General features: G+C 42.4%; 4 protein-coding genes across 4 annotated transcripts; 1 reads left to right on the forward strand and 3 right to left on the reverse strand.

Annotated features, from left to right (window-relative positions):
- Positions 1-887: 887 nt before the first annotated feature.
- Positions 888-66,069, reverse strand: LOC104028164 (cohesin subunit SA-2). The gene is made up of 32 exons (XM_075716144.1): positions 66,026-66,069; positions 61,899-61,983; positions 61,121-61,267; positions 59,612-59,708; positions 58,524-58,600; positions 50,620-50,691; positions 48,199-48,403; positions 46,968-47,119; positions 45,605-45,678; positions 45,078-45,201; positions 39,950-40,048; positions 37,799-37,878; positions 26,640-26,747; positions 24,539-24,647; positions 23,620-23,737; positions 22,649-22,752; positions 22,113-22,205; positions 21,938-22,027; positions 20,739-20,942; positions 19,200-19,276; positions 18,133-18,220; positions 17,024-17,101; positions 14,948-15,040; positions 14,066-14,234; positions 12,016-12,167; positions 11,104-11,205; positions 9,626-9,780; positions 9,397-9,525; positions 5,274-5,464; positions 4,073-4,247; positions 2,969-3,062; positions 888-1,286 (listed from the first exon to the last, which is right to left on the reverse strand). The coding sequence occupies exons 1-32, from the start codon at positions 66,067-66,069 to the stop codon at positions 888-890; spliced, it is 3,984 nt and encodes a 1,327-aa protein (XP_075572259.1).
- A 1,022-nt stretch (positions 66,070-67,091) lies between these two features.
- On the forward strand, positions 67,092-77,458 carry GTPBP6 (GTP binding protein 6 (putative)). Its single transcript, XM_075727594.1, has 10 exons — positions 67,092-67,479; positions 69,477-69,614; positions 70,033-70,103; positions 71,675-71,805; positions 72,546-72,616; positions 73,068-73,226; positions 74,557-74,765; positions 76,266-76,414; positions 76,725-76,877; positions 77,317-77,458. Exons 1-10 carry the CDS (start codon positions 67,092-67,094, stop codon positions 77,456-77,458), a joined length of 1,611 nt encoding a protein of 536 aa, XP_075583709.1.
- Positions 77,459-79,803: 2,345 nt separating this feature from the next.
- On the reverse strand, positions 79,804-93,273 carry PLCXD1 (phosphatidylinositol specific phospholipase C X domain containing 1). The gene is made up of 6 exons (XM_009487252.2): positions 93,066-93,273; positions 89,474-89,610; positions 86,059-86,187; positions 84,733-84,888; positions 81,039-81,222; positions 79,804-80,087 (listed from the first exon to the last, which is right to left on the reverse strand). Exons 1-6 carry the CDS (start codon positions 93,271-93,273, stop codon positions 79,804-79,806), a joined length of 1,098 nt encoding a protein of 365 aa, XP_009485527.2.
- A 24,578-nt stretch (positions 93,274-117,851) lies between these two features.
- LOC104025738 (regucalcin) lies at positions 117,852-124,141 on the reverse strand. The gene is made up of 6 exons (XM_009490009.2): positions 123,976-124,141; positions 123,295-123,477; positions 121,634-121,849; positions 120,017-120,148; positions 119,183-119,337; positions 117,852-117,902 (listed from the first exon to the last, which is right to left on the reverse strand). Exons 1-6 carry the CDS (start codon positions 124,139-124,141, stop codon positions 117,852-117,854), a joined length of 903 nt encoding a protein of 300 aa, XP_009488284.1.
- Positions 124,142-126,226: the final 2,085 nt, after the last annotated feature.

A 126,226-nucleotide genomic window follows, 5' to 3' on the forward strand; every position in this document is an offset into this window, starting at 1 on the left:
TCCAAGTCCAGCTGCATTCTGCCTACCTGGTAAGTGTTTAGGAGGCCTAGAGCCACAAATCTAGATGGATGACTGAAACATCACTGTCACAGAGCAGGGGGCGTCACAGGGGAACTGAGAACAAGTTGATCTGGGTGAGAATCAGCATCACCTTGTGGAGTGCTACCTCTCCCCTTGCATTAGCCTACTGCATACTTAACCACACAAAATGAAACACAATGGTTTTACTATTGCCTGGGAGGCATTCATGGCTTCTGCTTCCATCTTCATGGGCGCTCACTGTTCAGTCTATTTAATAACTGAGCAAGCTACAAGGCCAGTAGCACTGCTGCTCTTCTTTCTCCAGACTTAGTGTAGGAATAACACTTGCACTTCCAATACCAATGGCTGGCAATGGTTATATAGTTTATTTTACACAGTTACAATCCAAAATATATATATATGTAAAATAAAGCTGATTGATTGATAGGATTAATGCAGTGTACAATTCCATGGAGCAGTGACAAAGGGTCAGTGAAAGCAGCCAGCACACCCCAGCCTACCAGCTCTGAAACACTCTTGAGTGAACAACATTTCCAAATTCTTAATGGAAGAAACTGATTTTGAAGGGCCATATTTACAGTCTATTTACATTGTCTTTTCAGGCTTTGTATTTTCCAAGTAAATAGCACATGGTCACTGTGTATGAAGGATTTCTTCCAGAGGAAAATACTCAGTCAACTGGTCCGCTGTTTCTTTCTTTGTTACTTAGAAGCCTTGATGCAAGACTCTTGGGAATGTGTCCTGATCCCCACTAACCACATCACTGTTAGCACTGAAATTTAGACATACTTTCAGACCATTTGATCCAGATTTTCCATCTTACAGGCTGGAAATGGCACTGCCAATCACCTGCCATCACCTGGCAGCTCACAGCGTTCACAGCTGGGCCAGGCTCCTTTCTCCCTGGGGTCAGGTACAAGGAAACAAGTAGACATTGGGTGTCTCAAATGGTAAAGAATACATCCAGCAGAACGATGCGCCCACGCTGATTTGAGCAAGCTTGTCCCACCTACTTTACGGAGTCTTGTCTCAGTATTTGTCAGTACCCTGATGCCAATCCTTAGGTTGGGAATTGTTCCAGGATGCAGTTGAGTAACGATGTTCGTAACACAACTTCGGAAGCGCAACAGCCAAATCAGTAACACCACGAATGGCAATGTGGAGAAATCAACCGCAGTGCTAGGAGCTGGTTCTGGGTGGATGCCTCCAGGCAGAGATTGGACTTGATCCATATCTCCTGCTGCCTTGATTGATGGAATCACAACCCCATTTTCAGTTAAACAATTTGCAGGAAAAAAATGGTAGCGTGTTCTTTACTTCCATTTATCTTCTCAGCTTCTTAACTGTCCTATACCAGAAGAAAAAAAAGATTGTCAGTCTCATACTATCAAGAAAACATCATATAAGAGCACATAAGGAATCAGAATAAAAGCGTAGCCTCTAAGCATGTGGCAGCTTGGCCATAGCTGGCTCTTGGAAAGCCCTATTATTTAGCTTCCACGAAAGGAAAGAAGCATTTCTATACCACAAGGAGCACAGAAAAGGCACTACAGGGAAAGGCTGTATACTAGGTAAGTAGTGCATTTTCTGTATGGCTTCAACCTTGGTGCACAGATTTAAATTCTTTTATTAACTGTCTTCAATAGGAGCTGCTCCAAGCATATGGTCCAAACAAATAGTCTATGTTTTAAAAGGCATACGACTGGAAGAAAAGGTAGAAGTCCCTTTTTCCTTCTAGTCCTCTTTAAAAAAAACCAAAAACACCCACCGCTCAAACATGAAAAGAAACCATTTGTTCAACTTTACAGGAAAGATGCATTTAAAAAGTCAAAAATCAGACAGGGTCTTCAAATGTGGCTCTTAGATCCCAGATAACCAGAGCCACTGGAAACCGAGGGGTTGCCTGAATCACTGCAAAAAAACCCGTCTGCCAAACACTGGGTTTACAGTCTATTAGGAGTTCAGAGAGCAGGGGGAGACACAGGAGAAAAACGTGAAGGAACCGCTCAGCCTCTTGCAGCGGCTGGCACAGCAAACCCCTAGAGGACAGGAGGGAGGTGAAAGGCTGCAGCACAGGAAACCTCATGGCCTCTTTTTGATTTTTTTTTCCCCCCTTTCAGTACAGTCACTGCTGCAAGACCCCCAGTGTACAACAGCCTATTTGAGTCCTTGCACTCCACCGTCCCAAAGGGCTAAAAGTGCTTCCCGGCTGCAAGTATCCACTCCAGGGCTGAGCCAAGACCCAGGCAGACAGCTGCAGTTTTGCCAAACTATTACCCGATCCCAAAGGCAATCGGTGACCACAAGACAAGCCCCAGGCTACGCTGGCTGACACTCCAAGCCCACAATGTTCACGTGCTTCCCTTCAAATCCCCAGTGGGTTTGGGGACAATTTAATCTCCCCAACAGCCTTGACTGGAAAAGGGCAAGAAACAAGGGACACTCCAGCGAGAGCCCTGGGCTGACCAGTGATCAGACACATTCCGAGTCTCTCGATCTAAAGAGCACAATGCAAACACCATTTCTGAAGCAGACATTCCCTGCAGGCCATGCAGCACTGCCATCTCTGCAATGTGTCAGTAACATGAAGCAACTGCAGCAAATGGCTCTTGATCAAGGAGCTTCACAGTATGGGAAAAAAGGAAACTGGATCCCTCTCTTAATGCATCCTAGCTGGTGTTCAATGTACCTGAGGATGTCTAGATGCTACAGTAAGAATTACCTGAAAAATGCAGATGAGGCTGAAGAAGGCGACTACAGCTGCAGCTGGAAAGGGAAGAGGGGAGAACGCCTTTTCTCAGCCTGAAAGGGGCCACAAAAAAGCAGCCCCGTTGCTGCTAGATGGGTACTCATGAGATTCTGAATTCACATTCACCTATCTCAACTATGGCTGTCCTCAGAGCTGGAAAACCCGAGCTGGAATTACCTGGTCTGCACCAACCACATCAACATCGATATCTTCAACTGTGTCTTCTGCTTGACCCTCCTCTGAGACATCTTCTGTCTTAATCTCATCTTTGCTGGAAAAAAAAAGCCAAGTCTTGAGAAACTTTATAACAGAGGTTGCGCATTGCACAAGTGTGCTTAAGGCAGAGTAGTTCACATTAAGATCTGCTGCTGAGATATCCATCTAAGGTAGCCCAAAGTTTCTGGCCCAGTATTTCCCAGGTATAAAAGATGTTATGCTCTGAGGAATTTCCAACAAAGCACTTCAGAAACAAAACATTCATTTAAACAGGGTCTACTTTCATGGTTAATAAATTTTTGTTCTATTTTCCTTGTATTCACCAGGTCCATTCAACAAGTGTCCCAAAACCTGGAAAAGCATGCATCTTTCTGGGATTTGTGTTTCATCTTTTAAACTACCAATATGGGAAATGGCACCTAACACCTCAATAAATGAACTGTATTAAAGGAAAATATCCCTGTTGAGAACTTTGAGTGCTTTACAGAGCTCAAAAGTAGACTCCAGACTCCCTATTTCTGCAATACCTCTCCTACATCCAAGTTCTGTGGGGTTTCGCTCAGGTGTGTGTGCATGCTGCACACAGACGTGCACCTCTCTACAAGGAAGTCACCAGTTACACAGTAGTTAACAGCAGATCTGCCCACACAAGAATCCTCTTTCATTTCCAGAGATGCAGAAAACATTCATTGTCAGGCTGCAGCAAACAGCCAGGGAGTAACCAACACCACTGCCCTCTAATCAGGAGCAGAGACAAGAGAAGCGGGACACGGAACCCTCCTCCTTCCTTGTCTTTTTCTCTGCACACTTGATATGAGTCCACGAAGGCACAGAAGCCCTGTGACAGTGGAGGACAATCAGACTAAAGCAGCAAATGTAGATATTGGACTGAGGAAACAAAAAAAACCAACCTGTCCTTGAGACACAGCCCATAAGACAGACAGGAAGGGCACACCCCCTGTGCCCGTGGCAGTATTACAAAAAACAGAAGCAGAGGCAGAGAGAGAGACCCCAGCTGTCAATACCAGGACAAGAGAAGGAGCTTGTAAGACATAAAACTCTCACCAGTATCTTCTCCGCAGCCCTCCTGGACAAAGGAATGGCAAATGTTCCTGCAAGTGCATCTCTCGAGATTTTAGCCTCTTTCTGCTTTTCCCTGCTGCAGAGGCAAGCTGGGAAGCACACTGCAGGTCTGAACCTCTGCTTGCTGCTTCAGTCTGGCTGGTTTCAGGCAAAGACCCTGTAACAGACAGTGAACAGACTCGTTCTTCAGCCTCACCCTCAGAGGTCTTGAGATGGACGTTTCCAACATGATCCCCACAGGGGTGAAGCAACAGGGCCAAGCTCAAAGAAAGATTTGGAGCAAAGCATTCATTTATTGAAGGAACCAACTAAAACTCACATAAAAGAAAATCAATTTAATTTGCCCACTCATCATTTTTGCAATCTAGATTTATGATCGTGGCCCTGCTCCGTAAGTGCTATCAGTACTGCTGAGTCTATACAACCCTCAGGAAAGGAGGGCCTTTGGGACACAAAGGAACAAGCCTTCTGAAGGCAGGTCACTGAAAAGAAAATTTCTGAGAAAGGATGAGAGAGAAACTAAAGTATGCTCTAGAAAAATTCCCTTTCCTTCACATACAACTGCACATGTCCATAGCACTTAGCATTTTTACTCGCAATTGTTTTCATCATGGCTTTGCTACATTTAATTAAGTCCCACCATATCCATGCAGTGAATACCTCATTACAGACTGGAAGTCCATAAGAACTGCTAAAGCCTCGATGCAGCCCACCTAATCTTTAAGTTAGGAGTATAATCTTACAGGCTCCCTAGAAATTCAACAGAGAGAAAGACCCCAGAAGATGATTTGGCCCAGATCATCTGGGCTGAAGATCCAAATCAACTTCTGGAAATACCTCTCCTGTCTCAATTATCTACAGGGCCTAAAGCAACAATGCCCTTAACATAACAATTGTAAGCAATGAACAAAGTCTCAATGGCACAGACAAAAGCCAGAGCTCAGTACAGAGCAGAATTCAAGATTATCTGAATTCGGCTCACACAAAGTCTCCAGACCAACCTTCCTGCTACTGAGTGATGAAGAGGCCTTTAACAACAGCAAAGCTGAAGGCAAAAGCCACCATTCAAACTGGGAAGTCCACAACATCCAACACACTATGGTACTGCTAATGCAAAGCATGAAGTGCATTTTTGCTGGGACAAAGCAAATACAGCTGATCCAGAACAGGGAAGCTTTCATACCATTAGACAATTTCCTTTTAAAAGAAGATGTCTTAGATGTGCCCATGGGAGACCACTCTCCTGAACTGCCGAGGACAGAGCTCTCCTCATCTTCATTTGCCAGTAAAGAGTTTCTGTAGCAAATCAACGGCTGCCATTCGTCTCCTCTGCAAGGCAATGGTTCTGCTACATACCTCTGTAAGTAAGCATACCTGGAGAAAACCAAAAGCAAGCGTAAAAAAACTCAGTATCTTTCCCCTCAATATCTAGGGAAGCTAAGCTAGACAGGCATTTTCCCTTTACGCTCCAAAGGTGCAGACAGAACTGTTGAAGAAAAAGAAAGGGCATCCCTTTTCTCAAAAATATCTGACATGTCTGAAATATCTGAATATTTAAAATGTAAATGTCTTCAAAACTAAAAGAGTACTTGAATTTTAGCATTAGAAACAACACAATTCAGAGGAATTACAGAATTACATCAGTCTCTAGAAATAATTTCCTGTGCAGGAAAAGTCACTGCCAATTGCTGCTGCCAGGAGCAGTATGAACAGAGCAGAGCTCTGCAAGGATGCACCCCTTCTCCCGGAGGCCATTTTCTGCCTCATGGTCTGCAACGCAAAGGAGATCCCAGGCAAGATGCTCCTTGTGATTCAATGGTACAGCAGGTCAGGAAACGGGGTATTTATGCCACGAGTGCCTGTTCTGCAAAAATTTTAAAAAAGAACAACCAGTAAACCACTTTTCTATAATATCATCTCAAACTCAATCCAATTCTCTCAGGTTCCCAACAAAATTTCAAGTGCCTGCACGAAGCAGTTAACAGCTCTGCAGTTATGACAACACACAGGATATGGCAAACATTGGTTCAAACCCCTGTTCTGCCTGATTCCATCCAGAGACTTGACACGGGGCCTCCCAGAATCCCAGGTGAAGCTGTCACCTTTTCTGGAGCAAAGAGGTCTCCTTCAAACATTCTTTTTAAAAAACAGGAGATTTCTGACAAAGTCTTTCTGACCCATTCCTACTTCATAACAATAAGAAAAGAAAACCAAAGTCTGACTCAGGATTAGGAACTGGATATTCACTCCATTTCAGCTACAGCTCATCACTTTAAAATCAAGCCCACTGTTGTTAAAACAGACCCCACCTTGGCAAATACCAGAAGTGACAGTTTTAACGCCAGCCTGTACAGTATATTATTCTTTCTTTGATTAGGAGTGTGGCCTGGAAAATATCAGACATTTCATTCGCTTTGCAAAACAAGAAAACCGGTGCTGGGAGGAGGTTGGGGTAAGCACCGACTCCGAAACAATTAGAGTCCTGGACTCTGGGGGCCCCAGGGATCAAGAAAGCCTGGTAATGGAATTTGTTGGTTTCAAACAAGCAGGTATTGTAACTACTGTTTTAGGGTCTAATCCAACTGCTATCAATGTCAATGGAAAGACTCCTACCGATCCAGGAATCAGGCCCTTCACGCAGCTTGTTATTCAATAATTCATTTCTTGTGTGCATTTTGTGGCACAGAGCAATTGACAAGTCGGATATTTTACTGCTACAGCCTGGGCAATTACAGGGGAGGAGGTTAAAATCCATATACTTTGATGGTGTTGAAATATACTCCTTTCTAACAAATGCCCATATTCTGTATCTCATCTGTTACAGGTACATTCACATATGTTAACATACAGACCTGGACATCAATCCTATGATTAATAATAAAAATGAAAATAACCAGATGTTTATTTCTAAAAGTTCATGTTGACCTAAAACATTCCATCCAGTAATTTATGATGGAGCTAAACCTAAATATTTCTAAGAGGAAATATAATCTCCAGCCCCTGCAAGGCATTTTAGGCCTCCCAGAATAGAAACTTACTCTGGAAACATAGTCTGAATGTAGTTGTGGATAAATTGCAATTTCCCCCCTTGTGAATTTTATTGTTTCCCATTTGTTCCCAGCAGCAGTGTGAAGGTCCAAAGCAGTAAGAACTGAAGTCAAAGAGCATTCCCTGCTAGGTTCTGAATTTCCCACAAAAGTTTTCAATGAATAAACCTACCTGAATGTATCTAATACATTCAGGAATATACTTCTGGAATATATCCTCTGGCCAAGAAGTTAAATATAGCCCTAGGAAAAAAATTGTTGGGATTTAGCTTTAAATCTGCCCACACCAATGATGAAATATTTTCCTCTTGCTTAATTAAAAATTATTCCTTGGACGTAAATGAAATGACAAAGTTTTTCAAGGATGGATTAACAGAAATCTACTTATTGCACAAGTGTCACCACACAGACGGTAACAGCTCTTTAAAATCCAGACAACATGGACAGAATCGTACAGAAACTGTACAAAACAGGGGGCTGGAGCACCTCCCCTACGAAGACAGGCTGGGAGCGCTGGGTTATTCAGCCTGAAGAAGAGAAGGCTCCAGTGAGACCTAATTGTGGCCTTCCAGTACTTAAAAGGGGCCCACAGGAAAGATGAGGAGGGACTCTTTATCAGGGAGTGCAGTGATAGGACAAGGAGTAATGGTTTCAAATTGAAAGAGGGTAGATTTAGATCAGCTATTAGGAAGAAATTCTTTACTGTGAGGGTGGTGAGACACTGCAACAGGTTGCCCAGAGGTTGTAGATGCCCCACCCCTAGAAACATTCAAGGTCAGGCTGGATGGGGCTCTGAGCAACCTGATCTGGTTAGAGATGTCCCTGCCAATGGCAGGTGGGTTGGACTAGGTGACCTTTAAGGTCCCTTCCAACCCAAACCATTCTGTGATTCTATAAAAACAAATTCTAGTCGTAGATCTCAAAGATTCTCTCCAAGAAAAATGCAAGAATAGAAAGGGAAGTTATCACTACCCATAGATTATCCCCTCTAGATTTACCAGGGGTTGTAATCAGTATATGTCAAATACTTTTCTTCTGTATTTTGCATTTTGGGTTTGAACTCATTTTTTAAAATATGTTGTCTGGGTAGCTGGCAATCATTAATAAATTGTGTTTGTCATGCAAACTAACAGGGAAGTAGAAATTTTACCACTCTTGACCCCTGTTATACAAAAACTGATTGATGATCCCCATGGAAGTTAACCTCCAATTTATGACAGAGTGACACAGGAGCAAACAAGTTACACAGGGCTCAGCAAGATGTGATGGTTGGGTTTTTTTCCATTTCTGCTGACTTCTTCTCCAAAGTGGAACTTTTCTTCTCAGGCACTGGAGTGATTTGCTCAAAAATTCAGGAAGGCAGATGTGTCTTAATGTTTCATCTTACATTCCCATGTCTTCAAATATACTCTCAGGAAAATGGAAATACCTGTTATATATTTTGCAATGTTTTTTACAGTATCTGTAAATAGAAGACTGAAGTGCAGAGATCCAGATCCAAAATAAGCAGCACTGACTAGGGAAGTAATGACAGAGGTCAAATAGAAGGAAGAACATTACTTCCTTCTTGAAAATGACTGGAGTTGAGGCAGGTGAGGAAGGGAATGAGAGACATAATCATACATCTCTCTGTTCAGATGCATAATGTCCCATGATGCCAAAATAAGGCTACCATTCTTATATTATTAAATGTAAAAATTTAAACCATTGTAAAACACGGGCCCAACTGGATCAGGGCATATTCCCCTGTAAATAGTAAATTCTTTAATTTAAATATCCATATTATGACTAGTGTCATGTATATTTCTATTCTAAATATATTCCATGGAACTCACGTAATTGAGTCCTGAAGCTGTAGAATTAGATAATTACAAAATAATAATCCCAGCACTATCTCTTCCTCAATCTTCTCTGCTTTACTTTTATGTTCAGAAAAGCATTCCTGCCACTCCACTAGCCAGTCAAGTTGCAAATCTCTTCCACCAAATTAACATTGTCTTTCCTTTAGAAGAATTGCCATATGTAGCCACAACTATGTCTAAAAAAGATCTAGAATGCATACTGCACATACAATCTGAAATTACTACTACTACAAAATTCAACACGTGTCTCAAACCAACAGCCTCAGGGGTGGATAGATTTCAAAGGTTCTCTGAAAAGCCCTTGAGCGACTTCTGCAACACTGAAGGTCAAGTGTCCCATGTACAGGGATACACAAAACACTAACTGTGTATGACAGTGTACAAGAACTTAACTTACACTAGTCTTTTGTCTGGCTTTAGCAGCTTGTTGGAAAATTCACTGATGATTAACAGAAAGCTCAAGTTAGGAGGCAAGCATTTTCCATCTACTCCAGTAGCTCTTTGAAAAGCAAATTCAATCCCTTCCCTATTGGAAGAAAAAAAAAAAAAAAAGAACAACAGAGTAATAAAACAGACAACTAACAAAAGCAATAATCATGGACAAAGTAATGTTATGAGGCACATACTTGTGTATCATGGCTACAGATTCTCTAGATTTCACTTGGTCCCAGCCAAACGTTAGTGAAAAGCGACGAGCAAGTTCTTTCATATTTGTGAAGGAAGCAGAGGAGAAGTCCACACTGCTACTGCTGTCTTGGCTTTCCACATGTGTCTGAAACAGCTGCAGAAGAAGTCTCAGATAAGTAACCATAGGTAATCCTACGGGCAAACAAAGCACCAGGAGGACACAGAGACATGCACAGCAAGCAACAGTTAGTTTTTATAGACAGAAGCCTTACAAAAGAGCAGGTACTTCAGCATGTGCTTCAGAACACACAACTGGAACAAGAAGAAGGAACTGACGCAAAGGACACTGCTGTGCTTAACAGATAGGCACAAATTGAAAAATAAAAATAAAAAATTATGTTCATAAACAGAGAAACAATTCCTGAAGATGATGGCTCCACTGACCCCATCTCCTGTTGGGACTTCTGAATCAAGCCCCAGAGGCCTAATTTGCCTGAAAGGCTTTCAGAATATCAGAATGCAGATATAAAGCAGCAAGTTTGGCAGCAGCGTAGTCCAATTTCTGAGAGTGAGAATGGGTCAAAAGCACATCTTGAGCCCAATTAATGCTGTTTTGCGTTTTGTTCCTAACAGAATGTGGAGGTAGCTTGTTCTTTTCAACCTGTTAACTTTCAAGGTCAAGCAAAGGCCAAAAAGGGCCTGTTGTCTATGTGATACCTAAACACAAAGTCCTGACTATGTCAGCAGAATATATGTAGGCAAAGCCTGCTTAGCCTCATCTAATCTCAGATTTCAGGGACTAGTTCACAGATCTAAGCCCCTGGCAATGTGTGTGAAATAAGCAAAGCTCATGTATCAGTACCCCCTGGGAGGAGCCTGCACTGTGGCTTACAGCACAACTCCAAGCTAGAAGCAGCTCTGGTCATGGGCAGAGCTGGCAAAAGCAGCTGCTAAAATAGCTAACTGGCCTCATCAGTCAGCAGCTGCAAGTCGCAGCAACTGAGACCTTTCAGAAGAGCTGCACCCCACTTTCTTACAGAAAAAAATACTGAAAATATTGGGGATTAGAGCTGGCCAGCCACAGACACATTTGTAGTTCCTTGAATTCAAACAGGAATTGAGGCAGTCTGTAAAACACAGAATAAGATCCTTAACCTTTGTTAAGAGACACCTACCATGTCCCTAGAAACACTCCGTAATCTCACATCAGTCCTAACACACTGTGCATTTGAAGATTAAAAATAAGACAAAAAAACATGCAGAAAATTACATTTTAAAACAGATGTAATGATTTGAAAGGAGTTTTAATTATGACATGCAAAAACAACATACACATAGAAAGTACAGGCAAGGAAACAATTTCTTTCAATAGGTTTTTTAATGAATTTGAATAATCATGGCAAGGTAGGTAAAAAACTCCAATATAAATACAGCTGTCATAAGAGCCCCTAGCCTCTTGTTTTAATCTTAACCTTACCTGTTGCAGACAGAGAATCAGTGTCTTAGCACTCTGAATTTTGTTATTGTGCCTCGTCCTGCTTAATGTTTCTTTAATTATGTCTCCAAAATCATTGTAGGTCTATTAACAGCAACAAAACAAATGAGAATTATCATTCCCTTCTTTAGCACTGGGAGTACACAAAACACCTGACTGTGTTCATGTCACACAAGGAAGTTCATCAAACACCCTCAATATCAGAACACCCAAGCTAAAAGATGAAAACTGGACTTTTTATATTATTTTGTATGTAAAGCAATGGTATGCTCCTTTAACAGTAACGTGAGGATTAAAGTTACACTGAAATTTTTAAGTATTTATTGTAACAAAAGAACAAAGCCTCCTCAGGAGAGTTTTCTGCATTTAACCAACGCTTGCCCTGGGCCCAATGAATTAAAGAACAAGATCCATATTCAGGCATTTCCAAAGTCCTGTTAGCTGACTCAAGGTAACTGCCTGCTCTATGCTGTTCTCGACCCTCCTGAAACCCACTTCAGAGTGGCTAAAGTTCTACCAGCTGCCTAAGCACAGGGCCCCATGTGAAATCTAGACCATCTGCATATGGACTGTGTGAGCTCTATGAAGTAAGTTGACCACTTCAATGTCAGAACATCTGTAGTTAAAACACTCTTCCAGCCATAAACTGCTTCTTTGCAGTGGCCTCTCTGGAGAAGCTGAGGAGCAGATGTTCAGACAGACAAACCCTCTACTCAATTTTCAGTTACTTTGTCTGCAGAGCAAAGAGGAGAGATTTGTCCCACTCTTGCTTGATTTTATAGCCAAGGATTCTGAGCCATAAGACTATTAACCCCACATCTTTCACAAACGCTGGAGCCACTTTCAAAAACTAAAATGCACTGATAGGCAAAGCAACCTTATCTAAAACGTTACCTTCACATAATACTTATAGATCTCAGCAGCCGCAGTCATCTCTACCACATTGTACACTATTAACTTGCAATATGCTGCAAGAAGACTCCGCTTTTTGTGCAAGTCATCAAGTTTGCAACTTTCATCCTTTCTCTCCTCCTCTTCTGTCAGGTCTAGGGAGACAAAAGCATTGAAGCTTTGTTCTACTACTTTATTCAAGATATCTCAACTTTAATGACCAACTTTCATCCAAATAGCACAGATTCAGCTGTTCAGTCAGCATGCTCAGCAACAGATGCTAGCACTCATTCCCATGTATATCAGAAAACACAGGTTTATTTCCATTTCAAAGCTTGCAGCTGATGACAGTGAAAACGAGTTATTTGCAGTCTTCTACTCTGATCTTCATAGGGCTTTCACATTTCTACTAGCCAGAATCTTCTTGTACAACACCGCTCGCAACTACAGAACAGAACCAGAGCGCAGAATAAAAGGCACAAACACACCAAAAGGAAGAGACCAGACAAATTGCAACCACATTTTTTTTCCTAGAATAACACAGATGCTAGAAAACCAGCACAGAACTCATGAGAAACCTTACAAAAGTTGCCATACACAATCGACAAGAGAAGAGTTCAGGTGAAACTCTCCAAGTGGTTATCAGCAAGAGTGAAAGAAAAAAGTCATTTCAGACCATTAAGAACATATTAAGTCTCTGGAACATGAGTTAATTACTAGCTGGATAACTTGTGGAAAACAAATACTTTTAAGAACCTTCCAACACAGCTATGAAGGTGCTTGGGGAGAGCTTCTTGCAGCCGGAGAGCTGAGATACACTCTTTTCTGCTGTGAATGTCATCTACCAACTGCCAAAAGGCTTCAGTCTTTGACCTATAATTTTGATGTGGACTGTTTGCACTTCTAGCATGACTGTGGGCCTGAAACAAACATAAAGCAAGTGACTGATCAGAAGTATCTGCAAATTAGAGTTAAAACTAAAATGGAACAGCTGCCAGCTGTGCACACAGACAAGCACACCCAGAGCACAACAGAATCACTCGTTCAGGAAGGAATCTGCAATGGGGTGACAGTGATCCTTTGTGGGAAGGACTGAGAAACTGAAAGCATCATACAAAATGGGTTTGAAACAGATCTTGGGCCATCTAACCCAAAACAGGATCAACTTTATCAGTTTCAGATACATAACATACAATAACCTGCTTCAGAAACTCCCATGACCAGGATACTACAATCTACTTGAGCAATCTTTTCTATTGTGTCTCTGCCTTTACCATTAAGGATTCTCCTCTACTATCTCCCTTGTTACAGTTCAGGCTCATCTCTCCTTGCATATACACTGTGACCTGGATTAATGTGCTGCCCAAAACTGAACACAGAACTCCATCTGAACAGCTGAAGGACAAGAGTTTTGACACAATAATCTAGAACAATGCTTGGTTTTTCAAAGCATGACACTTTAACTTGGCCTCAAAACCACAATGGACTAATAACCTATTTTCAAAACACTCCCAAAAGAAATCAGCCTTCACAATAACAGCCTCAATTGTCATCTGAATGTGTTTGAAAAAGGCAACAGAGCAACAAGTACATAGCTATTAGCCACAAAGTCTGCCCCACACTCTCCAAATCAAAATCCACTAGTCCTATACTCTAATGGCTTAGAAGTTTCCATGCATTGACAGAGTCACACTGTAACACTGCAAGGCCTTCCAGAGAGGTGGCTAACACCATCATCTCTACCACCAACATCAGTCTACCAAATACTTTTACAGTCACCCGTCCCTGTATTACATCAGCCCTTTCTACCTATGAGGAAACCGGCAGCTATTTCCCGTGGTTGATCCACAATATAAACAGGTCTCAGTGCACAACAGGTGAGCCACTTTGCTTGTAAAGGGGTCCAACCAAAAAAAAAAAAAAAAAAAAACCCCAGACACAACCCCCTCCAAAAAAACCGAAAAGATCAGCCCCTTTTCCTGACATGTTCAGTGCAAACAACAAATGACAGCAAAAGTGGCAGACTCCTTCTCCAGTGATGAATATGTCTGACCTTTGCTTTCCTCTTCTTCTTCTACGAAAACATGTTCCTGGATAAACAAAAGCAGTTTTTCCTGAAGTGATGTGTTAGGAAGATAATCTAGAAGTCCAGCTGCTTCTTCATTATTATTTGAATCCTGGTGACTCAAAATCAGCAACCAGTCACAGAGTATCATGAAGGCCTGTATCAAGCAAACAAAGCCAAAGAAGGGTTTAGAGACCATGTTATTTTTTATGCCAACTCCACTCTGTGTCTCCATCAAACACAAGTTACAATCTAGCTTCTGTCCCACTTCTTCCTCACAAACTAAAGATTTCTGTTTGCCCCAATCTGTGGCAAAATGCCACAGCAAAGCCCTTCCAGCAGTTTTACCTTAGGATACAGTATGTACAAGTATCATGCATGAACACCATCTAAAGATTTTCAAAATTCCATGGGAAGGAAGAAGAGCTCTATTATGCTACAATATCTCTCTTAACACATGCATCACTGGACAATTTCTCCATTTTTCTTATTTTTGAAGTAATATTCATAGCAAGGCATTAATAAAGCAATGATAGCAAACAGTATATTGATCAGTCAAATCAGAAAACACAATTATTATCAACTGGCAAATAAAGTCATTCAGATTCAGCCCTTGATTCTGTAGAGGGACCCATGCAGACATGTATCTATGCTTGATTAAAGCACTAACTTTTGTAGCATTTTAACTAACATAACTTTAATTTTCCTTTAAAATATATAGTTGAAGATTTTTTTTTAAGAGTTATTTCTCTAAGAGACAAAAAAAAAGAGCAATAATCAGTAGAAGAAAATACTAGTATAAAAAGAAAGGCAGGCATTTAAAAGGAGGACTAAGCATGAACGCCAATTAAGTGATAGAGAAACACAGACCTTTTCTCTTACACCTTTTTCCTTATGGTGGAGGAAGCACATGCAAATCTGACTGAAACGCCTCAGCTCTCTTCTTAGTGAGAAAAGAGTCTCCTAAAAATGTATTTAGGAAAAGTGACAGGACAAAGATGTTAGGGACTATGATTCAATAGAGAATTACAGAACAAACAACAGTTGCAAGCTCGATGATCTCTCAAGGTCCCTTCCAACCCAAAGCTTTCTATGATTCTATGATTCTATGATATTCATTTAAGATCGCACAGCTGATGACATTATGAAACAAGCTGACATCTCACAGTAGCAACAGCTAACTAGCTATGAACAACTTTAAAACCATGTCTTGTTTTCAGGCACAGTATCTGTGAGAGAAAGGTCAATCCATAAAAATATATACTTTCCCCCCAGCTCTGGTGCAGAAATGTGACAAATACTAGTAGGACATGTGCATCTGTCATACTTGCTGAGGCCGGCAGTATTCAGCAAGTCACAAACTCTTTCGTTTCTCCATCTGTAGATGGGCAGCTCTGATAGTGTATAGTCCCTTATACAGCACTCCAAGCAGCTACAAGATTTGCAGAATTCACTTCAGCTTATCCTTATAAAGCAGTGATAATGATTTCCACTTCAGAGATGGAAGCAGAGTCAGAAAAACCCTGGTCCATCCCACCTAATTTTCAATGTGAATTGCCTTCTGGAGTTGCTCTTCTCTCTCGCGCTATTGACTACAGGGGGAACGCAGTTTTAACTACACTGCCAACTTTGGCACTCAGAAACTTAGGCACCTCTATTTGTTAAGATGAGTCCAGCAAGAGAAACTATTTGATTTGCCCACAGCCACATAAAACACTTTCTGATCCTTCGCTTGGTCCCAGCTGTTGCACTGCACAGAGCTTTGAGCAGTCAATGGAAGAGGAATGCCCTTAGAGGAGGGCTGGATTTCATGCTATGCAACTGTATCTTTATAAGAAAGGGAATCCATCCCAGGGCGTGCTGAGAAGCAGTACAGGGGGAGGCAAAACATTGCCTTAACGCTACTGGGGGAAGAGGGAGGGCAAGAAACAGTCCTAGAGCTGCTGTCCAGCAAAAGTTCTTTTTTGCTCTTGGAACTTCTCTCCCTGCCAACATCCAGATTTGGCCCTGCAGAGTGGGCCGTAACATTGTGCTTCCAATCAGAATCTGCTCCCATATGAAAGGCCAAATTAAAAAATGTGCTGCCCCATTATCAGTCAAGCTAACCATGCCTGGACTGAAAGGCAGAACATATTAGAGCAGTGAGAGATGTGGACAACCACACAGGAATGGAACGGGACGGGAATAGATAGTGAATCAGTCACCAAATGGGTAACCTCCCAGCTAGCATTTCTCACACAAAACAAATCTCCATGTCAGCATCCTGTTCTGTACACACAGGAGCACCAGAGGAAGGGTACAGAATGACAGAAGCAGCAGCACTCAGTGTAGTCAGAAAGCACCACAAAGAGGAGCCGTGCAGGTACACATTCACACGTGAACCAAAGCGTAAAAGAGTTTTCCTCTCTGGTGTCTTAAACTAAACTGTCTTCTGAAATACCTGACAGAGCTTGGCATTATATAAAACCAATTAAGAAAGTAAGTAGTCAGCTGATGAGAAAATTACCACTTCCCTCAAACTTCCTGCCAGAAATATGTAAGTAAAACAAGAAAATAAAAACAAAACAAAGCAACAGGATTTCCTGGAGTTTTCACTGAATATTCTTTGTTGCTTAAAACAAGAAAACAACAAACTGTTTGGCGGTGGAACGAGTTCCTTATCTCCATCAAGCCCCAGGAATTCGATGCACATGTTTTGCAGTAAAAACAGAGGTGAACCATTGTTCACTTACTCTCTTGCAGACTGAAAAAGCATAAACACTTTTAAAAAAAAAAGAGGGCAAGACAGAGAGAAAATGCCTCAACTCAATGTGGTTTTGTCCAGAAGACACACAAATTATCTTCTTAGAAAGCTTGTTTTCTTCTAGCAATCTGAGAATATAAAAGCAACTTAAAACTTCTAGAAGCACAACTCCGGATTTGCAAAAATTACATGGAGTGGCCAACCTTGGGAGAATGTTCCGAAACTGCAGCTAGTTGCCACAGGAGAGAAAAATATGTGCACTGGAGAGCTGGCAGGATCATCTGCAAATAAAAACACATGTCCTTTATTTACATGAAAGGCTCAACAGCAAAAGGCTTAGGACTAAACAAAGCATCTAAGCCTGATATTCTGCATGCTGCTTGCATGACCATTTCTGTACTGTAAAGTATTTAGACCCTCAAAATAAACTTAATAGGTTTACATACAAGCAAACGTTGCCTCCTGAGAAACTTCATTACTAAGGTGCTGCTTCTGCAGAACTCTGACATCTTGACGAGTGCAATGGAAAGTAACCACATACTAAAAAGGGTGTTCACAGAGGCTAACTTCAGCTTAGCTTCTCAGGATTCCTCTGCAGTCTTTGGTGAAAGGCAGACTCCTCCAGAGGGTAATTCAGAGCAGAAACCAAACCTTGGTGCTCTGATGTTCCATCTAAAGGAGTCCACCTCTACCCACTGGTCTGCAGGCTCTCTCTACCCAGCTAAATTTCACCCCTTTCCAAACAACCTCAAGTTCTCTCCTGAAAATGGGGGCTGATTAACATTCATGACTGCTAGAGTACTTCACCTTGTAATCCCAGGATATACACCTCCATCTTGGCACAGCCAATGTTTGAGTTGAGGCAACCAGACAACCAAAAGGCTGCAGTTGAGACAACTGGCAATTACAAACCATCTTCACCAAGAGTCAAACTGCAAGCAACAGGTCCAAAGTATTCCAGTTTCTAGTTACACGCAATCTGTAAGGGGCTCCTCACAGTCCCAACAAGTTCATATGTACTGACAGCAAGACTGTGCAATCAGTGGGAGGTACTGAGCATGACAAAGGATCAATGCAGATGTCAGATGATTATCATAGTTTTGGACAATCTCCAAAATAAACTAATCTATGGCCTGAATTTGCTGATTCCAATGACATTATAGCAAAGGCAGCCTCAGTTTCCCAGATTGAGAAATGAAAACAGTATCTTCCTGTCTCATAGGACATTGATATATAAGATTATTTAATATTGCCTAATTTTCCTGCTTTCAACAAGAAAAACCTCCTTCAGTGTTAAATATTAACAACTCACCAAAACAGGCAAACTCCCATGTTCCATTTCAAACACCAGCAACCTTAAAGTCTTGTCATACAGATTCCACTTGGTGAGATCATGGGCACTGCAAGTGAAAAAGAAACCGTAATGATACACTAAGCAAGACATGAAATCTCACCTGACCAAACAGGTTAAATGTATCCTATTTTTACCTTTATCTGATGTACAGCAAGAACTTTAAACAATTAATTATTAATTATAAGGGGGGGAAATGAAATTAAGTTTTACATGATCTAACGCTGCAACCTTTAGTCCATAGCTTTACAGTCTGCATTCCTACCACAAAATTGCAGTGTCGTGAGGAGAGGAAAAAGAAGCTTAAGCTCTGTACCTTTTCCTATACTCTATCCACACTCTCTAAGTGCCCCAAAATGTCTAAAGAACAATTTCCCCATCCTGCTTTAAAAGAGTGTTTCTCATACTCTTGAGTGTTCGCAACTCAATGTTAGACTTCTCTTTGCAAAAACAGAGCAGCCCTAGCATGCAGGACAGGTAAAAGACACATTGAGAAGAAGGCCCAACTCCCCCACCCTCTACTACCTTCCATGATAATTTACTTGGTGAACAATCCCTGGAGAACCAAGCTTTTGAGAAATCCATCTTTTAACAAAAGAAGATCAAATAAACTAAAACAAACAAAGCAGATTAGATCTGCTGGGAAAAAAGACTGCATTCACTATACCCTCTTCAGACTGACCACCAGTGTTGACAGTAAGGCAGTGCAAAAGCATCCAGCTAGGAGGGAGGCACCACAGAGAGGACCTCTGTGTCCACTCTGAAATCCCAACTCTGCAGCACACACTTCTTAGCCACATTACAGCTGATGCTCCAACCTCAGTAAGGAGTCCAAAAAGAATTCCATATCCAAGAGTACAGTTCTGTTAAGAAGAAACTAAACCTTGCAGCACCTCTCACAGGGATCATTTTCATTCTCTTGTGAAAAATCTTATTAAACCCAACAAACAAGAGCAATTCTCACTTCGCACCTGTTAGGTCAACACTTAAGTATATGGGGAAGTAAACTGTGTAAATAAACATCTCACTTATGAAAAACTGCTACTCTTCCCAAAGCAGAGTGCATCCGGGAAATTTCTCCTGCATCCGTACAAAATCCTTCTTCCTAAATTATGAAAGTTTGGGAAAGAAAAAAGAATTAGCCAGTGTGAGGCAAGGTAGCTGCAATGTTCTCTTCCCAACCAACCCACAAGCTTGAATTACTCTCCTCCAGCCCTTCCCAGTCCCTTCACCTTTAACTATACTACCCATGTCTTCCTCTACAGTAAAAAGAAAACAACATGTTGACTGCACAGAAATTTTGTGTAAGGAAATGTCCCTGTCATTAATAAACCCCCAGCAGCCTCCCTAGACTACAGTCTTGCTAACACAGAGTAAAAAGTAGCAATTAGGCTAATACAGAAGTGCTAACCCTCAGACTCACAGACAATTCATGGTCCCTCACACAGTTGTTAGGGATCTTTGGAAAGCTAACTGTTCACATGGTGCTGACTCTTCTTGCTTCCAGCTGCCAGATCACATTCAAAGATAGCTAAAAATATATTAAATACTTTCCCATAGATGCAATTGCTGTAGTTTCCACAAGTATACTACGTGATTATGGGAGATGGTATATACAACCAGGAATTGGAAGGGAGAGGTTCCAAGAGAAAATGTCTTTATTTAGATATGGATCGCACTATGAAGGAGTTGAAGAATCCCTGGTCTAGCACTTATCTTGTTTCTCATAAGTACACATTCTCCCACATTGACATAGACATCTATTTAAGACCAACAAAATAAATCCAATCTGAGGTTAGGGGATTTTTTGGCTTGACACATTTTACAATATCCCAGTGTCCAATAAAAACCTGCCAGTGTTAACTCTCATACCATGGCATGACACCTGTTCATGACGGCACAGTTGATCAGATCAGCTGCGAGCTTCTGTTGTTCAGTTCAGCCAGCAAGCTATTCATATCACCACCAGCTGTTTCTGCTTTTTAGAACTAATGAAAAACTTTGAGGGAGACTCTGCAGTCCTCCTTCAAGGGGAAAGTCACCATTTCAAATACCCCAAAGCTATACAATCTGTATTACAGACAGCTGGTTTTTTTTTTTTTTTTTGCTTTGTAGTACAAGCTCTACAGCCAAAGTGGCAGCACAAAGGGCATCTTGCATACAGTCAAATATGTAGAAGTACAGAATTATAACTTTTGGGGAACAGTCTCATCACCTACAGATCCACAGCACTTCTTAGCTGCTCTTGCACATCGTATCTTTGTCACAGCAATGGAGCAACTATGGAGCTTAGGTCAAGAATATTCAGAAGACATAAAATGACCTGGTGCTGGTGTGGACTACCTCATTTATTATTTTCCCCACTCTACTCCTACCAAAGTACTTCTGCTTCATTAAAATATAAACAGTCGATCTTTTCAGAGGCACAAACCCATCTCTGAAAGCTCTGCTCCCCTCAAGCAGAGAAACAGCAGGAAAAGAATAGTTTCATATCCCCCTTAATTTGTTTGTCTTCTTTTTTCATAGGGAAACAGTCTGTTTATCTCCTCACAATGAGTCACACTCACCTTTTGCCAAAAGCCATCTAGTAGCTGGTTAAGCTGTCCCATCAACTCATCTATCAGTTGAGTTCGGGCACTATCCACCTGGCTGTAGATGGCAGTTTCTTCACTGCAGAGGATATAGTAAGTCCTGGCGGAAGCCTCAAGAACAGACATGTCAGAGTGTTTGGCCACAATGTCTTTTACCTCTCTCAGCAAAGCATCCAAATGCTGCAAGTGATAAAAGGGGTATTATAGGTAAATTGTACAAAAATCCACTTCTGTTTTAGATACATTTCGCTAGGCCCATATATCTCTATAGGTCATACAACCAACATGAAATAAATGCCAGTCTAAGGAACAAAGGGGCAGGACTAGAGGATACAACTTTTTTTCTGGGTTTATAGCTCTTTTTCATTATTATTGTCTCTCTATCTTCCTAAAGAATGAAGCAACTGCTGTAAATTCTACTTTAGCAATACATGTCTGGCACTACATAAAAATAAAGACAAAGGTAGGGAATAAAAAAATGCCTTTCCAAAGGACAGGTGTGTCTCCAAACAATGGAAGTTGTCTCCCTCAGCAGCAGAGGATGGAGAATGTTTCAGATCATGTCAGCACCTGGGGTCTTCACTCCTAGTGAGAGGAGGTAACTTCTGCCATTCTGCTGACTCCCTTCCAGTTAACATTTTGTGCTAAAATCAACCTAAGAGTGTTCGCCTAACATTACCTCCCTGTAAACATCCCTGCTTAAGAATACATTATGCTATTTCAAGGATTTAATCTATCTGTTCCTGACCACCCCTCTCCCATCAGCAGATATACTATCTCCATTCTTATCTTTCAGTTACTATCATTCCCCAGCAGCTGGGAGTCAGTCTTCAAGGAGAATGAAACCTATTTGGTAGTGAACTCCTGGGACGCACCAGCTTAGACACATGGCACAACCCACCCCCTCTCCACCCAACAATGAAAAACCCAGGGCTGGGCCTACCACATGAAACCACAAATCATTATCTGCCAGGGCCAGTCACAGCATATCAGAACTGACAAGCACTAAAGCTTTTCTTTGGCAGACCCAAATAAAAAAGTAAAGCCTGAATAAGACCACCTTCCTCAAGGTATTTCAACAGTCTCCTGCTTGTTCCAAGTCACACTAAACTCAGTACATTGTCACAGAAATTTAATACATTCCATATGAACCGACTACCCCAATTTCTATTCACCTTCTCTGGATGTCCCTTACTGTAAACATCTAAATCATAATACTGAGGAATCTGCAGAAGATTTGCCACTTTTTGTGCATCTGTTGAATACTGCAGAGAAAAAACAGGATATGAGTACACTGTAGGAATTTTAATGAAATATTTAACATGCATTCACAGAGCAGCTGTTAGTTACCTTTGCCAAGAGCTGAGGAAGCACCATAATAAAGTGTTCAGTAATTTTGTTACAATCTTCCAATTGTATTTTCTTCTCTTTTACTGACAGAATCTGCAGATAAAGCATTTTGTTTCAATTATAAAATCTCTTAGATTTGAGTGGAATTTTACATGTAACCCAAGGTTAACTCACATACCTTTGTCTAAAGCATATCAAGGTAAGATAAAGACACTTTTCCATGAAGAAAACCAGATGCTTTTTTATTTTTTTGTTAACCTTAAATTAGATGCAAATCACTGAACAGCTATATCTTGTGGATAAAATGCTCACCATTTGTCAATAATATGCTTCAACTGGCTTTCCTCTAATGCCCATCTCCTTCAACATCCACTACTAATAAGATCTAAAGGTCAAAAGACACTGTGTCATTTCATAAAAATAAGCCATTTTATTTACAAAGATGCACCTACCACTAGGAACATGCTGTCTGGCAAAGCACATAAGGCAAAAACAATGTGATTACAGGACAATAAATAAGACTAAGATGCACTGACTTTTTTGGCTGCACCTCTGCCCACTGGAGGATGACCTTCAGCTGCTTCTCTAACCGTTGCGAGGATAATTTCAATGAGAACACTTTCATGGGCATCATTCAGTGCTGTAAGTAAATCAGTCTCCTTTCAGCATCACACAAAATAAAAATGAAGATGCAGCAACAGCTAATGTAAAGCCTACTCATTCCTCTGAGCAACTGTGGAAGGAGACTACAGAAAGAAAGATGCAATGTGGCTAAACAAACACCTAGACGGAGAGTGCTTGCTTTAATTTGAAGAAAATTATTTTCTACATTTACTGAACACAAAAGCAATTATTCCTCTCAGGGCTAAACTTTTTAGGGCAGATGGGCTCCCACAAACACAGGCAGCTTTAACAAGGCCTACTCCTACTGACTGCTATCTCGTTTAGGACAAACCTGCTTCTTTGAGTACCAAAATGCTTTAACTCACTGGGTCTACAAACTTTGATTTCAATCACACAACCACCTCCAGTTCTACTACAACAACTATTACTTAAGTTCACTTTAAAATACGTGTACAAAAAACTAATCCTTTAGGGCGTTAGACATCTATGAACTCAGCACATTACTCATTTCCTTTCCAGGCGTGAACAATAGCCCAACAATATTGCACTTCAATCAATTAATAATTTTCGATTCTTAAGTTTTGGACAAACAAACAAAACAAGTGAATGCTCCCTAAGCATTACGGCTTGATTATGCAAGTATTCTTGCAAAGTTTCTAAACTAACTTTACATAAATACAGAATACTGAATAAAACAAATATCTTGATACAAATATCACATTGGCAGTGCACTGAGCTGCATCTGCTTTGTGGCCCTTGGCGACCACAATTTGGGATCAGAGGATACTGCAGTATGGAATGAGCCTAAACTAACTGAAGGCAAAGTTCAAAAAACAATATCAAGAGATTAATTCAGACAAAACTAAGCTCTTTGCTTTCCCACCTTCTCCATCTTCTTCAGCATTTTTTAATAGAAGGGTGGTCATGCACTCCCAGTCCTTCAGGAATTTGCCTGCCCAGTCCCACAAGCTGTCTATGAGGTATGCAACATGTTTGTGTAGCTAGGGATTAAAAACACAAGCTTATAGAAGCAAATAATTAAAAGAAATACAGCTTCATATGTTCTTCTCCCATTTTCCAGTTGCAAAGCTTTGTCATTCACACATATATTCACACACAGTATTCCAACATATTTAGGTGGAGGCTAAAGAACATTTAAACACCATGTCTTCAATCTGATACAAAGCAGGAAAAGTAGGAAAAAAGCTTTTCTTTTCTCTTTTTAGGATACCTTTGTAATTTAAGTAATCTCTTTAAAACTAGCTTCTGTATTGCTTTTATATTGCTGATCATAACAACTAAAAATCCAACCTTGGGACTAGAAATGAGTCAACATTTTAAGCAATGTCTGGGAAATTCTTCACAGACAGACTCAAAACTGCTGTGCCTGAGACACTTTGGCCACACACAGGTCTGCACCACTCCAAAAGCCAAATAGTGAAGCACAGCACTTAAGCTCATAAAACTCTCAGCAAAACTACACGGTTCTTAGTCACCACAGAGCCATGGTACAGCAACCCGTATCTGCCTGCAAAAAGACACATACCAAAACACATCAGTCAGTGGCATTAGTCTTTCAGGTTGTCAGCGCTGATTCTCTCCATTAGCATGGTTGTAAATTAGTTTTAATACAACAGAACAGAAATGTCTTCATTAAAAACTCATCCTAGAGAGCAACAACATCCCAAACACCAAATGTTTCAGAGCTCACCACCAGAAATAGCTTTCAAAAAGAAGCCAACAGTTGATTTAACATGAAACCCTGGATTTAAAAGGCTTACTGAAGGGACTATTCTCCTCACCTCGCTCTCCAGGAAAAAACGTATTAATCTTTTCAACTGGTCAGTACTTGCCCCAAACTTCCCTCCTCCTTTGGGCTGAACTTCTTCATCTCCCTCATGACTAAGCAGCCTGCCAACAGAAAAGGGAGTCAGTCCAGTTCTGCCATATTCTCCTTATACACATTTGCCAATGTAACACTAATTCTGTCAAGTACTGTATTTCTTCTAAATGTCTACTTATTTACTCCAAATCACATTAGACCTTTTTATCAGATGAAAGGAAACGAGATTAGATTGTTTTCCATTATGAGAGATCTGTTATCCCTGTGGATGCAGAGACTATTTCTGACAGTTTCACGGGTACCCTGCCAGCTTTCTGGACAACAGATGCGGATTCCACAGCATTGAACGTATAATGAGGTAGGTATTTGCTTATGCTTGAAAAGGGGCTTGCAATGGGCTGAATTTAAACCTTAACAACAGAGTAGAGATATTACTACCCAACCATTATTCACATCATGGTGCATTTTGGAACTGAAGCTTCTTCAAGAAAGCATAATATCTTGCATTTATAGGAGGCAATTTACTCAACTTCACAAATACAGTGGAAAAACCATTCTTCCTCTTCTGCCTAAAGTATGAAGCACAATATAACACTTCAATTTCCATTACCCTCTTTAGCCAAAATGAGTGTGATTGTACTGCTCACAAAAAGTGCTAATCCCAAGATAAATACAGGAAGGCCATCCCTGCAGATTAATGGAAGGCCCAAATGGCTTGGATTTAAGAGCAGGACCACACTACTCAATGTCAGTAAAAGCTTAAACTTTCAGAAAGTGCTTCTGCTGGTATAATTTATGCCAGCTAAGTAAGTAACCTAAGTTAAAAATGCAGACATTGAGGAGATTTCATGCAAACCAAGAAGAATGGGGAAAAAAAAAAGCATAAGCATTTATACTAAAACTTCTACCAGTATGACCAGGGAAAGGACAGTGTCACTAACATCTCTATCACACTAGAATGAACATTTTTATGCTGGCAAAAGCGCTGGAGAGAAGAATTGGGCAAACAAGAACAAGGATGATGTTCACAGGGTCAAAGTGTCCACACTGCACTGCGAAGCTGGGTAGAAAAAGTAAAGTTATCAGGGCAACCACTTCAATGGCAAAAAGCAGCAGTGTTCTGAGAGGAAAAACACCCGATTTATGACAGAATGCTAGGACCAACACAAAAGACTAAGTAAGACTAGCAGATGTGATAGAAGACTCATCAAAACAGAAATTTATCTTCATTTGTCTTTCTGTTGGACTTGTCTCCACAAACCCCAGAATGTCAGCAGTTCAGCTAGATAGGAGGAGACAGCTAGGAGGAGATTCTGCACATGTGAGAAACACAAATCATTATTATTTCTGAATTTTTCCCTACAAAAGTCTTGCCAAAGTATTTTTATGTTCATTCCTCTTTTTAAAGCAAAATTACTTCTCTCTGCCGTAGAGACAGAATATTTATTTCTTCTCTTTTTAGCACGCCAACTCCATTCACTTCATGCAACCATTGTTATAAGAAGCCCATTTATAAGAGTTCCTCCTGGGGAAGATAAACCCTGTACTTCATTAACCTGACAGAAAATTGGGAGGGCTTTTTAATCTGCTGCATCTCTCATTATTCAAAGCCTTTACAACGTATAAGGCAACTTCCAAAGGGAGAAGAGGAGGCCATTTTTGTGATTAATCACCCAACACCAAAGCTATGGAAATCCAGCAGATGCCAGGTGATGAATTAGCTTGTAAGAAGCAAAGCAACAGGAAAAGAAAGTAGAAAGAAAGGAGGCATGCTCTCAACATAGCATGGCATCTGTGGATCAGTCAGTTGTTTCATATTCTCTGTGTTAGTCTTGCAACTTTTCTCATGCCTATTGTGCCAGGGCCGTGCAGGAGAACAAATGATTACCCCCAGACAGCATTTCTCTTCTGATTCAGCAGAAGAAAGCACATCTACTATCCTCGTGGTACACGCTTCCAGCAGAAAAATGAATGCTTAATGACCCTTTTAAATCCACCCTCATTCTGAAACAAATGAGAATATGCAAGAAGTAGGCGTGCAGGCAGGCAGGCAGAGATACCTTTTATAAAGGAATTCCCCAGCTGCTACTGCAAGTGGACGGTGTGCGGTATAAACAAACTGGTATAATGTTTCACAGTCTTCAGCTGATAACACATCCTCGCAGTTCCTAGGCAAAAATAACAACGGAAGTTATAGTTCAGGTTTATCTGCAAAGAATATTATCCATGCTATGTCCAGCTTTTACTAGACCTGATTCTCCATAGCTGTGCAACTTGTTTACACAGCTACATTTTTGTAGGACATATCTAAAAATGCTATCAAACAAAATTAGCAGCTTTCTTTTACTCGCTTTGTAGAGAAACAGAGGTCTGTGCAAGCCATGATGAATCAGGCCCATTGCATGGACATGAACATTAATTTAAAGTATAATTAAGGTTGATTAACGGTCATGGTAAAAAGAGTAATAGTAATAAAATAGGAAAGTCATGCCTCTACTTTATGCTTAGATATTCACCACAGAAGATAATAAACAAGAAGAAGCCTTCATTTTGCAATACAAATTCTTTTTAAATGATTTATTGCAGCATTTTAAAACCTATATTTTATTACACTAGGCTTATACAGAGTCACATGTAAAAAGAAATCAAAACACATTCTTGATAGCATGCTTTTGACTGTGACCTATCTGCACAAACACACTCAAAGTCACAATTTTTTTCATTCAGCTACACATCTTGAGAATACCACATGCCAACTAGTAAACCTAGAACACTCTGTGGGAGGTAGAAATGGTATTAATATCAATCTTTTACAAAAAGGAAACTGAAGCATCAAGGTTGAGTAACCCACCTAAGAGATACCAGAGAAGTGAAGCCCAAAGCAAGGATTACAGTTTCAAAATGCCTGCTTCTTACTGCCATAGCAATGTCATTGGACCAAGCTACTTCAGAGAATGAAAGAGCAACATATGAGATCCTTACACTTACTACAGCCAGGTGAGGGGAAAGGTTTTTTTTTTTATTACTGCACTCGGTCCTCAGGTAGTAACAGTTCAAAACCATTAACAGCGGTGGTCCAATACCTTCTCTAAAATTGAGGATTCATGCTCTTCATTTGCTGGGAGTGATGTCTTACAAAAATTAGCAGCCCTACCTACGCTTGCCTATTTGTCTCCAAACCCGTCGCATCCTTTAGCATCCTCCCAAGTCACAAAGCCCCAAAACATCCTCCAAGCTGACTGAAAAAAAGTGAGCTCACATTAGATGAGAGTATCACTGGAGTGTCCATTGCAACTATTTTTTAGCACTGTCTGGGATTTAAAATTAGTAGGGGGGGAAAACCAAAAGAAGACAGCACTCATTTCTCAAAGCCAATACCCTCTCATTTATAGAAGCTGATATCCCATGAATTTTAGCTTTACAATGTATTTACTCATGTATCACTTGAATTTTTCACATTTTTTTTCCAAGGTTGCTTACAATGGTCACCGGAACAGTAAAAAGGTCTTTAAATGAAGTGCTGATGTCTCCAAAAGTGATGGGTCAATCTCTCAAGATAATGCTTGCCCTCAACCAAAAAGAAAAGTTGCCTTACATACTTCAGGCAGCTTTTGGTGGCCTCTTATCATGCAATTCCCTTGAGTATATATTTGCAGTAATAGGCCATATAGAAAGTGCTCTGAGTATATATTGTGAAATCGGCATAAAGGAAAACATTTATGTGACTCTTATTCGGCCATCTACAAAATTGGGGAAATAGAGTAAAAACATGTTTATTGAGGTTAAACAGTAAGAAATTGAAGGAGGTAACATGGTGCATTAGAGTACATGAATAAGCATTGGCGTGTCCTGTGAAGCCATCAACTTCTACAAGTTTAACAAGTGAGAGGAAGACAAAGACTGACAACAAATTGCACTTACAGGACTAAAAATACATGATATAGCAAGTCTTTACATTAAAAGGCTATGGGGAATTTACTGAAATAAACTAGCAGTCTGACAAGGTTTCTTTCATTCTGTTTAATGTCAATGTATTATTTAGTTCTTTTAAAGCACAAGTTTCTCTGAAGCTGCCCTTGTCATTTTCTCTCTATATATTTTTAAAAAACTGTGGTTGAAAAGGAAGAAATTTCTATACAAACATACCGTGATCTAGAGTGGGCCAACACAGAATCACACAACAGCTGAGGATGGACAGCACCTCTGGAAAACATCTAGTCCAGCCCCCTGCTCAGAGGAGGATCAGCTACAGCAGGTTGCTGAGGGTTGTGTCCAGTCAGGTTTTAACTATCTATATAGTCAGAGACTCCACAACTTCTCTGGCAACCTGTTCCAGTACTGGACAACCCCCACAGTAAAAAACGTTTTTCTTATGCTTAAATGGAATTTCCTGTATGAACGTGCCAGTCAAATGTACCCATTTTTTAATCTTTGTATTTTTTATTCTTTATATTTTAGGTTTTCTCTTCTTAGCACATCCATGGAAATAGTGAACGCAACATCTGTGTGTCTCTATTTAAAAAAAATTCCTTGCTTAAATCGTTCAAATAGCTCAGGAACATGCCTGCCATCTCTTTGGGTAGAAATTAAGGACTCTGCCTTTCCAGTACAAATGAAGCTGTCTTTCCTTAGAAATTTCCTTTCCTTAGGAAATGACCTGGGGGTCCAAGTTGAACATGAGCCAGCAATGAGCCCTTGCAGCAAAGAAGGTTAATGGGTATCCTGGGCTGCATTAGGAGCATTGCCAGCAGGTCAAGGGAGGTGATCCCTCCCCTCTACTCAGCACTGGTGAGGCCACGCCTGGAATGCTGGGTCCAGTTCTGGGCTCCCCAGTACAAGAGACATGGACATACTGGAGAGAGTCCAATGAAGGGCCACGAAGATTATTAAGGGACTGGAGCACCCGTCCCATAAGGGAAGGCTGAGAAAGCTGGGCCTGTTCAGCCTGGAGAAGAGAAGGCTTGCGGGGGAAACTTATCAATGTGTGTTAGTACCTGAAGGGAGGGTGCAAAGAAGATGGAGCAAGGCTCTGCTCAGTGACAGCACCAGAGGCAACAGGCACAAACTGAAACACGGGGAGTTCCCTCTGAACATCAGAAAACACATTTTTACTGTGAGGGTGACAGAGCATTGTCACAGGCTGCCCAGAGAGGTTGTGGAGTCTCCATCACTGGAGATAGTCAAAAGCCATCTGGGTGTAGGCCTGGGCAACCAGCACTAGGTGGCCCTGCTTGAGCAGGTGGGTTGGACCAGATGACCTCCAGAGGTCCCTTCAGACATCAGCCATTCTGTGATTCTGAAATCCCAACCTCCTGGTTTTTAACTTTATCTTCAAAGAGGCTAGGAATTTGCCCCAGTTACACTAATCTACAGCAGTGTTATTTCCTAGGTCAGATGCAATAGCTCTGGCCATGTATGAAGCACTCCCTAATAGCACAGAGGCAAAGGAGGGGAAAACATCCCATTTTCTTTGCAGCACAGGCTGACAGACACTCATGACACCACTTGAGCACCTGATTTTTCTTTTTTTTTCTTTCTTCAATGGGAGGGAATACCTGTATGTACTATTATGACTTTTCACATACTGTTCAACCACTACTTTCTGTGATACAGTCAGGTTTATACTCATAACTCCCACTCAAATGAGTGCTTAGGGGTTTTACTTGCCTCTGGAAGTAGCAGCACTTGACTGCACCTGCTACCACTACCACTAATACTACCACAGTAAATGGATGCCTTTCTTTTTTATATGCATAAGCCAATCATCAAACATTCAAAGAATACTTCAAATACAGCAATAATACTGCTGCAAATTTACAGCCCTCAGAATGCCAAGCAACAGATAAAGGTTAAGCCAGAAGTGCCTGCCAGTGTTGAGGTGCCTAAAAATAAACAGGCATGGCCTTCCACATACCAATGTCATGACATACCATTTTCTCTGCACTTCAGTGTGACATGTCATGAAGAAGAAGTTGGGATATTCTAGCGGGAGACTGCAGACCCATTTTGTTCTGCCTATGGCACCAGTTGCAAGATTTCATATCTTGCTTTTTGTTCCATTTCCCTGTATGCAAGAGACATGACTGCTGGAGTCGCCTCTCGTCGTCTGTGTTATTGCTTACACGAAGGATAACCATCAAAATCACAACAGTAAAATAAAAATGCACCTGAAGCACTTTTCAAAGTTTTGCCACCTTATTCTTTTTGGTTTTAATAGCTGTGCAGGGAAAGATCTGGCACACATTATGGGGACATTGGTAATCCAAGGTATAGCATCTCAATCAAAAAAAGAAATCTGTTAATTTTCCATTTAAAATTAATTCAAGTTAAACATCCAAATCTGCAAATACATTCTAAAACATTATTCATGCACTGAGCACTATCAACCAAAAAATGTATGTTAAAAAGTATTCTAATGTTTGAGATAAAATTTTTAAGTAGAAAAATCAGCTAATTTGTTCTGTTATCTCCCTCTTTCTACCCTGCTGTCATTGCAGGTATTTCAAGACCACACCTTGGTGATCAGAGAGATGATAACATGGTTGCCACTACAATGTAACAAGAGAGTTTCCCACCCACTTTAAAATAGGACTAGCATGTTGCAATACACTGTGATTCTATGATTATGCTGTGACAGAACGCAAGAAGATGCACGTTAAACAGATGCTGTATGGTATGCTGTTTATGGTTAAGAAACATAACCCTAGGAGGCATGCAATTCTTATTTTTTCTTGTTAACTCTTCAGACAGGAAAGATACTATTTCAGAATAGATCTCAAGATTCTTGAATAGAGGTGCATGATGGCAGAAAATTGCTGAAGGTAACTTCCAAGAAACCATAAACCTGAGAGGATGGAAAAGAGGAGAAGATAGAGGGCAAAGCACATGCCTTTGTTCCATTTTGGTTTCACTTTTGTTTTGTTTGGAATAGGCTTGACAAAGCACTACCGTAACTCCACCTCAATAGGGATGTGGTGGACTGGGAGGAATCACAGAAGAGCTGTGAGGAGCTCCATGCCATCCCCTTTTGATAGTACCTAATCTGCTACAAGCAAGTTACTGATGCTAGAAGTCAGAACTGTGCAGTATAATTTGCTTCACTGCTTCATATGCTACTTCTATCAACTTCAAGATAAAGTTTCTTTGTTTTTCCTAAAAGCCACTAAACAAGACAAAGGTGGATAATTTCCTTATTTGTATGCAAAGCATGTCTCTCTCTTCAGCTTCTTTTTTACAATCACATGAAAACATTTTTTATAATAGCATTTAAGCCTTCAGTAAACTTAACTGTTTTTCTGCACAGTGGCTTGTCTGAATAACCTTGGCAGATACAGTGCATTTGCTCAACAAATGTCAATTTCTCCTCTGAAGTCCACACTTAGATATGAACTAACACTACAGAATCACAGAGTTCAACTCTGCTGACACTGATTAACTTGCCATGGGATATCTACATCTCCCACTAGAACTAGTAACATATATTATTTGCCATGGCATCCTTTGCCAAATCCAGTTTTCAAGTTTCTCCTACAGTGTAGCCCCTCCCTCTCCAAACTGAAACATCCTTCCCAGTCCACTTGAGAACTGGAAGGGAGACTAAAATTTTTAAGCACAACAGTGATGTACCCCTACTTGACTTGGGCCTCCTGTGCTAAGCATGACACTGGGAACTTGCAAGCCTCAGTTTCTTGACTTTTAAGTTGGATTAACTCTGCTGACCACTGTCAAAGCACTGTGGTAAGAATTAATGTATTTATCAGCTTCATTAGGTATTTTTTAGACTATTTATGTAAAGAGCTCAATGAGTGCAATATAATCATAGAATCATTTACGTTGGAAAAGACCTTTAAGATCATCCAGTCCAACCATTAACCTACACTACCAAGTCCACTCTAAACCAATCAAGGGTAGACTAGACTAAACCATGTCCCAAAGTGCCACACCTACCCATTTTTTGAACAGTTCCAGGGATGGTGACTCCACCACCTCTCTGGGCAGCCTGTTCCAATTCTTGACCACCCTTTCCGTAAAGAAATTTCTCCTAATTTCCAACCTAAACCTCCCCTGGCGCAGCTTAAGCCCATTTCCTCTCGTCCTATCCCTAACTATTTGGGAGAAGAGACCAACACCCACCTCACTACAACATCCTTTCAGGGAGTTGTAGAGAGCGATAAGGTCTCCCCTCAGCCTCCTCTTCTCCAGGCTAAACAACCCCAGTTCCCTCAGCCGCTCCTCATAAGGCCTGTGCTCCAGACCCTTCACCAGCCTTGTTGCCCTTCTCTGGACACGCTCCAGCACCTCAATGTCTTTCTTGTAGTGAGGGGCCCAAAACTGGACACAGTATTCCAGGTGCGGTCTCACCAGTGCCGAGTACAGGGGAACAATCACCTCCCTGCTCCTGCTGGCCACACTATTCCTGACACAAGCCAGGATGCTGTTGGCCTTCTTGGCCACCTGGGCACACTGCTGCCTCATGTTCAGCCGGCTGTTAGCCAGCCCTGCCAGGTCCTTTTCAGCGAGGCAGCTTTCCAGCCACTCTTCCCCAAGCCTGTAGCGTTGCATGGGGTTGTTGTGACCCAAGTGCAGGACCCGGCACTTGGCCTTGTTAAACCTCATACAGTTGGCCTCGACCCATGGATCTAGCCTGTCCAGATCCCTCTGCAGGGCCATCCTACCCTCCAGCAGATCGACACTCCCACCCAACTTGGTGTCATCTGCAAACTTACTGAGGGTGCACTCAATCCCCTCATCCAGATCATTGATAAAGATATTAAACAAGGCTGGCCCCAAAACTGAGCCCTGGGGAGCACCACTCGTGACCGGCTGCCAACTGGACTTAACTCCATTTACAACTACTCTCTGGGCTCGGCCACCCAACCATTTTTTTACCCAGCAAAGACTACGCCCATCCAAGCCATGAGCTGCCAGCTTCCCAAGGAGAATATTGTGGGAGACGGTGTCAAAAGCTTTACTGAAGTCAAGGTAGATGACATCCACAGCCTTTCCCTCATCCGCTAGGTGGGTCACCAGGTCATAGAAGGAGATGATGTTGGTCAAGCAGGACCTGCCTTTCATGAACCCATGCTGGCTGGGCCTGATCCCCTGGTTGACCTGCACTTGCCTGTTGAGTTCACTCAAGATGAACCTCTCCATAATCTTTCCCGGCACTGAGGTCACAGTTCTCACTAAGGCAGCTCTTCCCAATTTGAAACTTGAGAGTTTTGTGTTTAAAACTCAGTTTAATTTCTAGTTACATCTAACTAATGCAATACAAAGTGATTTTCCCCTTTGCTATTTACATATTCAACCTATTTGCAGATCTGTGCCCCTACCTGCACCACTTGTAACCTTTTCTCATTCATCTGCTACAGTTACCTAATTACTTTTGCTGCTCTTTTCCAAAATCCCTCTACTCTTAGGCAGTTAAGCACACAAAAATCATAGAATCATAGAATCGTTTAGGTTGGAAAAGACCTTTAAGATCATCCAGTCCAACCATTAACCTAACACTACCAAGTCCACACTAAACCAATCAAGGGTAGACTAGACTAAACCATGTCCCGAAGTGCCACATCTACCTGTTTTTTGAACAGTTCCAGGGATGGTGACTCCACCACCTCTCTGGGCAGCCTGTTCCAATTCTTGACCACCCTTTCCGTAAAGAAATTTCTCCTAATTTCCAACCTAAACCTCCCCTGGCGCAGCTTGAGCCCATTTCCTCTCATCCTATCGCTAACCACATGGGAGAAAAGACCAACAGCCACCTCACTACAACCTCCTTTCAGGCAGTTGTAGAGAGCAATAAGGTCACCCCTCAACCTCCTCTTCTCTAGGCTAAATGAACAGAATCGTCTGGCAGTAGGCACACTAAACTAATTTGCCTCCTAAAGGGCAATGTTTTTAGTAAGATTCCTTGGTCTCTCATTGTCACTCATGTTTTCTCCCTCTTTATTTCCTTCCTAGTTCTATTCCCTCTCAGATCCTTTGCAACATTAATGCTAACAATTATGCATAATTCAGTAGCATTAATAATTTCTATTATGCTAAGCCTCATAGGCTCATTTCAGTTTCAGGATCGCATCATGCTGTGTAAAAATAGAAATCTACTAGCCCAAAGACCTTGGCATTCAATTGAGACAACATGCTACAAACAAGAAGAAAAAAATCTCAGTTCAGAGATAGACAAGATGAAAATACCAACATGGATTTGAAAAAAAACAGGTATATGCATAGCAAGAGGGTTTTGAATCAGCACTGGAATTTTTGTTTTAATAATGCAACACATCTAAGTGAATTGAAAAGATCAGTGTTTTCACTGCCTCGCTAGCTAGCAAGAGAGAGAATGTAAAGGTCAGCACAGCAGTTTTATGGGCCACTAGTATGCAGAGTAGTCAATGTATATTCCAGTCACAGGACTGGAATGCAGTGATGGTTAAGAGATGGTCAAAGCTGTTACTAACATACATGGAGCACAGCTCCACTGCAACTGTAAAACATCACAGAAATAATTGGCAACGAGGTCTTGCTACTATACTCACCCAAAAGACAATTATGGAAGCCAGTAAAACAGTTACTGATATAGTAAATTTTTCCCCAACAAAGTCACAAAGCACCCAACAGACTAACTAGAGGAAAAAAGTTACTCCTCACCTTGCTTCTTGCCAACACATGTCATGAAACAACAAAATATTTATTCCAAGATTAGAGACATGTTCTAAAGGTCAGTACCTGACCAGTTAAGATTATATTATTTGTTAAAAATAATCCATGATTCCAAATCAAATATAGGGAGTTCATGAGATAGAGGTTCTTGCCAGTACCCTTAAAAATAGCAACTTGATCTGAAAGGTCTTTCACGTCTCACTAAAAATGCAAGTTGGGCAACTAGAATTCAGTTGCCGAATTTGCAGTTGACAAAAATGAGCCATTCACAGAGAAGCCAATAGAGCATGACTAAAGGGGCAAAAAATTTGATTACATCAATGTATACTAGTAGAAGTGCCATTTATACAAGCTGTCATTTATTAGTCTTTAAAGGCAGGGGATTTGCTGTCCCCAACACCATTTCATGCTTTACTGCATGTTATCAAGCAGCATTACTGCTCAATACCCAGACACTGGGTTTGAGCTATGAGACACACCAGCCCTGAAATTTCTTTGCTTCTGCAATGCCAGCAGTGAGTCCTTTCTGACACTGTTGTAGGTACTGAGGCATAAGCTTTTCCCCTGCTAGAAAAGCACCTTGATACAGGCTCTTATTAAGAAGTCTGTACATGTGACTGCCTATGTTGTCTGCATTCTCTTCACACAGGTTTTACAGACTGGTCAGTACTAGTCTTATCAAAGAGAAGAGCTGTCATTGAATTTGCTTATTGAGTCCCCAATTCCCACTTTCATCATTCCAGTACTTAAGCCAAATCAGCAGGGCTCAGAGGACTTGGGGAAGGAGGGGGGCAGAAAGGAGGATGGCTACGCAACAGATGAGCAAAAAGAAAAAGAAACATGTATTTGCTAGGCCTCCACACAGCCTAATTAAAAACAATTTCAAAATGTATTAATTTTACTTATGAAAACTACATTTTATGATGGAAAAATGTCATTCAGAAAACTTTAGAAGGCATTTATTCAAACTGGAAATCATATTTTTAAAAAGTTAGGAAAAAATTGCTTCAGGGAAAAAGAAACATTGATCAAACTTTTATAGCTGCAGCTTGCATTAATTAGAACATGATCCCTTATAATAAAGCCAGAGACGATAAACAGCTGCAGTGCCAATATAGCATTTGTTAGTTCAGATACAGAACAAGGGCAGCCATAACTGGTGTACAGCATCTTTGTACTTCAACAATGGTGTGCTGCTCCTCCTAGCACAGGGATACATTATACACATAGACACAGCATTGTGCTTTGTTCCAATAGCTACACACCATGGAGAACCAAAGGATGTAGAAATGGACGTTCTAAACACAGAAACAATATAACCCTAGCTACTACTAGTGAGGCCCAAACAATGGTACTCCCTTCAGAAAAGCATACTATGTTCACACCATCATACGCTGTTCTGATGTGTATGTTGAAGTAGGCCTAGAGAAATGCCACTCAAATAATGGAGTGTGAAGTGAGATAGGAGACCAGACTATAAAGCAGCACTTCAATATACAAACGTACTTGAAATTTAATGTAAATACCTACAACGCCATGTTATTTGGTCCATTAAGGTCTACATCGTCATCTAGCAATACCCAATATTTCTGGCTTAAATAGAAAAGCAAATCCCACAAGGCTACTGGACAATGTGCCATGCTGTACATGGAAGTAAGCATCTGCATCAGCAGAATTCAACTTATACTCTGGGAGAGAAGAGACACTTACTGAGTCCTAACATCTCAACTGTATTCACAATGAAATTCAGTGGACTTTTTGTTCTCGTTTTGCATTGAAAAAGAGGGACAGAGAATTTATTCTTCACGTATTTTACAAATAAAGCCATTTCTAAAATAAACATGCTGCTCAAGGATGTATCAGAATAGGATTCATATACTTCTGTACCATTAGTCTAGTTTTTCCCCACACTTCCAGCTTGCCATTATCCTACCAAATCTAGTAAAAAGGCAGGTAATTTCCCAAGAAAACAACTCTTCTGTTAGTTTTCCACTTCAGCAAAGCCAAGATACCATACATTCGCTCGTTTCCTGTCAGTCAGTCAGTCTGCTGTGGGCTCAATAGCTCCCAGGTTCTCTGCCATGGAGCCAAGAATCTGAAAGTCCAAATTCTAGCAACAGCTTCAAAGCTCAAGGCTTCCTGCATCAGGTGGGGAGATAGGGAAGATGGCAGAGTTCTCTGAGCTCCTGGTCAAGGCCTGGCAACCCTGGGACAGAAGATGGGGTGGGAACCCCATCTTCGGTGGGGACTTCCCTCAAGACAGGCAGATGTTCTATTTGAGAAAAGCCAAAATGAAAATGTGGAATTTCCTTTCAGAGGGAAGTAAAGATACAGAAATGTAGTTTTCATACTGAGTCTCAGCACAAGGGTTTTCTTAACACTAGTATTTCCCACAGACAGAAAATGCCATGTCTTGAGCAGCTTTAACTGTAATTCATATCCTGCCAGGAGCAACTGTTCCCCAGGATGTAACTGATTACAGCAAGATTCATCAGGATTGTATCTGGATCTTGTTGCCATTAAAACAATACAGTAAATTAAAAAAGAAATTATTTACTGTGACATAAGCATCAAGAGTTTCATGGCTTGAACTGCTACTTCATGGTCCTTGTCCAGAGGCATGGACACAATTCGATCCTAATGGATGTAAAATGACAATAAAAAGATGTAACATGGTTTGTTCTCAATAAACATGTATTTTTGCTACAGCTAGATCATCTACACTAGTAGAGCAGAGATTTATTTTTATTTCAGCAGCTATTTCCTAAGAGACATAAGGCAACTTGATTACTACCAAGTAGTTCCCCAGCCCTTGAAAATTAACAGCATGTTAATTTTTTAACTGAATTAATCATGTGGTAATATGATATTTTTATAGATGTAATGTATGCATTCACAAGAAATCAACTACAGTCTACAAATTAAAAGTGACTGACAAGTTGTTTCTAAGATGTTACTACTGGCAATTCAGTATGTTAAATGAAGGTAAGCCTCAAATTACAAGCATTATATAAACAGTTTCTCCCATCAACAATACAGTGCATGTACCTACACGTTACAGAAGCCAGTGCCTTGCTGGAAAGACAATTAGGACTTGAGTCATAAAGGTACTTCATAGAATAGCAGCAATATTCCTGACCTCCAGAATTCACACTATTGTAACTTGGTACACATGCAAAAACACCTCAGAAAACAGGGGAAATTTTCCTGTCCTATGTACTCAAGAACCTGTGCTCCTCAGTGTGGCCTACATCTTTATTATTAAACCTTTGGACTTGCTTGTTTTGGGACCAACAGTTTTCTCACTTAACATATAATTTCTAAATCTCTGATTTGTTTTACTTTGCACCTTCCTTTTTCTCACAACCCAGCTGCAAGGTGTGGAAGTCCATGAATCCTGAGTTTGAACACTCATGGGTAACAGAGGGAGCATGTGAAACTCCTGCTTGTGGGAAATGGATTGATGGTTATATAATTACATTTCCCATCACTGAGAAACCATGATTTAAACTTTGGAAGATTCCAGATCAGTCAGTATTTTGTGTGAAGCTGTTTGGGTTTCTTTTGCTTACAGGGGAAGGAAGTGTTATGTTTGGGTTAGATTTTTTTGATTGGTGGGAAGGAGTTTGCAATAATCCATTTATATAGCATCCTCCACACAGGGAGATCACAGTACAGACAGATGGGAGCTATTTCATCAGTCTGTGACTACCAATCCTGCAGTTGCTTACGCAGCTTACGGCAACCTTCCTTTAACCAGAAAGATAAAGGACTACCACAAAACTGTTTAAAACAGGGGTTAATCTTAGATAGCCAAGCTTTGATCTGAATAATTTATGCTTAAGATACCAATATTAATATATTTCTTGTTCTTTGAGGATGTGGTACAGGTATTTTTTACTATTAGCAACTGCTTTGACATACAGGTAAACCCTGCACCTGTCACCAAAAGAACATGAATTACCACCACATGCAGGCATTGATTATGTACCCATTCAGAGGGACTGAGATATCAATTAAAGCACTTTGAGTTTTCTTATTCAAATACCAAAAAGGCCCAGCCCCGCTGGGATAAGAATAGCTGACAAAATCATTACCAAGGGCAGGATTAAAAAAGTAAAGGGCTTACTTCTTAAATGAGTCAGGATGTTGGAATATGATAAAGGCAGCGTACAGGGTGGTCAGAGAACAAGCTCTCAAAATTACAGCGTATCATCTGACTTGTTCAGAAATGAGATAAGGAGATAACAGATCCTTCTTCAAGATTCCTACTGACATGATGGATCAACAGGGAGCCATTCCCACATCAGTGTGACACATGGTCAGCCAATCTAGTATCTACAAGGTTAACCCATTATCAGGAGCAGCAAAAGAAGGACCTTTAGAGTATGAAATTCTTTGTCACCTGCCAAAGATCCTGTAAAAAAATCTGTGCCATTCTGGATGAATGGTGGAGATAACTGACCAGAGGGCATGCTAACATCATTTTGTGCATGAACTAAAGTGAAACAGAAAATTCCACAGAAACAGGGAGAAACATCTTTGCAAAACTCTTTCATCCACTCAGTCGAGCAGGCTATTTCTGCAGTACTTACTCTAAGCTCCTGTCAGTCAAGAGAGTGGGGAGATCAAAACTCTGATCAAAACATCAGACCCTGTGTATACACCCAACCCAGACTTAAAAAATAGCAAATGGTAATCTATTTACCTTGAATCTGCTAGTAAAGAGATCCATCCTGGAAACAAGTTCTTTTCTGCTATAAATTCCTTGCAGTCCCAGAAGACATTTCAACCGCACTTCAGCTTGCTACAAGACAAACAGGCTAACAGTTAAAAACACGCATCTTTGATGTTATTCACTACTGGCATTTATATTATGTAAATAAGAGTTCTTTGTGGGTGCCTACAGCAGGCTACCCAAATACCAGCTCATCTTCTGTATTAGTCTATTAGTGACATCAGTGATATCAGATTTTGTTTGTGCGCACACACACACGTCTCTCTCTCTCTCTCACACACACACACACATAGAGGAAGCCTGCAGTGAGTCAAACTTAAGGGTGACATCAAATTTTGTGTTAGGGTCCCTAAGAGCTCACAGACCTTACAGTTAAAAGCAAGAGAATGCAAAAGATGCAGGAATTGTGCTATTCACCTGTTAAAGATATACCAAGACAAGAGTATGGATGATCTACTTAATGCAATCAGCACTCTTCCATACATGAGACTGTTTGTTTCCTTTCAACATTTGACTCGGACAATTGGTGAACACTGACAACGACTCCAAGAAATTCTGGTCTGGCAAAAATTCCCAGAGGAAGAGGTACACCTCAGAAATGCACCAGCTTATCATTGTGGGTTCTTACAGATACAAGGTCAAATGTTACTCCTCCCTATTTCTGTTTTACACTAGCACACTATATTTTAAGCATTCTAAGAGAAGGGTTGCTTTGAATTTGGGCTAATTAGTTAACTTAGGCAAAATATATTTATCCCTGCAAGGTGTTATTTCATACTATTAGTACTGCTGTTTCATAGATGCCTCAAAAAGAGGACTTTTCTTTATCCAGCTTTTAAATTGTCTTATTCATATTGCTAAACGTTTCAAATGACAAAGCTTTAAATGTCATTAAGAAAATCATTTTGAGGATCTAACATAGAAAAATCACTCTGTTCTGTAAACTTGTAATGCTAAGAATATCAGAAGACACACTTAAATGAACTGCAGGCTTTGATTAAGTCTCTTCATATTTCTTCCTTAATTCCTCTTGCTAACAATAGCAGTAAGAATAATCAAGGAAACCCAAGAAAGGAGACCACCTACACACAGGCTATCCATTACTACAAGTTCCTGTCCACCTGCTTAGATGGAAAGCAGAGGATGATTCCTAGTAGCAGGCTTTGACCAACAGTTTTGCATAAGGCAGCTTTTTGCTAGAAATACAAAATTAAAGATCAACAAGTGACAATGAGTACTGCTCTCTAATCTGCCTGTGACACCCAGCAGTACATATTCTACATTGTACTTTAAAATTAAAGGCCTTGCCTGAGGAAAAAGCCTGTTGCCCACATCTGCTGCTTCCTACAGCCACAAGGGCTCCACAGCACAGAACTCACTCACAAACAGTCCCAACTTGGTACCCATCACTGCACACTGGCACAAACTCAGCTCAGCCAACGTACTGCAATCCTGGCTTCAGCTGCCCTCAGTATTTTATCATGAGGCTTTGCTTGTGAATAGGGACTGCATTTGTGCTTGGGGAAAAGAAATAAAAAAAAAAAAGAGGAAAAAAAGTTTTTGATGGTTTGTTGGATGGTCATACAGACCTCAGTGCACCGCTAGTAATGTCATTTGCATTTGTCAGCCAGGTGGCATTCAAGCATAGGTCTGCAGATATAAAGTGTAATACTTTAAACTAAACCACCTGCCTTCTAAGGTATCCTCTTCCCACCCGAAGACTCTCAGTCATAACCCTGTATGTAAATGTTTCGCTAAAGTGTTGAGGAAATTAACTCTAAGAACTATGAACAAATAACTACTACTGCTAGGACTACTTCTGCTGTCTTCCTATGTTTTCAGCTGCATTTTCTCCTTCTCAACCAGCTCTCCTTTTCTAGATTCATCACTCCTCATAGCTCCTTGATCATTCAAAATTACTTCACATACTTCTAAAACTATCTCACTGCTTACCTTCAGCTCCATTTGACAGTAATGTAGGCAAGTACAAATACCCAGCCATCTACTCCCCTCACCAGAACTACCATTCTAATCTGACGAAATACCTGCCTGTTTGGTCCTTCAAAGCTGTGACAGAGTGAAGAGGAATTACATAAGCACATTTTCAGGATACTCGGAACACACTCTGTCGCTCAGCTATATCATAGTATATTTCAACCCCGACCTGCAAATAGACTGGCAGAAAACATCAGTAAGATGGTGGGGAGCTCTAATGACCCAAAGAGCTCTGCATGGGCTCCAGCACTGCTTAACACATTCAGTTATGAGATTTCAGCCTCACCACTATCACAGAGATGGGGACATTCAATAAGCCTTACAAATACAGGCTGGGACCTGGATGATTTGATGGAGTCATTGGGTCGTTTTTTTCTCCTCAGCACTCCCCCCATAATAAATTAGGAAAACTAGGTCTACTTCTAAATTACTGCTGAATAGTGAAGACAATCCATCTTACCTGTCCTGTTGAGGTAAAACAATTTACAGAACTGCCCTCCCCCCCAAAAAAAATCAGTACATATGCACAGAGATTACCTGTGGAGCAGAAAACCACTATGTTAACATGACTATTTAAAGAAAGAAGCATTTCAGAAGTAGCCATAACCATGGGACCAGTTTCTATAGCCATGTTGAATGGGAGGCAAAACTGAAAACCCTTCCACTTTCCTGAAATTTGCCAGGAGGATCACATGGTCAGGACACGGAAATTCACTTCAACAGCAAGTTCCTGTGTGCACAGGATTTCTTTGGGTATTTTTCATAGTCTAATGAGAAAACCTCAACACCTTGCCCTGAAGTTCCAGGCAAAGCTAGTCTAACATGGTAGGAGGTCCCAAGTATGCATCTCCATTGTCTTTGCCCTCCCATCTGCTAGTTCTGCCTTCCACTTTCCCCAGTCTTGTTCTTCATTGTCTTGATTTTTCTGGTCTTTAACTCTGAACTTCTTACACAGTACTTCCCTTCAACACCTGCTGCTCAGATCAGCACTGGTTTGATTGGATCTGGGTGCTGATTTAGTAGCTATATATTCCCTTGGAAGAACACTAGTGCCTTTGAGCACAAGTTAGGGGCCTGGGTTTCACAAACGCACTGATAGGTGACTGGGCTTACATATAACATTGTTCAACTGCACACAGCTGTCAGATTTAGTATCAATTGTTGCTTGGTCTTGAAAAATAAAAACTTAAATTATTTCTAGCAGATGAACATAAACTACTCAAAAATGTATCTTTATAGCACTGTTCCACAACTCCTACTGGGCCAAAGAAAGATCCTCATACGCAATTTTGAGCATACTACCACTGAATGTGGAGCACCGTCTTGCACCTAGAAAATAACCTTTCACATAAAAATATAATGTGTCATATCAGGGTATAATGGCAAAATGGCATGTCATGAGGAAGAGCAAATGATTATATTCAAATAAAAGACTCTGAAGACAAAATGTTAATTTTATACTTACTTCCCCCTCACCTCTCCACTTTAAAGCCTCCCAAATGACTGAACTTAATCTCTGTTTACAGCACTGTAGATGATCCTGGCCAGGTTTTCCCCCACCGTTAGAATACTTTTGTGATTATTCTACTCTGGGGCCTAAATTATTTGGCAAACTTCTCTACGTTATATTCTAAAAGAAAATTGGCTCTGGGAGATATCAGTTTCTTGCCGCCCACCCCCAACAAGATGGGATGGAAATGCTTATTAAGGAGGAGTAGTGGGAAATAACATTCAGATGTATATAAAAGCGCTGCTGCCCCTGTTGCTGCCAAAAATGCCCTGCTCTCATTTTGGAATCGGGCAATTTAACAGTGGCTGCAAATCACAAAGCACAGCTGGGACTGCAACCACCCGCAGTGGCACACTACCAGGTCTTGGCCAAACATGGAATATAGAAGACTTCTCACTTTATCTCACTCTACTTGCATCTGCATTGCTTTCAGATAATAAGCTTTAGAAAAACAACAATTTCCAGTTCCCAATAAATGATGCTGGATGAGCTATGTGCATTAATCAGAGACACCAGCTGTCAATTTTCACTGTACAGCACTGGGAATGAAGACACATCATCTTCAAAAATGACTTTTTCTTTTGAGAATTCTCCCAACTGAACATATACGAAAAAGATATTCTGATCAGATAAAATTTATGCAGGAAAAGACAACAGTTCTTGATAGATTTGTTGTTCTAAAAATCTAAATACTACCTTTACAGTAATGGCACAATGCAGTTAAGTAAGAGGCTTTGTGCTCCCCCTCCTGGTTTTGTGGTAAACTACAATTTTATTCACAGAACACAAACATCACCAAAGCTGACACAAAACTGAGGATGTTTCAGAATTTATACAGAACCTATCTACGCTTTAAAAGGTGGCCTGCAGAAGTACAGTGTGCCAATTTCGGTAGTTAGCCATTCACAACAAATATTCCTATCCCCCTAAAACCTCTCATGCATTTTAGAAGCATGAGAAAAAGCGTATATTTTAGTTACTGTTTTCTTTTCTTTTGGTTGGGTTTGGTTTTGTTGGGGGGGACAGTGTTTTTAAATGTGCCTCTACTCAAAAAGAAAAAACAAACTCACTATAAAGAAAAGGAGAAAACCCTTTGGGAAATGACTGGACTTTCTGTAAATATTTTCTCTATCCATTTAATTCCAAATGAGAGATGCAATATTGAAGACTATTTTACTACTGGCAGTATTTATTTGTTCATTTTTATAAAATGAAACAAAATTTTAAATGTAGCCATCAAACCTAAAAGCAGAATTTTAGTCAACATTTAACACTGCATGTGCTCAAAGGATATAGGCCATTTTACAATTCAGTAATAGCTCCCGATTCAGTAACATATAAAAATAACTGCACACACAGGGACACACACTGCTACAGAACTGGAAAAAATGTTCTCTGTTATTTAGTGCTACAATAGCTTTAAAAATAAAACCTGAAATGGGGAAGAAAGTAAATTCATTTTTTGTGCCACCACAGTCTTAAATATCTATTCTCAAGAATTTAAACATTAGGATTCTTTAAAAAAAACATTTTTTAAAAAATTTTAAAAAGTTCCCATCTACTGACCCCAGTAAAAAAAAATTAAAACTTTACCTTATCATACAGCATCCACCCAATGTATTTTAAGTAGCTATCATTTAAAAAAGCATCTGGGTATGTTTTAATCCAGCTGGCAATTTCTTCAATGCAAGTTGCTCGGATCTCTGGGATCACATCACTGTGAAATTATAAAATTGTAATATTAAGACATTAAAAATGCCTAATATATATTAATAATATTATTTGCAATATTTTTATTCTCTGGAATTGCAGAAGCATATGTAATCCAAAATATTACAAGTATCTTTTAGCTACAAATGTTTCATGCAACAACTATTTTGTAATTCTGGGTATCTTCTCAATCACAAATGCATTGTTCTACAGCCAGCAGGAAGAGCTTAAGAAATATACTTGAGAGGTCCTTTTGTAAGCCCAGGTTCTTTAAAATAATTTAACTGCTATGCTTTCCTTCACACCATCAGTGCCTCTAGCATGTTTAACTTCATTCTGGTATCCGGACAACCTGAGCAAGAGTTTCTTGGGAATGCAGATACACATCACAGCTTTATTTTTATTCTTACCGGTAACGGTTGAGAAACGTCCCTTTGAAAATAGTGTTCATCATGTTCTGTATCTCTAGAAGTTTATGCTCATACTGAAATACAAAGAGAACTGAATGTTAATATTGGTCCAACAATTTGCTACACATGAACAATTTGCATCAGTGCACTTACAATACTACTGTGGTGCAAATTGCTAGCGTTTACACATGGTACCAACGTAAAATGAGTGGTCTGTATCTACACTAGCAACTGGCCTTTTTGTAGCTACCTCCTGATGAAAGGTTTATCAGATATCAACTGCTAGCCTGAATAACAATTTACTTGTTTGGTACAGTGAGTCTTGATCTATCAATACAGAGAAAGATACAGCATAACTAGTAAGCAATATTCACTTATAGGTCCAAATTCTCTTTATATGCACTTAAAACAGAGGTGGAAGAAAGGCAGACAAGGGAATTTTCAAAATGTACCTATTCCACAATGAGCATGTATTTTAAGCAAGCCCTGAAAATGTAATTTTGAACTTCTGGAAACCTAAGTCACTTAATAAAAACATTCTTTCATCAACAGCATCAGAAAGGGTGAAAAGTTCGGGTTTTCCCCCCAACACACACCTTTCCTCTGTTTTTCCCATAAGATCAGACTTATGATGATACTAAAAACCCCCTTCTCACCCAAACACTTCTTCCCACAAAAAAAGGGGTTGTTTCTTTAACAGAGAAGTCCATGGACATCCAAAGCTCAGAACAGAGGTAACTGATTCTAAGGTCAGGAGAGAAGGAACTATGCTTGATGTTCACACACCAAGTCACCTCCACTCTCAGGCCAGAATTATTTCTTACAGTTATAGGCCTGTCTCTGGGAATTGATAAGGAGCTGTCCGGCTAAGCAGGGAAGAAACGACAGAAACTGAACAGCAAGAAAGCTACAGGTCATACCTGAATTTACAACCATTTTTACAATGCATTACTCATACAGAGATGACAGCTATCCTGTGTCCTTCTTCATTCATTGAAATTCAAGAACTAACATTTTGGCTTGTAATTTGTACAAACATATGCAAAACTGCACTCCCACAACACCAGATCTGCTGATGCAATTACGCGTGTGTGTAAATCCATATTTGTGTAGAGATCAAGGGCTAATGATGCCAATTTAAAGAAGCAATTAGTAGGACAGATATCACAAGTTAACAGTACATAGGACAGTTATTACCTTATTCATTTTTGTACCACTTAATCTAGCCAGTCACAACTGCTCTGCACCATGCATTAGATAAACATATATAAACCTCAAAGAACCGCAGTGACCCAAAAGCAAGCTGTCAGCAACCCTTCTTTTTACATCTTCATGCATCTCCCATACAAGACACCTGCCTAACCTCTTTCCTTTTTCTCTCTAGCTGTTCAAGTCTGTAATTGGTCCTCTTGCCGCTTATCCTCTTCTTCTCCACCGCATATAATCTTTGAGCATTGTGCTTGTTGACATCAAGGTTCAGATGTACGCTTACAACTGCTGTCAGAAGTTTCATTGCTAAAAAGGAAGCAAACCCAGCATATTTAGCTTAGCTCAGAGATATGTCACATAAATATATTCACCACTTTACCACAAAAAGGATATGGTTGGCCAAATCCAGTTTATTATCCAAAATACAAACATTACTAGATTATAGTAATTTGTTTTAAAATACAGTGTTTATTTTAAAGGCAGACAATGATCAAAAAAGGAAAGTTTAGCGATATTATTGGTGATTTACAACTTTTGGCCAGAGTTCTAGTCAGAGAAGTAATTTACTCGGCAACTCTCTTCTTAGTTTATATAATTTTGATCTTTCTGCAAAAGAATCTAGAGTTGTGGAACAGGTGATTTTCAGTAACAAAAAAAACCCCACCCAACAGTGAAACTGGCCCATGAAAGGCTGGGAATCTTAATATTATACTGGAATTGACAAAAATTCATGTTCCTCTAAGGATCACTAGATGGTTTGCATAAATTCCATGTGGTTTTTTGAGCCCTCAAAGCAAACAGTGTACTTTAGAACAAATTATACTTTAAGTGCTCTTTGCATGGCAAAGAAGGTATTTACTGGCTTTAGGGGGGGGAAAAAAAGAAGTAGTAGCTCTAGCGTCATCATGCTGCATGAAACAAAAATGCGTAACAAGCAATGTTCTTTTTAGCACAGGTACCACAAGAATAGCAGCTCTCCAAAGGAAGCTTTTTTAGGTGAAGCATTTAATGCAACCTCATCATATTAATTAGTGGGGGGAGGAAAATAACAAAACAGAAAACTGACTGTGAAAAATCAGTTACTGAAAAAAAAAGAAGAATCAGAACACAGCATAATTCTAAAGTTAGTCATGTCAGGCATTAAAGAAAATTTCTTTAGAAAGAAAAAATTGATCTAGATCTATCATATATAAAGCATCCACATTCCATTCAGATACACATGGGAACAAATAATTTATATTACAGTAACATGCATTAGGAGGAAGGCACGGTCAACGCATAAGAAAACAACTGCTCCAGTAAAGAGAGTTTTTCAATTTGAGCCGGTTTTTTTTGTACACAAGTCAACAAAACTCACGATCTACAGCAACTCTGTGTTAGTTCACCTGCCAAAGTGCTTGTGTGTCTAAATGCTCTGACCATGGAGTCTGCTAAGCCTGTAAGCAGCGAGATGATAGTGTCCATCAAGTAGCTATCATACAGGATGCTGCATTGGCACTGTTGGACAAGCACTGCAATAAATTCACAGAAATTGGCCTTGAACTTCTTCCAATAGGGTCCTGTTCTGATCAGTGGGTAGTCTTCATTGTCCTGCACAAGAAAGAAAAGTCAAAAGAAAACACACTAATTAGTTTTGTTTGGGCACACCATTTACATCTCTCCCACTGCATATCAAAGAGTGTTTTACTGACAGTCAGCTTTACCTCAGCCCCCCCATAACTTTTTTCATGGTTATTACTCCGAAGTAGGGACATGCAACTAGGTTACAAGCAAGTAGAGAGACAAATTAGCTTCATTAGAGCTACGCTGTTATGATAGCTCACATCTGAAAGGAATATATGTGAGGTAGCTGTGAATGGACAGATGGGAGAGGGCATGTAAAGCCACAGCATCATAAATAACTTTCACTGGCATAAACCATGAGCACTCCTGGCCTCTTCTACTTCCTCACAGGTAGTAGTGCTTCCCCACTTCCCTGTCCTTCCTGTTCCTGCAAGTGCATGGTAAAATCCAGGAGGAAACTGAAGCGACTGAAAAGTGAAAACAAGTAACTGTGGTGTGAGCTTCTGTTTTCCTCAGAAGCACTGCCAGCTTAAGGAGTTTATCAGGCTACAGCTTAATGACAAATACTGAGTCATTCACCTATACCACCAGCACCTAGGTGAACCTAGAGAGAAACAGTAAGTAGGTAATACCTTTGACACTATACAAAAAGCAAGTTACAACAAAACCACAAGAGTGTTCACAGTACAGTTGATACCGCCAGGAAGAAAGCAGATAGATGGCAGTTCAAATGACTTCTCACACAAAATGATGCACCTCATGTGAGGAGCACACTAAGAAGATTTTGTAGATGGCAACCTCAGGCAGTGTAAACACTTATTTCATTTGCACCTCACAGATGCCAGGAATGGCTCTGAATATCAATTTGCGTCTTGACAGTTTGCAGGGGTGAACAGAGCCAGGGAACTCCAAAACTTCACTCACTATGGAAAGCTTCATCCTGAAGGCAGGCCATTACTTAGCTGGTCCTTCACTAGTTGGTCAAACACCTTCTCAGACATATTCTAACATGCAGCTTCACACACAGAATAACCTCATGTACTTATAAAGTGCACTTCATGCTCTTCTCTTGTAACTTTGTTTCCAAAGCACAGGACCCGCTGCTTTCTTGAAAAATAAATGTAAACACAGACTGATCTCAGGGATGCCTGCAACCCAAAGCACATTAGGAGTCTGGAATTTGGGATGTATTCCTGATCAGGTTATAAGAGTCAGTTCAAAGCCTAACAGTAGTAGCAGTGCCAAGACAGAAAGGGAAGTCCTCAGCAAGCCCCATTTAATGCTCCTTGGTCATGACACAGACAGTAGAAAGACAACGTACAACTTCAGGAAATACCTACTTTCTCACCATAGCTTACTCCTCAATGTGAAAAGCAGCACAAATACAGGAAGACATCTCACTTTAAGAGTATTTCTACTGTCCATGTTTATCATATTGGGATACTGTTTAATGATAACATGCATACTGTAAATATATAGACAGCACAATGGGCACACTTAGGCACCTAACCTGGGATTCCCTTAGATTCCCTCCGTAATCAGTAGAGAGAAGGAACTCTACTTCCAGAAACCAAGTCAGATAGGCACGTAACACAGGTTCTTCCAGAGACCTATTCAAATCACTCAACTGAGCCTCCTGCTCTGACTCATTCTGGAAATGTTTCTTTCTTTTATATAAAGCCTATGGAAAGAGAAGAAAGTCAAAGTGAAGTGCCAACAAAGAGTTAAGATGAATTCCCCACAACGCTGCAAGCATTGTATGGGAAGAGGCATTACAGAAGAACAGTTTTGGTTCTCAAAATATTCTTCTAATCAAACATTTATGTTTGCAAGAGAATGTTTTGATGAAATAAGCCTTTGGACAAATCTGTCTGCCAAAACCTTTGTGTGCATACCTGTGTGTGCACGTATGCACGCACACGCGCACATGCGCATGTGGAGCTTGCTGGAAGGAATGGGAAATGCTCTTGAACACCACTGTAACTTGACATACTTGTCTGTTCAAAATGCTCATGTCCCTTTGACACCAGTAGTGAGAAATAGGCACTTCAAAAGCATGTGTTCATCCAAAACAGAGGTCTAAAACAGACCAGATGAAGCAGACCTCAGAAGTGCATGATTATCTCCATTCACTAACACACAGTTTAAGACGACTAGTTCTGATGTATTCACCTATGCCGGAAACAGGGATACAGCCACAGAAAATGCTATACTACAGCTGCAGAAAACTACAAGAGTCGTACCATGTCCACCGGCCAAGTAACTGTCAGGATCCAAGGATAGGCCATGAATTTCTTGTACTGCAACCCGGTTTCCTGTAATGCATGACACAAAATTTTAAAAGCTTTTCGATGAAACAGCACAGTTAATTCATAAAGACAAAAGTATCACAAAGCATGCATCATATTTAAAAGGCTATTAAAACTTAAAGACAATTTGCATTACAGGTGGCTCATACAATCCAATGCATTAAACAAAATCTAATTCCTTCTCATCTCTCTAGTTTTTATTTATAACCAATGATAGAAGAAAAACACACTTTTATATAAAACATGAATTTTCTTGCTACAAGTAAGAGACACCTTGTTTTTAAAATTTACAAGCAAACATATACAAGGTATAATCCTCACTATTAATTCTAAGATATGGCTCCTCAGCAAGTCTAAGTATATATCCCTTTCCAACATTTAGTAACTAGGTACTGTAAAACATCTAAACTCTAGCAAACCATTCTGAGCTTTTCAAATTATAGAGAAATGTTTTCAGCACTAGTGTGACTTGATTCAGAGATGTTTCCTCAACTCTGCAATTATTCCAAGACAAAATGCATAAAACCTACAGTTCTTTATTAGGCTCAGTGAAGCACAAGTATTTCTATCCCCATCTGGCTGCACAGTTATGCATCAAACTTAACTCTTCCATTGCTAAACATTTCAGCAACAAAATAGGAGAGGGAAGGAAACCTACAAAAGAACAAAGAACTGCAAGAAATAAAATGCCACATACAGGAAGAAAAGCAGAAGAGAGAAACAGAATAGTTTAAGAAAGGGGGAAAACAAAAAGCCGTGGTCCTGAAGACAAGCCTATCTCTCCACTGAGGAATACCATGACCCACAAAGAGGAAATAAATGCCTCAATGACCACATTAAAGCCATTCTCTGCTTCCAATGCCAGTACAAGTTTTCACAGAATCACAGAAAGACTGAAATTGAGAAGGACTCTGAGATCGTCTAATCCAACCCCACCTGCTCAAGCAGGCTGCCCAGTGCCATGTGTGACCAGTACCCCCTGCTCCCAACCCCTGGTAAGGTGGTTAGCATTAACTAATGCCATTTTATGAGGCAAGCAGCCATTCTCTGTGACCGAGCAGGTCACATATTTGTTCCCTTTCCCTCATTATCAGGCCCTGAAGGTCCTGTGAACCAAGTAGACAAACCAAACAGATTTCTTCTCCCCCTCCCTACTGGCCTCAAGTTTCCTGGGTGTGAGGCTGATTACTCCCTTCCTTCCTGGCCTTGAAGGTCCCAGGCACACAGCCAGCCAGGTAGCAGCAATGACCCCATCACAGAACAGGGAAGCATTACTGCACCGAAAGGACTGTCCATAAAATCAAATGGTTGCAAGGCCTAAGTGGGGAACTTGGACCAGAGCTGCTGCTGGACAGTGAGACCCGTGACCCCGCAGTGGCAGGGACACCTCCACCATCATCTGCTTCCTCTGAGGACTGAGGGAGTGACTCATATTTTTTATATGATTTTCAAGTCTAGATTATGATTGTTATATTGATACAGCAAACCACATACTAAGATTTGACCCGATCTGCAGAGGGTCCAGGTGATGAGAAGTTATAAGTTAAATTGTATTACAAATTCTGTATTACTAAGGTGATTAGAAATCATAAGTTAATTTGTATTATAAATTCTGTATTATGCTACTATATTGATTCTGCTTGTAGAAATCCTGTGCCATTCTAATCATAAATTCTGTGCTACACTAATCATAATATCCTGTTAAGAAAATAAAGCTTTAATTGTAACTACAATTAGTGCCATCATCATTCTGCCAAGGATCCCTAAAAGAACCTGTCTGGCCCCTCAGTGTCAGGTGACACCACGTGCAGTCAGCTTTGTAATATCTTCACAGATGGAGACTCCACAACCTCTCCGAGCTACCTGTTCCACTGTTTGACCACCCTCACAGTAAGGGTGTCTTCTTGTGTTCAGGTGACATTTCATACATTTCAGTTTGTGCCCATTACCCATCTTGGCTTGCCTTTGTGCTCACTGTCTCACTAGGCACCACTGAGTAGAGTCTGGCTTCCTCTTCCTCACTCTGTCCAATTGGGTATTTTTACACATGGATGAGATCCCGGAGCCACCGTCTTTCCAGACTGAACAGGCTCAACTCTCTCAGCCTCTCCTCACATGAAAGATCATTAATCATCTTTGTGGCCCTTCACTGGACTCACTCCAGTAAATCCATCTGCCTCTTGTACTGGAAAGCCCAGAACTTGACTCAGCACTCCATATGTGGTCTCACTATTATGAGCAGAGATGAAGCATCACCTCCCATGACCTGCTGGCAATGCTCTGCCTAATGCAGCCCAGGAGGTTGTTGGTTGTCTTTGCTGAGAGAGTGCATTGCTGGCTCGTGTTCGTCTTGTCATCCACAAGGAAACAAAGACGGTACTCTGCAGAGCTGCCTTCCAGCCAGTCAGCCCCCAGTGCATAGTGGTCCATGGGATTATTCCTCCCCAGGTTCATGGGGTTTCCTGTTTAAGAACTTCACAAGGTTCCCCTCTGCCCAACTCTCCAGTCTGTTGAGGTCCCTCTGAACAACAGAGCAACCACCTGGTCTAGCAGCTACTCCTCCCAGTTTCTCCTGCAAACTTCCTAAGAGTACACTCTGCCCTATTGTCCAGGTCGTTATTAAAGATGTTAAACACTACTGGCCCAGATATCAAACCCTGGGGTACACCACTAGTGACTAGCCTCCAACTGGACTTTGTGCCACTGATCACTACCCCATGGGCCTGGTTTTTCAGCCAGTTTTCAGTCCACCTCACTGTCTACTAAAATAACTTATACTTCATCAGCTCGTCTATGCGGATGTTACAGGAGATAGTGTTAAGTCTTACTGAAGTCAGGATAAACAACATCTGCTGCTCCCTCCTCACATACCAAGCTAGTCACTTCGTTATAGTAGGCTATCAGGTTGGTTAAGCATAACTTTCCCTTTGTAAATCCATAGTGACTACTCCTGATCATCTTCTTGTCCTTCATGTATTTGGACATTATTTCCAGAATTAGTTGCTTCATCACCTTCACAGGGATCAAGGTGAGGCTGACCAACCTAAGTTCCTCAGATCCTCCTTCTAGAAAACAGAAGTGACATTTGCTTTCTTTGATTCTTCAGGAATCTCTCCCAATCACCACGACCTTTCAAAGATAATCAAAAGGGGCCTTGCAATGACATCAGCCAGCTCCCTCAGCACTCCTGGGTACATTCTGTTAGACCACATGGTCTTATGTATGTTCAGTCCATTTAAGTGTTCCCTAATGTGATCCTCCTAAGTAGTCTTTGCTCCAGACTTTCCCTCTGGTCTCAGGGACCTGGTATTTCTGAAAGCTAGTCTTACCAGTAAAGACAGAGGCAAAGAAGGCATTGAGTACCTCAGGCTCTTCTGTGTCCTTTGTCACCAGGGCCCCTGCCTCATTTAGCAGTGGGCCCATGTTTTCCTTGGTCTTCCTTTTGCTGTCGATATATTTGTAGAATCTTTTCATGTTGCCCTTCACATTTCTTGCCAGACTCAACTCCACCAACATTTCCCAATAACACTAGTGAGAATTTTGGGAGGAAGCATTGGTACATGGGTATTGTGTTGCAATTAATTAACTGAACAGTAACACAATGGTTAAATCACTGAAATGATCAAGAACTACATAAACCCCTGTCCTAGTTTCGGCTGGGATAGAGTTAATTTTCTTCCTAGTAGCAGGCATAGTGCTGTGGTTTGGATTTAGTAGGAGAAGAATGTTGATAACATGCTGATGTTTTTAGTTGTTGCTTAGTACTGCTTATGCTAGTCAAGGACTTTTCAGCTTCCCAGGCTCTGCCAGGCGCACAAGAAACTGGGAGGGGGCACAGCCAAGACAGTTGATCCAAACTGACCAAAGGGCTATTCCATACCATATGATGTCATGCTCAGTACATAAACTGGGGGGGGTTGGCCGGGGAGCAGGGATTGCTGTTCAGGAGCTGTCTGGGTATTGGTCGGCAGGTGGTGAGCAATTGCATTGTGCATCAGTTGCTTTGTATATTGTTATTATTATTATCATTATTATATTGTTATTATTATCATTACTATTTTACTTTAGTTTAATTCTTAAACTGTTCTTATCTCAACCCAGGAGTGTTTCTCACTCTTACTCCTCCAATTCTCTCCCCCATCCCATCGGGGTAGGGGGAGTGAGCAAGCAGCTGCGTGGTGCTTAGTTGCTGGCTGGGGCTGAACCACGACAACCCCTTTATTTTTCCAATCCTCTGAATGCTAGAAACAAACAATATAAATCAAAAGCAAGATGAGGTACTCAGGCAGATATCTGGTAATATTCGCCACTTTCACTACTATTATCGTTTGTTTTCAAAAAACATTTTTGAAATCACAGTAGTCCTATACGGCACTACTTCTCAACTAACTTAGTGATTAAGTTGCATTACCATCTTATTTATGAAAAAGATTCGAGAGAACTACATGCAAAAAGAAACACAAATTTGAAGAGGAAACAACTCACTTTAACAAACTACTTTGCTCCTGCTCTTATATAGCTCTGCTTTAAAAGAAATTGGGTTAATCGTCAAGCATTTTTTCAATCACCTAATAACCGTGGCTAACATAAAAATGGTTGCTTCAGACACTTTTTTCTATATTAATGATGGCTTAATACTAGTCATAACATATCAAGATTAAATTAAACAAGCTGACAGATACTGTCTTTAAAAATATTTAATTCTGTATAAACAATTTCAGGAGGTTTTTTAGAGTCCGTTTACCTAAAAACAGACAAAGAGAGTTTCAGAATTCACCAGGTTTAGAATGAAAGGAAAAAAAAAAAAAAAAACCACACCAAACCCCAAAACCTAGAGACGCAGAGTATCTAACACAGGGATTATCACATGGCATTTTCATAGATCATAGAACAGTTTGGGTTGGAAGGGACATTTAAAGGTCATCTAGTCCAACCCCCTCTGCAATGAGCAGGGACAACTTTAACCAGATCAGGTTGCTCAAAGCCCCATCCAGCCTGACCTTGAATGTTTCCAGGGATGGGCCTCCACTACCTCTCTGGGCAACCTGTTCCAGTGTTTCACCACCCTCACAGTAAAGAATTTCTTCCTTATATCTAGTCTAAATCTACCCTCTTTTAATTTAAAACCATTACCCCTTATCCTATCGCAACAGGCCCTGCTAAAATGTTTGTCCCCATCTTTCTTATACGGCCCCCTTTAAGTCCTGAAAGGCTGCAATAAGGTCTCCTCGCAGCCTTCTCTTCTCCAGGCTGAACAACCCCAACTCTCTCAGCCTGGCCTTGTAGGAGAGGTGCTCCAGCCCTCAGATCATTTTTGTGGCCCTCCTCTGGACCCGCTCTAACAGGTGTGGCCCTCCTCTGTGCTGAGGGCTCCAGAGCTGGATGCAGTACTCCAGGTTGGGTCTCACCAGAGTAGAGGGGCAGAATCACCTCCCTCGACCTGCTGGTCACGCTGCTTTTGATGCAGCCCAGGATTCGGCTGGCTTTCTGGGCTGCAAGTGCACATTGCTGGCTCATGTCCAGCTTTTCACCCACCAGTACCCCCAAGTCCTTCTCCGCAGGGCTGCTCTCAATCCCTTCATCCCCCAGCCTCTATTGATACCGGGGGTTGCCCTGTCCCAGATGCAGGACCCTGCACTTGGCCTTGTTGAACCTCACGAGGTTCACATGGGCCCACTTCTCAAGCTTGCCCAGGTCCCTCTGAACGACATCCCATCCCTCAGGCATGTCAACTGCACCACTCAGCTTGGTGTCATCTGCAAACTTGCTGAGGGTGCATTCAATCCCACTATGTCATTGATGAAGATGTTAAACAGCACTGGTCCCAGTACAGACCCCTGAGGGACACCACTTGTCACTGATCTCCATCTGGACATTGAGCCATTGACCACTACCCTTTCGATGCGACCATCCAACCAAACAGTCCACCCATCAAATCCATATCTCTCCAATTTAGAGAGAAGGATGTTGTGGGGGACTGTGTCAAAGACCTTACAGAAGTCCAGACAGACAACATCCGTAGCTCTTCCCTTGTCCACTGATGTAGTCACTCCATCACAGAAGGCCGCTAGGTTGGCCAGGCAAGACTTGCCCTTGGTGAATCCATGCTGGCTGTCTCGAATCACCTCCCTGTCCTCCATGTGCTTTAGCATAGCTTCCAGGAGGGTCTGTTCCATGATCTTCCCAGGCACAGAGGTGAGGCTGACAGGGTGGTAGTTCCCAGGGTCATCCCTTCTTCCCTTTTTAAAAATGGGCACAATGTTTCCATTCTTCCAGTCACCAGGGACTTCACCTGACTGCCATGACTTTTCAAATATCATGGAGAGTGGCTTGGCAACTACATCAGCCGATGCCCTCAGGACTCTGGGATGCATCTCATCAGGTCCCATAGACTTATGTATGTTCAGGTTCCTCAGGTGGTGGCAAACCTGGTCTTCTCTTACAGTGGGAGGGACTTTACTCCCCCAGTCCCTGTCTTGCGGTCCATCCACTCGAGAGATGTGGGGAGAGGTTGCCAGTGAAGACTGAGGCAAAAGAAAACTGTTGAGTACCTCAGCCTTCTCTTTGTCTGTTGTTACCAGTTTGCCGGTCGTGTTCGTCAGTTCGTCAGGCGGTACGCTTTCTTTGACCTTCCTTTTCTGGCTGACATACCTGTAGAAGCCCTTCTTGTTATTCTTTGCGTCCCTTTTTTTCCATCAGTAAAATGTTTCACTATAGTAGCATGTCAAAATACTGCTCCAAAACCAAAGTTTCTTTGTTTTTACAGCATGCAGAACACAGCTTCTAAGGCAACTGTAGAACCTTCCCTTTTGCCCACCAGGACAGGTAAAAAGTTTGCAGAGCTGTAACACATCCAGGCTGATGATAATAATAATCACATCTTTGTACCTTCCAGAGTGCTTACCCTATCATGAATACTATTCAGGGCTAATTTAGTTGGGAAAGAAGTGCCAGGTTACTAATTCATATGGCCAGACACATATTGGATCATTTCTGTCAAAAACTAGCCCAAGTGCTACTACACTTCTAAAATGAAGAAAACCATGTTGGCAAATTCATCCTCTGTGTGAATTTCTACAGCAGCTGTTCTTTGAGAGATGCTCAATTAAAGCAAGGCTGATGGCTGCTGCTTGACAAATCAATTCAGAGGTGGCAAATACAGAAAAAAAAGCACAGAAGCAACTGTGAGCGCACTGCAGAAAATTTGATGTTGGCATAATTAGACAAAGAGCAGTCAAATAGAGAAATAGTATTGTAAAGCTATGCATTTTTCTTAACAATCCTCAAGAAATTAGATATTCGCTATTGTTTTGACTATTATCTAAAAATAGAAATGCATTTTTCTTCTTTCATATGACATAATGCAGTTATAAAAATTCATATTGTCAACAGAACAGAAGGAAAAGATTCAAATAAAAATATCAGCTAAAAAATATCTTTGAATTAGCTCATCAGTAATACACAATAGTATTTTTAAAAGGACCTATTAACCAAATACCAAAGGAACTGTTTACCTGCTGCAATGCCGGGTTATACTTACCTCTATAAAGTCACTATCAAAAAAACTCCTAAGAGAAAGCCAGATTCAGGAAGACTGCAGTTGGATAACCCTAATAAAACTCTGAAAATAAAAGTGACTTAAAAAAAAAAAATCCTGCTGCTGCCAAAATGGGTCATTACAACATTAAATTTCTCTTGTGAAAAACAGGATTATTTTCCTAATCTAAGGAAATGGGACACAGCTCCTGATAAGCAGCAGGAACTCTGTCCAGGTTGGCTATTAAGGTAGAGCCTATTGTTTATAGAAAAAAGGCATGCAAAGTCAAAGCTGTACCTACCTCATCAAAGGTCTCTGTCATTTTTCGCATGACATCCTTCTTGTGCAAACTTTGAAACATCTCTGCTGTTACCATGCCTAGAAAAGTAATGTTTTAAAAAGAAGAATTACTGACAACTGTATTACCTTAATCAAATCACAGTAAGGACTTTATTTAAATTTAGAAACACCAAGAAAGGGGGACTGTGTTTTATTTCTGTTTATACTGGTATGGGCAACATATATATAGGGAGACACACAAATAAATTCATTTACAGTAGAAAATACTGATGAACCAAAACTGAAATTCACATTAGAGAAATCTGCCCTGTGCTGTCTGGCATGGCTATTTTCTCTGTCCATTCATTTACTTCAAGGATTGACTAGCAGCAGGCAAAATTTTAGTAAAAGACCCCAAAACATCTCCCATAAGAGAAGGCATATTAGTTGAAGACCTGCAAAAAATCTGAAGTGTAAAAGGTACATTCTAGCTGCTTAAATACACTCGGAAGTTTAAAACTAACAGAATAGTCTTCTTAAAACTCTTACTTGCCATCCTGAAGCATTTCGCTAGCAGACTGTCCCCAGAAGTCACTGTGTCTCAGTGTTTGTTATGAAACAGACAGCTTCACAACCCTCTGGTAAAAGTAACCGCAATAAGGCAAGAGATGGCTTTTCTAGCCACCAAAGCAAGGAGCTTAATTTGCTAGTTGCTTATTTTCAAACAAAGATACTAGCAAAACAAAAGATACTAGGAAATTGCAAAACAAATGCCAACTGAAACACTGGATTTTAATTAGAATGGTCATCAAAACCATCTCCCCAATGTGGGGATTCTGCAAAGCGATATAACATGCCACTTCAGAAACCTGGCCTTGCAAACCATGTTCAAATACAACTCTGAGAGTTGGTATGCTGTAAACACAGAGTCAAAGAGTTTAAAAAGCAATATGCTCTACTATTAGTCCTGCCCATCTGGAGTTTGTCTTAACGAACAGTACAGATCATAAGTACATGATTTACTGGAGAAAAAAATTCCATTTTAGAAAGCACACTTCAGACTACTCTCACCCACAGACAATGGAAACGGCTACTAAGAGGGCAAATTACCTTGACAGCCTGAGCACTGAATGAAGAAGTTGATCAGATCTAGAAGTGCCACATTCCTGTCTTGTTTATAAGCTTCAACCCAGTCATCTACTACAGACTAGAACAGATTAAAGAAACTCATTAGTCAGGAGCTGAACACACCATGCAGCACTCCACTGAGGACATCCATAATAAAGACACAAACTAATATCGGTCCATCTCCATTAAATTATAAAAATGAGAATAAACTCCACACCATTTTGTTCCACTTCTACTAGTACATGCAAAAGACTCCTTCTGGGGCAAAATGAAGTCTTGAACTGCTCATTCACAAGTTCTGTTCGAGGCAATGTTGCCATTCGCAGGTGCTTTGCTCCCTGTTAACAGGGAAAATAACCACAGCTTTAATAAATTTAACATACAAAAAACCAAAACCCTGATTTCTTGCCAGCACTGAGGTAACAGTTTCATTTAAAAAAAACCAAAAACCAACAACAACCCCCCCCCAAAACCCTAAAACCACCCACATTTAACCTCTGCACCACCTAATAATTAATATTAAATTAATATTAGCAGTTGTGCCTGGGAGTTCTCCTCTTCTTCTCTAGCACCCGGTTTGTGCAGAAGCCTGAAACAGTTCACATACTACACTTAAGCTACAAAACAACCCCAAATTTCATTTCTAGGGCAGTACAGCCTACAGCCTGTATGTGACACAGACCTGCTGGGACAAGCCATCCAGGCTTCAACCCACCTGCAGTACCACACAAGTCTAATGAATTCTAGCAGCAGCAGCCTGGACTCAAGCTGCTGCCTTTCCAAGCCCTTCACATCATGCTTTGCACAGCAGAAGGGAGTTCTACTGAAGTTAACACAGCTGTAGCATGACAAAGGTCCATCCACACAAATGTCTTGGAAAAACTAAGGTCTCGCATCCAAAATATAAATGTATTTGTCATGTGTGCACGCACACACTTTGCTTACAGACGCTACATACTGGAGACATACGTATAACCCTGCATAACAATATTTGGGGCTCCAGATTTTAATCCTTCACACACATATAAAAACATAATATACACATATGCTCACAGAGTATGGGGAGGTGGGCTTCATCACACTGAAGAAACTATAAAAATGCACAGGGAACCTGACTATTATGCAAACTGCTGTCAAACTGGATTGGAACAGAGGTAAAAAGAAAATACCAAAAGGCAAGCTCCCAGAAAAAAAACGTGGCCTAATTTTCAGAATCCTGAACAACCAACATTTTCTACTGATGAACCTTTTCTGTATTTTTTAAAATAATTCTCTTTTCGTATGTTCAGACTTTGCTTTAGGAAGACTGGTTTAGGTAGGCATTTCCTTTCTCTTTTTGAATATCTGACAGCTACTTTTTCACTAATTTCTTCCCCACCTATGCCAAAACAGAACAAAATTTCAATGCTCCAGAGTATAAATAACTGAAATGACCACTGTTTATCCATCTACCCTCCACCAACTCCTCTCAGAATTCAGAGCTAAAAATACCTGCATGGCCTGCTTCCCCATGCTAACCACTTCAAACAGCGTAACTGCCTCAACCACTTCACCATTCTGCAGCCGGCTCACTCTTCTGCTACTGGAAGAATTTCTCCTTATGTTTTCACACTGTTCTTGGACCTTCCTTTTCTCTCTCTGAAATGAGCCAAGCAAAGAAAGTATTTGAGAAAACGCAATATGTAACAGCCATTTACAGATACATGAATTATCCCCTAATAACGAGTTTGTTTTACTCTCATTGTAGCCATTTCCCCAGGGTGCTAACTTTTAAGCTTCAAGGACACCGATAAAGCCTTATCAAACATGACCATACTAGAAGGAGATGAAAGAAAGGATTTACCAGTTTGAATTTTTCCTCAACAATGAGGCATAAGCATAGGAAGGTATAACAGGAAAGAAGCTTCTGGACAGTTGTTTACTACCCGGAAGGCATTTTTCAGTGGCAGCTCTAACTTCTGAAGAATAGACAGCAAGCACAGAAGCTCTTCTACATCTTTTCACTCACAGGGTGAACACACAAACTTCAAATTAACATCAGCTGCACACAATGCACAGCTAAGGAATAACACACGGAAACGAACTGACTGTTCAAAAGCCAGCATTGAAGCTCTGATGCCGATGGAATTTGGGGGTCAAGCTGTGACAAGTGACTAGATTGTAGATGCACTGTATTGTGATTTTTTTATGTAATACTCAATTTTGTAACAACTGAATGAGAAAGAAAATAAATTCCATAATGAAAAAAAAAAAGTAAAAATCAACTTACTGGTGTCTTCAGGTTGCCATTTCTCACACAGCTGCCATTCTGCACAGCAGACTCAGGCACAGTCTCATCGTGGACAGCATTCTCTCTGAAACGTAACAAACACATTGAAGGGGTTAGCAGTGAGAACACAGAACTACACATTTCAGTACAAACAACAGAAGAAAGTAAAAGCATACATATGTATTTTAATATTTTTAAGGAATCGTTTGGAAGTTATGTCATTTTGTTACTAAAGCCCAAACAGCTAACTTTAAAAGTACAATAGAAATTTGGGGCCTTTTTCAAACTATTGGCTTTCCTGTAAGATACACAGATAATTAGAAAACTAGCAAAACCATCAAAGATATCAAGGAAGTAGGAAGTAAGTAAATGAAAAAAAACCTGACGTTGACTTAAGGCAGCCTTTGTTGTCTTAAGAGCTTTGTACTACGAATCAATAACACAAGTATGCATTCACTTCATGGGTGCTCTACACAAAACAAGGTAATAACACTTGATGGGTCTACAGTTTAAAATTAGAGGAAGAAACTGTTTTACTTTGTCTATAAAACATGCTGAAGAAAAAAGACACATAAGAAATTTCATTTGCAGGTCACTGCTAATATGATGGAGGAATAGTTTTATAAAGAAAGATGCACCTTCTGGGAGATCTGAAGCCATACATTTATCTACAATGAAATCATGCCACTTTTCATCATCCCCAATGCTAACAATATGCTTTGCCAAAGGTCATGTTTGAGCAGACAAGCTGGATCCCACTTGTGCAGCAGGTGCAGTACTGGTAGCTGGCTGCTATGGCCTCCTTTTAAACTATGGTGGCCAGGACATGAAGCCAGTTGACTTGTACTATAAGAAGGCACAAAAAGAAAGTAAATATGAGAGTGTACAGTTACTTTAATTTTCGTGATACTGCTGCCACAAGAGAGTGTACTAACACAAGTGATCACAAAGAAAAAAAACAGTGTATTACACTGTCAGACATAGTCAACTCTCTAATATCCAGTGTTGGCTAACCCAGATGGAGAATTAACTGTGCTATGGATGCAGAGCCAGCTCAACTCCAGCTAGGTTTATCAATGCCAGATAAGCACTGTTGTTCTTCCCACGACTGTTTCAGTCAGACGTTGCCTCTGCAAAGCAAATCCTGAGGCTGAATAATATCAGCTGTAGGACCAAGGCCCTGGTGTTATTTTGTTAGTGAGAGCAGAAAAAATTAATTAGACAGAATTTTTTTATTTAAACACATCTCTCTACTTTTTGAATCTACTGGAACACCTCACCATAAACGATGTAGAATTAGGCTTCCAAAGACTCCTATAAAAACTCTATACAAAATTCTATAAAAATGTATCAAATTTCTAAATACAATTATGCAAATTCTTAACTTCCCTACAGAGAAAAGTCCCATGAAAGTTAAATTTAATGAACATCTTGTCATAGAAAAGTTCAAAATGTGCCACAGTGTTTGACATATGGAAGCCAAGAAAATAACTCAGGATGAACCAATCCTTACATCCTTGTCTGGACTTCTGCATGATGTAGAACAGAGAGGGATGAACTATAGTTCATAACTGAGTCAGCATGCTATAAGCAACAGTTTACAGAAGTTTTCAAATGTTTTCTTTGGTTTGTAATTGTAAGCCACAGAGATTAAGTATCTCAAGCACCACCAGAGACTTCCCAGTTGAAAAGTGCAAGCAGTAAGAGATAGCAGTATGTATTGCTTTTCTGATGCCAGTTAGCTCTTCCCAGCTTCTTCTACAGACCACAAATAAACAAAAAGAATCCAAACTTGTTTTTCAGGAGTTGCTTCTCCTATGTGACTAAATCCTTTCACTCTCGATTTCAAAGCAGAATGCAACATTATGGGGCTGGACTAACATGTTCTCACCTGCACTGTTTCACTGGAACTACAACTCAGATGCCAGCCAACATCGTCGTAACATGTGTTACCTGTTTTCTGCATTATACCTCAACGTAATGCTCAATGCACTCTCAAACGATTTTCCTGAATTGTTTGCAAGTACTATTTAGCAACTTAATTCATCCCATAATGAAAATAAATGTATTTCATTTGATTACAGCAACTATAATTGAGTCCAAGTTGAATTAAAACATTTAAATAATGAAAAAATCAGAACTGCTGCAGGACAGTTCAGCCAAGTACTTGTCTGATCATGTACTGCTTTCGATATCTCTGTCTAGAATATACTTCTTTGAAGCTTTAACTCATGCGTCTCTTTCCCAATAACATCCTGAAGGATGGCACTACAGATGGTATCTACTGGCCTTGTGCTACTTTGTCAGGTTATGCCAGGCAAAATGTACCTGCAGCAAAAGGGGCTCAACGAAGTCAATGCCTGGTATATGGAACAGCATGCTCACCAAAGCTCAGCAAAACCTGCACAAATGAGAAGACCGTTGACCTACAGCTTCCTCATGTTGGGCTAACAACGCCAAGTAAAACAACATCTCTGTGACAAAACCAGTTAGACTAACTTTCACACATGCACTAAACACCCATCTTAAACACTCAACAAATTTAACTAAGCACTAATACTAAAAAGCCATTTAGTTTCTGAATTGTTTTGGTTATCAGTGCACCACAGCACACAGTAATGCCACAGAAAGCACCATGCTACAAGAGACAACCTACACAAAAGTAGAGGTTTCTTTAAAACCAGATACTATCAATACTCATGTTTCTCTTTTCTCCTCTCTTTTTTTTTAATTTTTAATACTGATGTTTCCAGTAAGGCTATTCATAAGGCAGGTACTTAAACATTTGCAGGAACTAGACCAGAGCCTAGAAACTGAACCCCATGAAACCACTCAGAAATTAAATGAGATATTTTAATGGAGTTTTTATTTACACAATTAAGTTTCTGTTGAAGAAACTGGTAAAAGAATTAAGACATCCTCTTATCTTCTTGAGCAAAATAGGAACCACTGTACCTAGCTGCAGATGAGGTGATCACTTCTGCAGTGATCCTTATACATAACTCTATTTAACATCTTTTCAACTACAGGAGTGCAACAGTAGGTTTGACCAATTTTGAACTAGGTTTTTTTTTGCTCCCCTCTATTAGTCTACACTATGCTGAGCATTTTTGCGTACCTAAATTCACTGCCTCATGCACTGGTAAGAAACAGTTCTCAGCCATTTACTTTGTTTTCATCAGCAATCAGTACGAAAGCATAGTCAGAATTCCCTTCCTATCTCATTGTAATTTTCATCTTTTAGAAGCAACATAAGAAGCTCAGCTAAAGAATTGCCAGATGCCTTCCTGACACTTCTGAAACTAAGAGGCTGGCTTCAGATGAAACATACTGGAAAGGACATATGGGAAACTATATTAATTGTCATCATGGACTACGAGGAATACATCTCTCAGCTTTCATTAGAGCTTAATGAAGCAAAAGACCTGGAGCAGACTTGCTCAGAAGGTGACAGGATCAGCAAAGATTGGGCTGCAATGAGTTCAAAGCCTGCAACCCCGGACATCTAAGAAGCTTCACTCCTTGAAACTAGACAAGATACGCCCAAATGTTTTAACTTTACCTTTTATTTATTTCTATCTGCTCTAGTACCATTCTGTAAACAATAATATAAATACATTTGGTTTGTAGATCATCTCTACTGATGACTGAAAAAATACATCATGAAAGGGAGAAGACTTGACGTGTCCCTGATAAAAACAGCTATAGAGAAGCAATGCCCCCTTCAATGCCAACAGGGAGACTACACATTATTTAGCACTCTTCCCCTTCAGCACCCCCAAATTCACCACTGAAGTGAACACATGCATTGACTATGAATCTGCCCTTTTTTTTTTTTGAAGCAGGTTCATTTGCACCGTAGTTAATAAGGCACAGAGAAGCTTGTAAGGCCAAGGTCTCTGTCAATCAGCATAAAACACTACATTAAGAAGATGCTAAACAATACATAAAAGGGAATAAAATGGAGACATCAGTAACAAGGCATCGTGCATAGCAAATCCCTTTTCGCCTTCCTCCTACCCAAAATGACACATGGTAGACTGCCCCGCTATCCAGCGGGCACAAATTCAAGGGACAGAGCCCTAATTTACCAACAAATTTGACAGACAACCTGCGCCAGGTCTTACTTTTGGCTGGGAAGGTTACTGGCTGCGTTGGGCTCGGCTATCATTTCCGCTACATTATTTCAGCAGCGCAGACAGCAAGCTAACGTGATCGGCATCGCTTCTGAGGAAACTTCGACTAGATCGGTAGCGTTAAAAACTTAACAAAGCTCTGGCTCTTGCGGGCGAAACAGCAGCCAAAAGCTGTCAAGGAAGGAAGACAAAAAGAGTTAGTTCTAGGCAGCTCCCTTAAAACCAAACCAGAAAGTCCCCCGCAAAAGCAGGTCGCAGGAGGGGACGCAACTTGGAGAGGGAAATAATGCAGAGGACTGGGCGGCGGGACCGCGGCACCTGGCGGGAGCCCTGGCGAGGCAGCGGGTACCAAGCCCCGGCCGTCGGAGAGCCGCCCGGGGCCGCACGGCCCGCTCACCTCCCCCTCCTCCCCCTCGGGCCGACCCCCGCAGCGCCGGCGGCACCGCGCCCCGCACAGCCGGGCCGCCCGCCTCAGGGGCGCCGCCACCGCCCTGACGGGACGTAACGGGCGGCGGCGGCGGGCCGGCCCGGGAGACGGGGGACCCTCGCCCACCCGTACGCACAAGCACACGGACCTACAGCTGCGGGAGGGACGCGGACGCGCCCGCTACCGCCGCCACCGCCCCGGGGGATGCGGCGGGGCGAGGCGGGCGCGGCCCAGGCGGCAGCGGGAGAGAGGAAGCGCGACGGTGTGCGCGCGCGGGGCCCGCCACTCACCTGCCCCGGGGACGCGCGCCCCGACACCGCCCCCCCGCTCGCTCCCTCCTTCCTCCCGGGCGCTCCCCCTCCCCCGGCGGCGGCAGCGGCGGCGGCGGCCCGGGCCCCGGCTCCGGCCCAACGTCAATCACGGCCGCCCCTGGGCGCCTCCCGGCCTATCAGAGGCGGGGGTCGCGGTCACGTGGTCCACCACAGCCTGGTGGGCGGGGCGGGCGCTGCGGGCTCGCGCTGCCCCTGTGCCTCGGGGCTTCCGTAGCGGCCGGGGCCGCGCCCCGCAACCGGTCCCTCCCGCTGCCTCGCCCGGCGGAGGGGGCGGCGCGGCGCTGCCAGCGGCCCTGCGATGGGGCCCGGCCGCCTCTCGCAGTCGCTCCTGCTGCGCTGCCGGCGAGTGGCGGCGGTTCTCGGCGCGGCCCGCTGCCGCGGCGGGCCCTTGCCCGCCCGCCCGCTCAGCGCCGCCGTTGGCCTGCGGGCTCCCCAGCGGCCGCCGGGCAGGGGCGGGCCACCGCGGGCGGGCGGCGGAGCGCGGTGGAAGGGGGCGGCGGGCGCCGGCGGGGCTGAAGAAGACGAGGAGGAGGAGGAGGAGGATGATGAGGGTGATGACGAAGATGATGCGGAGCTGGAGGAGCTGCTGGGCCCCTCTCCGCTGGCGGCGGGGCTCGGCGCGCAGCGCGTCGCCGTGGTGCACCCGGCTGTCAAGTGGGGCCCGAAGAAGTCGCCGCTGACCACGGGTGCGTGGCTGCGCCGGGGCGGGCTCCGCCGGCCGGGGCCGGGCCGCCGCGCTGGCTGCGGCCCGGTTACCGTTACCCCCCGCCCGCGGGTCCCGCCAGCCCGCCCTGCCGCTTGGCGTCTCTCCCTGCCCGCCTCGTTTCTCGGTTTCCCCCCGTTGTAGACCTCTACGGTCCCGCAGGAATACGTGTAGGGAATTAGTGCGGGTAGCGGGGAGTAGACGCGTTGTTACAGTGGTAAAACGGCGAAATACAAAGCTCGGAGCAGGTAAAAGGTCTAGGTCGGTGTTTTCTACTTGATAAATCACTTTTGAAAGAGAAGGCGCTCTCCGTGACTGTTCGCGGGTCGGTGCTTTGACCTGTAAGTTACGCTAACTTTGGCTCATAGACAGCAAAAGCACCTGGTGCATAGAGTGCTAAGCTTGCTTAAGGAAGCAGCCGAATATGGGAATGCCCCGTATGAGCCGAACAGCCCTCGGCTGTGCTGCCTGGCCAGGTAGGCAGGAGTCCTTCAGCCTTAGGCTGACCCAGAAGTTGGCTGAAGAGCAGGAATACTCTCCTGTCCGTAGAAGAGAGTGTGGTGAAAACAAGGTCTTGTGTAGTTAAGTCCTCTCACCGACTTAAAAGAAGTGCTTTTGTGTAGTTACTTAGGGATACAGTTGCCAGTAATTTCTTTATAAGGACCTTAATTAGCATTCCTATTCTTAGATTTCTTTCAGAAACCCTTGTAGCTGGCTAATACATACACATTAATCATGCAAGCTTAACATATATGATGAACTTGGCTTGATGTTTCTCCAAACGCTTACCTAATTACACAGTTGTAATAGGATTCAGCGTTTTGTAAGTTAGTTTTTTATATATATATTTGTCAATTTATATATGATAGTCCTTCTTGTATTCAAGGTTATTATTTAGTTTTATTAGTGCTGCTAATTATAACATTGTGCTGGATAAAGTTCGTAACCTTTTCAGAATTTACATAAGCATTCCCATTTTACAACTGGGGAAAAAAAAATACGAAGGCGCATTTCTGTCCAGACATAGATAAGAATGGCAGTGATCCCTTTCCATTTATTTCGGCCCTCCAGATGAAGAGTCTGAAGTGTGAACAAATGTTTCGGAATGATTATTGAAACACCACAGGTACAACAGGAAATCTGTGCATTTTGCAAGGAACACTAACAATATGATGAGAAAGTGGATCGTGGTTATCTTTAAAAATATATTATCTTTTTGGACCGAGGTAACCTATTTAGTAGATCAATTACGTTTTGCTATCTAGAGAAACTTGACAAATCTGTTACGAAAAGAGGATCTTACTCCCATTTGGCAAATCAAAACGAGCTACTGATCTGATATGCCCATGTAGCCTTCATGATTTCACTAGGTCCTCAAAAATCAGTGCTTTGCCATGTAGATGTTTAAAAAGAAAAAGTGACCGATGAACCAGAATACCAGGATTGGAATTCTGGTTCATCTGACTGATGAACCAGGATTAGAATCTGCTGGTTTTAGCAAGTCATAAATCAGTGTAGGTCCTTTATGCGTAAATACCATTGAAGTTAGCAGCAGGATATGCCGTATTGATAATGCTTTAAATACTGCTGCAAAACACCAAGGAATTAATCATGTGGGTTTGTGCTCCTCTAAAATAACAGAATTTATTTTCCAACTAGTTACAATTACAATTGTTATTGCTGACGATACAATTAAAAATTATTCTAAATCAATAACCATGGAAATAATTTGTACTGGCAGAAAGATGCTTTGTGTAGTAAAATTGCATCAAACTAGAAGTTTAATTATTCTGATTAGAGGTAAGACATTTTGTTCCTTGCGCTGCTGGTTAAAATAAATACCCTAGTAGAATTTCAGTGTAGCTTAGTCTTTCCCTGTTCATGCATGTCCTGTAGTTATTGGAAATCTGAGCAGAGTTTTGCTGGTATATTGTAATCTTTTTTTCTTTCTCTCTTTTTTTTTTTTTCGTGTTCCTAAAGCTGAATTACAGATTGCTGAAGCCGTTGCTCTTGTAGATACCCTTCAGAACTGGACGGTTTTAGATAAAATAATTATTCCTACAAAAAATCCAGACAAGAAGTTTATTTTTGGCAAAGGAAACTTTCAGGTTTTGACAGGTAAGGACTGAGATTTTTCAGCACTGCGTCATTCTAAACGGAAGACTTCTGCAGCAGAACTGGTTAAGGATAGGTATGAAAGCTGAAGAGAGAGAATTTTGCTTATCTATCTTGCAGGTTTGCAAACAAACTTCAGAGAGTTTTTTTAAGGTTACAAAAGCAACACAGAATAGAAATAACCCATGCCCACTGAAAATGTGTGAGGCAACTTAATCCCTATGTTTATGTGATTGACGTAAGTGAAACTGGCAGCTGTTTGACATAGTACTAAATACAGCTGTTCTGTGAACAAAGAATATGATGCCATTTGATATTCTATGAGCATGCTGCTCAGTGCAAAATGGTTTTATATTCTGTATATTTTAAAAAGAGAATTGACATTTAACACTGTATTTTGTAATGGTTATCCATCTTTTAGAAAAGATTAAAAAATTGCCCCATGTGACAGCTGTCTTCTTGAATGTGGAAAGAATATCTTCACTAACAAAGGTAATTAAATATAATATCAAATCATATTCTTTACATCAGTATTTTTTGGAGGCTATTGGCGTTATGAGAAGTAGGGTCGGTTATGACTCTGAATTTGCAAATGGTAATATATGAAGGCACCTGGACTGAGTTTTGTTGAAAGGAAACAATTCCTATTACATTTGTCCAGTTGATACGTGTGTTTCCAGCTCTCATGCATGAAATTTTCCAGCAGCCTAACAGACGTTTAGTATAGACTCTGCTCCTGCATTTGGCACTGGCTCTACTTAAAATGTTGGAAAAGTTACTCAATGTCTTTTTCACAAAATGGAGGTGATGACACAGCTTTTGTTATGAAGAATGTCAACACTTTGATTTAGCTATATGCACAAGTTTCTATACCTATATGGATAGTGTATTTTCCTGTAGTTCTGTGGATGCTGTATTGTATTTTGAATATGAGGTGTAAATTCAGAGCAAGATTACATTTGAATGTTTCAAATACTTAAACCTTCATTCCTTAAAAACCTTAAAAAGAATCTGTATTTTAAATGGATGGCTTATGTTGAGGGGAGGAACATGCTTCACTTTTTTTAACACTGGCAGTAAAACAACTGGTGCATGAACTATAGATGCTCTTTGAAATGCTTAGACAAACTGAAATAAATACTTCTCAGGTTTTTGGATGTACAGCATCATGCAGGGTATAAAGTGCATGCAAACTCTGCAAGCAAACATTATGCTTTGCTGGTAGTCTTGAATGTTTTCCCCCATTATAAAATGAACTGAGATGGTAAGTATCTCAAATAGATAGTTATCTTGAGCACTTGAATTTATTGATGAAATGGAAGCTGAAAATATTTCAATTTCCTAGTTTTTATTCCCTAATTTATAGTATGAGTACTTTTAGTACTAGATTTGCTAAAAAAAAAAAAAAAATTATTTTCACAAATGTAGATCTTAAGAGCAGTTTAACAGGGTTGATTCAAGAAAGTGTTGGAGAACATGTATAAAACAAGCATTCTGGATTTTAGAGATGGTAGAGGGGAACTACTGCATGCTTTAAGTGTCTTTTGCTGAATTAGAGCAAGGGTGGGGGTTTTTGGTTGGTTGGGGTTTTTTAAGCATTTTGTGAAAAGCTGGTTATGAAATAATTTTCCTGCCTTCCTCTCTTTCTCATTGTTTTTAGTTTTGGTAATCTTTTTTCTTTTCCTATGTTATCCCTATCCTTTCCCATACCAGCATTTCATAATTATTTTTTGCAAGGACTTAACCACTGAGCTTCTTGATTCTGAGACGTGCTGTAAGAGCTGTTGTCAGAATCTATTAAAGGCAATGGAAGGATTCTCACCGAATTTGATGGGCCTAGATGTAAAGTTATACCTTGTAAACTCTTCACCTTTTGTCGTGGTCAACCAAATTTTGCCTTTGCATGGTCATAGTTGTTACCCATCCATTGCAATGGAATCCTGAGATCCTCTGAGTTCAAGTGTCCATCAGCTAACTATAACTGTAGTGCTGTGTAGGAATTGATCTACCGATACTGTGGGGGACAGAAAACATCTAGGTTATTTTGTCTTACATGGTTAAAGAAAGAACTAGAAGATGCCTGGGGCGTGAAAGTCTTTGACAGATACACAGTTGTACTTCACATTTTTCATTGTAATGCCCGGACTAAAGAAGCAAAACTTCAGATAGCATTGGCCGAAATTCCGCTTCTCAGGTACCTCAAGCTGTGCAAATCACATACTGATATTTACATACTTTAGTGACTATTTCTTTACAGTAACAAAAATGGTAATACTGTACTGTAAAGAAAAATGATGCTATTTCAGTGCTTGCATAGTATGCTTAATGATCGATTAGAGCATAGAAATATTTGCTTTAATGTCTTTGTTTTAAGTTTCTGCAGTGCTGACAGACAAGACAGAAAGTGTTCAATAGATAATCTTAAAAAATATATTTCTCATGAAAAGGTCCCAGTTCTTTCTAATGCAGAAGATGGATTGCAAGAATGTGTAGGAATTGGATATGTGTATCCCATATATAATATTGATGGGTTTAACAAGGAAAACTATAAACAAGGAAGATTAAAGCCATTACTTTGTATCTGTATTTTCCACATTTCTATATTACATGGCATGGAAATACTTGTACATGGAAGTTGGTGTGAGTTGCATGGATTTATCAGAGGCATCTTTGGCTCCCTGAAATTTCAGAATATCCATTGTAATTTTCTAAAAGAGTTGCATGATTTTTCAAACCACAGTTGAGGAGCCAGGAAAATCTGGATTTTTTTTTTTTGCCAGGCTTCTTGCCACGAGCAGGTTTTATTTAGAGTTCTGTCATTTAGTGGTTTTATTTGTACTGTTAGAATATCACTACTGCTTCACATTTGTTAGGCATTTTAGGATAGCTTGATTATAGAGAATTGCTTCTAATTAACTGTTACTCCACTGCCAGGTCAAATCTGAAAAATGAGGTGTCTCAGCTAGATCAGCAGAAAGGTGGCTCGAGATACATCATGGGTTCAGGTAAAGTCTAAATGTTCTCCTGAATTAGAGGATTTTTTTTCTCCATAGCCTTTAAACAAATTTAATTGCATGTTATTTTATTTGGAGGAGGCCGGGAGGAAAAACTCTTTATGTTCTGCATCTAATTAAGTGAATGTACAAAAATTTATTGCAAAGTAACTTTAAATAAAGTTTTGGTCTGTACTGGCTCAGTAAGTGGCCACGGACCGAGTATTTGCTCCCACAGGGGTTTATCATAAGTGTACATGGTTATTCTAGAGTGCTTAGCATATGTTTTAATAATTACTTATCACTTTGACTCTATCTTAGGCAAGAATACATTCTTTTAGTCGCTTATTTATAACTTCATATGCCCTAGTGCTAACTCACTTGATATGCAAATGCACAACATCACTTGGTTTACTGCTTCTCTTGTAGACTAGTCTGCCAATTATTCATTTGTATTTTTCAGGTGAAACATTCATGGAGACACAGAATCGTGTCTTGAAAGAAAAAGAACTTAAAATTAGGAGTGCCCTGGAGAAACTAAGAAGAAAAAGGTCTTTACTTAGAACTCAGCGCAGAAAACGCGAGTTTCCAGTTATCTCAGTAATGGGCTATACTAATTGTGGTAAGCAAAAACTCGTGCAATTGTAACACAAAAGACCTTACATTTTCTAATTTTTAATTAGAAACTCTAGCCAGAATCTCATTTCAGTGTGAATAGGCTTTGTGTTTTAATTAGTTTTTAAATTGTGTAATGAATATATGTCAAGTAGGATAGTTAGGAAAGCACATGATGCTTGTTGTAGTTAGTTTTTGGGTTTGTTGGGGTTTTTTTCAGTCTTGAAGACATGTTTTGGAGAAATGCCTAGCACCTATTGTGCCAAAAAGATTTTATATATAGTGCTGAAGACTGTACTGCTAGTGTCCCTTTATATGAATCTTTCTTACTTGATCAGAATGGGTAAAGAAAAGTACATGGGTGTTTAGATCACTGTGAAGGCTTGAGGCACGGGAGGAAAATTCAGGAGAGTTGGCAGTTGATCTGAGAAATGTGCTTAAGAAGCACTGTAGCTATTAATTAATGTATGGTGTTCTGAGATGTGTTCGTAAGAGAATCTAAATAAAGCTAAAGTGTTTTTTTTTTATAGCTTACACAAGTGAATTCATACACAAGGCATAAACAGACTTTGGACTAGACACTTTTTTCAGCTTACATTATCTTAAGACCATTTCATTTTCTTGTTCAACATCTTTATAAAAACAAACTTACCTTGCACTAGTTTTGTTATCAGTTATATACTCAAAGATTTGGATTGCGCTGTATGTTTTTCTTAAATGTCATACTTTTGAAACTGAAGGTTCAACAAAATATATACGTTACAATTTTGTGCACGTAATTGAAATACTTTAACTAGGGTATATACTGAGCACTTTTAGTTTAGCAACTAAATTCTGTGAAGTATTCATTGACTTAAATAAATGTCTCCAGTATTATGTTCATGAGGAAACGTCCAGTAAAAGCATAAACCTAATAAGCTACATATTATTAGTGCTTCTGTTTATTGTCAGATTTAACAAGTAAATATTGAATTGTTTTATTTGACAACAGAAGCACTGAGGAGTACTTAAGTGTATGCTTCCTAATGCTGTTGTGGCAGCACTCTTCAGATAGTCTTAGAGGTGAGAGATGTGGGTAGGTCAGTTCAGTCTTTGATCATCTTGTGATTTTGCAGCATAGCTTCCAGGCATGGCCTTAAATCCAATTCCACGTTACAAAAGTTAAGACTGTCTTTGGATTTCCTAACATCATATAGATCATTAATCATAGGCTAGATTTAAATTAGTGAAATAGATATGAAAAGATATGTTACATCATACAACTCACCTGAGCCTTGCAAATCAAATTTTTACTTGAAACAAGCCATTAAAATCTTGTCCTGTTTCTCTTTAATTAGGAAAAACAACCTTGATCAAAGCCTTGACTGGAGAAGCAGGACTTCAACCCAGAGATCAGCTGTTTGCCACTCTTGATATTACAGCCCATGCTGGCTATCTGCCCTCACATATGGCAGTTATTTATGTTGACACTATCGGGTTTCTGACTGATCTTCCACATAATCTGGTTGAGTCCTTTTCAGCTACATTAGAAGAAGTGGCTTACTCAGTAAGTATTTGAGTATAAAAATTGAGAAATCAAATTAACTGCCTTTTAGATAATCCTCACCCCTTCAAAAAAGGGGAAGGTAATTGGCATGCTGTTCTTAATGAAGTATCTGGCTGACTATAGTAGTCTCCTAAGGTAAATATCTTACCATAAGCCAATTTTCTGACACTTGAAATTATGCAGAATATATAGATATGAAGAGATTTCAGAAAGGGTTTATTTGGAGTATATGTGTCCTTCTCCATGATATGTAAACCAGATAAATCAGATTTTGCTGATCAAATATCTGAAAGCCTAAAACAGTGCATCAGAATAAGTTGAGGCTAGCTTTCTTGAGAGTTAAAAATGAAATAAAGCCTCTGGAATGATCTGGTTTTAACTTAAGGTTTCCTATAGCACTAAAAGTGGGTGACTGTGATGTGGTGCAGGCAGCATGTAATAATATAAATGTACTTTTCCAATCATTTTCTCATTGAAGTCAGTTTCCTGTGTTACAGCAAAGTGTAAAGCTGCATATGCACAGACATTTAAACAAAAAGCCTGTATCGTCAAAGGTAGTGAAATTCAGTGGTAGCTGGATGCCGGAATGCTTCTGAGGATTGGACTCTTCACCGTGTAATAATAGGACATTCAAAAGCTGGCTGCAACTATCCTGTTTGTCTCTTATTCTGAAGTGTTAAATGAAAGGCAAGAAATTTACTTCTCACTAATTTTCATAGAATCATTTAGATTGGAAAAGACCTTTAAGATCATCCAGTCCAACCATTAACCTAGCACTACCAAGTCCACTGCTAAACCAATTAAGGTTGAGTAATAATCAATTTTCAGAAGCTGGAAGCAGTATCTTGAGCAAAGATTGAATGCAAATATTGAATTTGGTTCCTTGATTTTTATCATGGCAAACATGATCATGTATGTACTTGAAACTGATAACTTTTGTATAAAGCTTTTGAAGTGAAGCACCAGTAATAGTATCTCGGGAGCCTAAGAGTAAGGACAAGGAGAATCTTCTGCATTTTGTATGTCAAAATAGAATTACAAGTTACATGGGTTTTTTCCCCCCCATTTTTGAAACAGTTTTTCAGCCATTACTTTTCTAAAATTTTTTTATAGCTCACTCTTTTTCTTCTCTAGTATTTTTGAAGCCATATTGTTGCACAGCCTTGGTATTGAAAAATTAGATCAGTTGTTATTTGAAATCTGAATTCTGTAACTAGCTTGATTGACAGGGTTTGTTTCAGGGTTGTTGGAGGCAATTTGTACTCACTGAAGTGAAAGACTAAGCTGCTACAGATTTTCTTCCATCATGGTACAAAAACCAGTATTGATTTAATACTGTTTTAGTAGTTCATTTTACAGTGTTAACCTGCCAGTGTATTATCTAATGAATAGGAAAAGAATCTTATATGAATTAGCAATGCAAAAATAGTATAAAATCTCTACAACTTGGTAGCTGTTGTGTTTCATTAAGTAACTGTCTTGCATATTGATACTTGCTAGGATCTGATAGTTCATGTGAGGGATATTACTCATCCAGAAACCATCCTCCAGAAAGCAACTGTTCTGTCAGTTCTGAAGAATCTTAATATTCCCAGCCATTTATTGGACTCAATGGTAGAAGTTCATAACAAAGTGGATTTGATAGAAAGGTAAGCAGGAGATGCTAAGTGTACTTAAACATCTCTTATGTTCTGGAAGCTTTTTAATTCTTAGTCTAGGAAAGAATTCCGACACTTCTGAATACATTTAATAGTGTTTCTCAACCTTTTACATATGTAATGAAGGTCTTAAAAAGAATTCATTATCATGTACTTACAAAAGAGATCACTTGAGTCATACAAGAAGTGGCCTCTGTAGGAAAGTGTCAGTATAAAGTAACACAATTAAATTGTCCGTGCTTGGAATATTTTCACAACCTCATCTTCATGAGTAAATGTGCTAGCAATTGTTACCTTTCAGGTATAAACCCACTGAAGAAAATGCTTTAGCCATTTCTGCTCTACATGGACATGGTTTAGAACTGCTGAAAGAAGAAATAGAGAAAAAAGTTTTGACGGCAACAGGGAAGAAGATTCTGACAGTTAACATCAACTTAGAGGGACCTCAGCTAAGGTAAATAACTTTGAATTTTAAGAAGGACTTGGAGAAATATGAAACTCTTAGTCTTGCATGGTTTACAATTTCCAAATCATATCATATGGATTTTAATCTGCATTAAGGATTACAGGGATAATTATCAAAGTTTTCTGGCCTATTGAGAAAAAATACCCCCATTAGATACCCTGGAGTCTGCTTCTGAAAGTGTCCTTCACAGAATTCTGTGTGTTAATAGAATGAAACATGCTTCCTGAAAGACCATGCCACTGGTCCTGGAGCCAGAGTTCTGATAAAAACACAAATCTGAAAGATTTATGAAATTTATGAAAAGTGAAGCACTTCATCTTTTGAAGTGTTAAATTACCTAGATTGGAACATGTTGACCTAAAACAAAGATCACATTTTATGCAGTATGTCATACCTTTAAGATGCTAATATGCTTTTACTTCCACAGTTGGCTTTATAAAGAAGCAACAGTTCAGCAAGTAGAAGTCATGCCTGAAGACAGCACAGCCAGGGTGAAGGTGATAATCAGCAGTTCTGCTTTTGGCAGATACAAAAAACTCTTTCCTAACAGTAAGATCTTTATGCCATGAAACTGCATCCTTTTCTAGGAAAAGAAACTGATGTCATTAAAAGGATGTGAAATGAAGTTAATGACCTGTTAGCCTGGGTGCTGAACAGTGTATTTCTTCCCCAGTTGATGTTTTTGATGCATTTTAGAAATGGACACTGTTTCAGAAAACTTCTGTTTGGAAACAATAAGAGCTTTGAGCTTTGTTCTGTCAGCATGCACAAAGGAAAGCGCTAAATTTTTAATGTTGAAACAGTTGTTGGCTTTAAGCTGTGGACCCTCAGACACATGGAAATCACTGCATCACATCTGAATTAACTTCAGAAAAGTACCAAATTTCTTATATCATATAAATAAAGCTTTTTACCCTATTTTTCAGAATAAAATAATATTTAAGGTCCTTGGAAAATGAAAGTTAGTGAACAAAATGTTGTTGGCTGTATATAAATATGTATGTAAGTAAAATAACCACCATGTCTTATTACAGTGAAGCAAAAAACCACAGCCTTGTATATTTAAAGCAATAAATAGTTAGCTGTGAACATCTTACTTGTACAGTTTTCTTGCCTACAGTAATTTATCCACAATACCTATTACTGTGTCAGTTCTTAAATATTTTCTCTTTAAGGTGCAGCAAACCATGGATTTTGTGTGAAACTATTTCACAAAGAAAAATAAAAACCCAAAACCTGATCCATTACCTGAGTTATTAATTACTACTGGGAACCAATAAAACAATCAGTATCACAGAAAGTAGAAGCAAAACTATTTTCATCCGTATTACACAAAAAGATCAAGTTTTATTAGACAGAGTAACAAGCCACTTGAGGGTACAAAAGATAAGCAGAAAAACATTCTGAGTATCGTATAACATAACACTTCATGCAGGTAGTGACTAAAAAAAAAAAAAGTCAAAACTGAATGACTGCTCAGTATGAAGTACATAGAGCAAAAGCAAGGATAAAAAGCACTGTAAAAAAGCATTTAGACAGTCGTCTTTATAAATGGAATGTTTGGTTTGTTACTCCTACATATTCTGCAGTTAGAGGAGATTGCATGAGGAGGTAGCATCTTAGCCTTTCATGCTGAGAAGTCTAGGGTGAGTTTGATCTGTCAAGAAGCAGTTGATTTCAAACTCCTGCAAATACCAGCTGCAAACGTGAACATCTTGCCAGACATTTGAACTCAGCTTTTGCATATAAAGTGCATCTAAAAAGTGAGGTATATTGATGAAGTGGCATAGTGAAATTTATACAATGCCTGGTTTTTAGTCCCAATGCTTGCCATTTCTCTTACTTTCAAGACCATCTGTTATTGCACTTTTCATTTAAAAAAAGCAGAAAATAGAATTAATACGCAATGGCAAACAAAAGTTAGCTAGTTTGCTTAGTTTTTACATAAGCAAAAAACTTATTGAGAGGAAAAGTAACTATAGAGCTACTAAAATAGGTAAATAAAAGACCAGTTGTGAAACCCCAAATGAGCATGACAGAAGTCAAGAATCTGTATTTTTTTTAGAGCAGTCTGACTTTAGATAAGGCATTTGTTTCATCTGTGTTTATTATCAATGTAAGGCATATTTTGGCAACACCTAATAAAACATATTTCATTACCACAGACAAAACCGTCTAGGGGGCCTAGTTTTGGTATCTTTATCACTACAGAACTGGCATGAGTGATAAAAGAATAAGTGTTCAAATACACATATCTGTTACGAACCAAAGAATTTTGTGACTACCCTGTTGGTAAGGTGGCTCACAACTGATACTTGGCACACAACAACAGCACAGCTGTTTCTAGATCTCTAGTGTTAATGAGGTATTGGGGTATATATAAAAATCATATCAAATAGAGACACTGTATAGACAATCCTGATATATCAAAAGTATTTTTAAATTGTTACTTTTGTATACTTGACACAAACTGAACCCAGACACATCAGATTCACACTGATAAAATACTGAGAATTGGGGTTGCAAGTAGTGCAGAGTATCTTCACAATTATGAGAAAGATACAATCTTATCACAAAATAATTCATGCAGCTACTGACATACTTCTCCTTGCTCATATGTAAAATAAAACAGGATTAAGTTCTTGGGACTTTCAGTACTGCCAACTGCTACAGAATCTAAGCATCTCTAAGTAAATTATACCTATACCATAGTTCTCTAGAGACTTCAGCCAGGTCTGCCTGCTCTCTTTTCTGTAAAAAGGCCTTGAAACCCTGATGATGTTGAAAGCACTTTTCTTAGTCTTTAAAACATCCCTGGTTTAAGTTAACTGGACCTTTATGGGATCCAGGAGGTTTAAACCAGGACACATTAAACGCAGACAAAGGCTTTTCAGCTTTTCACAGATTAAGCAGCTCAGAGTGAAATGCTATTTGTTCCAGCCCCTTTACTTTGACAGTGTAATGGAGGATTAATTTTTGTGTTAAGTTCTATCACATCTTTGACAAAATCATCGTTTTCTATGAAGTCTCCAGCAATGATGTTAATACAATCTTTTTTTTGTCCTGGATACTGCTGCTTTATCCAGATTTTCAAGCATGGGAGACTCTGGAGTGTCATCTTCTTCAACGATCCAAATGGGTGTACGAGAATATACCTTAAATTTTCCGTAAGGTTAATCCCCGCTACAAAGAATTTTTCTGAAACAAAAATCAGAAGGTGACACATTAAATATTCCTGTGAGGAGAACGGAAGCTGCTCAGCATTGCACTAACTCCAGATCTCATTCCTCTGGGAATCATTAAAATACTAACTTTACAATCGTTCTGTATTGCTTCATATCCCTAGAACTGTTTCAGTAGACTCCCCTTGTTGCAACTGCGTGCTATAGTAAATAGTTACTGAACCAAGCTCGGTTATTGAACCCTTCCAGTTTAGCTAAATTTAAATTACTCATTGCAGACTAAAGGTTCTCTACTAACTAGTCCTCCTTTGTCAGTTATGTTTGGTTTTGTAAGGGTTGCTTCCAAACGTTTAGCCTTCCCCCGAGAGGGACAGGAACACAGGGTGCACCTACGCGAGCGTTTTGCTTTGGCGGGGGAGCGTGCTTTTGAAGCAGTTCTCCCCTTCGGCACATCACGGAGCTGCGTCAGAGGTTACGAACTGAGTTTCCTTCAGCTTAGACTACACCAGCGTGCCTGCGTGCTGCCATTTCCTGATGAAGCTACAGCCTTCAGGCACCGTTCTTGTAGGGGTTTCTTTTCACGACAAGGCCAGCACAATGCATTTCCCTCGTCATCAGTGCTGCCAAAAGTGGCAAGCACGGGGTTGAGGAAGCAGTCTCCTACCCGTGAGACGGGCACGACAGCGCCAGCAAGCTGGTCTGCGCTGAGGGCTTCCTTTCCAGAAGCAGCTGCCATAATTTATATAGTCTATGCATGGACGTACAGCGACGCGTCTATTTGCGCCACCGAAGCTGAACGTTGCGCTCGCCCACGGGTGGGCAGAGCACTCTGCAGCACGGGCGCATCTTGTGCGGACAGCGTGCACGAAGTGGTTCCATCCCGTAATGCCGTGATCGCCCAACTTCCCATTTGTTTTGCATTGCGGTACGTGCCCCTTGTCTCCTCCGAGTGACTCCCTGTGCCTACCTGGACGGCCCATCCGCTTCATGCGCTCTAAGTAATGGATAAGAGCGCGGGTGGCGGTTTTGTTTCCCCACCAGTACGGGATCGCGGGCCACAGCTCGCAGTGCTCCTCCACTTCCACGTCCTCTTCGTACGAGACTATAAGCTGATGGCCACGCTGCCACATGGTCCGCAGCGTCGGCACCACCTACGAGAGAGTGTGCCCAGGTTGAAGTCAACACCACAGCAGCATTCCCAGAGTTCAAATACTGACGTGCGACGTTGCCTTGGTAGAGAGGCACAGATTCCCTTCAAATAAAGCTTTTAAGCGTGCAGCCCAGCACGTTGTTGGCTGCGTTACAAGCTGCAGGGGCAACGGGAGCCTGGGAACTTCAGCAGATTCCTCCTTTCCTCAAACAATTCAACTACGGTAAAGTACAGAGCTCAAGGTCTTGCGCCTGTGTAAGAAGAAACCATCCCCGTCTCGTCCCTCGTACGCACACCGCTGCTGGAAATTTGTCGGGAGAGGAAGATGCAGGCCACTTGGTGAAAGAGGGGGGCAAAGGCCTACGCCGTAGGAAAACAGACACAGAGGAGCAGGAATAATTTTGTCAAATGCCCCACACCGATCCAAGTTTGTCGCTGTAGCCATCAAAGAAAACTGAACTGCTTAAGACTTGGTAAGACTAAATCTAAGTCTTCAAGAGAGATGTTAATCCTGATTTCTCTAAGTGTAAAGTTTCTGAAATTGGGGTGCCCCAGATGTTTTGAATTGAGAGAGGGGAAGACTTGACTCAGAAACCTTCTCAGACAGACAGACGGGCTGAAACAGGTCTGTTAAATTTAAGTGTTTCAATATGAAATGATATTCTCCAATCCTCAAAAGTTACCGTCGGACAGAATTGAGGCCCTCTGACTAGTTTTATTTGCAAAACCAACGCATTTAACAGGTACTGGTTTTTTTAAGAATGTTGTGGTTAAAAGCTGTGTCTGTTGCTTGTGAAAAGGAAATGGTGGCTTTTTCATGTTCCAATTAACGTATTAATTAAAATCAAAGCCAAAGGCAGTTGAAAATGTTTTATGTAAATCTCTGAAGAGAGCCGACGGTTGAATGAACATGGGAATCCTCCTTTCTTCATCCAAGAAAGAGAGTGCAAGCCCCAATTAGGTCAGAAAATACTGCAAAATTAAGACAAGCTACTCAAACTACAAAAATGTGTGGTTGACAGAAGCCTTTGCTTTACTCCAGCTGCCTTTCTAAAGCTGGAACCTGTTACAAAAAAAAATGATGTGGGATAAGAGCCAAAAAAACCAAAAAAAAGCTACCAGAAATGTGTACATGAGCACAGGTGCTTATTTTGTAAACAAAGCAGAAGTGAAACTGTAGATGTCTAACGAGATTTTTAAACCCTAGGAATCCAGATCAAAGGAAGACACCTTGAATAGTTACAGCAATTAAAATTTTAAATGCAAGGTAATGTTGTCGTGCTGTGGCCTGTGCCAGTACTATGTACAGAGCTCTACATAGCAGTTGCTTCGTAAATACTTTGACACTTACTTTTGTACAACAACAGAGCTGCAGTCTCGAAAGACTGTAGATACCAGATTATTTTAGAATAAGCGAGGAAGCACTTGGTTATTTGATGTTAAATCTGAATCTGTGATCCTGAAAAACCCCACAGCCACCTAACCTGCAATGGTATCACTTGCAAAAATGGTGAGATCCATTGTGCTGGTCACAGACCCCATAGAAATAAAGTCTTCCTGCTTGACGGAAGTACTTGGCTTCTCTTTTCTCCAGTGCCCTTCCTCCCTCCCCCTGGACACAACTCAGAAACGTTCCTCTTTCTTCAGTCAGGTGATCTCAAACCATTCGTCCATCACCTTCATTCAACAAACTATCAGCAGCAGCTTGCTCCTTTTGCGGTTAATAACTTTTTTTCTTTTTAAGAGCTGGCCAAGCAAATTTGACCCTCTTCTCCAGTATTGCTCTGCTCATACATGACTTACGCACTCACGTTATTTGGGGAAACAATAAAACAGTGTCACTCAGGTCTCCAGTTATTCAGCTGAGGCCTGAATATTCAGAATCCCCTAGTTTTGCTGAGAATTGTTCTACTTTAACTCTGCTGTATGAAGTGCTTTGAAATGGTAATACTCACCCGTTACTGATACACCAGCTTCAAAGGCTGAATTCGAATCGCAAACAGGGTCATCATTATCCTGTACCCCTCACATCTCCAGAGAAAATCCTCTGTTCCTGTACATCTTTGAAATGTTAATTGTTTAACTACCAAAAGCTCCCACACCTTGTAAAAAAAGAGGAAGCTAAAAATCTCAGCTTCTAAAATTTAGCAATGAAATGATTTCTGATTATTTAAATTAAGGCTTTTCTGGAGGTTTGGGTGACTGAAAGCATATTAGGCTGGCTGGAAGGTCAGCTCCAGCTCACATCCAGGAAAAGAAAGTCAGTGCCACCAGAAATGCACTGAGGGCAGAGATGCTACTAAGAGTGACCTCAACAGGCTGGAGACATGGGCTGACGGAAACCTCATGAAGCTCAACAAATGCAAATGCAAAGTCCTGCACCTGAATGGACTAACCCCACGTATCAGGACAGACTGGGGGCAGCTGGCTGGAAAGCTGCTTTGCAGAAAAGGACCTGGAGGTCCTAGCGGACACCAAGCTGAACATGAGCCAGCAGTGTACCCAGGTGGCAAAGGTCAACTGCAAACTGGGCTGTATTAGTAAAGGCACAGACAGCAAATCAAGAGAAGGGGTTCTTCCCTTCTGTTCAGCAGTTGTGGGACCGCACGTCAAGTCTGGTCTCCAGCTGGGGCTTCCCCCGTACAAAAAAAGTCATTGACGCGCTGGAGTGAGTCCAGCAGCATGCAACCGGAGCAAGCAGAGGCTGGAGCATGACATGCAAGGACAGGCTGAGAGAGCTGGGTCTGTTCAGCATGAAGAAGACAAGACTATGGACAGGTCTGACTGCTGTCTGCAAATACCTCATGGGCAGATGTAGAGAAGACTCCTCAGATATGCATAGCAAAAGGATGAAAGTCAGCAGACATAAGTTAGAGCAAGAGAGATTCTGATCAGATAGATAAGGAAAACATGTTTACTGTGAGAGTGGTCAAATGCTGGACCAGGCTGCATAAAAAGATTGTGGAATCTCTGTCCTCGGAGATATTCAAGAATGGATGGGACACAGCCCAACACAACTTTGAAGCTGGTCCTGCTTTGTTTTGCATGGTGGGGTTGGACCAGATGACCCCCAGAGGTCACTTCCAACCTAAACTATTATAAATAGCATAAAAATTCATTTATAATTATTGCTGTGAAAAGGCAGGAAATGGATTATTTAAATTCTACAAATATAGTATGGACTATATTTATAACACACACACACTTTTTTTTTTTAAAAAAGAAACAAAACTCAAGACAGGACAGTGGGTGACAGTTATGTTCCTACTATTGTCCCACAACTCAACAGACATGACGGTCAAACTTAATTCCCTCCTCCACACTGTGGGATGTAGGTTTGCTTTATCTCCTCGATTTTGTTAGGTGAAGACCTATCTCTGATGCAGCAAATGTTACTTTTCCTCGATTAAAAATACAGTGAAAGTAAAATATATCTAAACATTTGGAATCTAAGATCTCACCGTAATATATTATTCTTTAAAAAGGAGAAAAAAAAGAATCTCATACTTACATTTCTGGGACACAGTTTACACTGGAAAATCTCTTTTATACAGGCAATAAGATGACAATGAAGTTTTTCGGTTAATCCATCAAAATTCCTGCAGGCTAAGATAACAACTTCCTGAGGATGAGTTTCCAACCACCTTAACACTTCCCACAGAATATCCTACAAAAGAGAGTCATGGCAACTTAGAAAATCACCTATGCTATGCAGGGGAAAGGACATAAAACCAACAGAGCGCTGATGGTGGGGTAGACTCGCAATCACAATAATGAAAATCAGCGTAGGTTTCTGGAGGATGGCCATCTGACTGCCCACAATGTGGTCCAGAGACATGCACCCCAGGAAAATCTACTTTCTGCAGGTCTGTGCTGGTTTGCTCTGGATGTGGTTCTAGCATACTACACTTAACAGCTTTGTATTTTGATAATATCCATGAATCTCCTACTGCCTAGAGGCAGGTTAGCAGTAAACCCATCTCCCCAAGCTTCTTTAAGGACAAACAACGTATTAGTGGCAAACTCAAAACCAGGGAAAAGTTCTGTGCTTGCTTAAACGTAACAGCACCTGTTTTCCCCATTTGTTATGGGCAATGACAACTTCTTGAAGACCACATATAATTAGCAGAGCAGTCAGGCACTACATCTAACTGTTTACACGAGCATGCCAGGCACCATGAAATCTCAACACGTGAAGGGTTCAGCCTCACGAGCATGAAACTGAAGTTTAGCCAGTTAGTCTACAAATGAAAAGCTACATTAGCTGGCTGTGCCTGGCTGTACAGGTCCCAGCAAACAGAAAGAAGATGCAAACTACTCCACAGAGACCGAGCACATGCAAAGAGCAACTCACAGTAGTTTCTTCACAGCAGCTGACAATAATTTGGTCATGGGATCCAGACTTGAGTCTCTCTGTCTTTCAGTGAAATACTTTTTCCTCAAAAAAAAAGTGTTCCTGTGATTTTTATTAGGCTTTTAATACCTTCTCTTTAATAACTTCTCTCCTTACCGGGGAAACAGGATTGCCCTGGGCAGCATCCTAGGACAGCACAAAATAAATCCCAGAAACACCAGGCACTAGGTAGGGGCTAGGCAGTGGAGAGCAAGGCACAGCAACTCCGGTTTGAGGATGAGGACTTGACTGATGCTCCAGCCTCACTTGCAGCTGCTAAAACTAACTTCCAGCCCTGCTGATTTTCTGTAGTTTGAAGTCCTTACATTAGGAAAACAAATAACCTACTCAGAAAGCCTTGGGCCAGCATTTTCAGATTATGATGGCTCTTACATAAAAGAAACAGCACTGTTTTTATAGCCATCCCAAAGGTAAGGACAATACCTGTACAGTCACGGTTGTGTAAACCATATGCACGAAGTACAAATTCATAGATGGATCGTTAGCCTTGTGGGCAATCCTGAAATCCAGGTATCTAATTCCAGCCTCAAGCTGCTCCGTCACAGTCAGTACCTGAAAGGTGAAACAGAAGACAAAGGTCCTGAGAGCTTGGAAAAGATTTGTTTCTTTAGTTTAGAAAGCTGAAAAAGGTGTACAAAGTTAGCCCTATAATGTTTTTCACAGGCTTTTCATCTTTAAAATGGCACTATATGGCACCAAGTTGGAACTTGGAAGTATTTTACTCTCTGACAAGACGGATGCCAATTTCCCTGCAGCGTATACTGCAGGTACAGATTAGACTAGTTTCAGAGCTCTGCCCTTGTGTTCTGAAAAGTTAAAAATCCATCAACCTGTGCGTAAATACACGTTCGCTCTTCACAAGACTATTTGTATGAACAAAAATTGCAGGATCAGCACCTTAGAAATGCTGTATTTATTTTATTAGATCAAAGAAATGGTTGTCTCTGTGGAGCTCACTCATCCTCAACAGAAGGAAAAACAAAAATAGAAAAAAGTACTGGCTATTTTTCTTTTTCAAGACAAAGTCTCTTAAAAAGTTTGAATTAACATGTAGAAGTCCTACAAAACAGAGGTCCTCCTCTGTTTCCACGTCCCTCAGACCTCTTCTACTGGATTTGAGGGCTGAATGGAACAGGTGATAAAGCTGAGTTTCTGGGGCAAAAAGTCCCAAATGATATGTCTCCTATCTATATCAAGGCTCTCTTTGCATAAGAAAATAGAATCATTTTAATTAAATACGTTTAAAGACTAGTTTGTCTCAGTTCAACCTGCTATGGACAACACTTTTAGGTTTCAGAAAGCATACGCTGTACTGGATTAAGTCAGAAAGGGTTCAACAAAAGCAAAATCAATACAAGGCATTGCGCCTGAATAACCACATCGCATCTTTAGGGCCAAGATAGAGCTTAAGACACATAGCAGGATGTTCACCCTACCTAGCTTCAACCATCCAACTTTCTGTTCTTAGGACGGCAATTTAACCTCCCCAGGCTGTGCCTGAGCTGCAGGGCTGGGGAGCAGCCCAGCCCCGCGTGCCCCGGGGTGCAGGTGGTGCGGTGGCTCGGGCCAGCAGCTCCCTCTGCGCCTGCTTGGTCTCCACCGGGATGGAGCGGCTGAAGGAGCGATCCGTGCCCAAGTCCCACCTTCGCTTGGAGCACGCTGGAGAAGGGAGTGTAGATGGCCGTAGGGCACGTATAACCTTTGCGGCCAGAAAGAGCACCAGATGAAATAGCTGCTCTGAGCTGCCCTTTGGATGAATTAATTTCTTTCTGTTGACTGCATGGGAAAACTAGACAAATCAGACTATCTAATTAGTCGCCTGGGTTTGGATACTGAATCAGACAGTGTGAACATTGCCCCCCAGGGGCAAAATTTAAGAGGAAGCCTTGGGGAGCAATGCTGCTCAGTGCTGCAATCTCACACCAGACATCCACGGCATGAGTGGAAGTTACACACCTGACGTCAGCCATTGCGTAAGAAAGATTTGGGCCTCTAGACTGACACCCGTAACAGCCAGGGCTCAAGCCAGGCACCGCGCCCCTAGCCACCCGGGAACCTGCAGGTCCTACTATCGGTACGGCTCCGTGATGTCTGTTCTGGACAGCAACATGTGGAGTCACCTCCTCCCAAAGACAACGCGAGCACGGCAGAGCTAAGGAGGGGCAGGACTGCAGCCGTGCCTCTTCCCCATCAGCGCCAGGCCGCTTCCCGCTCAGCGCGCTGCATTCGGACCAGTAAATGACTATAATGATATAAGGAGCTTATTTGTCACCAACAGGGTCACGTCACTGGGCAGCAACCCACAAGTTAGGAGGTATCCAAATCTTTCATTGGTTTAAGTCCCAAAGCAAAAAGCAGCTGAAGACAAGGCACTCTGCTAAGCAAGTGACTTTCCACATCTACTCATCACTGCCGTTACATATTTGATATCTGGTAGTGTCCAAGACTCCAGTTTGCCAGGGCTGCTTCAACACAACAAAAGAAGCCTAGGCATAATTGTTGCCATTTATCAATTATTCAGTTTTAATTCCCTAATAATGAACTACTCCTTCAATAAGAGCAAAAGCGGAAAGACTTTTGGTACCTCTTTGATGCCAGGAAAGTCTGTTCTTTAGAAAAATCTTCAAAAGCTCTAGCTTAAATCATGATCCCCGATTTTTTGTTTAACACACATTTGTGAGGAACAAAGAGAAAACTACTAGCTTAATATTTAGACATTTTAAAAAATTAACTAAACGTCACGTGAGGGAGCACACCTTCATTCTCTTAACCTTTATGGAAAAAAAAATACCTTCAACAAGATTTTTGTCTCTGCTGCTGGGTGAAATACACAATATAGATAGGGAAAACAACTGACATTTCACACAACAGTGATAGTAAAAATGATAACCGTTACCTTCTGAACAAAGTGCCAGAGAAAAACCTCTTTTGATTATAGTAATACTAAGTGTTATTTATAACAATAGACATGTGAAAAAGATGAGTTTCTAGTACTAAGTGGTCAGCTTTAAGCAACATCTTTGTCTATGTATCATCCCTGCCTCACCTACATGCTTTTTCCCCACAAAAGAAGATCTGGCACCTATCTCATACCCCAATGTGCTGGTTTTGGCTGGGACAGAGTTAATTTTCTTCACAGTAGCTAGTATGGGGCTGTGTTTTGGATTTGTGCTGGAAACAGTGTTGATAATTCAGGGATGTTTCAGTTATTGCTGAGCAGTGCTTGCACAGAGTCAAGGCTTCTCAAGGTGCTTCTCACCTCACCCCACCAGCGAGCAGGCTGGGGGTGCACAAGGATTTGGGAGGGGACACAGCCAAGACAGCTGACCCCAAGTGACCAAAGGGACATTCCACACCATATGACGTCATGCTCAGCACATAAGCTGGGGGAAGAAGGAGGAAGGGGGGGCATTTGGAGCAATGGCATTTGTCTTCCCAAGTAACCCTTATGCATGATGGAGCCCTGCTTTCCTGGGGATGGCTGAACACCTGCCTGCCACTGGGAAGTAGTGAATGAATTCCTTGTTTTGCTTTGCCTGCGTGCACAGCTTCTGCTTTACCTATTAAACTGTCTTTACCTCAACCCACGAGTTTTCTCCTTTTACCCTTCCGATTCTCTCCCCCATCCCACCGGGAGGGAGCGAGTGAGTGGCTGGGTGGTGCTTAGCTGCTGGCTGGGGTTAAACCACAACACCCAAGCACGGCATCTCATGAGAGTGCAGATTTCTGGGCAGCCCGCTGTTCTTTCACTACGCATGGAAGAGCATGACTGCTCTCAGCGCTGCAGCACAAGCCTCAACTTTGCCCAGGCATGACAAGAACACCAGACAACAGTTACCTGTGTTGTAGACCACTTCATGATAATGGGGTGCACAATGCAGGGCATGCATTTGTTTAAGAACTTCACCAGCTTGGATTCGTTGCCACTAACAGCAGAGTTTTTATCCAGGCAGTAGGTCATAGTGTCGTGACTCCCTGTAGAATACAAAAATAAATGTATAGAAAATGTCGTTTCTTAACTACTCAAGACCACAATACACGGTTATATTGCGTGTGTACACCTGACGTGCCACCCCATTTCCAAATCACACGCCTATATTGCCTGCCAGCCTATGTAGTTATGGCAAAAAGGTGGGCTCTTCTTCAGAGGTTGCTCACCTGACATTAATAATTAGCATGAAATCCTCATGAAGGGAAGGCTTTTCAATAAAGCGGTCCCCATCTAAACCACGCATCATTGTTGTTTGCCCCAAACAACAACAAAATGGTCTGTGTCAACTACCATCTTCCACTGAAATAATTATCTTGATGTGAAAACCCACTTTTTTTCAGGGAATAAATAGCTGAAGGCTGAATTTATGTAGAATTTGTCCTGTTTTCAGAGTTGTTCAAATGCAGGATTTCATACTCAAATCCCACCATCTCTGCACAGGAAAATATGACTGAAAGCAGAAATTCATCTTCTCACACCTTTGACTGGACCAACTCCTAACGTGGCACTTCAAGCACTTCTATTTAAATGTCTGGTAAAAATGCCCTCCTGAACTAAACATCCACATCCCCTACAAAAACAACATAAGAGGTGGGTGCTGGAAGGTTTCAGAGGCAAATCCAAGTCTAAGTTTACATGTGATATATGAACAAGATCCACGTTTTATGGACTTTAAAAATTACCTGACTCTTTCCAGCACAGGGAATTACACAGGGCAGGCTAAGCATCAGAGCCAAGTACAGCCTGCCCAAATATTTGACTTCTTTGAAGTCTTAATAAATCTGACGCATCTCTTGCATCATATTTAGATGAAACTCTGTTGCAGCTCACAATTTCTTCAGGACAGGCAACCAGTGATTTTGCTAGCTTTTTCTGTTCCATTATTTCTTTAATTTTATAAAGCATCAATAAGAAAAGCTAACAACTCAGTGAAGTGACTTGCTGGGATCTTTACAGAGTATCTGCAAGGAATTCACATATCATTTTGGTTTTTAAGTTTTCTGTCAAACAAATTGTTCACTGGTGCTAGGAGCTGCTTTCTTGAGCGGTCAGTCTTACTGGTGCCAATGGCAATATTTCTAGTAGCTAAAGAAAAAGGACAAGATTGTATTTGAAATAAAGAAAATTCTTTGAAACTGGCAATAACAGTTTAATGTCTCACTCGATTTTTTTCGCCTTTTAAAATCAGGTTTCCATCTATTTTCCTGCTTTAAACACCCAAACCAAGCTCACTGCAGATGGAAGATAGATAATGAGGGCATGCAATCAAAAGAAGCTTGTCTCACAAGATGTAAGAGTCAAACCATTAAATATCCATGGACCAAATTCAGGTCTGAGAGAAATGAACAGGATTCCATTAATGGGAATTGCATCTACTGACACCAATCAGCAAATGGATAGTAACTTTTCATTCAGGAGTCTTCTTGTGACATCAGTGAGTTACAGTAATGAAAGGAAGATGAGTATATCCATGACACAACAAATATGATGCAAATATAGTGAGCTAGCACCAAACCAGGTCGCTTCAGAGCTTGAAGCAATATGTCCCCAGCAGCACTGAGCTGAACCTGGTGCAAACACAACACTAATTACTGAGACTTGCCTGTCTCCTCGTCATGCTTTCAGAATGCTCTCTCTCACATTTCTTGCATGCCTTATTGTCTTCTCTATCTGAGACAAGCTTCCACTTCCAAACTGGGCTTCCCCCAGTCATTGCTCCCTCTGAAAACCTGCCAGAGCTGTCTTGACCTGGTCGGTCTTGATCTGCTTTTGTTCTGACCTGGGCTAGACCAGTTTTGTAGGTCAGCTGGACAGCCACCAAAACTTTCCAAGCGAATAGCCTGCAATGGTCTGTAAAATGTTTGCCAAAATGGGCTTGCTTCAACTATTCTTTTCTTCATGTCTGTTCTCCATGCAGGCATATTCACAAACATTCACAAGAATAACAAGGTCACCATTAGGAGAAGAGCCAGGAAATCAAAGGCACACATCAGCAGGTTCTCAGCTTTCTACAATCTCCAAGAAACATCACTGTGAAAGCTTTTTAGAAACAACATGGTTCCTTTTCCACAAAAAAAAAACCCCAACACTGAGCATGCTACTGACTTTTTGAAGGATTTTTGCAAGAGCAACAAAAAAAGAAAAAAAAAAAGGAGAATATTACCTTCTTTCTTCTGTCATAAGGTAGATACCTTTTTCCCTTCTCTTGATGGTTAAATAAGAAATCTAGAAATTTTTTTCTAACATCTGTCCTGGGGTCCTCTTACACAGGCTTTATCCAAAACCAGAGGTGCGCTTGTTTTGAAGTTAACATCAATTTAAATTACATATCCAAGAATTCACCATGAAGTAAGTTTCTGGGTTTCAGCTTTAATCGAAACTCCACACTCTGTTAGTTCACGAAGGGCGGGGCGGGGGGGAGTGGAATCCACCACAGTTCTTGGGTCCTCCCAGGGCTCCACCCACTGGAGACGAGCTGATTTTTCCCCACTATCTCTAAATACGCATCTTTGCTAAAGTCAACCTATGATCCTGTAGCCTACATAAAAAATTCATCTACACGCTGTGCTGCTTTCCACCCAAACTACCTGTCGCATCTACGGGTGTGAGAGAAAACATGGGCTAGACTTTTCTTTAGTACCATTTTCATTGTGGAGGCAAAGGGAATCTCTCAAGAGTGGGCAGTCCTCCAGTGCCTCCCCATATGGCAGTGAAAACAGGTGCTCCCGTAACTTCTTTGGACAGCACGAGCGGAGGGGGGTGGAAAAAAATCATCTATTCAAGGCAGCAGAGAGAAGCAGTAATATGACCAAAGAAAGGCCAATGATACACAGGTCTGAATGCAGTACCAACGAGGACACCAGCTACAGCACAGCTGTGTTTACCCATAATAGGATAAATCCAGTTTTTGTAAGCAGGGTCATGCAGAAAAGTCACACTCCACATTAATAAAAACACATCTTAATTAGAAGTCTCCATCATCCTTTTTTCATACCTTCACAGCTTCTTTTAAACAGTACAAGGAAACAGATAATAAGGTAAAATGTTACTTCTCTCCTTTTGGAGCCCTTTTATTATGTAGGAAGTGGCAAGAACAAATTAGGAAAATCTCACCATTGCCCAGACAAGCAAACGCTGAGATAACTAACACTGATCTGACAAGATGATGCACAGGGACTGCAAAAAAGTCCCTCTTTCTTTCCTTCCCGCAAAAAGAAAAAAAAAAAAAATCCTGTTTTCCCCCTTCCAAGAAACCCCAAACATTACAGACTAAAAGTATTTATATGCACACACACGTCACACAAACCCTCCCCCAAGTCCTTCTCCCACACACTGACCCAAATAATAAACGTAGCCATCCTGAAATGGGACAAACAGGATGTTCCAATGCTTAAATGACATGCTAACAAATCAGCGGAGAACAAAAGTTAATCTTTACCTGGAAGAGCTAAGTAATAGAGGGGAATATCCCAGAGCTTCTCTGGTAATCGTGACATCCATTGACCATTTTCACGGCACACGTGAATGGAGGTTTGCAAAGGGCCTTCCATTAGTGCCTGCTCTAGGACTTCATAGGATGTGCTGGGAGCGAAAAAGAAGAGAAAAAGAACAAACCATTCCATATACTGTGGTTGAATTAATGCCATTGCATCTGCACAGAACGGATTTATACATGCTATAAAATGTCAACCCTTCTTCTTAAGTAGTTGCAGCAAAATGTCAAGATAGATATTCTCGGCCACAAGGTGCACTGCTTTTGATAACACTGTCTCCCAGCACAATGCCAAGAGAGGGTTCCAGCTTCAGGCTTGTAAATTGACCAACTGAAAGAAAAAACAGAGTCAAGACAAATATGTGCAGCCTTGTTGGTATGGAGAAATTACTATCTACATTGGCTATTGCCCCATCATAAGGAGTACTCTACCTCCAGCGTGAAACAATGTCTGTTTCCTGACCCTCTGCAGCCCCGGAAGCATGGCAGGGGGACCGATGGCAGGGCCAGGGCAGGGGGTGGGTCTGTGACCCCCAGGTCCCTGGAGGACACTTATCTTGAAGCATCAATTCAGCTCCCACAACAATACCTCTATGAAAAGCCTTGGCAAAGATGTCAGGACATTGGATTTTCAGGTCATGCTGGCTGCCGGGGTTAAAGAGGAAAACTTCCGTCTTCTTATTCCTTGTTTTGAGAAGATCTCTTGATATCTGTTCTTATCACCCCTACTGAGCCCATGATCACAAGTACTTCAGTTTGGTCAGACCTTCCTGAAAACTACTCTGGAACTGTTCTTCTTGGATACAAGCCTCTCTGGGATCTCCTGCAAAATTTGCAATGGTCATGCAGGAGTGCCAGTGGATGAAACCCAGCTGAGAAATCACGGTCATCACCAGGGCCTACTAGAGTTATCCTGTTCATTTTGCATTTTATGTTCTCCTGGATGATGCAGAACATGAAGATAAGCTCTCCATGCCATTGCCATTTTTTTTTTCTAGGATGTTCCTGAAGTTCAGGTGGTGTTTTTGGGATGAAAGCCTTCCTTCTTCTCACTGTTTTCAAGGCTTTAGCTATTTTTTCACAGCTATGTAGTGCGATGCTTTCTTTTAGATCATGGCACAGTGATTACCTTTATCAATACCACACCTTCCTTTTTAATCCCTTTTTAAAAAGCTGTCACTGTAAATGATTCCTTCTTGCCTGCTACAGCAATGGCAGTCAGATACATATTTGTCCATGCTTTGCGCTCTGCCAAACATCCTCACTGGCCCCTGGTCACTTTTGCTGCATCTCGGCACATTCATTCCTGAAATTGCTTCTCCCCAAAGCATTCTTCAGGTTGCTTTTTGGAGGTGGTTGTTTTTTCTGGATTTACAAGTAAGCCCCACTGTTTATACGAAGAAAATTTCCTTAAATATGGTGCAATAGATTTTTTAATTTTTTTCCTGGGAGTCACATACGGTCATCTGAAAGGCAACTTTAGGAATTGCGTTCCTAAGTTTTATGTCCATACTGCACGTAACAGATATAATCTGCTTTTATATCTGCCAATGCACGTAGCATCACCTGCCTTACTGTGCCTTCGGTGTGGCTTTGAATTGGTCTCTCTGAGTACAGCCACCACAGTTAAGAAAAGAATGGGACCATGTCAGCTGAGGGAAACGCCCAGCACCCCTAGCACAGTGGCACACGTGTCCAGTGTGTAACCTGGGGCTCTCCTCCTGGTGAAGAGCAGCTACCTCTGAGCTTACCCATACACACAAGGCCGTTGCATAAGCAGGAAAGAAGTGGTTTAAACTCTCTCTTGCTCCCTTTGTCTCCTTATTTTAAAAAACAGATACTTGACGGGCCTAGTGCAAAGTCAAGTGGAAAAACCCCCATGGATTTATTTAGGAAAAAAAAAAGGTGCTGATCTTTTTGTCCTGAATAAACAAATGGTCTCTATATGCTGCATCTGGTATTCTTATTCTTGGAAAGAAGTTCAGATCTCAACCACATCAACCCATCCGTCCTCTGGCTCTGCAATTTAACATGCCGAGCTTCTACCTCCTGCACACCCCTTGCTCAGATAACAGATGCCTGTGGCTAACCTTGTCCCCTGTTGCTGTATTTTGTGCTTCCTCAGACTGCACACCACTGCTCACCCAGGACTGCTCCGCTCTAGTCTATGTGCCACATAGCATCAGCGTGGACAGGGGCTGCAGACGCTTAAAACAACATTGGTATTTAGTAGTTGCAACAGACTGGATGGTCTTTCTCCTTCCCCAGCTCTGAGGCTGACAGGAGCTGTGAGGACGCAACACTCCAGCATATGGCAGCACTTATGCGGGTCCTGTACACAGACTAGAAACCTAACTATCAGCACTGCTTTTCCTCTTTTCCTTGGGCTTCGCAGCTCCCTTTCCGGAGCCTCTGGGGCTGCCTAATTCCTCTGTTTCCCAAAGCTAGCCATGCCCCCCAGGGCAGGCACCCAGCTCCCCCATGAGCAGCAGGGACCCGTAAGCCCCACCGGCCAGCTGCACCTCGGCCCCGCACAAGCCCCTTTGCACCAAGAGCACTCGCAGGATGCGTCCAAGGGTGCAGGTTTACCTCCTGCCACCCTGTCCTTCCACCTCACCTGGGCTAACACAGGCACAGTCTAAAAGGAAAAAGCTGGTTTTCTGCCATGTTAGTCCCTCACACCAGTTCACCACCGAGTCAGGACAGCGCAGCGCTGGCCCACGCTGAGGAAGCCCCTGCGGAGCCAGCAAGCCCCGCGATCGGCTTTGCCAGGCTGTACAAGAGACCCCTCAGCGTTGCGCGGCCGAAGCCCACGGGCAGCAGTTGCTCAGCCTGCCACAAGCTGCCATCAATGCCCCAACCTCTGCGGACCAGGACACAAGGAGTGTCCTGCTGGGCCTGGGGAAAGCCAGCAGAGAGCCGAAACAGCAAGACCAAGGCACGCCGCAGTCCTGCAAACGCAGACACGTGAGAAATTCACATCTCATCCTCCTCCTCTTCTTCTTCCCGCCTTCCTCCACAGCACCCTGAGGCTGGGTATGGCAGCCACTGGTGGTGCATGGCAGGAGCAGCGGCACCACGGCCGTCTGCCGCTCCAGTCCCATACAGAAGTGACAGCCAGGTTTTGGCCTGATCCCCTGCTCACTGCAAGCCCTAGATACACCGCCACCTCCAAACTCAGCTGCTACCTTGTGTTTGAGAGGTGGGGTATCCTTTAGGGAGAAACCGGGGCTTGCCCGGAGGAATGAAATTACAACCGTTAGCTCCCACCTCTCATGACTAAATCCTAAACTTGGCAAAGGAAAACCGTGTGTCTATCCGCCCCCTTCCAGACGCTAAGTCCACCGTACACGCGTTATTGCGGTGATGAAGTGCCCTCACTCCCCTCGTTCATGCCAGCCTTCTGACCTGACCTTGGGTGGTCGGAGTGCAGGCAGCAACTACGTTTTGAGGACCCTACCGGGACACAAACAATAAACAAGCAATAAAACATGTAAAAGTGCAAAGATCCCTCTCTTCTAACCTCGGGACGCCGAGAGCATCGATCGGGTGGGATCCCAGCGGGGTAGCGCCCAAAGCATGCCCAGCACGCCCAGCCGGGAGCGCTGGGCGACGGCCAAACACCACGCAATTCCGGGAGGGAGATATAATTAATGCATGTCTGATGATGACATAATTAAAACATTCGCTGCAGCCGACCCAGAAGCTAACGACCGCCACGGGAATTACAGGAAACACTGCGACGAGAGCCACCCGAACCGCCCCGGCGAGGAGCAAGCTGCCAGCCCCGCCAAGGCGCAGGGGCGATAGCAGGGCACAGGGGCTCCGCGCCCCCCCAAAACCCCGCTGCCACCCCCCGCGCCCGCCGGCTGCGCAGCCCTGGACCGGCGCCCCCAGCCTCCAGCGAGACGGATTCCTTCCCCCACCCCTTATTTTTAATTATTTTACCTACCCCGGTGAACGACGTCGTTCCCATCCCAGCTCTCCGGGCAGAGTGGCGCAGCCCCGCTCCCCCCGCGCGCCCGCCGCGGGCGCGAGCCCCGCGCGCTGCCCGCACCCGGGCGGGGGGGGGGGCGGGGCGGGGGGGGGGGGGGCGGGGCTGCCCTGCCCGCCCCTGCCCGGGTCAAGTGACCGCAGGTTTGAGGAAGGTGAAGGAGGGGCGAGAGGGGTGAGGAGGAAGAGCGGAGGTGGTTCTGGTAGAGCTGCCTGGAGCGCTCGGCGGGCTGCGGATGCGTTGCTTCGGGAGGGACCTGCAGGCAGGGGACAGGCAAAGGGATGCCGGGGGGACATCAAGTCATAGCATGTAGCCACCCTTCAACTGCCTTTAAAATCTATTAATTAAAAAAAAAAAAAAGTTTTGTGTATATGTGCGTGTGTGTATATATATATCAGTACCTTAATCGCCTGCTTTGTCCAAGAGAGTTTCTATTTCTTCGGCTTGCAGCGCTAATACGCGATTCGCTAATTCTTTCCCTCCTCGTTAGCTTGCACAGCCCCTCATCCATGGTGAAATTCGCTCAGATTTATTATGGCCCCTTGCAGAAATCTAGGCAAGCTCCTCGGAAAGCTTTCCCGTGTATAAGGAGGCAGGGGGTAGAGAAGTGAGCGAACGGCACGCAGGGGCAGCCACGCAAATGCGCGGTGCGGTTTTGGAAGCAGGGTGCCTTCTCAGCCTTCCCGGAGGCTCTCTGGTGTGGTGGAGGCAGCCTCCCTCGCTTCATCACCCTGTTCCAAAAGCCCATTAAAAGACGCAGTTCCCTAAAGGTTGGTGAGCTGAAACTGAAATGGAAAGAATGGCTAGAGAAGATTAACTTCCCTTTCTCCTCACAGGGGAGCATTTCTAGAGGGTCACCTACAGCAGAACTGGGATCCAGCTGCTCCAGGGTCATACCAAAGTAGAGCAAAGCAGAAAGTAAGAAAGAAAAGATGCTATTTAAAGGCTGTGTTGTTTTGCACCGGCATGACAGAAAGTAGCTGGGAACAGTTACAGAGAAGTATTACTCTGCTCTTCGTGGAATGAAATAAATGGGGAACTTTTCAAACAGGAAAAATTAGGAGGAAAAATCAGACAAAGTCAACTTGAATTCTTCATTTACCTAGAAAGTTGAGACTATGGAGGTGTGACAAAACAGCAGTCAGGCAGCCTCTGGATACTACCACGATGAATATGGTACAGCCAGACATGGTTCCGGTCTCGTAAAGAAAACTTGTGTGAAATTATTGGGACTAGTGGGGAAAACATGACTGTGGAAAGGAAAATTTAAAAGCTGGTTTTGTGTTGATTTGAAATGAATAACAGAAAACTGAAAAAGTACCATGAAACTGAAATCCCAAAACATTTTATTCTGGAGGCATTACAACAGGACTTTACACCGTAGTAATGTGAAGTGTCTGCTGACTGATGTGGAAACAGCCTTGCAGGTCTCACCTCAATGGAAATGCTCTATCAGAAAGTCTCAAGCCCTCTCCAAACCTTCCTAATTCCCACCCTTTCAAGTCCGAGTCCGGGTCTCAGTTCTTCTTCATTTGCACTCGAATTACTAGAGATCCCAAGAGAGTTGCTCCCGGTTTAATCCTGAGATCACAATCTCTCTAGAGGGATTTAGGAAACCCACAAAACGAAGAATGACAGGAAATTAATCAGCAAGAGATTAAGCCCTGAATAAGCAAGTCTGCTGAGGAGGGGTCAAGGCAAGGATAACTTTTAGCAATATTTGCAGAAATAATGATAAGCAGATTTCAGGACAAGGAAGCAGGGGGATGAAAAAGCCCAAGATTTCTCAACCCCCCTCACAAAGTAAATGTCTGCATTAAAAGCACTGACAGTGGAGTTCGAAAGTAGAGACAGACAAAGCAGAACTTACCAAAGTTACAAACCAGAAGGAGCTTACCAGATTTTGAAGCATTCAGTCATGAAAAGGGTTGAAGCTGGTAGCATCTGAGAGAGTCGAAACAGGCAGATACAGAAGCTTCAGCGTGGGCATTGATGGAAATGCAGGTCTGATTTATAGCCATAGATCCGAGTAGAGTATTTCTGGTTTGCTAGTCACAGTGACACCAGTCATAGAGGCTTAAACTGGACTTTATACATTTAAACAGGTTTGGCTTCCTAAAATAAGCTGCACTCAGTTTGAGGGAAATCAGTTGATTTTTCAGACAACTTAGAGGTTTATGAGGTTTTTTTTGAATGGTTACAATATTTGGGATGTTGCGTGAGACATTTTTCTTCCATCCCAGTTTTTTATTTTCAGACACGGCACATCTTTTCTCTATGCTGTAACATACAGAAATGCCACCAAGCATTTAAACAATCTTAACTGAATTCCCTGGATTTGGGATGTTTGTTCTAGGGATGTTTGCAACACCCATCAATGTGTGTGTTTGCTCCTGCCCTGACTTACTGATAAGTCCTCTCAACCCTCACCTAATTTCTGTCTTTGGGAACAAACAGGTAGCTTAATATTTCTGAGAGGAGGTTGTATGTCTAGCAGCAGCAGCCACGACGGCTCCTGAAAGCAGGGGAATCGTCGGAGAGGCAGCCTGCAGCACCAGGGAGGTCACTCTGGGCAATAAAAATACCTGGGAAGAAAATGCAGCCCGGACCTGCTGGGAGCTGGTTTCTGGTTCCCTGTGTTTGCTTCTGGGGTTACTGGGCCACGATGGCTACTCTGAGCTTGCAGTGCTGGAAGTGGGACCACGATGAGGTTGGGGGGGCACAGGCTGGTGTCCTCCTTTGCACCTGATCCCCATGCTCAGGGCTGCCTGTCAACGAGGTGCCTCTGACGACCTGGCACCAGCCAGCAGGAAACCTTAGGCAGAAGGATTTGGGTGGGATTTAGGTTGCCCAAACACATCGCAGAGTGCCAATGCCATCATGAAGAAACAGCCCTGATTTATTTGCAACAGGTAGATTCAGTGATAAAATTAAGTGGCTGGTAAAAATGCTACTGTGATGGTTAGACACAGGGTACAATACTGTTCCCTTCACATGATGGATTCTCAAGAGCCAGGGCTACATGAGATGTGTTTTTTCTCATCAGAGTTTTGCAAGATGAGGGAAATGTTTTGACTTACTTTAAAATAACAGAAAGGAGAAGAAAAATTAGAGTTGAATTTTATTAGCTAAATCTTAATTGAAATTTCTGGAAAAGAAAAAACTGAAAAAAAAAAAAATTTCTCAAATTCCTCCAATTTGATACAGTCCCACCAATGTCAACTGAGGCTTCAGTGGGCTTGGGGCAAGGTCCAGGCAAAACAATTTTCCTCTCAAACAGAAGCAACTGAGATTTTAATTGCAACTGAACTACGCCAGTGTTGACAAGAAGGGTTAAAAATGCCCTAAAAAACATTTGGTAAAGCGAGTTTACTTCATGTCTGGCACCAGCAGTGTTTAAAACAAGACACTAAAAGTCCTTCCAAGAGGTCAACTACAAAATCAGTTGAGCACTGGAGATGTGTGGTGCACGGAGGGGAAAGGCTGGAGAAATGACACGGGTTTCCTGAACCTGTAGGAAGACTCTTGCAACCTTCTTGTTACAACGGTGCTTTCTTGTGGCACATCCTCTTCAGAGCTCAGGGATCCTTCACAAATACTGATTCCTCTTCTCCTTGATACCCCACTGATGAGCAAAGGCACCATCTTTGTTTTCAGAGCTGAGGGAACACAGGAGAGGAGGAAGGGAGAAACGAGCAGAAAGAGAAGGCTGACGCCGTGCTGCCCCACAGACACACCGGCTGAGCGAAGCTGCTGCCCTCGAGACTGGGATTTGACATAGTAACTTACCTCTGGCACGGAAAAAAAAAGATTTTGCACGTCAGGGAAAAAGGGCAAGAAACTCCTGCAACAGACCGCCTGTTCAGGGTCAAGAAATTCAGTGAGGAAGATAAATCTTGGAGAATCAGGGGTAAAGGGATTAAGATGGCCACACTAGGTCTGCGAGGCGAACCTTTAGGGCTGATTGTCTGATGGTCTTGTCATCCCCCGTCACTTTGTGATAACAAGACTGCAAGAGTCCTACAGCTGAAGCCAGCTCTGCTAGTCAGGGAGAGAGAGGAACTATGAGGAGGTACTGGTTCTTCTTCTCATCTTGCAAATAGATAATAAATTTTTCCACTGGGCCATCTCATCAGCAGATCACAAAGGGACAGCTGACATATGGAGGCACAGGAGAGCTGCTTCTAATGTCCTGCTAAAAAGAGAAGCTTAAGGGGGAGATAAACAAACCTCTGTCCTCAGACCCAGCATCTGAGAAGATATAAGGAAGAGGAGAATAAGGCTTTGTTGCTAGAATCCATTCCAACAGCGAGAGAGAAACTGGGGAGACACAAAAAATAAATGCATTCCTGTCCTCCTCTCGTTCCTCCCTTTGCTCTGTTAATTTGTTATCTAGTCCTTCAAAATTGTGCAAATAAGGTAAATTCCTGAGCTGATTTCTCACCACACTCCCCATTCTACATGATTCTTGGGGTGGGGTTTTTTTTTGGTAGCTGGGACAGGTCAGAAACAAAGCGCTCTACTCTGATGTTCTGATCCCTGGAGAAGCTGAAGCAACAATGTAGACCAACATCTTTCATCCAAGAAGGCAGCCTTCAGAGCGGCACAGGAGGCAGCAGCCTGGGCAGGAGAGGGGCTGCAGCGTTACCCTGTGAAAGGCAGGACCACCAAGACACTGTGCCCTGCCCAGGTCTTCCCTGTGTGCAGCTCATAACAAGGTGGAAGACCATGGGGAGGAGGAGGAAGGGCTCTTTTTGTGCTTACATTCATCACTGTGGTGAGGCTGAGGGAGCAGGTCTTGTGTCCTTCAGCAGCCATGAACAACATCCCACCTTCTTCCTGTGATCAGTTGTGAAAACTAGGCGTCTGTGTCCTCAGGGACAAATTTCCAGTGCCTTTGACACTGGGCAAAGATTGAAGCTGAGAGCGTCTGGGTTTTTAAGCCATCCAGACCTTAACTCCTGTGGATCTCATGTAGGTTAAGCCTTGATGGCTCTGGTCTCATAGTGGATCATTGAGGAATAACTGTGAATAGTCTTCTGAAGTTGGTGGGTTCTTTTTCCCCCATGTATTACTGATTTGTATTGTCAGCCATAACCATAGCCTGCCATGGAGTAAGACCTTTTAAGGGCCACACTTCAGGTCAGAGGTGACTTACAAGCTGATACAGGTCAGATAAACAGGGTCCTCAGTGCAGAAGCAGCCCTATTCCATGCCCTGCAAAGCTGTACCCACTGCAGTTTCATAGACTTGGTGCTTCTGTGTGGTTTCTCTGTGCATTTCATATGTATCTGGGCACATGAGCAAAAGCATGCAAGGATGGATGTCTTGGGCAGTTCTGGTGTGATCTGCAGTGACCTGCGTAGAGGTTCATCCTCCAACAGGACTTCACACTGCAAACGTCATCTGTGGCAGAGAATTTAGGTGCAGGGCTGGTAGCAGCTGAGCTTAGGATGTCAGTTTGGATCAAACATCGCTACTGTTAAAGGCCAAGATCTACAACAGAAAAATGACATATTAAGCAGTTTCCAAAGGGGCCAGATAACCTAAGTAAGTACTTCATCTTTTATTACATTTCTTTATTTTACTACAGAGCAACAAAGCACCAGAGTGACATCCCAGACTACCACAGGGCAGTAATTTATAGCATAGTCATTTATAAACTATATATATTACTGGGCCTTTTTTGCTATCAACATGGTCTAAAACCCACCACTTATTGGTGGATTCTTCTCCGTTGGTACTTGCGGAAAGCTTGTATCAGGAATGTGGAGCTGAAAAGTTGCACAAGATACACGAGGGCTGCAGCTACTGGGGGAATTCCGTTCTTGCACTCTCAGGACAGCAGGTCTGCTGGAAGTGTATGTAAAAACATTCTGGTTAGCATTTCTCACCTACAGACCAACTCTGTGTTATGTTTTATTTTGCCAGAGCTAATTCTTCAATATCCAGCTATACACTCAACATGGCCCATCTTCCCCAAACTTTATACAATAACATAATAAGTACCCTTCAAGTTGTTATACCGCATTCCTAGTTAGGGGATGTTGCTAGCACTGCTGTGCACAGCATACAGAGTGCAGTGATGGCTGGCCACAAAAGCAGGTTTGCCAAGCCTCAAAATATAAAGTTAATAAACCACCTTCTATTAAAAGCAATGGTAAAAAGCCACACCAATGCACTGGAAGCTCAGCAGCTGTCTGAATGAATGTCACTATTTGTGTTTGAGGAAGGAGACACAAGCAGATAGAGAGGAGCTGCTCTAGCAGTGACCAAACCCTACCTGACTGTCATTTGTTTCCTCCCATGAATTCATTTTCCACAGCAATTTTCTTTCAGTTGTACTCCAGATGCACTAAGGATTTTCTGACCACCCCCTGTCCCATCAGGAAAAATAATCCACTGCCTCTTACAAACAAATCAAATCCTACACAGGTCTTAAGTCTGAAGACTATCTTGTTTGACAATTGGCTTTTCCATGGATTAGGATGTTCCTGACTGTCAAGTTTTGCTGTAAAAACAAAGCTGATTTTTCTTACAATTATATACCTCCATACCTATTTTACCTGCAGTGATCACGGCAATGGCAACTAATCAAATCATAGTAATAAAGCACGGTAATAAATCTCACTTACAGCAGCATATGAGCATATTTATTACAGCACACATATTAGAAGCTGCAGGGAGTAAGGACATCTGTGGCTAGTTGAAATGCAAATTTTTCCTGGTCCCTGGTGTCCTGGTTTCAGCTTGGATAGTGTTAATTTTCTTCCTAGTAGCAGGCATAGTGCCGTGTTTTGGATTTAGTAGGAGAAGAATGTTGATAACACACTGATGTTTTAGTTGTTGCTAAGCACTGCTTATGCTAGTCAAGGACTTTTCAGCTTCCCATGCTCTGCCAGGTGCACAAGAAGCTGGGAGGGGGCACAGCCAGAATAGTTGATCCAAACTGACCAAAGGGCTATTCCATACCATATGACGTCATGCTCAGTATATAAACTGGGGGGGGGGGGGGGGGGGTGTTGGCTGGGGAGCAGCGATCGCTGCTCGGGAACCGTCTGGGTATCGGTCGGTGGGTGGTGAGCAATTGCACTGTGCATCACTTGCTTTGTATATTATTATTATTATTATATTGTTATTATTATCATTACTATTTTACTTCAATTATTAAACTGTTCTTATCTCAACCCAGGAGTGTTTCTCACTCTTACTCCTCCGATTCTCTCCCCCATCCCATCGGGGCAGGGGGAGTGAGCGAGCAGCTGTGTGGTGCTGAGTTGCTGGCTGGGGCTAAACCACGACACCTGGTTACAAGTGAAGAACATGATGGTGCACCCACTGTGCACTGTTGTACTTATCAACTTTTTTTAAATTAATAGCTCTGTTATTGAGATGAGAGAAGTTCATCCAGTTTGTGGGTGTGACGAGAACCATCAGCTACAAATTCAGACATTACTATAAATATACTTGAAGCATTTCCAATCCTGAAACGATCCTCAGGTCCTCTGATGTAGGCAAAACTTTGTATCAAGGTACAGGGCTAGACCCTCATTTTCAGCTTCTGCTCCATACTGAAAAGCAGGTGCAGTGATCTAAGTAACCTGGTAATTTAATTGGATCTGAGTAACCTGGGGAAAGGAGGTTAACACAAACCCAAACAACTGGCGGTTTATGGGAAATAGAACCGGTCAGCTGGGGGGGAGGGGGTTAAAGAAATGAGATTTATGCAGTTGCTTTGTCTCATACTGTCTTTCTTCCCGTTTTCTTACCCACAGCACTTTTTAAGCCACAGGCTGAGTTCAACAAAAATTCTATCAGCCATAGCATGGGGTTCTTGAAAAAAAGCCTTTCTTTAATGTTTTGATAACTTGATTAACAGGCCCTTGGGTTTTGGGCCAAATGCAGAGGAGTGGACATTGCTGGTCTCCCATGGAGGTCACACAGTAGGACCAAGAGGGCAGAAAGTTGGAGAAAGTTTATTTTGTCTTTCTTCCCTCTGCCATAGCTAGAGGGGGCTTATCACCCTGCAGACAGCGGTACACCATAGGGCGTGCTTGCTGCTGGGACGCTGTCTAGAAAGAGGTCCCAGTGATTCAGCTTTAAACATCTACCTTACAGGCCTTTACATCTGAGACCCTGCAGTCCTTTCCTTACGTAGCTGTGCTGCAGCACCAAGCGGACCAAGCCCTGAGCAGCCAGACCCACCCCAGAGCTGCCCAGCTTTGGCAGGAGGTTGGACTGGAGACCCCCTCCCAAGGGCCCTTCCAGCCCGAGCTGCGCTGCCAGCCTGCCGCCATGTCCCAGGCCAGGAGACAGGACTGGACAAACAGAGCATTAGAAGGAAGCTGGCACAGTTAAAGCCGAACACTCCTAGCCTCATGGGACATAGACCTTGCCAGATTAACTTGATTTTTAGACTGGGTGTCTTCTTAGTAGGTGTGGTATATGCAGCCACACTGTCACATGCCTGTCTCTCCTCCCTTTCGATATTTTCTCTTTCCTCCCAGCAGTTTCTGAATACAATCTTAACTTCCCTCTAAGTCAACAGAGAGAAAAGAGCACATCTAGCAAGCCGTTCATCTAACCTATTTCAGATTGGATGAGAGACATACTGCTACTGAAGTTTTCCAGCTGGTTTCCACCCCCTGGAAGCCCTTCCTAAGGGCACCACTTTACTAAAGACTCACGTTGCAGGTACCCTTACTTTTTCAGTGGAATAACCATGTTCTCCAACCTCACTTTTCTTCCCGCTGCTTGTCCCTTTCCTTTACATTGCTGATCATCTCAGCAAGGAAACTCAGTCATCTTTCAAAATACCTGCTTTCATTAGTACAATCGACCAAGGGATGCAAAAAGGTCTGCCTTATACATGTAAACTTGCTCCTTTCCAAACCTGCTGGCTCCCCCTGAATCCTGTGATCTGCAAGGACTATGCCTACAGCTTGGGACACAAAGCTATTTCCCAGCTCTGGAGTTGAGGAGCACAATGGTGTTGTGTTCCAGACCCACATCAAGGTGAGATCCAGGTATGCACACAAATCTCTGTGCTTCTCGTTTCTGTACAAGGAGCTTGAGCAGGTTCCCTAATTTGAACAACTGGGAGAGAAGAGCCTGTACTTCAGGACAGAGGCAGCCAAAGACATTGAAAGTTTTTTGGCCATGATGAGAAGTATGATAAATTTAAAACAGTCACGCATGGTGGCTCACAGCGGCACTGTAAGGCAGGTAGGGAAACAAGTCAGCAAGATGCCACCATGCTAGAGTAGAGCACAGACAACTGCTGGTAGTTGGAGAGCAAGCAGGCAGCTAAAAATGAAATGTGGTTCTGCTGAATCTGCATTCCCATTTTACCCACCAAGTGGACTACTGGGAAAGTGTTGGTGCCATGTTCTTACCGCTGCAGCTGGAAAACAGATTGTGAGATCATTAGTTAAAGCTATGGCATCACTGTAGGGCTGGGCAAAGGGGAAAACAATGGTCCTAAAAGGATAAAAATTTTTCTGAGAACATATCCATAAGGCATCAAAATATGTGAAGCTTGCTCACTCTTCACCCAGCAGTCCTGAGCTTCCTCATTTTTAAAATGAAAGTGAGCATAAAATCCCCTAAATTATTTCAGGCTTGTGGCTGTTAGCATGAGGTTGAGAAATGCAAGTCCCTTTGCTCTTACAGTCTCAAATCCTTTTTCTCTCACAGACAGAGTTTAGGAGAGGGTAGTTCTACAGGAAACGTAAGATACAGCTGGACAAGCACATTTATGCAGCGGGCCGTGTTCCCTTTCGTTGCCTTGCTTACCAGAGCGTGACTCCCTAGAGAACCAGGACCAGTCATGTGCTTGTGTCAAAAGGCTTGTGTACAACAGGAGCACTGGGAACTTGCAGCTTCCCTTTGCTCAACTGTTAATTAGGGGCTCTGTATACCACCAAGATAGCAAGCATTGGTGGTCAGGATGTGGTTCTTCCCTCTGTGTGGGCTTTCTACCCATGCTTTCAAAGAAGACACGACCATCAGCGGTGCAAACAGACAGGCAGACAGAGATGCTATCTTAATGGCACACATTAGTGGAACCTCCCCAACAGCAGAATTCCCCAGCTTGTGCAAGGCCTTGGCATGATAATCATGGCTAAGCAGAATTATTTCCATCATCTCCAGTTATAATTTAATCCAACACCTAGGGCAAAATGTCAGGCTATTGTCTTGCAAAAGTGCAGGGTGATGTCAAGGACGGTAAAATTTCTTACAGGAGCTTTCTCAATTCAGGCTCAGAAAAACACAAATAAAAATGTGACTCATATCTGACAGAGCAGCTAAGTCTCAGCCTCCACTTTGAGCAGTGCATGAGGAGGCATGTCCCTGCATATGACTGTCCCTTTCGTCTTGATTAGGCAGGTTTCCTTCCAAAACAAAAGATAACAATTTTGCTTGCTACATCAGAAACGATGGCTGGAGAGCCTGTTTTTTTATCCACTCTTTAAAACTTATCTCCAAGGGCTAGCCCATGGGCAACAGGCATAACTTCTCTTTAAAACACATGCAGACTGACAGAAGTGCAAATGAAATATGGATTCATGTATTTTCCCACAGTTACTCAGCAAGCCTAAAAGTCTCTGGGGGGTTTCTTAAATATACACAACACCCCCCCAAGTTGTGCATGCACATCCCCCTCAGGGGAATAGAGAAGAATACAGATATCACCTAAACAGAAAATTCCCAAGTATTTAGTCCTTGTATGGGCAGACAGCAGAGGAAAGCTCTTCGTAGCAGGGCAGCCAAAGCTCATATAGCCATCTCCCACTGTCATCCCTCCCTCCACAGACACAGTCTTCATTTTCCTTCATGCTCTTTAGCAGCATTTTGATTGCTTCACCCATAAGACCTTGGCGTCACCTGGAGTTTCATCTGAGGCAAACCTAGCGTGCACCTGGAAGCCATTCCCACTGGAGGATTGGAGCAGCGTGGCAGAGGCTGTTGTGGAGAGCAACCTCTAGAGAGCAAGTTACCCCATCCCAAACTAAAATCAGAGAAACTGCAGCCTAGACATGCCTGTTTCTCTCCACCAGGCTCTTTTAATGCTTATGGCATCTAGCTCCCCTGACAAGCTGTCTCCAGGAGATAAGAAGCTCTAATTGGAGCTAATTGGTCAAAGTTGCTTTAGGGTGTTGCAGAGAAGAAGTTTGCTGCCAGCAGGCCAACACTGCATGAACCGGCATGACTGACGGTTCACGTTGGATCAACACCCCACAAGATGATGTGGCAGTACAAAACAGGCTGGTGTCAGGAATGGGCACAGGCATGCAGTTCACCATTACCTGGAGCATCTGAGAGATGTTGTTTTAATTTATAGCCTGGCTTTATGCCAGCTGTAGAAGGACAGACAGCCAATACCTGGTCCATCACAGAGCCTGCTGGTGCAAGAGAAACTGCCCAGCTTTTTTGGCACATTTAAAACATCTGATTGAGGTTTTTTTTAGGAAACCAACACTGTATCATTGTGCCTGAGCATTGTGATTTCGTTGAAGAGTCCCAGTGTTAGATTTACAGTGACATTGGAATATGGCTTCATCATGCACCCATCCTGCCTCAGGCCTTGTCTCAGATGTATCAACTATTTGCAAGAGTATCAAATTCAGCATTTAAAAGGGGTTTCAGTAGGAAAGGATGACACCAACAGAGGTCAGTGCATCACCGTAACTCAGTCTCTCCTAATCTTATCTGGTAAAAATAGGTCACCTTGTAGAAATTTTTTTTTTTTCTTTTTAATGGGGGAAGTGATTTAAAAGATATTTGTAAGTAACATCTTTTAAAAGGAATCATCCTAGTCACTAGCTCATCCTAAGAATAATAACAGAAGAAGAATGAACAACAAAACTCTCTGTTTTTAAAGGAAAAGAAAGAACTTTAGTGAACCTAACATTTTTTGAAATTAATTCCTCCTCCACCCCTCAACCACACACAAACCTTTAAAGCAGATGCTGAAAATAAATGAGAAGTTTAAATCACCCTGTGTGGTTTTAATTATTAGAAAGGTCACTAATGTGACAGGATGTGTACCTTACAAACTCCTTCTCACCTTAGGACATTTTCTTGGCATCAACAAGGAACTGTACATGGAAATGTGCAGTTGAAATGCATAAAGGCATTTGTTAAAGTAAACAGAAGGTTTGCTTTCTGCCTTATTGAGAAATCCCTAGTGACAGATTGTAGAAAATAGCAACTCTTTCTCAGTGACCTGCCTCTGAAGGAAAATCAAGAGCAAATTCCTAGGATAGCCACCTCAAAACTATCCCTGGCAGCTTTGATGCCTGCATGCTGAAGAGATCACCTACACTGAAGAAGTGGTAAGGACACACTCAGAGCTGACTCAAGTTACTCCCACTCACTCTTGAGAAAGTGGGTGCAAACAGACCTCCTTGGCATTGGCAGCGAGTGGGAAGAGGATGGAGCAACAGCAGCAGCAGCCAGAGGAGGAAAGATGGAATCTGCAGGGCTTGCTATCAGCTTTCCTGGGCATTAGTTTTTGCCTTCCCTTCTCTCAGCAGTTACTCCCACTCATTCCCATTACCACCCCCTACTGTAGTCCCCACGTTGCCAAAACCCACCAGGTGTTAGCTGGAGTAGGAGGCAGCAGATGGGGCTCTGCTGGGGCTCTCCAAATCTGCTAAGGATTTCTTAAGCAATCCTGTTCAAGCCTCAGTTACCCAAGAGCAGAGATGATAGCACTGATCTCTCTCCAGCTCTTCCAGGCAGAAGTCTTTCTGTGCCTGTACCAAGGTTTCTCTAGCAGGGTATCAACTGTCCTTGGTGTCCTTTACACCCTGCTCTCATACCAGCAGAGTAATGAGCATCACATGCTGCAGAGAGGGTTATTAATCACAAAAAAGGAACCTCCTGTCAAATGAGGGGAAACAAACTGAGCAATGCCAGGTTCCAGCATACCTTAACTGAGAGGACCTTTGTGCTAACCTACCTAAATCTCCTCTTGAGAACAGAGCTTAGAGAAGACCTCCAAGCACTGGGAAGGTAGAAGTGACCACTGTCACTACTTAGCCTCGCTGCCCAAAGGCATAAACCTACGCCATCACTCGGTGATCTCCCAGGTAACTTTAGGTTTTTGACCAATGCCACCTACATTTGAGAGAGGAGTCCAAGGTCACCAGAACATTAAGGTGGGATTCAGCTTATCCAACTCCACAGATACCTGCAGTGTAGACATCTACTGATGTCTGCGCTACCCAGCTAAGACTTCTTTTGCAATCAAAGGTAGTAAATAATTAAAAGGTGCAATTCACTAGCCTCGAGTAGACATCTAAAATGAGTCTGCTGAGTTACACCCTAGAGCTGCCTGTTTCTCTCCTCCATGCAGTGAAGAATTTGTTGGTTTCAAAGCAATAACCTTTCATCAAAGAGCACAAATGAGCTGTCTGGAGAAGGGGAGGGTCCCCTGGCCCAGGTGGGAGTCTGGCAGAGGGGACAAGTGCACACAGCTGTGGCCAGTTATTCCAGGAGCACTGCCTGCAGAGTTGTAGGTGATCCTAAATTGTTCCAGGCCAGCTGTCCTGGTTTCAGCTGGGATAGAGTTAATTTTCTTCCTAGTAGCAGGCATAGTGCTGTGTTTTGTATTTAGTATGAGAAGAATGTTGATAACACACTGATGTTTTAGTTGTTGCTAAGCACTGCTTATGCTAGTCAAGGACTTTTCAGCTTCCCATGCTCTGCCAGGTACACAAGAAGCTGGGAGGGGGCACGGCCAGAATAGTTGATCCAAACTGGCCAAAGGGCTATTCCATACCATATGACATCATGCTCAGTATATAAACTTGGGGGGGGTTGGCTGGGGAGCAGCGATCACTGCTCAGGAACTGTCTGAGTATCGGTTGGTGGGTGGTGAGCAATTGCATTGTTTGTATATTATTATTATTATCATTATTATATTGTTATTATTATCATTACTATTTTACTTTATTTCAATTCTTAAACTGTTCTTATCTCAACCCAGGAGTGTTTCTCACTCTTACTCCTCCGATTCTCTCCCCCATCCCATCGGGGCAGGGGGAGTGAGCGAGCGGCTGCGTGGTGCTTAGCTGCTGGCTGGGGCTAAACCACGACACCAGCAAAAGTACAACATTCCCCAAGCCAAGACAGCACAGCCAAGTTTGTACATAGTACTCTATTTTTTGGGGACAGAAGGAATACTTTATGCTGAACGTCACTCAAAAACACTCAAAAAAACCCACTGTCCCTGAAAACCTTCTTGCTACAGTATCATCTCAAGTTAGTCTTCATGTTTTTCCCTCCTTTTCTCCACAGCAATGTCACAGGTCATCTGGAGCTTCCATCCTTGGTTTGTAACTCCTAAGAGAAAGCAAACACCTGCTTGAGTACATGCATTGAAAAGATAATTTTATGTTATATTTCCAGTGATTGTGGCTGTAATGGCTTTCCTGAGTTCCCATCACATGAGCTAGTCAAAGCTGCTCCAAAGAAGCATGTGCAAAAGCTGGGGTGGGAGAGGGTAGAAAGGAGGCTGAAGGGGGGTTCAAGTACAGGCACGAGGTATGGCATAAGGCAGGACTGACCAAAGTTAGTCTGCCCTTTCCTTGCCGCACAGCATCTGGCAAGGCATTCAGGAGATAGCTCAAAATCCACACATAGGCCTTTACCAATGGGGAAGAGCAGGAGGAGGAAGGCCACTGATCAGGCTTTCTAGCAGGAGCTGATAGTGCCCATAACATGGAAAGCTTCTGGGTCCATATACACCCTCATTTTCCTAGAGCAAAGTTAAATACTCTCAGACCAGAGCATGTTTCCTAAGACACCTAGCATGCCAAAACAGAAACCAGCCCAGCCCCTTGCAATGCAGGTGAAACTCCCCCTGTCTGCTCCAGACCAACCTCACACTCCTTGGCTTTCTTGTAGCCTGCCTGTCACTGCTCCAAACTCTTAATGTGCCCATGTCACCCCAGTGGCATTGATGTGCGGATAACTCCACCATCCTCCATAGTCCCACATCCAGCACCAACACTCCTCACCACACTAGATACAAATGGGTCCACTGTGGACCAGCCCAGCTGTTTGGGTCTCAGGTGATTTAAAAAAGAGGGAAGGTCCTTGCAAAAATTATGGGAGAGCGCAATTCAGCTTTTTCCCCACCACCCTCTCCCTTCAGATACAAGAAACTATCAGCAGGCAAGGAAAGCCCTGCAGAGGATGGAGCAAGCATCTTCAGTTTCCTCTGAGTGCTAAATGTCCCTCCAAGTACAATTTTTCCAGTTCAAGCTTTACTTCCAATATATGGAGCCCACCTTCCTGTCACTTGCCTTTTCCTACACCTGCCAGCAACATATCCTTCCCCTCTCTGTGCCTTCACTTTCCTCTTCATCATCACCTCAGCTTCCATGTTAAGTCTCACCACTGATAGCTCCTTGTCTTTCCCTTCATCTTAAAATCCTTCCAGTATATCAATGCTGTGATATCAGCTCTTTCCAGAAGATACCACAGTCTTGACAGGGTATTCACCTATATCCTCTCTTCCCTAACATGACTTGGGTACTGCTAAACTCAGAGTTGAACACTTACTTCTCTAAGAAGACAGCAGCTGAATGAGGATGAGGGTCTTACACCACCTGGGAGGTTATCACTGTTTGCATTTACAGCTGGTGGGAGGCTTATTTTGGTGCAGGAGGAGAACCTGACATCAATCAACTGTTTCTTCAACTTCCAAGTTGTCAATACTGCAATATGCAGCACAAGCAAACTCAACAAACCAGTACTTTAAGCGGCTCAAGCAATCTACAATCCTAGACAAAATAAATTAATCTACAACTATTTCTGTCCTTCAGCCATTCTTTATAGGACACCAATTCCTGCTCATACACCTCTGGAGGAGAGGCCTCTTGCTTCTACAGCCATTTTCCCAGTCAGAACCATCTGCTGACCAAAGTCAACCCACAGGTCATCCAGTAGTCTTGTTAACAGTTCATAGGGCAAGTGGATTCTCATTTTCCAAGAGTTTTTTCATGTGAATAGAGGGTCAGACTTCAATGTCTGTCCTTTGTAGGCTATGCATTGTTACCCTCTGAAATCTCAGTCTTCATTGACACAGAGAGATAACAGCAAGAAGGTAGCGAAGATCTGGATTCAAAGTTATGTTTGTGAGTTTGACACTGATGTGAATATGGAGCATGATAGAGTCAAGGTAAAATAAACAAACTATGCAAAGACAGGTCATTTCAGCAGGGCAGCTACCTCTTTTTTCTGCCAGGGACTTATTTAGCCACAGTAGGCAGCACTTGTGAACTTTTTACTTGAAGTCAGCTGCTTTGTGTCCATCCCCTCTCTCATTAGCAAAAAGACCATCTTTACAGCTTCTCCTTAAGACGAAGTGGATAATGAGAATAAATAGATAAACAAAGATTGCTAGAAAAATGCTTATGTCTCTTTATGCAGGATTAAGAAATATTTTTACATCTTCTTTCCTGCTCGGAGTCATAGACACAACAGTAAAACCCAGTAGAGCGAACTCTACATCCTTGTATTTGCTGTTTCCAGGCCTGTGACAGCACATGGGTGCAGCAGCAATGCCAGCACAGCTGTGATGTTTAACCAGCTTCATTCACGTCCTAGCTGCACTTATGAATATTTGGAAACCCTCAGTTTAGATTGAAAAGGTTTTTTCAAAAAGTCATGTGTTTTTGGGAAAGCAAGAAAAGGCAGTCATGTTGCCCCACAAGAGCTAGAAAACAAAAGGACCAAAATCTTCCCCGTTGAAAGCCTGTTCCCAACACACACATAAACATGGAAGAAAATTAAGATTTATCCAGCTTGGTACATGTTAAATATGGTAGTTAAACATAGTAAATACTTAGGAAAGCTTATAAAAGGCAGGATGTACACAACAACCCCTCACAAGGGAAACCAGCTCCCATCAGTCGCTGTTATCTTGTTGACAAGTTCCTTTATGTTCTGCCTGTGACTCACGTTGGGGAGACACCCCATCAGCAGGTTACCCCTGGGCAGGCAGCATCCTCTCTGCCATGCATCTCACTGTGTGGGGTTGACCCACACCAACCATGTACACAGTCACCCACTGACCACCTCAGAGTGCATCCTCACCAAGGACTATAGGTACCATTTTGTTCCCTATGCGCACAAAGAGAATGAAGCCAGTCCCATACCCACTTCCTTCATGCCTTTGTCCTGCTCAAGGCAAAGGGCTTTTGCCTTACTTTGGTTAATGAGGCTGGAGGATAGCCCCACCATGGTTTTCAGTCAACACCTTTTTTTAGGAAGCAAAAATCACAAAACAATAAGTTCTGAAATGTGAAGAGAAGTGAAGTAGTGGGCCATTGGGCAACAGAGAGAAATTAATCTTCAAACCATTCTTTAGTTTGGGAAGCCATGCTACAACGAGAGAGATCCCAAAGCACTCAGACCTTGGAGTCTGAGAGCAGCACACACAGTATCTCCCTTTAGAGATGGGAGAAGGAGTGGCAGGAGAATTACAAACCAGCGCGCCTGGCTTGCATGCCTAGGGAAGCTCTAGAAAAAAATTATGATGTTATTAAGGATCTCTCAAAAGCAAATTGCTTCAAAACTATCTACTTTCCTTTTCTGGCAGAGCAAATAGGATAGGCAATTTTGCAAATAATTGGGTCTTTTTTATTAAATAAAGGATCTGCATCCACTTCCTACTTTTTTTTTTTTTTTTTTTTAATTATAGTTTAGGACACTTGACTTGCCTCCAGACATCCTGCCTTCACATTCCTCTCCAGACTGGGTAAACAGGAAATCTTGCATAATTGTCAATGTTCCTTATACCAATTTGGCATTGACATGGTGCCAGAGGGCATTTAACACCTTTGCTCTTAAGAACCCCCAGCAGTTTAATTACTATTGGAATTATGACCAGGGAAAAAAACAACAGCCTGGTTGTTGAGCAAACATTAGAATGAGCTGAACGTTTTATTTCTCAATCAAGGTGTCTTTGTGCAGCTGTATGGACTCACCTCCCTTCCAGGGCAAGTAGGAGTAAAGCAGAGTGATGGGCCAAGAGCCTTTATCCTGTTTTACCAATTATCTGGTCAATTAGCAAAGGAGCAAAGTGATTGCTAATGACCTAAATTAATCATCTAGAATAAGTGTCTGAAAAGTACCTAATGCGGGTTTTACAGTAGACTTCAGGTAACTGCATAGAAATAATGCACTTTGGAAATTCCTGTTCAATACCCAAGTATATTCAACAGTGTTTAGTGAATAAAGCTCCCTTCTTGGCCCTCTAGATCTCAAATTTCTTTCTGGACTGGACAGGCCAAATATACCACCTACCTCGCCATGTCATATCATCCTTCAAAATGGGTAGGACATTACCCTGGGACACGTGGCTTGACCTGCCCTCTGCCTGAGCAGAGTGCAGAACCAGATCTCCTGTTTGTCAGCAGGCCAGAAGAACACCACAGAGTTGGGCATTATGGATATTTTAAAAGGAAGAAATCAACCCAGCTTAGTTGTTTCAAAAGTGCTAGGACCCCTTGCCAGGAGAGGGATGCTGATTCCGAAGAAAACAGTTTCTCTGCTCCTCCATGCATATGTTATTGTTGGAGATCATCTTCATGAGGCATTGAGGACTTACTCCCTGCTCATAGTGTCTGAGGGCTAACTCAAGGCTTTCAATAGCAGTGGTGGAAAGTCTAAATACCTCAGAGAAAGACACTGAAACATCTCGTTTGATAAATGATGAGTATCATTGACCTCCTTGTAACATCACAAAGTGTCAGCATTAAGGATCTGAAGATGTATTACGTGCTGTGTGTCTTTCCAGGCAGTAAAAAGATAGCAAATTCAATGCAAAAGCTAGATTTCACTGGATATCTACAAGTCTTAAGTATTCTCAAATAATTAAAGTAAACCTTTCCCTGGAAAATAACTAGAGAAATACAAACGAAAGAGAATAAAAAGAGTTGATTCAATGACGAGTTGTTGTATGTGCACTAGGCTTTTCTTAAAAACAGCTTCTGGAGCTCCTCCTGAGATCAAGTAGGTCCCCACAGAGCTGTATCCTCCAACAGGACAGAAGCTGCTGCCCCAGCTCGGACCAAAAGGATCACCATGTTTCAGTGAATCCAGCATAGTTTTGAGTCATTATTTAAATAGCGTCTAAAACTACACCTTGACATAGTGCTTTCTGTACTGCTGTGGTATAATCAGCTCCTGCTCACTGGGAAATTAACTGAAGGTTGTGGGATAGTCTTGTTGGGGCCCAGGTTTGCACAAAGCCAGGAAACACTGGGAGACCCCCTCCACAGCACTCCCTGTTTTTACACAGGCTCATCTGTCAGCATTTTCCAAAGTGCATTTGACTTATTCACATGCAAGGTGCTATTTCTGCCCTGTCTGCAGACCATGCAGAAGAAGCAACGGGAAGGGGTGAGCAACTTCTCCACTTCCATTGCGCAACTGCTCAGTCTGGCCATGTTTTGGACAGGACCTGGCTCATTGCAGGTGTGCTGAGGCCTTTGGGGAAACCCCGAATTCAGGAGTCAGCTTTGGTGTAGTCATTGGTGTGGGAGAAAACCCTGCACATTTTGGGCAAAGGAAGAAATGTTAATAAACCAGATTTGCCATCCCAGATAAGAAAAAGGAGGTGAGGGTAATGCAGCAAGAAACCCGAGCAGATATCTACAGCATTGAAGGCAGGGACAAGGTCTTCCAACCCAATACTGAGCAATATGGACAACGAAGAGACAGAAGAAAGCTGACAACGAGTGAGATTACTCTAAGTTCAGAAAGTAAACTCAGGGGAAAGAAAGAGAAAGAAGCAAAGCGAAGCAAAGCGAAAAGAAGAGAGGAGAAGAGAAAGGAAATCTAAAGGGAAAAGGGTAAAAGGAGAAAAAGACTTGAAGCAGGAAGGGAAGAGAGAAGAGAGAAGCCATGCATGCAATAAGAAGAAACAGAAAGCAAAGGGAAGTCCATGTGTCTATGTGCAAATATGACCCCTGACAGGACAAATCTATGGAACATCAGTTTTTGGTATCACAGGCCATCCTGGTAGCTCACAGCCTGTTTGTACCCTGACCAAGTGTGGTCACTCAGCATTTTCATGGTAATATCTGAATGCAGGAAAAAAAAAATCCATAAGCATATTTTAAATATGGTTGCATAGTTTATTTTCAACAGCATTAATGGTGTCCTAAAGGCAAGGCAGAAGAATTCATGACAAGGCAAATGGAAACAGGCTAGAAAGGATGCAAAAATGGAGTGTGGATACTACAAATAAGTCTGATCACCAAGAAAACACTTTGGGGGTAGTCCCACAGCAGAGGAGCAGTCCAGTTCACGTCATCACTCTTAAAACGTTTACTAAAATCTGCCATATCATTGCTGGTGCATCACTGTAACATGAAAAGACAATCCAGGAGTCAGATTCTACTTTGACAACCACAGACTTGAAAATCCAGAGCTGGTCATCAGAAAGTTCAACAAAACTTAGCTCGAGCTTGAAGAGGTTTATGGAAAGTCACAAAAGCTATCAAGGTGTAACACAGATTAACTTTACCTCTCTAACCTATTGTATCATGACACGGGCCTGCAGAACAAGGAATCTCTTCAATTCCAAACAAGCACGCTCTTAAATGTGGATTTAGAAATCCTCACAGAGATAAATTCTGCAGTTCATTGGATTTCTCCTTGTCAGAATTACTACAAGATGCAAGCATTTCTTCTTTGTTATTCAGCATCAATGTTCAAGCAGCATAGAAATTCTGTGGGATCCCTTTCACACCCAGGCCTGTTATCTGTTTAAAAAAATAAAAAATAAAAGAAAGGAAAAAGGTAATTCTCCAACTGAGTACAACATTCAAATGTTCTACAACAAATATCATAGCAACCTACCCCTACTTCAAGAGGACCCCAAAAAGTCTCATTATATGGAGTTCTTTAGAACTCTTTAAGATTAAGATCTTTACGATTATCAAGCACCACGTAATAATTTTGCAAATTTACACATTTTCTGTGGCCCTCACATGTGGTCCTTATCTCTGTATTAACCAAAAAAGTCATGGCAACTTTCAATGCACTTTGCCCATGCAAGACAAATGTGAGTTTGCAAAATACCAATTCCCTTCTACAAATGGAGAATTGAGGAAGAGAGATAAAAAAGGCAAGACTCAAAATTAGCTTTTGGTATTTAACTCTCCTGGGGGCTCCTAAACTCCACTGCTTGAGAAATCTAGCAGCTCTCAGCCATGGGAAATTTGTTCCAAGCACTGCTTTCAACTAGAAGGTCCCAGATCCCAGATTAGATCCCCATCCCTCCCGGAACACATCTTCATCCTATTGCCAAACTCATAATACAGTTTATTCCATTTTGCCTCATTTGCAACCTTCCCTTTAATGCTATGGTCAGCTCTCAGAGAATGATGGTAATTGCTGTTTCAGAACTGCATTTTATTTTCCTGGTGTAGTTTTTACTGATGGACTGAAAAATGAAGAGAGAAACAAATTTTGGATTCAAGAGCCCTGGACAAAAATATGGATTATTAGTTACTCAAAACGTAGCACCCACTTTTAATAGACTAAAAAGATCCCAAAAGTTTTGGGATTGGGGTGCAAAGCTTTGCCCTGGTGAAAGTAAGCATTTAATTTTCAAAGGAGCACTCTGTGTTGTAAATATTTAGATACCCTGGTACAACCAAAAGGTGAGAATTAAGGGAGTGAAATTTCCAAAACTGATGCAAGTATAGTAAGATATAGGAGCAAAACCCAATTCCTTACAGTGTATTACAGAATATGCTATATAGGGAGACCCAGATCCACCAGCTGCCTTCAGATCCCAGCCAGATACCAACTTTGGCTAACCAACATATCAACACTTCTACTAGAAATTTCTCTGTATCTTCCTTCCAAATGCATGAGCAGCTGTGCAAAAGCAGCGGTGCCCGGCCGGGGGACGAGCAACATATCTGGACCAGCGCATCAGGTGAGCAGGATGAGCGAGGGCAGCTGGGGGTCACCTCACCCTCCGAGTGCAAAACTTGGCATGTCTGACGTATAGAAAGAAATAAAATCTGCTCACCTTGAAAATCTCTCCCGCGTGAGGTTCCTTGGCTAAGGTTTTCTCATCCAGTCCATCGTATGCAGAAGTCACGTACATTTCTGAGTAGTCTTTTCCACCAAAGCAGCAAGAGGTGATCCTCGGAGTAGGCAGCCTCACAGTTTGGATTCTTTTTCCTGGGAAAAAATACGTGATTGTTTCCTAATGTCCATTTCCTAGGAAGCAGGTAAATATGAATGTACTATTAGTGCACATGGTGCAGCTGTGGCATTAACTCAAAAGGCATCTCCCCTTCAGACAGGCCATATCCTAAAGGGCGGTTTGTGGGGAAACAAAATTCTTTCATCTGCCTCATCTCTAACTATTTTTCAGCCTCTCCCCTATATCTGCAAGGCTTCATTTCCTTTTCTCAGAATGAAACAATAAAGTATTTGAAGCCAGGAATGGCAGTCACCTGCGCCTGGGATGGCTGTCATTCCCTAGCAGCATTTCCCAGTTAAACATTTTGACGCTGAGAATTTTTTCTTTTTTAATTGCAGATTTGCAATGTTTCTCGCCATAGACATGCAATAGTTTGGTGGGTTTTTTTAAAGTGGCATTATTAAGAAGTGGATGTGCTGCATCAGCAGACCGTAGGAGCAGGGGTACTCAACACTGTGAGGCAGCACGGGGAGCAGTGCTCTCCACGTGATCGGGGCCTGGACCAGCGATTCTCATGGCAACCCATGGGGCAGAGACGGGCGATAAACACCGCCACCTTATCTCTCCTTCAAACCATTCCTCCTGGCTGCCTTTCCTCTCATGTTTGTGGCACGTAGGTGACACTCAATATGCACATGCTGGTGGAGGCCTTACCTGTCTCTGGGTCTATACGAATTACTCTCCCGCCATCAATACAGGCCACCCAGAGCTTCCCTTCTGCATCAATGCACATCCCATCCGGCATTTGCTCCTCCTTTTCTAGGTGGTACAAAAGCTTGGGGCAGGCTGCAGGGAGAGTTACAAAGCCGGTGTTATGTGGGCTGGTACCAGTTCTGTATCAGATCCCAGCCTAACATCCTCCACGCTCTTGGAAACAGATAACTTCATTTTCTGTGACAAAGACACGCTGAAAAATTTGTATCACATATGCATTTAGCAGATGGGTTAAAAGCCTAACTTAGCCTGGCAGAAATAAGCACCCTGTAGAGCCATTGCAGTTTGGGTTTGTACTGAATTAGGGCTCCTACTGTTTTACCAAGGAAGAGAACAAAATGACTCTGTCCCTCTTGCTGACCCTCTTGCTGACCGCCATACCACAACTGCTGCAAGCGCAGTAACGTTTCCTGGACTTTCATTGCTCATGGCAGCCCACATGTCTTTTTATGAGCAATACATCACATAAGCAATGACTTGAATTTAAATGTTGGTAATAAACAATCTTTCACAGGTAAAGATCAAGAACTTTACTTATTTTAATGGCCAATCGAGCTACCAGTTTTGATTAAGGCTGGACACCAACTGCCAGTGGTCTGGGCTGCAGCACAGACAGGTCGGTGGGCACACGCACAGACCATGGAGGGGTGCCCACGGGCAGCAGTCTGCCTGCCCTGACCCAGCACCTTATGGCCATTACACCACCCAAAAATAGACAGTCATCAGTATAAAGCCAAGGCCAGGAAACTCAAACTCGTTACATTTTTGTATTTGGGGGAGAAAAAGTAGTGTTAAATCTTCTTTAGAAATCTTATCTCCTAAAATCTGTAGAAATAGATTTTCTCAGCAAAATGAAATCTGAGTAACTGTAATTAGTTTGTATGATTTTCACCCATGATTGCACAAAGTCCACACTGATTAGAGTACACAGGCAGTTCAGCCACTTAGATTCCAATGGAGTAAACCAGGTTGATACAGCACAAAAATATTTCATAGTTTTGAAATGAGGTTACATCCGTTTTGCTTGCACTTAAATTTCCTTTTTGCAGGAATGTTTGCCTAGAAAATGAATTTAAGTGAAATTTGCGAAACATCTGAAGGCAATTTTAATTTCAGAATTGGGAAATGTCAGTCATAATGATAACTTGATTCTCTAAATACATTTCTGTGATACACGTGCATGCACATTCTGTATTTGTATTTATGGAGCTAGTGCAATCGAAGCATTCCAGTAGATGGCACTCAAGAATAAATAGCAGCCTATAAGCTAATTCTCACTCTGCAGTATTAGTGGCTTCCTCCCTGCAACTCCTTGAACAGGTCTAAATATAAGCCATCTATCCAGATGAAAGTGGGTTGAAGGATTGTCAGAAGTTTGTTCACCAACTACACCTGGTTTGTAACTAAACTTGAGAAAAGTCACAGTCAGCCTGCCGACAAGCTGTAACCAGAAGATATGAGATCTGCCAAACAAGTCACTGCATAGCACACACCCAGGTCTTGCTGCAGACAGAGTAATAGCACTACTTGTCACCGAATTTAGAAAAGCACCTGTACCGATCTTTCCAGTGTGCACATCATAGCTGAAGGCATGCACAGCGTATGCCAGGCTGTCGATGTGAAAGAAGGTCCTGTGGTCCAGGGACCAGTCCAGACCATTGGAGATGTCCACGTGGTCTAACTGTTTTATTACTGAATGGTCGGGGAAAAGGGTATAGAGAGCGCCTTGCCGCCTCGCTCGGACCCCCGGTGCCGTCTCTTCAGCCATCGTACCTGAAACGGCAATGGGAGTGCCGGTTAGAAAGTAGAAGCTTGTTCCTCATGCCTGATCAAAAAACCTCTTCTAAGTGTTACTAAGAGATCCTAGGGAGAAAGGGACTAATCAGGTTCCGTCAGACTGATGAGAAGGAGGAAAAGGAGCAGGTCAGGAGCAGCTGCCTCCCACAGAGGTGATCCTGGCCATCGAAAGGATGCATTGCTGTGTTGCCATGAGGTTTAAGTCATAGACACCAAAGACCCAAAGGAGCACCACAACAAGCCAAGGGATGAGGTTTTGCTCACAGCAAAAGCTGAGATGAGGGCAAGCATCATGTACTCTTTCTGTTGTTGCTCTTTGTAGGCTACTTTTATCATTTAAATGAGCTGTGACCTTAAAATACAGGTGCTGTAAATCACAGTTAACTCAGAAGCAGGTGGAGAATACCACAGAAGTGCGATTTTTTTTTCTTAATGAATTTATGCCTCCATGTTACGCTCATTATTTAGTTTCTGATTCCCTCTTCTCTGGAAAGGAGAGACCTCTGCAGCAACGGGATGGGAAGCACTCAAGGGGGGTGTTTACACCTTCTTTTAACTGTGACAGGCTGTCTCTGTTGGCCTCTCCTTTTAGAAGAGCTCATGAGCTTGTTTTACAATGCTTGGCCAAAACCGCTGTTGAAAGCATTGATCCACTGTGCACAGCTAGGAATGGGTGTGCAAAGCAGGTTTTTCTCTCTTTTTCTTGCCCTTAACTCTAGTGACACCTTAGCCCTTGAGCATAACCATGAGTCAATTGAATTTCCTGATTTTTTGGCAAATTTGAAATAAGAAGAAATGGCTGGCTGGCAAAACAAACACAGAGCCATTTTCATTCCCATCAGTCGCTCTCCACTTCCAGCGCAGATTGCTGCGCTTGGCTCATCATTTATACAGAAGGGAAAAAAAGCACGGGAGGATCTAAGCTTCATTGCAACCGGTGGCAAAAGTCCCTCTTGCCTTCAGGAGGCCGGGTATCTCTCCCCACATCCCCATTTCCCGCAGGCTGACCGGAGAGGCTGTACATGAAGGGCACAAGCTGCAGTGCATCTTCTGCTCTGGGACCTGCAGCCTCTACACCTCCAGAAACCTTGCCACCTGCGTGAGCCCTCCACCAGCTTTTCACCTCCTGCGTAGGCAGACGTCTGAAAAACACCATCCACCAAGTAGAAGGGGAGCCCTCCTGCCAGACAGCCCCTGTCGACAGCCTCTGTCCTCATTTAGGTCAGAGGATGCGGGGCCCTTCCTCCTTCTCCACTGGGCAGTAACTGAGCAGAGTGTTCACAAGACAGCTCATGCTCGTGATGGTGGCTTTTTGGGGGAACTCAACAGAGGAATTGAGAACACAGAATAAAATGCACTATATAAAATACACTGTAATTAGTTCCTCTTTGCTGCGGGGGAAATTTCTGCCAGGAACTTACCAGCAAAAAACCTCCCCTTTGGATCCACTTTCCCATCATTGAACCTGTTGTTGGGTTTATCCTGCTCGAGCTCAAGGATGGTGGTGACCGCCTGAGTGTCCCAGTCCAGAAAGGCAAACCTGGTCCCCAGGGCGATGATGTAGCCCCCGCACTGCCGCAACGCCACCGAGCCGACACGGGCATCTGCAGGCAAGACGGAGTGGGAGATGGTGGGCGGCTCCAGGGCCATCATTCAGCCCTACCCCTCCCCAGCTCACCGAGGGCACCTGAGCTTGACTGGGGTATCCCTGACCTGGGAAAGGCTGAGCTGATGCCAAGATCCCGCTCCCCTGGGATCATTAGCACATCTCACTGGCTCCACGTTCTCCAGATCTTTCCACCTTCTGGGCAGACGCAGCCATTAGGACTGTACCTTTTCCTCTGCAGGTCCCAAATGAAACATACCTTCCCATCTGAGCTTGGCAAGGGCAACATGTGCATGGCCCTCCACACCTGAACTTGGTCCCCTCTGCTCAGCTGGCCTGGGCCACACCGTGCTCAGCAACACATCGTGGGAGGACAGGGCCTGTGGCCCTGTGGGAAGTAAGGGACACCACCATGCTGCAGGACTCCTACTGGGACAGATGGACAGGGGCGGACAGAGAGGACTTCCCGGGTGAAGTGGTAAGTATGGACTCTTACCCACAGACACACTCTGCACCTCGTTGGTGAGTGGGCTCCAGCGGCAAACTTTCTGTGAGTTAATGTCTACATAGACGAGTGCGCTCTCCCTTTCTTCCCAGACCGGGCACTCTCCCATCCTGTTCTTCTCCTTCACGACAGATTCAATTTTGATGGAGGAGGACATTGTCTGAGAGGAAGAGGGTCAATAAAAGATTTAATGATAAGCTCTTGTGGTATGAATTTTTCACACCTACGAAGCTTAAAGCAGAGTTCGTAAATGGCAAAGCCCTCCAAATCCCACGACAGAGTAATTTACAAGGTTCCTGTGACATTTCCATGGCCTCATGGCTGGAACTGAGCTCGAGGCACCAAGGCTTCTCCTTTCCTAGGCAAGAGACTTTGAACCAGAGCTGCTGATGAGGCACTTGCCTTCAGGCAAGGGAGTGCTGGGGACATGGCCCTGAGCCGGGACCAAGCTGCTGGGTGGGGATTAGTGATCCCAAGGGTCCCCCAGGCCATGGGGAAGGACCGGTAGGCAGCAGCACCCATGGGTCAGAAGTCTTTTTGTGGAGAGACAAGGCTCTGCCTTATTAACGCAGATGCATTGACTTGCTCCATAGGAAGACGTATACGCACCCATAATGCTGGCTGCAGTTTGCCAGCGAGGCCTCTGCAGACCAAGTGCCTGTTCCCACACCGAGTCAGTGTGAATATGCAAACACTGGGGAAAGCTCCTGCCTTTGAAATCCTACTGCTTTGTTTTCCCTCCAAGCATTTCACCTTCATCAGCCCTCTCACCGCCCTAGCCACGGCTCCAACCCCTGCCACAGACTCCAGATTTCACCCTGTGCCAGTCTGCGGGTTGTAATTATCCCAGTTGCTGCTTCGGGGGCAAAGTTACCTATGAAGCTCCCATCCCAGGCGCCTGCTCCTCCTGGGGGGTGTTTGCGCCCAGGCTGCTCCATCCCCTCATCCCCATTGCAGCGAGGTGCCCGCAGGGACACCGGCTACTCAGCCACCGCCCTGGCAGAGGGTGCCCAATGCCTCCTGTTTGTGTTCACACCCCGTTCCATGCCCTCCAAAACAGGTAGCTCAGCCCCCTGGGCCTGCCCTGCCGCTGCTGCCATGTGGGATGTGAGCAAGAGCCTCCACCATTCAGCTCTTACAAAAGAAAGAGCTAGGGTGGTCTAGTCTACCCTTGATTGGCTTAGAGTAGACTTGGTAGTGTAGGTTAATGGTTGGACTGGATGATCTTAAAGGTCTTTTCCAACCTAAACGATTCTATGATTCTATTCTATGAAAGGGGCCTACTCATTGCCTCCGTCGCCGCTAATGGAGCCGCCACCGCTGCTACACCCGCCGGCCTCAGCACATTTTTTCCACAGATCTGAGAGAGATTTCTTGGGAGGCAGCCAGTCCCTGACATAACACTATTCCTACAGATTACTGTCTTCAAGCGGGCATTGTTTCCTAGTAGGTGAGCTGGCGATAAGGTTTACAAATAATTAATTAGCACTAATGAGCTTCAAAGTATGTGGGAAGAGCCAGTAACCACCGCGAGTGGAAACGCCGGGGCTGGGGACCAGGGATCTTGCCTGCTCCCCAGCCCCAGGCATGCACGGCAAGGAGTCACGCAGCCCAAGTGAGGTCTAAACAACCCATTTATCAAATACATCCTTCTCCCTGCCAAGAAAAATGGCCACGAGAGGCCGGGCAGCCACGAGCTCTGGCACAGAAGGGAACAGGCAAACAGCATCAGTCTAAAGTGTAAATGCGGGTATGCAGCAAGATGCCAGTAAAGCCTCCTAAAACCTGTTAAGCCGTGCTAGAGCTGGAGGAGTGAGTTTCTCTTGGGTTAAAGTTTTGTGTCATGTGGCTGCCGTATTTGGGACCTGATGCTTAGGGACATAACTCTGACCTTATGATGTCGTGGTCCGGAAAACAGAGCACTGCTCTCACCCCCGTAGGAAGACGGGGTTCGGCAGCAGCCCAGCATCTGTGTGGCTCCCACAGAGGCAGAAAGTCACCAGATCTGCGGCAGCCAGCGCGTATTTGTCTCGTCAGTTGTTTCGTTGACCCAACGGAGCCCTGTTAAAGCTTCCTCTTCCCCCCAGCTCCCCTTTCATTTACTGCCCCTTCTCCAGCTTCTGCAGCAACAAAGCAGGGGCTGGCAGGTAAGCCACGGGGAAATACTGCTTCACAGACCCGTCCCGCACGCCGCAGGAGGGGTGCGCAATCACGCCGCTGCCAGCTGTTTCCCAAGGCACAG

The sequence above is a fragment of the Pelecanus crispus genome, chromosome 1 (genome assembly GCF_030463565.1).
Source record: "Pelecanus crispus isolate bPelCri1 chromosome 1, bPelCri1.pri, whole genome shotgun sequence".
Lineage (NCBI taxonomy): Eukaryota > Metazoa > Chordata > Aves > Pelecaniformes > Pelecanidae > Pelecanus > Pelecanus crispus.

Excerpts from the sequence above, each read along its gene's own strand:
- LOC104028164 (XM_075716144.1), bottom strand. The coding sequence starts at position 66,069 with ATGATAGCCGAGCCCAACGCAGCCAGTAACCTTCCCAGCCAAAA. Across the intron at positions 23,738-24,538 it reads GTTTTTTCCTGGAGAGCGAG|CTACACAAACATGTTGCATA; the intron begins GTGAGGAGAATA and ends TTTAATCCCTAG. Across the intron at positions 9,781-11,103 it reads TGATTCTCTGTCTGCAACAG|CTGTTTCAGACACATGTGGA; the intron begins GTAAGGTTAAGA and ends CTTCTTCTGCAG.
- GTPBP6 (XM_075727594.1), top strand. The coding sequence starts at position 67,092 with ATGGGGCCCGGCCGCCTCTCGCAGTCGCTCCTGCTGCGCTGCCGGCGA. Across the intron at positions 71,806-72,545 it reads GCCGAAATTCCGCTTCTCAG|GTCAAATCTGAAAAATGAGG; the intron begins GTACCTCAAGCT and ends CTCCACTGCCAG. Across the intron at positions 76,415-76,724 it reads AAAGTGGATTTGATAGAAAG|GTATAAACCCACTGAAGAAA; the intron begins GTAAGCAGGAGA and ends GTTACCTTTCAG.
- PLCXD1 (XM_009487252.2), bottom strand. The coding sequence starts at position 93,273 with ATGGCATTAATTCAACCACAGTATATGGAATGGTTTGTTCTTTTTCTC. Across the intron at positions 89,611-93,065 it reads CTATTACTTAGCTCTTCCAG|GGAGTCACGACACTATGACC; the intron begins GTAAAGATTAAC and ends TGTATTCTACAG. Across the intron at positions 80,088-81,038 it reads GAAGCGGATGGGCCGTCCAG|AAAAATTCTTTGTAGCGGGG; the intron begins GTAGGCACAGGG and ends TTTTTGTTTCAG.
- LOC104025738 (XM_009490009.2), bottom strand. The coding sequence starts at position 124,141 with ATGTCCTCCTCCATCAAAATTGAATCTGTCGTGAAGGAGAAGAACAGG. Across the intron at positions 123,478-123,975 it reads GGTGCAGAGTGTGTCTGTGG|ATGCCCGTGTCGGCTCGGTG; the intron begins GTAAGAGTCCAT and ends TCTTGCCTGCAG. Across the intron at positions 120,149-121,633 it reads TGTGCACACTGGAAAGATCG|CCTGCCCCAAGCTTTTGTAC; the intron begins GTACAGGTGCTT and ends CTCTCCCTGCAG.